This window comes from Podarcis melisellensis (assembly GCF_964234715.1).
Source record: "Podarcis melisellensis genome assembly, chromosome: 17".
NCBI classification, from domain to species: Eukaryota; Metazoa; Chordata; class Lepidosauria; order Squamata; family Lacertidae; genus Podarcis; species Podarcis melisellensis.
Window position 1 is genome coordinate 37,178,840 of NC_138534.1, and position 142,647 is coordinate 37,321,486.

The following is a 142,647-nucleotide window of genomic DNA, read 5'->3' on the forward strand; positions in this document are numbered from 1 at the left end:
ATGCTGGCCACATGACCCGGAAGCTGTACGCCGGCTCCCTCGGCCAATAAAGCAAGATGAGCACTGCAACCCGAGTTGGCCACGACTGGACCTAATGGTCAGGGTTCCCTTTACCTTTACACTATTTCAGACACTTATGTGTCTGCCTTGTACATTCATGAACGTTTATTTTATATATATAAAACCTTAGAACTCCCATAACAATACTTTTGTTTCATCAAAGCAGAAAGCATATTCATTGCTACGTGTTCAGTGTTTTGTTCTCCGTTTGGTGTGAAAGACACATCCAACTGTGGAATCCACACAAGCACAAAATGTCTGGGGAGGCAGGGGAAGGGAAAAGTGGCTGAGGCTAGGAAGACGCATGTGCTGTAGCACTTTCCCCAAAGGGTGTCTCCACGGAGGGAAACATCTCCAGTTTATAGTGCTTCACCGTCAAACGCATGGCTGCAGTACAGATTTATTTGAGGGATATGTTTGTGGGAAAGGCTTTCTTTATGATGCACTGCCATCTGGTGTTCATGATATGAAATTGGACATCGCCCTCCCTAGAGGGAGCTGCAACATAGCTGTAATATAGATATCTAATTATATGCAGCAGCCAGGGCTAAAATAAAAGGCTCTGTTCGAGGGGAAACCAGGGAAAGAAGTGGGGAGCCCCTGACTTAATGTTCCAATCTAGGTCACATGATCCCCGCTTTCCCGGGAAGACAGAAGCCCTGCATCTTTCACAACAAATGGAGAATGAGTAGCACTGGCTTGCCCCTGCAGTCCCCACAATACTACTAAAAAATGCTTTAACATATCTGAACCCGAGACAAAGCATGCTGTTCAATTCCCTTGAACCCTTTGCGGTCATGATCTGTGATCCTAAAGCAATGAGTGGATAATCTGCCTCTCCAGATGTAACTGATCAGCATCTTCCAAAATCAGACCACTGCGCATGCAGGCAGGCTGGGGCTGATCAGAGTAGAGAAGCACCTTCTTGGTTGCTTCCCTGCTGGCAGCCTAGGAGAGGGCATTCTCTGTAGTAGCTGAGCTGTGGAATGCCCTCCCCACTGAGGGGCATCTGTGCCACGATATGCTGAAGACAAACCTCTGTACTCCAGGCTGACACCCAAGATACATTTTTTAAAGGACCTATCCTGTTATCCTAGACAGCATCTTAAAAAGCAGAGACATCACCTTGCCAACAAAGGTCCGTATAGTTAAAGCTATGGTTTTCCCAGTAGTGATGTATGGAAGTGAGAGCTGGACCATAAAGAAGGCTGATCGCTGAAGAATGGATGCTTTTGAATTATGGTGCTGGAGGAGACTCTTGAGAGTTCCATGGACTGCAGGAAGATCAAACCTCTCCATTCTGAAGGAAATCATTCCTGAGTGCTCACTGGAAGGACAGATCCTGAAGCTGAGGCTCCAAGACTTTGGCCACCTCATGAGAAGAGAAGACTCCCTGGGAAAGACCCTGATGTTGGGAAAGATGGAGGGCACAAGGAGAAGGGGACGACAGAGGACGAGATGGTTGGATAGTGTTCTCGAAGCTACCAGCATGAGTTTGACCAAACTGCAGGAGGCAGTGGAAGACAGGAGTGCCTGGCGTGCTCTGGTCCAGGGGGACATGAAGAGTCAGACACGACTAAGCAACTAAACAACAACAATATCCTATTATCCAGATTGTAAATAGCATTAATTGATTTTAATGTTTTATTTTTATATTATGCCACCTGATGATACACTGGGCGAGGGATTTGGGGCATAATACCCAACATTTTGATTGGGAAAGGTTATGAAAATGGATTAAAAAATTTCAGCATGTTGTACTTTGAAAAAATATTACATGAAATTGATGTATAGGTGCTATTTGACGCCTACTAAACTAGCAAAAATGTATAAGACAAGAATGACCATTTGTCGAAAAGGCAAAGAACAAGAAGGTACCATATGTGGTGGACGTGTAAGGTTATAAAAGCATTCTGGTAAATGATATATAATGAAATGAAAATAATGTTCAAAATAACTTTTATAAGGAAACCAGAAGCATTTTTTTTATTAGGAATCGTAGGTACCAAGATTCCAAAAGAGCAGAAAAGACATTTTATGTACACAACTGCTGCATGGATGCTTTTGCCCAGAGATGGAAAGAAGATAGAGTCCTTACCAGAGAAGAATGGCAAAGTAAGCTGTTGGACTATGCCGAAATGGCAAAACTGACTGGAAAACTTAGAAACCAAGCAGACAAAAGTTTCAAGAAACAATGGGAAAGATTTATAACTTATTTAAGAGACCACTGTAAGCAAATGGAAACATCAGCAGGATTTTCACAAAACTTGTAATATTAGATAATATGGATAGACCTAAAATATGGATGATGAAATAATATGCAGTTGAAAATGATAATAGGACCCATGGAGGGGATGGTGAGAAGTCTGGAGATTCATAGTTTTTATTTGATGTATACTTGTAAAAATTATAACTCACTGAGAGAAGCAAAAGCTACAGGGAACCAGGCAGAGGGCCTTCTTGGTAGTAGCACCCGCCCTGTGGAACGCCCTCCCATCAGATGTCAAAGAGATAAAAAAACTACCTGACATTTAGAAGGCATCTGAAGGCAGCCCTGTTTAGGGAAGTTTTTAATGTGCGACATTTTATTGTACTTTTAATCTCTTGTTAGAAGCCTTCCTACACCCCTGGCTTCACCTCCTCCCAATCTTCAAGACATTAAAGGCTGTTCTCACACCATCAAAAAACTTAACAAGAGAAGGGAAGGGGAAGGAACAGAGGCAGGAAGGGTAACCATGGCAGATCACTAACTCCTTGATACATTTTTGTCTCCCGGATGAATTTCCCATACACACATACAGGGGTTCTGTCAAATAAAAGAAGGCAAGTTGTCATTACAGTACTTTGCTTCTGGCTGATGCAAGCTAGTTGAATAGGGCTATTTGTACTTTGGCTTCGAAGCATGCACACGATTTCTATCAGATAATTGCCTGTTGGACCAAAAGATTATTTACTTTCCGCATCTTGCTAGGAGGTGGCATGGTCACACCTCCTGCAGGTCTTTTAGTAGCTGATTTGGGAGTTCCACATTCATCCCTCTTCAATGACTGCAAAAAACACACGAAATAAACATTGCTTTAACTCTGTTAAACAATACAATTCTTCAGTAAGTTCTCTGTTGCATCTTTCTACATTGGAGCAGCAGCTAACAGAAAGAGCCCTACAGCCCTACCGAGCAAAAGCTCCACCCTGATACTTCCAAGAGATGTCCCCCATCGTTTAGCCCAGACACTGAGGTCCAGCGCCGGGAGCCTTCTGGCAGTTCCCTCACTGCGAAAAGTGAGGTTACAGGGAACCAGGCAGAGAGCCTTCTCGGTAGTGGCACCCGCCCTGCGGAACGCCCTCCCATCAGATGTCAAGGAAATAAACAACTATCTAACTTTATTTTATTTGTATATATTGCTTGTTTTATGTTGCTATAGCCGTTGGCTAATGTGAATAAAGTTTATCTTATCTTATCTATCTAACTTTAGCAGCCCTGTTTAGGGAAGTTTTTAATGACTAATGTTTTAATGTATTTTTAATCTCTTGTTGGAAGCTGCCCAGAGTGGCTATGGAAACCCAGCCAGATGGGTGGTGTAATATTATTATTATTATCATCATTATTATTATCTGAAAGTCCCCAGGGGCAGTGAAAAGAAATGCTGCAAGCATGAAGGCTGCTGGTCCACATACATTTGCAGCCCACAGTTGATAAATGAGTGATCCATAACAAAGAGTATGTTTAGTCCACCCTTGAGAATTTGTAGAAAAGTGTGGCACTTATATTTAGTGCTCCAGCACTTGTAAAATAGAACCAGTAGCTGCTTTTCACAGGTTTCTAAGGAGCCAATGCACACCTAGGGATGTTTCAGTGAGATAGTCAACTTTTGCATTCCACATATTCTGAACAGTTAAGCATGTCTTGCTGGCACTGCTATGCTCTCCCCCGACAACCTTATTGTTTTGTACAGGCTCTGTCCTTGGGTGGCAAGGATCAACAGTGCCCCAGAGGCTGTCTGCTTTCCACACATGGCGGCAGCAGCATCACCCCATCCCTGCTGTCAAACTTCCCTCTTCCCACCAGGCACAGAGAAAAAGAAACACTCCTGCAAGACTGAGAAAGAACGCCATCGTAGGCTAACATTCAAGCCCTCCGTTGATTATTTTGTGGGGGAAATGTAATGGTTCTGTGCTGCAAGGAAAACGAAAGCTTGCAAATCTAGTCCCAACCTGTTTGCCAGGTCGTTATACAGACAAGACACACAATTATGACATGGTCTGCGATGTATATAGAACATCTGCTGTCATTTGGGTGGAGGACTAGGCTGCTGGATCATGTGTTCCTTCTCCCTCAGTTGTAAACATTAGTGATGAACCACATTTTGTGCTAGCCAGAATTAGCTTTGAATTTGTAACTAGCTTCAAATGCTGACTAGATCCTAGCTTAAGTGACTAACTTTGCAATAGCAGCCAGACGAAAGTGAGAGAACACCAAAGAGAACATGGCAGACAGAGTCAATAAGGAACAGTCATTATTTAGTAAAGAATTGACAACACATCCCAAACACGGCAGTCACATTTTTATCAAATAAATAATGGGCTGCATTAAGTGACTCACACGCAAAACTTACAATTTTGGGTTGATCCTTCTTAATTTTGGGATGCTGCAATTGCAGGGCCATGGAGTCCAGAAACCTCTGATTATTAACAAGGAAGTGTGAGTTGTTTTCCTTCTCCCAGTCTTCAGTATCTTTCTTCAGTTCTTCCCCCAACTAGTTTTGGCAAAAAAGTTTTTTAAAAATAAAAAATAATACTATTTAATAAAAATCTCAATGCAGCTCACCTAAAAATATAAATGTAACATTTCCTAAAAACTAAATTAAAAGGGAAATAAAAATAAAGCACAACTTTATATCATAATAAAAACTAAGCAGTATGCAAAATAAAAATAAAATAAACCTTAAAAGAGTCAGGAAAGCTTGAGTGAAGCTTGAATAAACCTTGAGCAAGCCCGTTTTCCCCAACCATTCGGAGGTCATTACTGTTTCCATCTCACAAATTACCCAAGGGAGGGCACTCCAGAGTGTGTGCTATCACAGAGAAGGCCAACTTGTCACAATTCACAGGTCATGGAATGACCAGCAGCATCTCCTCTGAAGAGCTAAACGATATGCTCTGTTGAATGGTCTCTTTAAATTTGAAGGTTCATTATTGTTCCACAAGATGTATATTTCTTTAAGGGCCAGGGAAAACAACGTGACCCAGTTTTACAGCTGTGAAGCAGTATAGCAGGTGCTGTTAAATTGTGTTAATTAAGCTGTGTCAGCAATTGGCTATACAGTGGTACCTCGGGTTAAGTACTTAATTCGTTCTGGAGGTCTGTTCTTAACCTGAAACTGTTCTTAACCTGAAGCACCACTTTAGCTAATGGGGCCTCCTGCTGCTTCTGCGCCACCGGAGCCCGATTTCTGTTCTTATCCTGAAGCACTATTTAAGTTAGCGGAGTGTGTAACCTGAAGCGTATGTAACCTGAGGTACCACTGTAGTATATAAAGAGCAGCACCTAGCTCTCTCAGTACCCTGGGGGATGGGTTGGTGGTTGGGTCATGCTTGTTGATATATTTAGTGTAAAAGGAGTTTTTGTTTTTGTTATTAAAACCTAGCTAAAGTTATTTTGTGTTCGTTGTAATGTGTGGTCTCCCCAGCACGCTTTCTGCAGTGCAATTAATCTGCAAATATCCAACATGTTCAGTCTATACCAGGAAGGTGGTTTGGACTTAAAATTTCAACCTTGAACTGACAACCAGTTTAGTCAATTTCAGAAAGACTTTAAACTTCACACTGCCACTATGCAAGGCACTCTTCCAACTCCGTTTGCAGCTGAACAATTCACTTTCCTCTACAATTTTAGAGACGTTAGCTAGATCAGCCAAGAAACGATCAAGCATGCTAAGAACCTGAAGTCACTTGGACCTCAAATTTATCTACATGTTAGAACTGCTTTGCCAAGGAGTGTTAGTCAACAAGGGATTACGTCTATTATTTTACTTAGGTGTTCATGTGGATCAGGCACCAAATTTCACCCAAAATGGATGGAAACTACACAAAAATGGCCCTGGGACTTACCTTTAACAATTGTTTTTGAAGCTTTGATCTTTCTCTTTCCTCTTTGAGTAAGGTACCCCCTCTGTTTAGAAGTCTGCTTGGATCTGTTGATTTTTTCTGAATACAGAAGGAAAACAGGTTACACATTAAGTAACTGATTGTTTACCTATAGTACATGGGTGTATGAGTCTAAAAGCCCAGGACACAAATTTTCCACAGCCCTCTAGTGGCTATGGTGGCTCATTCACCAGAAGTAATGTATTTAGCATTAACTCTGGAAGCGTATACACTCAATTCTGACCAAACTAAGTCTCCTAGAGCAAAAACCTGAAGCAGACATTCCGAAGAATCTTGCCATTCCGAACAAAAAAAATTCCTTCCAGTAGCACCTTAAAGACCAACTAAGTTAGTTCTTGGTATGAGCTTTCGTGTGCATGCACACTTCTTCAGATACAATGAAACAGAAGTCACCAGACCCTTCTATATAGTGAGAAGGTGGGGAGGGGTATTACTCAGAAGGGTGGTGGGAATGGGTGATTGGCAGATAGCTGTGATGAGCCTGTTGACGACTTGCCATCAACCTTGCCATTCCGAGAAAGATTGTGGCTCTTATTCTAGTACAAGCCCAGGCAGATAAAAGATTATCCTTTCAAAGTACCAAGTATGAGGGTATTTGTGGCTCAGTGGCATATATCAGTTCCTTTGAAGTCAAGCAAGTAACATTGCACAGCGGTTTTATGCATTTATCAGCGAATGATGGGTGGGGTGGTATCATCCTAGTATCCTTGTGTCTATACAGTATAGAAGCTGTACGTTTCTGACAGTTGTGTCAAATGGTCACTTCTGAACAAGTGCACTGTTCTGTTGGCTAGCTTTCGCTCATTTGTTCCATTTGGTGTATTTGCCTACAATTTGGGAGTGTTAATCCACCCTGCAGGGGCCCATGCCTGCTCATTTCATCCACTTCTGTGGAAGGGAAGCAATACAGTTTTAGATTCCCATTATAATCATAAATGGCCACCCAATCTCTGCTTCAAAACCTCCAAGGACGGAGTGAACAGATAGAGGTGGGGTTGGGTGGCAGTTTTGTTTTTAACAGATCAGTGGTACCTTGGTTTAAGAAAAGCTTAGTTTATGAACAACTTGTATTAAGAACGCTGCAAACCCGGAAGTAGGTGTTTTGGTTTGTGAACTTTGCCTTGGAATAAGAACATGTTTTGCTTCCTGTTGAGTGTGTTCCATTTGTAAGTTGAGTCCCCCGCTGCTATGGGAAAGCACGCCTTGGTATAAGAACGCTTTGGTTTAAGAACGGACTTCTGGAACGGATTAAGTTCATAAACCAAGGTACCACTGTATCTTGGTCCCAAATAATGAGATGAATTGGAAAGACCAAAACAGATTGGGCCTCTACCCAAAGCTTCAGATACGAATCGAATCTTGTGTCTGGCGCTCACCTAGATTTCACCCATATCTAAAAACAGCTTCATGTTTCCCTCTCTGCAGTGAGATAACATAAGCATTCAGTACTTCTGACCTCCAATTCACCCAAACGCTCCCCGATGGCATTCCATTTGTGAACATTATCATATAGGTGTTTGTTTTTCTCGTAAACCTCTTTTATTCTCAAAAGTTCTTCATCGTGTTGACTCAACAACTCTTCAGAGAAATTATCTAAAGCAAGAAAACAAGAGTTAAGGTTTCATTAGGCACATGGCATGACTCTGTAACTAGAAGATGAGGATCAAATAGCGACTAAGCACTTTCACTGTGACCCAGCCCTAGACGATTTAACAGAATTTTGCCTAATCAACCAGACATTCAGTTTTTAAAATTATGACAAAAAATAGTTTTACCTGTCTTTAGTCATAAGTAGACACAAAATACAGGTTTGTATTTGAAAGATATAAGATGTAAGGAATTACCACTTAAAAAGGGCTGAAACGCAGCTCTTTGTTCCTCAGAATAGAAGCATTTCCCCCAGAAATCATGAAGTTCTTGCCTGACTCTGAAAGTAATTTGTTTTAAACTTTCCTTCTTCAGCACTTCCAGGTTCTCCAACTCCTCTTCCCACTAATGAAAACAAAACAAGTGTCTCATGGTTATTGCATTTGGCAATGGAGAGATCTTGCTTCCACTATTTCCAGACAATTACTCAGACTTCTCCATAACTACAAATTTGTTACAGCAAAGGCTGTAGCAGTGACGTACGCAGACTGAGGATATTCCTGAAACTGGAGTAATCTGATCTGACTGTCAGTTTGACACCAAGAGGCATTCACGTAGAATACAATTAACTCTTTAGAACTTTTTTTTAAAATGGCCACTTCCCCCACACTTTAAATTTAATGCTTCCATGTCAGCTGAGCTTAGAATAAGACCACCCGCTCAAAATACATTAGAGCAAGATGTTAGCTCCAGACTGTAAAATGAGAAGGCTCCTGCATTATCCAATTTAAGGTACTACTACTTAACTTTAAAGCCCTAAATAGCTTTGGGTTCAAATGCCTGAAAATGTGCCTTTTCCTGCCTATGTCTTCTCTGGGCAACTTTTCTTTTAACCCAGCAGGTATTTTAACTGAAGCTTGATTCTATAGTTTTAAGCAACTACATACATCTCATATTAATGTATCTGAAGAAGAAATATTTTATAAAAACGCATGCAGCTGCTATTTCAGAAGCTTCAAAATTAAAATACCACTCACTGCAGGTGAGAGACACAAAACTGTTGAGCGTCTAGCATCAAAGCAGATCCAGTGAAACAAAACAGGCGGTAAAGTCAGTAAATATCAACATCTGGGGGGGGAAAACACTGGGTAGTAATCAACTAAGTTTTACTCAGACTAGACTCCCTGAAATCAATGAGCACGACTTAAGGTAGGTCCATTAATTTCAATAGGAGTGCCTTTTACCAGCTATAGATGGTATGTCAACTACAGCCGTTCTTTTACAATCAAGACTTGATTACTGCAATGTGCCCTATGTGGGGCTACTCTTAGACCTGGAGGCTCCAGCTGCCGCAAAACACTATGTCTAGACTGTTGATCAGGAATGACTATCACCGGGATGTAACTTTAGTGCTCCAAGGTTTGCATGGACTGCCTGAACACTACACGACCAAGTTCAAGGTTCTTGCATTACCGTATTTTTCGCCCTATAGGGCACACTGGCCCATAGGGCGCACCTCGATTTTTTTGGGGGGGAAATAAATAAAAAAAATTATTCCCCCCCCCAGCCGCGGGGCTGGGGCGGGGGATGCCTGAGCTTCCCCAGACCCCAGCCCCCAGAAAAGGCTGCTACCCGCAAGCCTTGGGAGCCCGGCGGGCACTCCTGCCGGGCTCCCCAGGCTTGCGGATAGCTTCCTGAAGCCTGGAGAGCGAGAGGGGTTGGTGCGCACCGACGCCTCTCGCTCTCCAGGCTTCAGCGAAAGCCTGCATTTGCCCCATAGGACGCACACACATTTCCCCTTTTTTGGGGGGGGGGGAATGCGTCCTATAGGGCGAACGGTACGGTAATTTACAAGGCCCTCAACAATGTGGGTCCAGGATACCACAGATCCTGCCTAATCCCATATATCCTTGCCTGATCATCAAGGACTTGGGCAGAGTCAATGTTAGTGGTAACCCCATGGCTCAGATTCGTGGCTTGTATCCACCAGGAGCTGTGAATTCAGTATTGTAGACCCAACTTTGTGGAATACCCTTCCAGTTGAGGTCAGGCAAACCCCCTCCCCGATCTTCCACAGCCTACAGAAGACTTTTTTAAAAACTCCAGCACACATTTAAACTGAAGTCTGATTCTGTAGTTTTAAGCGACTCTTACCTTTCTGTATTGTAAATTACATAAGAGACCATTGTAGTCAGTCTATTATTAATGAACAGTGCCATCAGAATTCTGATTCTATTACCATTTTTATTGCTTCAGAAATAGGACATCTGCTGGCCAACATTGTGAGTTGCTCCTGTTTCTCTTGTGGCTGTTGAAGTCTGTCCCACAAAACTTGCACCTCTTTCACCAGAGCATCTCTGCTGGCAATTAGAGAGTCTTTCTTGACCTGCAACTACAAAGGCACATCTACATCAATTCATACAAAACAGCCATATGGAAAAGGCAGCAACAAGGTATGTGAACTGTACCATATAGTCTCAAGAGCAAGTCAAGCCAGATGTAACACTGCATCATCAGCCTCTCAGGAAAAGTGCATGCCAACACTCCATCTTGATCACGGTACCAAAATTAAGCAATGAAGTATTGTGATTACCAGTTCTATAAGGTGGGGAGGTGGTCCGGGGCGGATTGGGTGGGGGTGGGGGGAGAGAATGTTGGTGTTTTCAATTTAACTTGCAGCTTGGAAGCTTAACTGAACACTGAATTACTGTTGGAGTAGAACACACTTTAGCCTGGATATAATTACACCAACTCTTGAGTTTGGAAAAAGATGGAAGCTAAGTTTATTGAAGGAAATACACATACAGTCGTACCTTGAAAGTCGAACAGCCTAGTTCTCGAACGTTTTGGCTCCTGAACAATCGAAACCCAAAGTGACTGTTCCGGTTTTTGAATGCTCTTTTGGAAGCCGAAAGTCCAATGGGGCTTCCGATTGGCTGCAGGAGCTTCCTGCAGCCAATGAGAAGCCACGTTTTGGTTTTCAAACGTTTCGGAAGTTCGATGGACTTCTGGAACGGATTCCGTTTGACTTCCAAGGTACAGTGGTACCTTGGTTACAAACGCTTTGGGTTACAAACACTTCAGGTTACAAACTCCGCTAACCCAGAAATAGTACCTTGGGTTGAGAACTTTGCCCTAGGATGAGAACGGAAATTGCACGCCGGCGGAGTGGTGGGAGGCCCCATTAGCGAAAGTGCGCCTCAGGTTAAGAACGGACCTCTGGAACGAATTACGTTTGTAACCCGAGGTACCACTGTACAACTGTATAGGGAAGATGCAAGGATGTTTCCTTTCCCAGCGATGATGTAGAAAAAGAAGGAAATGAGGTCTGGAACCCTAAAAACATGTCTAACACATGATGGAAGGTCAGTACAGGTTAAAGGACGCTCTAGGCAACTTGGAAGTTCTTCCTTCTATCTACTCTTTCCCATGGAGACAAATCAGCCTCCAGTTCAAACTGAGTTGCATCCCAACAGTTAACCTGTCTCATTTCAAATGGCTGAAGGCAGGGAGTGGGAAGTTAGAATAGAGATGGAACCCTCATTCACTATTACACTGCATGGCCCACACATATCACCTTGCAGCATTATTAGCTACAGAAGACCCATTGGCCTGACTATAAGAAAGCACTTATACCTCCATATTGGAGGCCTTTATTGCACTTCGCAAGCCATGGTTATAAATGGCACACCTGTTGCATTTGCCCAACATCATTTAAGGACCATATTGGTTCTATATAGAAGGGTCTGGAAACTTCTGTTTCAGTGTATCTGAAGAAGTGTGCATGCACACGAAAGCTCATACCAAGAACTGACTTAGTTGGTCTTTAAGGTGCTACTGGAAGGAATTTTTTTTGTTTTGACTATGGCAGACCAACACGGCTACCTATCTGTAACTGGACATATTGGTTCTGGTATTCATGTGGGCTAAACAATCTGAACAGCAGCCTCATTCATGTGAATACATCTTTTTTACATTCAAAAGACCAACCTGATGAACAAGCAATTCGAGATCCTCAAGGTTTTTCTTTGTAAGGCAAATGCATTCTTCTTCATCGCTCAACATATCACTTTCCAGAGTCCCATCTGGTGTGTGTCCAATTTCTTTATTATACTGCCTGACCTTTCCCCTTAGTTTAAAAAACTCTTTCAATCTTTGCTCCTAAACAAATAAAATGATTTAAATAGTCAGATCAAACAGCTTTCAAATGTAATGCTGTCATGAGGTCTCAGATATAAATAACATCTAAAACAGTGTTTCCCAACCTTTTTTGGGCAAAGGCACACTTGTTTCATGAAAAAAATATCGAGGCACACCACCATTACAGCCCCGTGACGTCAGCGCGCAGCGTCACGCCGGGAGGGACGCACGAAAGTGTAAGTTTCAATTTTTTCCCCTCCCCCTTGCCTTCCTTCTGTGCCAACCGCCAAAAAGCCAAGAAAAAAGCCAAGACTTTAGGGCAGCAGGTCGACACGGAAGAAGCTCCTACCTAAGGACAGGTGCGACGGCCGTGTCCTCTTCTGCCACACTTGGCAGCCCTGCCTCACGGTCGTGACTCCCACCCTGATTTCTCCCCGCAGTCTGTCCCCCGACCTCTTCTGAAGGCTGGGGGGGGGGACAAGGGCTTTTCTTCCGACCCCCAGCATTTTAAAAAACCCCGGGACAGCGGAGGACTTCTCCGCTGTCCGGGGCAATCTTAAAATGCTTGCGGGCGGCATTTTAAAATCGCCCGGGACAGCGGAGGACTTCTCCGCTGTCCGGGGCGATTTAAAAGCCCCTGGGAAGGCAGGCAGGGGGGACAAAGATTTTCGCCCCCCGCCCGCCTTCAGAAGAGGTCCTGGACCTCTTCTGAAGGCGGGCGGGGGCGAAAGCCTTTGCTCCCCCCTGCCTGCCTTCCCGGGAGAGGCAGCGCGTTTCTCCGCTGTCCCGGACGGCTTTTGAAGGCAGGCTTTTGAAAGCCGTCCGGGACAGCGGAGAAACGCAGCGCGTCCTTGCCGCTGTCCCCCGACTTGGCTGGAAGGCTGGCGGGGGGAGAAGCCTGCTCCTTCCCGTCGCCAGCCCCGCAAACTCGGGGGACAGCGGGAGAGGCGCAGCGCGCCATAGCGCTGCCCCCCGACTTGGCTGGAAGGCTGGCGGGGGGAGAAGCCTGCTCCTTCCCGTCGCCAGCCCCGCAAACTCGGGGGACAGCGGGAGAGGCGCAGCGCGCCATAGCGCTGTCCCCCGACTTGGCTGGAAGGCTGGCGGGGGGAGAAGCCTGCTGCTTCCCGTCGCCAGCCCCGCAAACTCGGGGGACAGCGGGAGAGGCGCAGCGCGCCATCCCGCTGTCCCCCGACTTGGCTGGAAGGCTGGCGGGGGGAGAAGCCTGCTCCTCCCCATCGCCAGCCCCGCAAACTCGGGGGACAGCGGGAGAGGCGCAGCGCGCCATCCCGCTGTCCCCCGACTTGGCTGGAAGGCTGGCGGGGGGAGAAGCCTGCTCCTCCCCATCGCCAGCCCCGCAAACTCGGGGGACAGCGGGAGAGGCGCAGCGCGCCATCCCGCTGTCCCCCGACTTGGCTGGAAGGCTGGCGGGGGGAGAAGCCTTCCGCGCGCCATCCCGCTGTCTCCCGACATGGTTTGGAGGCTGGCGGAGGGCTTCCTCCTCCCCCAGCCCCGCAAGCTCCCAGAGCGATGCCAAAGCTGCGCGCAGCTTCGGCATGGCTCTGGGTCCCGTTCTGGGGGAGGGGGAAGCTCGGGCTTCCCCCGCCCCAGCCCCACGCCTGGCGGTGGGGGAATAATTTTTTTCCCCTTTATTCCCCCCCCCTGCCAATTTTTCCCGCGGCACACCAGGCAAAGTCTCGCGGCACAGTAGTGTGCCGCGGAACACCGGTTGGGAAACACTGATCTAAAAATCACATGTTTAACCCAACAAAACAGATTGACAATATTCCTGACACTGTCCAACTTTAAGTGCAACACAGGAATATCAAACTAGTTTCACCCGCTCAACAAAAAATGAACAGATTCGTTTATTGATTAAGGCTATTTGCTAATTCTGGATAACCAGAATGAATATCTGATATGAATTAAATGCAATTTTTCTAGAACAAGCATTCAAAAGCAATTTGCCAGGAGATAAGAAAGCAGCATGTTTAGTAGGCATGAGGAAGCTCCCTATAATTCATACCAGACTGGCTTAGAAGTAAGTTGAATCACTCCCCCTCTCCCAAGGGAAATTATTTATTTCAGAGTGAATTCAAGTTTTAGGATTGCCATATGGAATTTCCCAGACATATCTGTAATACTGTAGCTGCAAGCAATGTCCAGGCGTAAATTGGAGAAATGTCTGGGAAAATCTGCACGCATGGCGGCAGTGTCATTTTGCAGATCTTCCTCAGAAATAGCTTCAATTTATTTGCAAAACCAAAACAAAACAAAACTCTACAACTCTTCAGTCTGGATTTTCACTTTGTAAAACGTGGCAACCCTATCTTCACTTCTAACTTTTACACATCTAGAGGCCCCAACAGCAGGTCTCCTGGCTGCAAAAGTAACCATTTAGGGGCTGACTAGAGGGGAGGGGGAAAGTGTAAGTTGCTGAGAATTCTTCTTACATTTTAATTCAAACCAGAGAAATATTCAGAAGCCATACAATGCCTCCATTTGTGGCTCATACCTGGGTCCAAGCCCAGCAAGCCTTATCAGAACCTGTGACTTTTACTATATATTGGGTATATAAATTCAATAAATAAAAATAAATACAATGTTTCTGTTTAAATAATGCAAAGGGGGAGGGGTCAGTACTACACCTTCACTTTCAAGAGCTGCTGAACATGTTTGTCTAATTCTTCCAGCTGCAAACAACTTGGAACACTGCCGGTCGGTATGTAGTATGGAGTAGCGTAAAGCTCTGAACATAGTCTCTGCTCCTCTAGCTGCAGCTGTTTCAACTTCGTCAGCCTCTCTTGTTTTTCTTTAAGAGCACCTTCTAAAGCCAGACGAAACTCTTTTTCTAACTGGATGATGGATAAGCCGTCACCAACCTGTAAAGAGTCACAAAGGGTTAGGTGCAGAAATGTACAGATGTCCCCCTCTCTTACGCGAGGGTTACATTTTGGTCCCTGCACGCATAACTGAAATCATGTAAAGTGGGGAGCCCCCTCTAAGCCTTTTCAAATGCCATCTCAGCCGCTCTCTCTTCAATCCACACAAAATATACTGTATCCCAAAACACCCACAACTATAATTGAAACTTTGGGGCTGGCAGGAGGCTGGAGGACATGCAGGAAATCGCTGCTGCTGCTGCGCTACCCCGCACATCAGCTGTGGGTAGGCGGGGAGGCTGAGCAGCGTAAACAAAGCCCTGCTGCACCTCCAGTCTCTTTGGGGCTTCCTATGCTCTCACTGACATCCTCTTTGGTTTCCAGGGAGGGTCTCCTTGTGAGCCACACGGACTCTCCAGCTCTCTCTCGCCATTTCCAGGTTTGAATCAAATCATTTAATTATTTCCTGGTGCCATGCATAAGTGGAAGGATGCCTTTATTGACACTACAGTGAGTGGCAGTACTGAGCAAAGATCACATTTTGACAGGTCTGTACCGAAACAGAATTTGTATTTGAACAGTAACCTTCCAGTCAGCTGCCAGACCAAATATTTTAAGTCTTAATTCATTACAACAGTAAAAAGCAGCTCTGAAGAATCACATTAATTACAATTATGCCCATCAGAGGGCTCTAGAGATTCCAAGTGTTCAATAGAAACCTTACACGTGCAAAGCAAGAGCTCCACATTTTCAAATGCAATGGTAATTACAGAAACAGTGCTGAGAATAAAAACTCATCATGGTGGCAGATATCAGCCCATTGTCGTTAACACTGTAATTGTATACAAGTCTAATCAGATGTAAACACCACTGAACTTAATGAGGGTTTCTCCCTGGTATATCAAGTATAGGACTGCAACCTAAGTGACATCTTTGTGCTTTGTTATCCGGAAGCAGCAGTGAAGCAACTTGCCTGGTAAGGGTCCAGCTTGAGTTCGTATCTCACGATATTCAACTGAGACTTCTGTATTTCAATGTCATTTTCAATTTTTTCTTTCAAATTACTTTCTTCCTCAATCATTTCATTCAACAGAGTCTATCCAAAAACCCATATAACAGAAGTGTGAGTACAGTTCCTTATCAGATTAACTGTCAAATTAAAGCATTGCACCCATAGCTAAATTAAGAATTTGTGCCACATTAATATTCTGCATTTTAAAATACACACCAATCAAGTTTGTAAGAGAAGAAGTGTTTCTGACATATAAACTACCATCTCCCAAACTCAGTAACTGGAGTGTGGTCTGGTAGGGTTCCTGAGGCTTCCTGATTTTTCAGTTATTAGCTGGCTGGCTTTAAACCATGTTTACACACAGCTACTTGTCAGTAGCAAGTAACCCCCTCCCAGCCATCAGGAAAACTGGGGATAGAAGTTTCTATAAAATGAGTAGTAGTCAAATTCTTTCTTCACATTCCTTTTCATCGACTGATATGTTTCAGATAACTATCAGCGGACAGCTTGGCTTTTAGCTTTTGTAAATACTATAAGGTTGATCGAAAAATGGAGATAATTGATATTTAACCAGGTGCTTTGGGACCTGGACCATATTTTCTTAGTCTCTGCATTTAGCCCTACCCATTTTATACTTAGGAAGAGACCAGTCATTGACTGTCTAAGTAAGCCCTTTACATTTTTGCTGCAAGGGTCTCCAAAATCATGTAGAAACTGTGCGTTAGATCAACTGTTGTAAAAATTGAGAACAAAATATACTGTCACTTCTGCAGAAATAAAAGCCAACTGCTGCAGCCCATGTAAGTTTTGCAATGCAAGGTAGTGAGCATTATTAATTTTGTCAGCAAAGATATTGAGGCTTGCAACTTAATTGAAAGATTCAGAATCTGCTAGCTCAAGAACCTGCGTCCCTCCAGATGTTGCTGAAATACAGCTCCCTTCATTCCTTGGGGGAGCTGGGTCATAGTGTCAGGAAGGAGGGTGTCAATGTAAAGTAAAGACTCACATGGTAATTAGAAAAGAACAAAACATAATTTATCTCCCAGCAACAGTCTGAGCACCGGACTTAGAAATTGGAATTTCCTCCCCAAAAACTCACACCGCTGCTTTAAAGCAGCAAAATATTATTTGGAATAAAACACAAAGAGGGCCCTAAAACCCATTAATATATAAATTGACAAATGAAATAAGTCAACTGTTTAAGAGCATTTGGAGTACAAATCACACACACACTGCTCCATACCTCAATGTGCGCCTTAGCTGTCTGCATGCGCTCCAGCTGCAGTTCTCTGCTGATACCCATTTCGTTCCATAAATCTACAAGCTTTCCAAAAGCTTGGGTCACGCTGTTCACTAGGGAGGAGGCCAAAACCTCACTGTACAATAATAAAATAGAAAATGGCACATGAGAAACTCCAAGCCTTGCTTTCATTCTATCACGATTTTGTTCCGTTTCCTACATCGGCATCTGTTCAACCATATTACATGACTTGTGCTTCACAAACTTTCCCTTTGTAAGTTTCTGATCTGCCCGGAATGCGCCTGGTTAGTTTCAAACATAGCTCCTGAAAGGTTTAGGATCAGAGTTTTCCCTTCTCCTAGATGGGCTACCTTCCCAGGTTGACGAGCCCCACCTGCCCCTCACTTCCCCCGACAGCAGATGCAGAAACTGCCTTCTTGCCCATTGGCCTCACTCTTGGTCTTGTCAACTCAATCTGTGGCATGCCCCACGGAGGACCTCAAGGTCCATATATAGCAACACCCTAGAGGTCCCGGGCCCTAAGGAAGTTAGATTAGCTTCAACCAGAGCCAGGGGCTTCTCAACACTGGCTCCGGCCTGGTGGAATGCTCTGTCTCTTGAGACCAGGGCCCTGCAGGATCTGATTTCTTTCCGCAGGGCCTGTAAGATAGAGTTGTTCCACCTGGCCTTTGGCTCAGAATCAGTTTGATTCCCTCCCCCTTTTTCTTTTTCCTTTCTCCTCCCATGATGAGATTGCTCCCTAATTGTTTTAATATTGTATCTTAATCTTTTAAATTGTATTTTAATCAACTTGTTTTTATTATTGGTTGTTAGCCGCCCTGAGCCCGGTCTTGGCTGGGGAGGGCGGGGTAAATTTATTATTATTATTATTAATCCGCTGGATCCTGTCTTTGAATGCAGGGCAGCTTCTAACTCAGTGAGGATTTGAGACTCACCTGCTGCCCTCATTTGGTTTAGCCAGGCAGTCAAAGTCGTTCCTGGGACATGGCCCCCCATCGCATGCTGACAGCTTCTAGGAGCCACAGGTGAGAGCTGAGTGCAGGGTGGGGACCAAAGGCGGACAAACGACCCCCGAAGGCGCACGACATGTTCCCACCCTTCCCCAACACTTCATCATTACCTTCCCTGAATTTGTCTAGTCCTGATTTGAAGTTGCCAAAGTCAGTGGCCACCACCGCCCTCCTGTGGCAGGGAGTTCCACAGCCTCACTGCACAATTCAAAGCTTTCTTTTTTATTATAATTTTTAAAAGTTCTTTATTACAAAACAATCTACATCAAACATAGACAATAACAATAAACATACACAAACCACTAACTAGCAACATATCCTTTGACATTAGACATACTTTAACTTCCGACTCACCTCTGTGCTTTTTACACCATATTATTCTATATGCACTTCTTTATTATTACTCTCTTCCGTTACTTACCAAAATAAATTATTTTTATTAACGTTTCCTTACCCTTCAAGATGCAATCTAAACCTGTCAGGAGCACTGCATTATCACAGTGCTTTTAAAAAATATTCTTTGAATATTGCCCAATCTTTACTTTCTGATTTGATTTTCCTTTTATTCTCCCAGTCATTTCCCCAAGTTCTAAATATTCTATCATCTTCGCTTGCCAGTCAGTTTTTGTGGGGATTAAATCGTCTTTCCAGTTTTTAGCTATTAAAATCCTAGCTGCTGCTGCGGTTGCATACATAAAAAGTCTTCTTAGGCTTTTTGGTATTTCAATCAACATGATGCCTAACAGAAAGGCTTCAGGATATTTTTTTTAAAGGAGAATTAAAAAATCTTTTTAACTTTCTTCCTTTCGCCCTGAATCTCCCAGCCTTCAGCTTCGGGTCCCCTTGAGGCCCCCGGCTTCCCTCAGTTTCCCCTCTCACCTTTCCCTCGCCGGCTTCGCCATCACCGGCAATTAAAATAACGAAGAATACCGAATAAGGAACCGCCGCCAAAATTCAAAACAAACGGCTTAGGAACCGCCTAGCAACAGGCTCTGGCCACCGCGCCTCTTGATTGGACGTCGGACTGAGCAATCAACAAGCCACCTCCGGTTCCCATTGGCCACGGCGAAGCGCGTTTCCTTCCCGCCCCATAAATGCCCCTCCGTGCGCCTCTATTGGAGCTCACGGAAGCTTGGCAAAGCGCTGATTGGTCGTAAATCAGTTGCAAGAGAGGGAAAGGGGATGTCCGCTCCGCACGGTGGAAGGCGGTGACGTAAAGGGGTGTGCCGGGCAAAGCGCTGATTGGCCGCCCTCAAAGCTAAGCAGCGATGTCGGTGCCGAGGTGGAAGGCGGAGACGTAAAGAGAAGCAGAAGCCTGATTGGCAAAAAGAGACGTCACTCATGTAAATCCCACTGAGTTCAACGGGTGGTTGGTCAGGGAAAGGCTGTATAGATCCGAGCTGAAAGCGGGTTAAAGGTTCGATCCCCCAGTAGGGCTGAGCGAGCTTCCCTTAGGGAGCCAGTGCGGACCAACAAGGGTTTGACTGGGGATAAGACAGCCTCCCATAGCTGCCAACTTACAGATTTGAAAATAAGGGACCAGCAGCCTCAAAAATAAGGGATCAGCAGCCAAAATAAGGGATTTTGGCTTAGTTTATACAGAAATCTGGCACTGATGGAGCCAGGCTGCTTTGGCTGCCACTGACTGTGTTTTGCAGGGGGTTGGACTAGATGATCCTAAGGGTCTACAACTCCCACCCAAGAAGAGCGGCAGACAAAACGGATGAACCACGTCGAGATGGCAAAGCTTCCAGGCAGAATTAGAAACCAGGAAGAGGACCTCTTTCATAAAGAATGGGGAAAGTTTATAATTTATTGGAAAAGCTATTGCAAAGAGTTACATAAAATTGGTAGGATTGACAGAAAACTTGTAAAAATTTGAACTATGGATGGACAAATGATTTATAAAAATAGAGTTATGAAAGGGACGCAGAGGGGGAAATCACTACATTAAGATGCTGCGCTGGTTGGAGGGGATGCTATCATCTAGTCCAACCCCCTGCAAAACACAGATGGCAGCCAAAGCAGCATGGCTCCATCAGTGCCGGATTTCTGTATAAACTAAGCCAAAATCTCTTATTTTGGCTGCTGGTCCCTTATTTTCCAATCTGTGACAGCTATGGTGCAAAGCAGTCCCACCCTTAGGGCGGTTTGCCAGGTACGCGTTTTATTATGCATTTTGTGTTCTCATATTGCATTCTCTCTCCCGCCCCCTGTTGTGAGCCATAGCCTGCAGCTTTACCCTCGAGTAAGCCCCATGATCGGACTCGCCTTTGCTTTGGGGAGAAGGCAACTTCCCGCGCCTCTCTTTCGCGGAAGAGAAAAAAAGCAGGAAGTAAAGCAAATAGGAGCGACCATGTGCCGTAGGAAAAAGGGGTGGATGGGGGGGCTTCGTTGCAACTTGGGAAGAAAACTGCAGCAGGCTGCGTCTCTAGGGATCGTCCACCCCGTCGCTGGGACCTAGGATCCCAGATCCAAAGCCGGAACTTTGAATTTGGGCAGCGTAAAAGTGACAGCCGGGAGAGAGGAGATGCAGCGCCTCCCCGTCCCTTGCGCGAGGCATGGAGTACGCCGCTGAGTTCTTTGGAAACATACGATGGAAGGGCGCAAAAGTCTTTGTTTCCTTTGGGTGCTAATTTCTCCGGGTCGGATGAGATCCTGCAGGGCGTGGAGCCTCGCCATACTACTGGGTCTCACAGTGCAAGTAGCCTTTGGGGCTTTCCTGATAAATGTGGACGTCTCACAGACCGAGAGGGAATTGAAGCACTTTTGGAAAAGCACAGGATATTGGTAAGACAGGAGCTATATTTGTTGTTTAGTCGTTTAGTCGTGTCCGACTCTTCGTGACCCCATGGACCAGAGCACGCCAGGCACTCCTGTCTTCCACTGCCTCCCGCAGTTTGGTCAAACTCATGCTGGTAGCTTCGAGAACACTATCCAACCATCTCGTCCTCTGTCGTCCCCTTCTCCTTGTGCCCTCCATCTTTCCCAACATCAGGGTCTTTCCCAGGGAGTCTTCTCTTCTCACGAGGTGGCCAAAGTACTGGAGTCTCAGCTTCATGATCTGTCCTTCCAGTGAGCACTCAGGGCTGATTTCCTTAGGAATGGAGAGGTTTGATCTTCTTGCAGTCCATGGGACTCTCAAGAGTCTCCTCCAGCACCAGAATTCAAAAGCATCAATTCTTTGGCGATCAGTCTTCTTTATGGTCCAGCTCTCACTTCCATACATCAATACTGGGATAACCACAGCTTTAACTATACAGACCTTTGTTGGCAAGGCGATGTCTCTGCTTTTTAAGATGCTGTCTAGGAGCTATATTTACTAACGATCTAAAGAAGTCCACTTTATGCAGGGCACAAGCAGTATGCAGCACGTGGGTTTGTTTTGCTCTTGCAAATTTATTTGCTGCAACCTGTGCCCTGTTTTTCCTCCCTTAACAGCTCAAGGCAACGCAACACGGTTCCTCCCCCTTTATTTTATCCTCCCAACATCCCTGTGAGGTAGGTTAGGTTGAGAGATGGTGACTGTCCCAGGGAGGTTCCTGACCAAGTGGGATTTGAACCCTGATTACTACCTGCTGTCCTAGCCCAACAGTCTTAATCGCTGCATCACTCGTTTTCACGTTCATCATTTCCCCGAGTGATACAGCGTTTCATCTTCTTAGAAGTCAGAGAGCATTGGAGATTAGCACTATATATCTCTGCGTGTTTTTAAACAAGCACAGGGCATTAGGGAGCAGCAGACCAGTCTCGGCTCACCAAAAAGCAAACATTGTGCTTGCATACACCCCTTGCAAAACTCAGATTCTAGGTGACAATAGTATATTGCAGAGCTTTCCAAACCGTGTGTTGCGACACATTAGTGTGTCGGCTGCAGGGTGTAGGTGTGTCATGTGAACGCTCTCCGCGCTCCTCCTGGGGCTGGAAAGGGCTTAGTTTAAACTCCAGTTTACTAGTAAAACTGAATTTAAAGTAAAGGTAAAGGGACCCCTGACCATTAGGTCCAGTCGTGACCGACTCTGGGGTTGTGGCGCTCATCTCGCTTTATTGGCCAAGGGAGTACAGCTTCCGAGTCATGTGGCCAGCATGACTAAGCCGCTTCTGGCGAACCAGAGCAGCGCACAGAAACGCCGTTTACCTTCCCGCCATAGTGGTACCTATTTATCTACTTGCACTTTGACGTGCTTTTGAACTGCTAGATTGGCAGGAGCAGGGATCGAGCAACGGGAGCTCACCCCGTCATGGGGATTCAAACCGCCGACCATCTGATCAGCAAGTCCTAGGCTCTGTGGCTTAACCCACAGCGCTCCAAACACAGCCATCCCCTCCCCCCATTGCAACCCTCACTTGCAACATAGAGATAATACTGACCCACCTAGCAGGAGTGTTGGAAGGATTGCTGAAATAATATATGTGAAGGCATCAATAAACATTAATAAAGCTTTACAATTTCTTTTGGCCTCTAATCTTTCTAATATGTCAATTATATTCCTAATATTATCTTCCATATGTCTCCCAGGCAGAAATCCTGCCTGGTCTTTATGTATATATTCTATTAAGGCCTTTTTCAATCTATTAGCCAAAATATTTGCAAATATTTTATAGTCAACATTAAGTAATGAGATTGGTCTATAATTCTTAACATCCGATCTATCCTGCTCTGGTTTCGGTATCACATTTATTTATGCATCTTTCCAGGTTTCAGGTGGTTTCTCCCCTATTAATATCTTATTACATACATCTGCCAGCGGATGGATTAACCAATCTTTCAAAGTTTTATAATATTTGCCAGACAAACCATCTGGTCCTGGGGCTTTGCCTAATTGCATTTGGTTTATTGCTGTCTCAACTTCCTGTCTTGTAACCGTGTCATTGTGTAAGGATCTTTTATCTCTGGGAATTTTCTGCACTTCATTTACCTTAAGAAGCTGCTCAATTTTGTCCATATCTTCTTTACCTCTTTTATACAGTTGTTTGAAATATTTCTGAAAGCATTTCCTTATATCTGCAGGGTTTTCCACAGATTTTCCATCAGATACAATATTTGTAATAGTATTTTGTTTCTGCCTCTTTTTTTAATTGCCAGGCCAACAATTTTCCACACTTATTTGCAGATTCAAAATTTCTCTCTTTCATTAATTTTATTTTCCATTCTATTTCTTGATTTATAATTGGAGAAAATTGAGTCTGCAAAGCTTTAATTTCTTTTTGTATTTGTTGGCTTTTTGGCTTTGATATTAAACTCTTTTCTTTCTCCTTTATTCTAATTAATATTACTTTCCTCATCTTTTCAGTCCTCCTCTGCCACACAGCAAAGCAGATTTATTTGATCTCAGTAAAGACCAAATAATTAACCTGGCTTATATTTCTTCTGTGCCACACAATGGCATCGAGCAAATTCGAATCCACTGGCTCCTGGAACTTATTCAAGTCAGGTAAGTTAAATTCTGTCTTTCTTTCTTGCCAAAGTTGTTGAGCTTTTTGGGCAAAATCGCCAGGGAAAAAAAAAAGCCGTTTCTGAGCTGTTTTTATGGAAAGACAACACTCCTAACATGAGCTACCGTACGTCCGGATTTTCCCAGAATTCCCCCACCCAAAAAAATTCTGTCCAGACACTGCTGCCGACTGCAGTATTCCAGATATGTATGGCAACCCTACTATAGTCTTAGTTAAACTGGACTGACCTGGTAAATTGCGTGAAGAGGAGATGGTGGAACTATTCCATCTTTGGAGGGAGCGCTTAGGTGGAAGGGTATTTTAAAAAGGATTTAACTTTAACCCTTCAAATAAATCCACAGAAGGTACCAGTCTGCCTGGCTGGACACAAATGGGATGGGATTTCCATTTTTTAAGGGTTGTAAATGGTGTGCCTTGGGAGCTTATCAATATAAAAACGAGTAGTTTCCACGAGGCTTCATTGGTTCTCTGCATGAACTTCAAGGCTTTTCACGTGCCTTAGAATTGTATGCAACACACAAGGCCTCTGTGGCAGAAAACCATAAGCATTTTTGAAAGTAAGGTTTATTCTGATAGAAACTTGACCATGTGCTGTCTGTTAGAGACCTCTTCTAACCATAGCTGTCAACCGCCCCTTATTTGGCGGGAAAGTCCCTTATCCCAGCGCCGTGTCCTGCTGCTGTCCCTTATTGATGATGTCCCTTAAATTTCCCGGGTTTCAAAGGAAGCAGCTCCTCTCCCTCCCTCCCTGCCGGCCAGGGAGGAGGGAGGCTCCAACTATGTTGCTTGGCTGCGTTGCTCACCCAATAAGGAGTCTAAGAATGACTGGGGGGTGGAGCTTGCATGCCTTGTGCTGATCAAATTGGCCGTGTTGCCTGGGGACTCGCCTTTGCTCAGCGCTTCCCAGCGGAGAGGTGACGGTGGTTTTCCTTGCTGCATCCCCTTTGCCGGGTTGCTGCGCTGTGGGAACCACCGCTTGAGGCTTCGTTTGGCTGCTGGCTGGGCTTTCTGCCTTTGGCTCGGAGGGGCTCAGAAGTTGAATATACCTGTGCCTGGAAAATCCCTTATTTTGGCTGCTGATCCCTTATTTTCGAGGCTGCTGGTCCCTTATTTTCAAATCTGTAAGTTTATAGCTATGCTTTTAACGGTATTGAAAAAATACAGAATCATTTTGTTTTTCAATGGTATCAAAGATACTTTGTTTTCAATGATATTCATGCATTGTATGGCATGACAAAGAATGATTATCGCTTTCTTGAGCATGGCTCCCATTCATATGGGATTCATATGGGATGCAATCCAGCTATGCAACTTCTTGCTCAGTTCCACCCTACATTCTGGAAGAATGTAATCTCTTCATAGCATTCAAGAACATAACATGACAACAATACTCTTAAATGTTTTATGTTTTTTGCCAAAGTGTACTATTTTGTTATTGTGGTAAGTCCATCTGAAGGTCAGTTGCTGCCAAGAATACAATACATTATATATTTTTAAAAAATATTAAAAGCACATAGCAGCAGCAGCTTGCTTAGAAAATAACTCCACATCAAGAAATGAACTTGCATATATATGGGAGGCAACCGTTTACTATGCAATGAGCGAAACAAAACCTTTTCACTGTTAATTTTTGCCGAGTTCTAAGTAATATTATGATTTGAAAAAGTTATCCAGTTTAATGTGTATTTAAATAGCTTTGACAATACTCTGATTCCAGATTAATTTAGTAATGTTGGTAACACTGTGATAAATCATTATGTATGTTACGGAATAGTTTCCAGGGCTTAAACTGGTTATATAGAGAGTGGGCTGCTTATTTTGGAGGGTTAAATAGAGGGGATTTAGAAGACAAAATATAAGAAATAGCCGAGTTAGTACACTGCAAACTGAAATGTGCTGACCTTACATGTTTTAAGAGGCTGTACTACAGATTACCTGGTGGTGGTTTTGTTGCACACTTGAGTGTTCCTGCAAGTTAAAATAACAACAGCATTCTTCACATGCCCTACTCTGAGGTATGCTGGTTGACTAAGCTAGAACCATTGAATTGTATTCAGCATCGTGCTAAGTAAATAGTTCCATCAGCGCAAGGCTTTCTCATTGTACAATAGAACTTTCCCTCTTCTCCTCCCCTCATACGCCCCCTAAATCTGTTCTAGGGGTTCCCCAAACCCTCCAAAGTAGGAGGAGTCATTGACAGGCACTGCTAAATCCCCAAGAAGGCTTTTCAGTGGTTTGTTTAAGGCCGGCAGAACCGAGAGAAGAGCACAAATTTACAGATTATTCAGACTCCACAAAGTATGGCTGGCCTGGGTAGCTCCCACCTGCTTCTCCCAACTTCCAAGAGCAGGATATACTGTATTTTTCTGTGTATAAGACGACCCCCCCTTTTAAACCCAAAATTAAGAAATTAAGTTGTTTAGCTTTTTTGGGGGGTGGGGGACGTCACTTCCAATCTGAAACTATACCTGACCCTGCTTAGCTTTGCAAATTTGCTAGCAGTTGTACTGCTGTACCACCAGGAGGTAGGAGGCAAAGCTCTGCTTCTTAATCTGAAATATGTGAGAATAGGCTGCACTAGCTCGGGATTGAGGAGAAGGCACTTTGCATGTGCCTGGAGGCACACTTTTTAATTATTACATCACATATTTCAGACCTCAGTCCTGGTATTCAAAACAAATTCCAGAGTAAGGTAAAGGTAAAGGGACCCCTGACCATTAGGTCCACTTGTGACCGTCTCTGGGGTTGCATCTCGCTTTATTGGCCAAGGGAGCTGGCGTACAGCTTCCAGGTCATGTGGCCAGCATGACTAAGCCACTTCTGGCGAACCAGAGCAGCGCACAGAAATGCTGTTTACCTTCCCGCCGGAGCGGTGCCTGTTTATCTACTTGCATTTTAACGTGCTTTTGAACTGCTAGGTGGGCAGGAGCAGGGACCGAACAATGGGAGCTCACCCCGTTGCGGGGATTCGAACTGCCGACCTTCTGATTGGCATGTCCTTGGCTCTGTGGTTTAGACCACAACACCACCCGTGCTGGTTTCTTAGAAGCTCCAAATAGTCTGAGGCACCGACAGATCTGATTTATATCTACTGAGCTAGATTACCTTCCACCTCCCCATATCATTCTAACCCTAACCCTCCCCTTCATCCATAGGCATACATAGAAGAGTGAGATGGGAGGGCGAGACCATTATCTTTATCAGTGCTGGTCCATGCTAGTTCAGTACTGCTGCACTGGTAAAATCAAGTGTGTAGTTTGTTCAGTTTCCATTACCTTATGTGTACATGGCCCAGTGGGGGATGAGCACTATTTGGATTGTGTCTCTCTGATTCCAGAGTATCTTGGGCCATCTCTGAAAATGCCACATGTTTAAAATGTGCATCTTGGCAGCCTTCTGCATCTCAGTGAGCAAAGAGAGCCCAGTGAAGCTATGATCTGTGGCAGAGGTTTTCAACCTTTTTGAGTCCATGGCTCCCTTGGCCAACTACATTCCTTCTTCGGCACCCTTGTGGGGCTCAGGAGCCCAGTTATATCACCCATTGCCTGCAGAGCCAGCAGCCTCTCACCCTTTTTAGAACACCCTTGTAGAGTGTTCCTTCAACCTCCTCCCCTCTCCTCTCCCCTCTCCTTGGGAGTCCTCTGGGCAGCCGCCGCTGCTGCCCCTGGTCTCTGAGCTGCCCCCACCCCTTGCCCCATAGAGAGGTGCCTACCAGAGGCATCATTCACCTGCGGGGCTCATAGCCAGGGCTGCTGCAATAAACAGCTGTTCAAGCCTTGGGGAGGTGAGAGGGCATCAGAGGAGGGAGGGAAGGAAAGAGAGACAGAGGCCAGTGTTGCCCGCAGCACCCCTGACCATCATTCAAGGCACCCCAGGGTGCCACGGCACACTGGTTGACAACCACTGATCTATGGCGTTATCTGTTTGATAACCCCCTCCCAGCAAGAAGTTTAATCAAGGATAGCTCTCAGAACAAAACAGCCTTGCAGTGAAATAAATGTAATCTTGAGGGACCACTATGTCTTGGGTCGGATATAACAATAAACAATGGCATGTCACTATGATTCTGAATCAAGGTTGGTTGCCAAACTAGGATCTGAAACCACACCTTGATCCTGTTTGTTTGCACTTGGAATGAACCGGTTTCCTGAGCTGGTACAGAACAGAAAATTGGTTTTGTAGATGACGGAAGAGAAGACCTTCCTGCAGCACGTTCCAGGCACACTAAACAATGGTGTAATGTTATGTCTGAACTGGCGCTATGTATGTTTCCTGACCTAGCTTTTAAGATTAAAATACATTGTGTTGCATTTGTAGTACTGGGTATCCGTAAAAGTGGAACACTTTGAAAGTGGTCCCATATTTCGCACTGAGCTTCAAGGAGGACTCCAGGTCTCGATGTGTTGAAGACCACAACCTATTTGCAGTGAATGCAGAAATCCTCAGCTGCCAGTGGAGGGCTGCAGACTATACAACTGAATCGTCCATTAAAACTTCCCTCTCTCTTGCAAATTGGACAGCACTGTGCACACTGTGAAACAGCAATTCGTGCTTGTCTTTGCTTGCGCTTCCCAAGTAGCCCCCTCTTTCCAGAGAAGCTATCACAGAGGGATTGCAGCAAGCTAGAAGGATGTTGATCTGCAGTTCCTGGTGGTCTTTCAGTGTGTCTTTTAAGGCACTAACACCAGCTGTGTCCAAAAACGGAATGGAAGAGCAGTCTATGACGACAGCCTGGAAGTCGCTGTGTTTATTAACCAAGCATGAAGTCGTATCTCCCTGTCCAAATCCCTTTTCAAGACTTTGTTGCCCTTTCCTCTTGGCTTTATTCCTTTTGGCCATTTCCACAGCAGGATCCAGCCCTGTCCTGTTGTGGAGGCACTTCAGGAAGAAATCCTTATTTGCATAATAAAGCGGGGCTTCGAACCGGAATATCTTGACCCTTGGCACAGGAAGGAGGTTTTTGTACTCCCCGTCATCTTCATAGAAGACAGTGCTCCCAATCTGCCCCAGCAAGGCAGCGCGAGGGCGCTGGGTGCGGCCGATGATGCACAGGATGGAGAAAACTGCCCCAACCAGGAGCCCCAATTCGGTGCTGATCAAGGCGGAGGAGAGCATGGTGACGCACCACACCAGGGCATCCGTTCGGTCCAGGCGGTAGCGCTGGGGGATGTCCCTGAATTTCCGAAGGGCTCCTCTCAGGCTGACGATGATGATGCATGCCAGAACGCACTTCTGCAAGTTGAAGAAGAGGGGCGCAAAAAAGAGCAGCACCAGCAACACTACCACAGCGCTCACGACACTGGACACCTGGGTCTGGCACCCGGTCGATGCTTTCACCAGGGTTTTCGCCAGCGCCGCGCTGGTGGCAAAGCAGTGGAAGAAAGCCGGGATGATATTGCAGAAGCCGATGGCAAACATTTCCTGGTTGGCCCTGACGGTGTAGGCATACTTCTTGGCAAACATTTCCGAGAGAGAAACGGTGAAGGCGAAGCCGACGATGGCGAGAGGGAAGGCGTCGAGGGCGACTCTCTGCATGAGGTGTAAACTGGGCACCTGGGGAGGGATAAATCCGGTGGGGATTTCGCCTGACACACTGGAGGCGTAGACTTCGTTCAGGCGCCCGTAGTGGGAAACCAAGGTTGCTGCCACAATCACCACCAGCTCCGTGGGAAGAGGGACCTTGAGCCTGTGCTTATACCTGTCTCCTAGTTCCTTGGCGGTCACCAGCACAGCGATGCAGATGGCGCTCGTGACCACATCGCAGAGGTTGGCCTGGGCGATGTTGCGGAAGATGTTGACCCAGGTGGTTATCAGGATCCCGTATCCCTGGGCACGGGGGATTTTCACCCCGATGAGATACTTCACTTGAGCTGTTAAAATGGTTACGGAAGCGCCGGTTGCGAACCCGTCTAGCACGGGCTCGGAAAGGTACATCGAGACGAAGCCTAAGCGGAAAATCCCCATCAGTACCTGCGAGGAAAAAACGAGAGAAAGTGTAAGACACAGCCGTGGCTTTGGTTAAGGACAGGAGGCTGCCCCTGCCCCCTTATTTAAGCACAAAACTAAAGACCAAGAAGGAGGGAAGGGGAGATCTATGGAGCTGAGAGAGAGTAAAAACCCAGCAGCAGTAGCAGAAGGGAGTGGAAAAAGAAGGAAGACAAGGAAGAATGAAGGAAAAATCCCTTCCAAGATGGCGTTCCCGCCTCTTCTCTTTTGCCATGCCTGGAGCAGCTAGCAATACAACCTGCAGTGGAGATGGCAGGAAACTGAACTGGAGGGGGTTGTCTCAGCCCCCAAGATGTATTCTCTGAAATATTTTACTTCCTGCCAGAGATGGGCAGAGACAACCCACACAGCATCTTATTTCATCCCTACATGAGAACGAGAACAAGTGTAAGGGGCAACAGTGGTTTTGGTTAATGGCAGGAGGCCGCCCCTATCTCTGGCATTTTTCATTTTATTCACCTCCCCTTGTCTGTCTTGTACAGAAAAAAAATGGAGTTCTGTAAGCAATATCTGCGGTGGCAAGCCTAGACCACCTCATTTTTTAGCGCAATTTTGCAGCTATACTAGTACGTGAGGGACAGGTTTGGGGAGTAAATCTCAAGAAAAAAATTCATACCCGCTGCCTTACGGGACATCAACTTTGGTCAATGGGTAGATCACTGCCAGTTTGCAGTCTCTTGGGAGTTGGACATGCCTGATGTATACAGTACACTGGCTTCAGCAAATTGAGCAGTTGAGACTGATGGTGGCTCCAAGGGTCAAGAAGGCAGTTTCTGCACGTGCTATAGAAGGAAGTGAGGGGCAGATGGGGCTCATCAACCTGGGAAGGTAGCCCATCTAGGAGAAGGAAAACAGATCCCAAACCTTTGTTGCCTTGTGGGTTATCTTTGGGAGAAGAAAAGTCTAAGGAGTATACCCTACACAACTATGGAATGGAGTCCCTAAAGGTTGAATGGGATATTGTACACCTCCTTTTGACAATTCCTGCAGCCAAACTAGTGCCCAACTTATTGCTCTTCTTTTCTTTGGACCCCATCAGTGAGGCTGAGAGGGGGGTCTTGTTGTCTGGGCAGCCCAGGGCCTCCATACACACTACCCGGGCTTGCATTCCAGGGATGCCACTTCAGTGCTGCTAACACAACAGTTTGACTTCACCCCTGGAGGCACACACCCTGTTGTGTTTCGAGACAGATGCCAACAACGACAAAGAAATACATGGGGCCATCTGCAGAGAAAGGACATGCTTTACCACTGGGCTACGACTCTTCCCCAAACGCGTTTTCCGGTTTTATGCTGTCTCCTTGAATTTTTTGTGCTTCTGGATTTTTACTGGCTTTGGATACTTGTCTAGTTTTAACTGTAGCCTGTGATGGTTGTTCTGATTTTGCCAGCCTCTTTGGGCAGGGTGATGCCGCTGGGGCATAGTTTGGAGGTGCCAGGAGGGCCATGGTCCTGGGTGCACAGTTTTTGTGGGGGTGCAAACCAGACACCCACAGCACAGCCTGAAGCTCCTGTCCATTCACCAAGGAGTGCATCGGCCAGTCAGGCTCCCCCCCTGTGTGGGTAGGCAGGTGGCTCAACATGGCCCCGCTTTGCTCTGGTGAAGGTTGGGTCACGTAGAGGGCTGGACTGGTGTCCCCTCACTGGGCACACATTCGGATCCCGCCTGCCCATCTGCCCCGGGCACCGATAACTGCTGCTACACCACTGGGGTGATGGAGGATTAAATAAACACACATACAATGGAACCTCTATTTGCGACCATAATCCGTTCCAGAGGTCCGTCCAGAGGTCGAAATGGGTCACTGGGAGAGGCGCCATTGTGCGCAGGCGGCGATTGCCCGCTTCTGCGCATGTGTCAACGGCAATTGCCACTCCTGCGCATGTGCAAACAGCAGCAAACCCGCCAGTTACTTCCAGGTTTGCCATGGTCGCGACTTGGAACAACCGTAAGAAGAGGCGGTGATAAGTACATACTGTAACTGGAACCTAAAGGGCAGGTGAAGACATTACCTGATAGATGCCAGCCATTAAGGTCACCGCTGTCGCTACCCCAATGGCATAGCAGTCTTTCCCACATTCGGTGCTCATCACGTCAAGGGTAACATTGTGAAGCGTAACATTCAAGGGGCCTTCCTGAGAGTCGTCGTCCAGGTCGAATCCTGCCAGCAACAGTTCTCTGTCCACCACCTGCCCGACCAGTAGGCTTAATAAGCTGAAGATGCCAACGGACACGTGTCGCGAGGTGCCCATGAGGAAGTAGATGATGTTGGCAAAGAAGGAGGTGTAAAGGCTATAAATGGGCTTCAGACCTGCCAGCAGGGAGTAGGCGATCGCTTGAGGGACTAAAATGATCCCGATGACCAGGCCAGACATGACGTCCCCCCAAACATATTCTTTGCAGTTGTATTTGGGAAGCCATTGCATCACAGGGAAGAAGTCCGTGGCTGCCTTTTTCATCCGTTTTGTGCTGCAGGAGCAGTTTTTTCTCAGTTGGCTTTTCAGCATGTCTGTCTTCCTCATCTTGACCGGAGTCTTTCTTTCCATGTAAAGCTGGAAAGGAGATCCGTTTTCCAGTCCGCCTGTCTCCATTTCCTTCTCCATTCTAGGTCTGTGTTAATCAGTTCCTGGGATGTAAACAGATTAACATTTGAATGGTCTGGTCGTGAAGCACATTTTCCGTTTCTCTTATCATACTGCAATCAAGCTAATGTATAGTTTCGCATGGAGATGATGTTTTTGGAAAAAGAAAATATTACTATTACTATATACTATTCCATCACAATGATTCTGGGCTATTTAAATTAATCATAGAGTCATAGAATCAGTGCTTTTTTCTTTTTTACGCATACCCCTAAACATTTTGTGCATCTAAGTTTGGCCTCATTGAGGGGCAGTATTTCAATATGAGTAGGAAAATGAGAGTACCCCTAAACATTGTTTTAGAAAAAAAGCACTGCATAGAGTTAGAAGGGACCATAAGAGTCATCTAGTCCAACCTCTTGCACTGCAGGAATGTTTTGCCCAACGCGGGGCTCAAACCCACAACCTTAAGATTTAAGAGTCTCATGCTCTACCGGCTATTTGCTTGCCTGGCCCTGCATATGCTGCTCCCTGTGGCTTTTCCTGTTGCATGCCTGCCCCGTCCTTTTGCCTGCTTGGCAAACGAGCCTTCTTCTGCTTTGGTAAGTCTCGAAACCTTATCCCAAGAGCACTCTGGAAAGGGGGAGCTGTTTAGGTCAGGGGTCTGCAACCTTGGACCACAAGTGGCCCACGGGGATTGTTTAACCGGCCCCCGAGCCGCCCCCGAACTGAGCCGCCCACTCGGCGAGTCCACGCTGTGCTAAACCGGCGCAGCACGGTGCAGGGACTCGCTTCCGTGGTGCCGAAAATCGCATGTGCGCGGACGCCAGAAATCATGTCTACGCAGATGCCGGAAATTGCGGGCGTGATCCAGCCGATGGAGGGATCTCCTCTGGAGTGAACCGGCCCAGGCGAGGTAAACCTTGCCAACCGCTGGTTTAGGTGCTGTATCATATGGCTACTCCTTCCCCCCTTTTTGTGTGCTGTGCTCAAATCATTACTAGTGAACAGTGTGTGGCATGAAGTGGGGGACTCAAACAGCTGCCATTAGGGGCACCTGGAGACTTTACCTGTGGGGCTGGGGCTGCCTCTGCTACGTGGTCTCATAGCATGAGGATATGATAGTGCTGTGTGTATTGGGGTCAGAGAAGTGTCCTTGTGAGTTCATTGCTTCTATCCTGCAGGGTGTGGGCTGCGCTGCTGCCACAGCAAGCATTATGCTATTTTTTTCTTGTGTTTTCCCCCACCCTCTCCTCCTGGGCTGTTGTGGCTCCTCCTGAGCCTCTTGGGCTTGCCTATCAGAAGGTCGGCAGTTCGAATCCCCGTGATGGGGTGAGCTCCAGTTGCTCTGTCCCAGCTCCTGCCAACCTAGCAGCCCGAAAGAACACCAGTGTGAGTAGATAAATAGGTACCACTCTGGCGGGAAGGTAAACTGCACTTCCGTGCGCTCTGGTTTCTGTCACGGTTTTCCGTTGCGCCAGAAGCGGTTTAGTTATGTTGGCCACATGACCCAGAAAGCTGTCTGTGGACAAACGCCGGCTCCCTCAGCCTGAAAGCGAGATGAGTGCCGCAACCCCGTAGTCACCTTTGACTGGACTTAACCGTCCAAGAGTCCTTTACCTTTTACCAGGTAAGTGCTGGCATCTCTTTCCTCACTATAATTTCTCTATCGGATTGCTCATTTAAACAAACAGCCCAGTTAAAACAGCAAATATATTTATTGCTGCAGCATATACAGAAGGTTCAGAAACAGATAGAAGATTATGGTTAGTGCTTAAAGCAGCACTGTACATTCTTTTCTATATTAAATGTCCAGTTGAAATAGGAAGTCTACCAGCAGGGGCTGCTAGAGGAAAATGAAACCAGCTTTAGGGCTTTATAGGTTCACCTCACAGTGCCTTTAAACAAGGAATCATGCTCATTTTTTTAACGATAAAGCATCTGTGCCTTGCTTTTTGTTACTAGAGATCTATATCTATTTGTATCAGCAGGTCTTTTTTTATAGGATGTCTCCCTCTCAATGAAGCTCCACCATTCAGGAGCCAATTTTTGTTCTTCAGATTCAGCTGCCAGCCCAGAAACTGCTTGCGACCCAGTCTTACAATTTCATTGCTCTGTGGGCTTGGCATGGGATATAGGGATATAGGGAAGCATCTGGAATTAGGAAAGATCCCCCCCAACTGCAACGAGACCCCAGCCCCATCTCATCCCATCATTTTTATACAGTCAAGTCCGAAATGTTGTTATATCTGGGACTGAGAACATTAGGTTGTCTCCAATGTTAGCCCTACTCAGAGTAGACCCGTTGAAATGAATGGCCGAGACTTAGTCCCTTAATTCCAGTGGGTCTACTCTGAGTAGGATTAGCACGGATTGCTACTGCATGATTGCCAAACTGGTGAAAGATCTAAGACAGTCACCTATCTATTGCTACTCTGGCTGGGAATTACTATTATCTTATGTATACCAGGCATGTCCAACTGATCAATAGTGATCCACTAGTCGATCGCGGGGCATTCCTGTTCGATTGCGTCATTCTGAGCGATCATTCAAAAACTTTGTGTCTTCCTCCCCCCAAAAATCTCGCAACGACTTTGGTCAATCCAATGGGTAGATAGATCACTGCCAGTTGCCGGGGTTTTTTTATAGTGGGAGTAGATCTCAGTCTCTTGGGAGTTGGACATGCCTGATGTATACAGTACACTGGCTCCAGCAAATTGAGCAGTTGAGACCGATGGTGGCTCCAAGGGTCAAGAAGGCAGTTTCTGCACCTGCTGTCGGGGGAAGTGAGGGGCAGGTGGGGCTCATCAACCTGGGAAGGTAGCCCATCTAGGAGAAGGAAAACCGATTCCTCAAACCTCCGTTGCCTTGTGGGATATCTTTGGGAGAAGAGAAGTCTAAGAACTAAACCCTACACAAATCTGGAGTGGAGTCTCTAAGACTGTTGGATGACACCTTGTATGCCTCCAACTCCTGCAACCAGGCTGGTGCCAAGTTTGACTAGACCCACAAAGGTGCCCTTCATTGTCGTTTGAGGAAAAGAGAGAGGGAGATTGATGCCAACAACAGTACACTGTGGGTGTCAAGATATATATGTCTATATTAAGTATCGTGTCTTAATGGATATATTTAGTTATCCCTCTGTAGTTGTGGTGGTTAGATGTAAGAGAGGTCTCTTCTTAAGGATTGTAAGGACTGTTCACATAATATTTTGAGAGGTGTCATTCTGAATAAACATTGTGCTGTCAGAGAGCAATATTTCAGTACAGAGGTACCTCGAGTTACATACACTTCAGGTTACAGACGCGTCAGGTTACAGACTCCGCTAACCCAGAAATAGTACCTCGGGTTAAGAACTTTGCTTCAGGATGAGAACAGAAATCGTGCTCCGGCGGCGCGGCGGCAGCAGGAGGCCCCATTAGCTAAAGTGGTGCTTCAGGTTAAGAACAGTTTCAGGTTAAGAATGGACCTCCGGAACGAATTAAGTACTTAACCCGAGGTACCACTGTAATTATGCAAATAAGCTTACTAGGAGGTAAGTCACATATAACTTTGTAGGTCACAGAACAGGGTAGTTAACAGGGAATATTATACACACAAACACACACACACATTTTAGCTATTAGCAGCTCTCCCATAATGCATCAAAGCTTAAGGGGAATATTATTTCAGTAAAGCAGAGGTTTCAACTTGAGACTCTGAGCAAGACTATGGTTGTTATAGGTTAAAGAACACTGCTTTTATAGCGTTTTGTTGAAATTTCCGCTTCAAACAACCCGTCTTTTACTTTGTTTAGCCATAAATGATGTTTATTGCTTTCTGTGAGATGGTACAGCACTGCTTAATGATTTTCTTGGAAGCAGAAATGTACCCAAGTAAACTAGTTAAAGAATCAGGGCAATTAAAAAACACACCAAGAAGTTCCCTTGACCTGACCTGCTCCCTCTTCGTCCTATTTTTGTGTGCTGAATGTTAACTACCAAGTCAAATGTCAGGAAACTGGTAACATGTAACAGCATTCCAGCTGGCAGAAAATTATTTAAAAGGAAGCCGCTTAGAAGGCTGCAACTTTCAGGTAAGGCTTAGAATACTAATAGTGTTAGGATAACATATCAGTCTTTAAAGAAAAAGTATCATCTTAATGAAACGGACGCGGGTGGCGTTGGGGGTTAAACCACAGAGCCTAGGACTTGCCAATCAGAAGGTCGGCGGTTCGAATCCCCGTGACGGGGTGAGCTCCCGTTCCTCGGTCCCTGCTCCTGCCACCTAGCAGTTCGAAAGCACGTCAAAGTGCAAGTAGATAAATAGGTACCACTCTGGCGGGAAGGTAAACGGCGTTTCCATGGGCTGCTCTGGTTCGCCAGAAGCGGCTTTAGCCATGCTGGCCACATGACCTGGAAGCTGTACGCCGGCTCCCTCAGCCTATAGAGCGAGATGAGCGCCGCAACCCCAGAGTGGGCCACGACTGGACATAATGGTCGGGGGTCCCTTTACCTTTACCTATCATCTTAATACTACGATCTTTATAGCCCCAAGGTGGTGCCAGACATTTTGCTCTGCTTTCCTTTGGACCCATCAGTGAGGCCAAGAGGGGGGTCTTGTCGTCTGGGTAGCCCAGGACCTCCAGACACACTGCCCAGGCTTGCGCCCCAGGGAGGTCACTTTGGTGCTGTTAACCCTGGGGTTTGACCTCACCCCCGGAGGCACACTCCATTGTCTCTCGAGATAGACCGGTGCCAACAGCATTACCCCATATATGCCGACCCAACCGCTTCGATCAGAACTGGTGCTGTTACAGGTGCCATATAATATCCATTATGCACTTGTAAGAGATCAATCTCTTTGGAACTCCCTGCCTCATGAAGTCAGGGAGGTGCTTTTCCTGCATTCTTTTCAGTGCATGCTAGGCTTGTTTAAGCAAGGCTATCCAGACATGTGGGGACGCAGGTGGCGCTGGTGGGTTAAACCACAGAGCCTAGGACTTGCTGATCAGCTGGTCGGCAGTTCAAATCCCCGCGATGGGGTGAGCTCCCGTTGCTCAGTCCCTGCTCCTGCCAACCTAGCAGTTCGAAAGCACGTCAAAGTGCAAGTAGATAAATAGGTACCGCTCCGGCGGGAAGGTAAATGGCGTTTCCGTGCGCTGCTCTGGTTTGCCAGAAGTGGCTTAGTCATGCTGGCCACATGACCTGGAAGCTGTACGCCGGCTCCCTCGGCCAATAAAACGAGATGAGCGCTGCAACCCCAGAGTCGTCCATGACTGGACCTAATAGTCAGGGGTCCTTTTACCTTTTATCCAAACATGTAAAATATTGACATGTGTTTTAATCTGGTTTTTAGCTTATTGTTAATTTTTGGGGGTGGGTGGGTAGATGATTTAAATACAGTGGTACCTTGGGTTACAGACGCTTCAGGTTACAGACTCCGCTTACCCAGAAATAGTACCTTGAGTTAAGAACTTTGCTTCAGGATGAGAACAGAAATTGTGCTCCATCTGCAGCAGGAGCTCCCATTAGCTTAAGTGGTGCTTCAGGGTAAGAACAGTTTCAGGTTAAGAACAGACCTCTGGAATGAATTAAGTTCTTAACCCGAGGTACCACTGTAGCTTTTACTTTTTTTACTGATAATTTTATTTTTTTTACTCTTTTTGTAAACCGCTTTGAGGTTTTATTATAATCCAGCGGCATATATAGCTTGTGAAATAAATAATAACGTAAAATAATGAAAAATGGAACAAAGCACACATTTATACAGTCATACCTCTTGTTACATTTGCTTCAGGTTAAATCTTTTCAGGTTGTGTCTCACAGCAACCCGGAAGTACTGGAAAGGGTCACTTCCGTGTTTCGCTGCTCACACATGCGCAGACACTCAAAATGACGTCACGCGCATGCGCAGAAGCGGCGAATCGTGACACGGGCGTTCTGCTCATGTTGCGAATGGGCCTCCGGAACAGATCCTGTTCGCAACCAGAGGTACCACTGTAGTGTCTTGTTTGACCATTTTCTCATCACAGACCTTCAGTTGCCACCTTGGGCTGACTCAGTCTGATGTTGTCCTAGGCACAAAATGAACCCATTGAAAGGAAATAAGGCATAAAGCTTTAGAGTGTGAGCGGTGAGCTAGGAAGTAGCCGGGAAAGTTTCTCAACTCATCAATGAGCGCACTAGTGCTTCAGGCAACCTGTTCTCCCCACCTCAGTTTCCACAACTGCTATGTGGGGATAATATTAATTTAGAACATTTTTTAACCTGACTTTTCAGAAGCTCAGGGCAGCTTACGATTGTTAAAAGCAGAATGAAAACATACACGCATCATGCTAATAATTATGATGCCATTTCAAATGTCCCTTGGCCTCCAAGCAGACAAATAAATAAATAATTCCAGCAGATCTCCACTCAATAAATCAGCTTAACACAATCACCTAAAGGCTTGCGGGCAGATACTTCTTGCAGGAGGTAATCCCATGGTCATGAGGCCACGACTGAACAGGCCGCCCTCCTTGCTGCAAATGACTGCACCTTCGAAGCTGAGGGAACAGAGAGAAGGGCCCTTAAAAATGTTTTCATTGAACCATATAACCATATAACGTTACAAGGTTATTGCCATCCGGGATTGCCGAGGTCCACATCTGTGGGGAGTCGATCTTTCAATGGGTTGTATCCAAAGTAGCGCTTGGATTTCCGCTTGCTCAATGGACTGTCCCCTCTCCTTCCTCTCCCTGCGTTCCCCCTAGATCTGTTCTAGGGGTTCCCGCATCCCTCCAGAGCAGATTTAGGAAGGGGGTGTGGTGTGCACAGCGAGAGAGGGAGGGGAGTTCTGTTGCACAAGTATGAATCATTGGGCTAATAGTCTCCAGCTCCTTTTGGACTACAATTCCCATCATCCCTGACCACTGGTCTTGCTAGCTTGGGATGATGGGAGTTGTAGTCCAAAAACAGCTGGATACCCACCTTTGGGAAACACCATAAAGGAACAAGTGCATTGACTACTTCCTTATGTGTTGCCATTCCCTGACTATTAAGATTCAGCAGGCACCTTCCTTGTCTTCTAGACCTCTCCTAAACCTCTCATTTATCTCAGCAAGCCTATCCAGACATACAATTTAGTTTACATATACTTGTTTTTAAGTTTTACCGATTTTAGCTGTTTATTATTTGGCACTGACGCAAACCGCCGAGAGATTTTTTTTAAAAAAACCAAGCCACTTGCAAATTCTTCTAAAGAAGTTAAATACTTGGAACACCTAGAAAAAGTGCTGCATGAATGCCTACTGTCCTAACCAAAGCTGGTTTTCACGCGCCACAAAGAGAGTGCCGAAAGCATTTTGCAGAGAGGAAATGGCATGAGCAAGCACCTTGTGGAATTGAAATTAGTGGCACTATAAACAGTTCTCTCAAACAGGGGCAAGACTGGCTCTGATCGCTAATGACCCGATCAGAGGAATATTCTCTTATTTCAAAGCTACCGTCTTCATCCTCTCCAAAAAGAGCTAAGCCACACATCCTGCAAAAACAAATCAAACCCACCAGTGTTTCAGTTACAGATAGGTAGCCGTGTTGGTCTGCCATAGTCAAAACAAAATAAAAAAATTCCTTCCAGTGGCACCTTAAAGACCAACTAAGTTAGTTCTTGGTATGAGCTTTCGTGTGCATGCACACTGAAGCAGTATCTGAAGAAGTGTGCATGCACACGAAAGCTCATACCAAGAACTAACTTAGTTGGTCTTTAAGGTGCTACTGGAAGGAATTTTTTTATTTTGTTTCCACCAGCGTTTGACACTCGAAGCGCGCTGAAACCTATGTGTGATGGGACGATGAGCTGCTTGTGCGTAAAATGCAAGTCCCTCAGAGTTTGATCAGGCTTTCAAACCTCTGCCTGTGACGGAGCCCCTCCAGCATGGCTGCGTCAATCACTAGTAGAATCCGAAAGTGGCTGCTTTCGGAAACGTTTCCAACATAAAAGCTCCTTAACGGAAACACGTCGTCTGGCCTCTCGGCGTGACAGTTTCCGTCGAGGTGTGGGTGTCCCTATAGGAGGTCCTGAGACCTCCCCACTGGTTTCGCTTGAAGCGTCTCTGAGCCATCCCTCCGACTCACTTTCCCTTGGAGTTCTTGCTCGCCCTCTACTGGTTCCCTCTTCCGCTGCTACTGCTCTCTCACCCTCAGTGAGCCTTTGCGCCTCCGGCGCTTTAGATGTCAGTTCCCTGACACTATGGTACCTTCTTGAATGAATGAATTAATACACATACTATATTATATTATATACTATAATATATATATATATATATATATATATATATATATATATATATATATATATATATATATATATATATGTATATATAAAACACAACAGATCTATTGTTTTTGTTACTGTATTTAGATTTATGCCGTTCCCCTTTTCACCTGTGATATCACACAGACATTTAAGCTCTTGCAATGTGAAAGACGAATATGCTTTTCTTACCTACCTTGGTCAGCAATGCATGTGAAGCAAGTAAGAAATGGGAATCACACCTGCCTTCCACAATCTCTGCACCCAGGCAGGTGGATGCTAAGGAGGGAGGTGAATCTGCTTTAATACTTGTGGGCAGAGCCGTAAGCTGTGCTGGGTAAATATTGAGTGGCGTAAACAAAGGACCACAAAGTACAATCCGAAACCTCCTGGGTTTCCACTCGCCCTGTTCCCAACTATAAACCATTTGACCTCAACTGTTTACTTGTTCACTTTTCAGTGGCAAACATTAGACAAGCTGTAATCCTTTAAAGTGTAGCCTGTGTAATAATTGATCCGAGAAACCTTGTCTCTGACAGTAGCAATGACTTAAAGGAGGACTCAGTACAACTTGTTTTGTTTGACAGTGGGACTTTTTTTTTTGCAAAATCCAGCTATATGTTATGGGTGGCTTAATGTATAACTGGAACTATCAGAAACTCTGATGTATTTAATTTACAAAGATCAGATTATTGTATATTGGCAATGCGGACTACAGGGCAAAACTGGGTGTGCTAAATGCTGAGATAAGGCTTCATTTACTATGAGCTAATAGTACACTAATAGCTAAATGAGCATACTTTTTATACAATAAGGAACTGACGCGGCATTCTTTGGCTCCAGGACTAATGGTACCCAGTTGGATCATGACTTGCTGTTACATGAATGGAAGGGCTCCTTCTGTTTCTGGAAGAGACTCTGATCCAGCAGAGGCTCCTGCTGGAGGAATTAAGAGAGAGTCAAGTGTCACCAGTGCTCTCTGCCTCTTCCCCCCTCCCTGGTGCTGTTCCGGTGCGTCCCCCAACCCTTTGGAGCAGCATTAAAGGGGGCTATAGGGGGAAGGAAGAAGAAGTGAAAATTGCCTTCCTCCTCCGTCCAAAAAAGTGTTACATGAGTGAAAGCGCTGAGCCAATCCTGGATCCAAACCACTGCTTGTCAAAAATAATTTTTTAAAAAACCAGGCAAGAGGTAGCAGTCTGGCTGGCCTCAGGAGGTTGGATGTGTGTACAGTGGTACCTTGGGTTACAGACGCTTCTGGTTACAGACTCCGCTAACCCAGAAATAGCACCTTGGGTTAAGAACTTTGCTTCGGGATGAGAACAGAAATCGCGCCACAGTGGTGGCAGCAGGAGGCCCCATTAGCTAAAGTGGTATCTCAGGTTAAGAACAGTTTCAGGTTAAGAACGGACCTCTAGAACAAATTAAGTTCCTAACCCGAGGTACCACTGTATTCCTCAAATAGAGTTGTACCTTGGGAGTCAAATGTTTTTACTCCCGAACGCCGCAAACCCGGAAGTGAGTGTTCCGGTTTGTGAACGTTCTTTGGAACCCGAACATCCAGCGTGACTTCCAACTGAAAGCCGCGCTTTGGTTTCCAAATGTTTTGGAAGTGGAACGGACTTCCAGAACGCATTCCGTTCGACTTCCGAGGTACAACTGTATACGTTTTGGAAGTGTAATGGACTTCCAAAACGGATTCTGTTTGCGACTGTTTGCTGTAGGATCGGCACTGCCAGTTTCCTGCTTTAAAATATAAATTAGTGGATTCTCAAGTTATGTCTTCTGAATCAATTTTCAAGTATTCTTTAATGGGAATAATAAAGGAAAAGGGGAGAGGGAGCTTTCTTCGAGGTTTCCATCACATGCTGAAGAGGAACCCCTTAGCTCTAAATAAGGATAGCTCTAAATAGGGATCTGTATTAAAAAAAAACCAACAGCTGGCCTCTTCAGCAGTGCAAGTGGTTGCAGCAAACTAGAAAGAACCTCTTGTGTGAAGACCCCACCTCACCCTCCCTGGTGCACTTAGCCTGTGCTGAATTGCCATCCTAGAAGAAAAGTGCAACAGCTGAGTTTAAAACAGGGCTGCCAACTATTTAATTTTGAGGTGACGGTCTTCAATTTAAGAGAGGTTAAGAACCACTAATGTAAATCACATGGAGCAAATTTTATGATGTCTCCTGTATATTTACTAGTCTTTGGAATTACTGCGCAATCACCAGTACGTTTCTGTGAACACGCAAGCTTGCACCTGCTGTTTTTCTGTCTCGGGTTTCTCCTGCCGCTGGGGAGCCAAATTGCTCCTCAACCTTATAATTACGATTATAATAACGTAACGAGATGAACGGCAAAACATTAACTCGCCAGGTTGTATCAGACAAGATTCCTACTGACCCATGAGATAATTGTCTAGCCATGCCCTTTTATCTGTTGTCGGCACATATTTCATCTCTAGGTGTTGATCACTGGCCATCCCAAGTGGGTCCAATGAGCGCTGGAGTCTAACAATATCGAGAGGGTAGCACGTTAGCTACCTCCAATCTAGACTTTGTGTTCCTGCCAAATTGGCCAAACGTATTATACTTTCCCGTGTATAACACGCCCCTGTGTATAAGGCACCCCCTATTTTTGGGGACTCCAATTTCAGAAAATGGCCCAAAGTTGTTGAGCTTTTTTGGGAGAGGATTGGCTCGGACAGTTGCAATCGGTCGCGTCGCTCGATGACAATCGCTCGCGGCTGCAACAAGCGTTTCCCAGTCGCCGAAAGTAAATAACAAGCACAATTGCCACAGTGGCAGCCAATCCTCAGCAGCCCTTGACGCAGCAACCAATCACACACATCTATCCACAGCCAATGCAAATAAACCCTTGCTGCAGCCACCAATTGCACACCAAATCGCCAATGACAATTGGTAGCTTGCAGCTGCAACCAATCACCCGTCACCCCTACCCACTACCCGTGTATAAGACGCCCCAGTTTTAAAATCTTATTTTAGAGTAAAAAAAACACACTAGTCTTATACACAGAAAACTACAGTATATTTGCGAGCCTCTTGCTTATGATGTTATTCCTTCACTGAACGCATTCATAAGCCATCTTATCTGGATGTCCCATTCAATGCATGAGTAACCACAGAGGATGTCCTTGAGTGGACATTCTGCTATATATTTCCACCGGTTTAGTACCACGAAAGGACGAGTCATAGCAAGGCTGGAAAAACCCACTGCCAGCCAGGGCAGACATTACCAAACTAGATGGACCGATTGCCTCCTTCGGTATTCAGCAGCTTTGTATTTAATATATACTGTATTTTTCGCTCTATAGGACGCACTTTTTCCCTCCTAAAAAGCAAGGGAAAATGTGTGTGCGTCCTATGGAGCGAATGCAGGGGGGGAGGCAGGCAGGAAAAGCCCCCAAGAGCCGCACACAAGCTCCGTGCGGCTCTTGCGGGCTTTTCCCCAGGAAGGAGAAGGGACTGACTGGCAGCATCAGTCCCTTCTCCCTCCTCGTAGAAAAGCCCGCAGGAGCTGTGCGCTCCTTAAAGGGTGCGTGGCTCCTGTGGGCTTTTGTGGAAGATGGGGGAATTCCCCCACCTCCGGCAAAAGCAGGGAGAAGGTCTGGGAGCGGAAATCATATTTTCACCCTTGATTTCTCCCTCTGAAAACTAGGTGCGCCCTATGGTCAGGTGCGCCCTATGGAGCGAAAAATACGGTACATAACTGGTAGAGCAAGAGACTCTTAATCTCAGGGTTGTTGGTTGATTGGGCAAAAAGATTCCTGTGTTGCAGGGCTTTGGACTAGACAGGATGACTTTTGTGGTCCTTTCAAACCTTACGATTCTATGATGCTATGACCACAAGCCACTGCCATGGGGGTGGGGAATCTATAGGGCTTCCCTAGATGCTGTTGGACTCCAACTCCCATCAGCCCCAGCCAGCATATTCAGGGATGATGGGAGATGGAGTCCAGCAACATCTGGAGGGCCACAGGTTCTCCAGGAAGTGATACTGAAGTTAGCCATCATTGAGAGTGCTGTGCCAATGGAACGAAGTATTCTGCTGTGAAAAGCATGCTAATAAAAACGAGAGAACTTACCTGGAGTAGGTCCTGGCCTATAAGAATAATGGATGTTAGTTTTTGCCCTCTGCACTAATGTTTAACCCTGTACGTGTCCACCTGGAATCACAGAATTGTAGCATTGCAAGCGTCAACTAGTCTAACACCCTGCAAGGCAGGAATCTCAATGGAAAAATCCAGTAAGTCTAGCTGCCATAAATGGAATTTATTCCCAGGGTAAGTGTATATAAGATTGCCACATCGTTGTTGTAGTAATTAATTGTGGCATATATCATTTGTTAAATTCTTTGTCATTTTTATTTTTATAGATTTGTGGACGCCCAAATAAGCAATTTGAGCAGTGCTATTTAGATAAAGGCCAAACACATATAATTGAACTTTAAACCCACTCGCTGGCTCAATTTTCCTCCATGTGATGCTTCCCTTAGCAGACAATGGTCATGGGTTCTGCTCGCGTGTTCAGCTAGAGCCAATTTGCAGCTAGCTATGCTGGATTAGCCCACAAAAAACAAGAGGTTCAAGAGCAGCACCAAAGAGGTTTGAGCAGATGGCTCTACTGTGTCGGAAAAGTTTGTCAGCAAACTTTTTCAGCAGGGGGCCAATCTACTGTCCCTCAGACCTTGTGGGGGGCCGGATTATATTTTTTAGGGGGAAATGAACAAATTCCTATGCCCCACAAATAACCCAGAGATGCATTTTAAATAAAAGCACACATTCTACTCATGTAAAAAAAAGCAGATTCCCGGACCATCCACTGGCCGGATTGAGAAGGTGATTGGGCCATGGGATAGAGGTTAGGAAATAGGTAGGGAGATAGGGAGTGAGAGGAGAGTTGGTTCTGAGTAGAAGCATCCACTCTGAGGAATATATCACAATCTTGAGAAAGGAGTCTCTGAGCTTAGTGTGAAGGACAGTGTGTGGTGTCCTGCAAGAGTAATATGCCATGAATTAACTGGGAGACTGAGAAGAAGTAGAAGCTGTGAGTCTGCTTAGGTCTCATTCCAGTCAGAAGGGAAGAGAGTCTTCTACAAAAAGAGAAGACCCCCAAACCAGTTAAGAGGGGTGTGGTGATCCCTTGGGTCTGTTACTTGGAGTACCTCAGGAGTAGGGTTGTCTAAGGGGTTTTCTGTGTAACTGACAGAAAATACCACCTTGTTTAAGAACCAGAGTATTAAGCAGCAACAACTGTGCAACAACTGAGAAAGAACTGAAGTGAAATAACATTACAGTCATACCTCGGTTTGCAGACGCTTTAGGTTGCGTTTTTTCGGGTTACAGACCCGCCAAATCCAGAAGTACCAGAACGGGTTACTTCTGAGTTTCGGGGGTTGCACATGCGCAGAAGCGCTGAATCGCAACCCGTGCGTGCACGGACGCGCCACTGCGGGTTGCAAACATGCACCCCGCACGGATCACGTTTGCAACCCAAGCATCCATGTATAATCTGAAGTATCCTATGTTTTACCCACTTGTGTCATAAACTTCCTTTGTTTAATAAAATCTTTCTTGTTTATTTGATCGAATCCTGCCCGGGACTCCACATTATTAAGTTTTCCCTCACACAAGTCCCCCACAAGGTAATGTGGGGTAGTTTGTGGGAATCTGTGGAATTGGTGTTCTGTGAGGTGGGTGCATTATACTTAAGTGAGGCAGGCCCAACGGTGCCAGGGGAGGAAGTGCCGTCGCAGCTACATATTCATGCCCTCCAAGTGTCCCTATTTTCCAGGGATATTCCCAGATTTACAGAAGCCGTCCCGGTTCCTGATTTGATCTCAGAATGCCCTGCTTTTCCTTAGGTCATCCCTGTTATCATCAGAGAAATGCTGGAGGGTGTGGAGTTATGCACCCCCGAGCCAAGGAGATAAGTACCGTATTTTTCGCTCATTAAGACGCACTTTTTTCCTCCTAAAAAGTAAGGGGAAATGTCTGTGCGTTTTATGGAGCGAATGCACTGGGCGGCAGAGGGATCCCTCGGCTACTGCTGCAGTCACGAGCTGAGGGATGTCTCCGCAGCCGGAGCCATGGCTCCCATCTGTCGCTCACTGTGAAGCTAGCAGAACAACACGTGGGGATTCCCAAATCTCTGCTAGGAAGAGTGAAGGAGTGAGTCACCGGGTGCCATTTCCGTGTCACTGTTAGCTATACTTGCCTCGCCGATTGATATGTGGTACCGTGACAATGCCTTCATTGATGGGTGCCATTTTCTCCTTGCCGCTGCAGAGTCCCCAATAGACTTGGCAAGCATTTATTGGCCTTGCTGCTGCGCTTTAAAAACAAGATACAGTTTATAAGGTGAGGAAATTGAATCTGGTCTGGATAAATCATGAGGAAGGAGTTTAAGAAACCGAGTCTTAAACTATGGCTCTGCAGAAAAAAAATTTAAAATATCACATCTAGGCATACCAAATAATTCAACCGATCTAAACTTTGTAAACCATAAATTGGGGGCTTCTTTTTTGTTTTGCATGATTTAGACTTCATTTCTCCTCTCTTTTGCCAAATTTTGTTTGGGTTTTGCAAATTATGTGATGAGTGAGCAAACAGATTCATCTGCAAGGAAGCCTTTTTAAAAATCAGATATTTTAGAGACATTAAACCCAAATTCTGCTTCTTAAATAAGTCATGAAAGCTAGAATAAGTTTACCCTGAAATGGAGTCTTTTTTCAAACACTTTGTCCCAAACTGGCAGCATTCACAAGGTGGGCAAGACAGGTCAGATTTGTAGGGACTCTTCCTTTCACTATCAATTTGTATATTTTTTTCCAATAATATCCAGAACTTCTATTACTTTGCCCCTTGAACCCATCTGAGGAAACAGTAGATGTTGCTTGTATTGTACCTTAGGCCTTCTAAATGAATTGACTTCGGAATCTTGGTTCTAGTCCCAGTTCCTCTTAATATTGTATCCAAATCACATTTGACCCAGTAATTGTTAATATTTAATTAGTGAATCCATATTTATAATCCAACAGTTTCCTTTGCTTTTTAACCAAGAAAAGGGTTGGCAGACAAGTGAACTTACTGGTCAGATATTGTCAATTGATGATCTGGGCTGTGGTTTAATATTGTCAAATATTCAGTGAAGCCAAGAGTTCAGTTTACCATTTTTTATTTAATTGTGACACAGTTTTGTTTTGTTTTAAGCAGGAACAGGGATAAGGGCTTCTGATTTGTTAGCCTTGCAGCAGTCGGGGCCAAAACTAAGAGCACAGCTCCTTCTGATCATCTATAAATAACTGGAGGTATCTCAAAACAGGCAGAAAAACAAAGAAAGGAAGGGGAAGGAACGGATGATGATGATGATGATGATAAGTGCTAAAGGTCAACGTTTTGAAATACAGTTCTGAGATGTTTGCTTTTGTGATGTTTAACGTGTGGCCTTAAATTGTATCTTGTAGTTTGATATGTGGCTTGTAAACTACCGCATTTTTTGCTCTATAGGGCGCACCTGACCATAGGGCGCACCTAGTTTTCAGAGGGAGAAATCAAGGGTGAAAATATGATTTCCGCTCCCAGACCTTCTCCCTGCTTTTGCAGAAGCCAGCAGAAGCCTGCGCTCTTTAAAGTGCCTGCGCAGCTTCTCCTGGCTTTCCTGGGAGGTGGGGGAATTCCCTCACCTCTCACAAGAGCCCACAGAAGCCGCGCAACCCCTTTAAAGAGCATCAGTCCCTTCTCCCACCTCGTAGAAAAGCCCACAGGAGCCACGCACCCTTTAAACATGAGAACGATGAGACTGCTTATAGGAAAGAAGTACAGGGGTTAATTCAATGGTGTAAAGAAAACAATCTTATGCTTAACACCAAAAAAACCAAAGAACCCATAATTGACTTTAGGAGAAAGAAAAGTGTATTTTTACCATTGCACATAAATGGCGAGGAGGTGGAGAGGGTTGGTAGTTTTAAATACCTGGGCATTTATATCTCTGAGGACCTCTCATGGACTGCAAATATTAATATGGTTGTGAGGAAGGTGCAGGGGAGGTTGTATTTCCTGAGAATGCTCAGGGGACTGAATCTATCTCAGCACCTACTTCTGTCCTATTATCACAGTACCATCGAGAGTGTCTTAACCTATAGTATATTATCGTGGTATGGGAGCAGCTCTGAAATGGATAAAAAAGCTTTACAGAGGATAATTAAAATTGCCCAGAATGTTATTGGGCTCCAACTACCAACCCTGGATGAGATCTTCACGTCTCGCAGCTTGAAGAAGTCACACAATATCCTGAGAGATCCCACCCATCCTTCTCACAACTTCTTTGAACTGTTGCCTTCGGGCAGAAGATATAGGACAATGAAAACACGAACCACACGCCTTCTGAATAGTTTCTATCCAAGAGCTCTGATTGCACTAAATAATGATCTCAGGGCCAGTTGCAAGAAATAGCAAGCAGGGAGTAGGAAGGAATGAGATAGGTTTTAGGTTATGTTATGCCTTTAATAGGTTACGTTATATTCTGGATTATGTTATGTTTTATAGATTATGTCTGAATAGGATGAGAGTGTTGGAGATACGTGCAAATGTGTATGTGAACCCGGTCTTTGGGTGTTTGATTTTCATTGTTGTGTATACTGTGTATATACGGACAATGACAATAAATTTATCTTGAATCTTGAATCTTAAAGAGCATGCGGCTTCTCCTGGCTTTTCTGGGAGGTGGGGGGATTCCCTCACCTCTTGCCTGCCTCCCCCCTGCATTCGCTCCATAGGACGCACACACATTTTCCCTTGCTTTTTAGGAGGGAAAAAGTGTGTCCTATAGAGCGAAAAATACGGTACTTTGGCAAGACTTTCTTGAAAAGCAGTATACAAATTGTACTACCTACATGCCTACATACAGTTCTGCATAGAAACATCACAGATGTAATTTCGTCATTTCAAATCTTTTGGCTCAGTGTGTCTGTGTGCGCGCACCTCCCATGAATGGATTTTGGGTTTTTACTTCAAGTTCGTCCAAAGCAGTGGCACTCTTAAATCCTACCACAAACCTGCTTGTTGGTGTTGTCCTGGAGGGTGATACATTTTCTTTAGCGTTTTTAAATCTGTTTGACATTATTTGTTGTCGTATACCGGATACTTTCTTTGAGCAGTATCAGGAAAGTGGGTGAAAATAGGACAAGCTCTTAAAATATAGTATCCACACTTTCTCCACCCTACTCAAACACTTTCTTTTTCAGTCCAAGAAGATACTGGGTTGTTGTTGTTTTTTGTGGAAGCTGGTAAAGCTATCTATCACCTGTTACATTAAGGTGAAACGATGCAAACATTCAGCCCAGATAATATTCAGAGCAGCAGTTCCTTTGCCAGCAAGCAGCATGTAAAACAGAAATGCTATCCAGAGTTCACTTACAGACCTGTTTTGAAGGCATATAAATGCTACCCTAAGACCAGTATCTGCTAGAAAATTAATATGTCAGGGTATGAAACTAAAGGAAGAAGAATCCATTTTATGTCATCCTGTGAAAGTCTAGAGTGAAATAAACGAATGCAATTAGAAGGCTATCCAGGCTGAAATTGCCTTATAAGCTTGCTATCAAAACTGGGCGATGTGTCACAGTTCAGCATTATCCTGATGCTCAGCTCAGATACAAATTCCCACGCCACCCGCTGCCCCGATACGGAGGGATGATTTCTCTAATTTAGGACTGTGCTTTTTAAAGCCGGCTGGCTTTTGCTTCTGTCGCCTGTTTTTCTCCGTAAAAATCACGACAGCCTAGGACTTGAAATACATTTAACGCTCGCCCAGAAGCTCACTCACCTCCATCGAGCAGGGAGCTAATGATTCTTTTGTTTGCATCTCTCTCTCCTTTGGAAACCTGCCTCTCGCACAGCCTCATTCCTCCGGCGCACACATTGCTGAGCGAAGCTCCCAGGATCAGCTAACAGAGCAAGGCTGGCTCTGTTAGTGGGAAATCGCAGGCCTCGTATTTTAGCAGCTTGAAGGCTCTCATTGTTGTGCTCGCAGTTCCGTCCCTCGGATGCACCCTCCTTATTCATAGGCATTTCACAACGGCGATCTTACAATATCGCCGGACGTTCGGTGGGGAGAAACGGGGAATATTGGCAAATCCTGCGTGGAAAATTAAAACCACAACCTCCCCCCTGGAGGTTTGAGATTAAATGTGAGATCTTCCCTTTGTAGCTTGACCTTTGCTCCATGATTTACTTTTAAAATTACGGGTGGAACAAGCTTTTTGTGTCTGTGCTACTTGCTTTTAGATTAAACATCAGACTGGTTTCCGTTGCCTGAAATGGGGGGTGGTTTAGACAAGCTGTCAGATCAGTTAGATTTCAGCACAGCTTAAGGAAAATCCTGCTGCCAACATTGTGCTCTTTGCTCATCCCGACGTTCTCCTGTTCCATCTTGCTCCCAAGGCCAAGTAATTCTAACACTGAGGCTTTGTTCTGCTTATCCAAACATCTTATGATTTCAAAAATACTGGCTCCCAGGCCAGATCCATGGAGAGAGCCTGGGCTGAATTGGATGAATAAGTTTCAAAGATGGGAGTGGAGCATGGTAGCATCTGGAGTTTTCTGACTTTTCAGACCCTTGTACTGGTTACCTGAGATCACACCATTTTTTAGAGGTCACTTAGAAGAGAAGAAGAAGAGTTTGGATTTGATATCCCGCTTTATCACTACCCGAAGGAGTCTCAAAGCGGCTCACATTCTCCTTTCCCTTCCTCCCCCACAACAAACACTCTGTGAGGTGAGTGGGGCTGAGAGACTTCAGAGAAGTGTGACTGGCCCAAGGTCACCCAGCAGCTGCAGGTGGAGGAGCAGGGAAGCGAACCCGGTTCCCCAGATTACGAGTCTATCGCTCTTAACCACAACACCACACTGGTTCTTAGATCAATGTTTCTCAAACTTGGGTCGCCAGCTGCAACTCCCATCATCCCTGACCGCTGGTCCTACTAGCTAGGGATGATGGGAGTTGTAATCCAACAACAGCTGTTTGAGAAACACTGACTTGAGCTGGCAACCCTAAGGCACTGACATTGCTTAATCTAGTACAATCGAGGGGAAATGTGTCTGGAAGTTATATAGCAGTCCTGGAGTTCATGGCTCCCAGCTTTTTAGAACCTGCCAGCTCTCGCCTAAAGAGCAGGGGAAGTTGAACATTTGAGTTGGCTAGCACTTGTCCTCCTTGGGCTGGATGCTGGACCCCGCAGAGAAGGCAACAAGGCAGGTCAGGGGTTGGTGGACCATGGATAGCTCTGACAGAAGCTGAGAGTGGACTCAGCCTTTTCAAGATCCTGGTTCTAGGCTACCTTGCTCAGGTGCCACTCCCTGACGGCTAGCTTTAGGTTCTTAAAGGGCCAACCCTCTGATCAGAGGATGGGCACTCCTGATGGCATGCTCCCTGAACCGCAGGACTATTTGGGTCCATTTGGAGGCATTTGGTTCCTCAGGGGTAGGTGCCTGTGGTGTCTGAGCTCTGGCCCTACAGATATGGGAATTTCTTTTGGGGGCTCATGTTCATGAGACTGTTGTCCCCTGATCACCAGAAGCAAGCCCGGAGCCCTGCCCCTGGTCTGGCTCCATAGCTGGAGACTCTGCAACCTCTAAGTCCAAGTCCTAACTGCAGATGGACTCTGGGGTTATGACACCACCGCTGCTTGGTTTGGCTTAATGAAGCAAAATCCTTCTTTGTGAGGTGCTCTCCGAGGTCCTGGAAAGCCTACCCTTGTTGTTTCCTACAGGAACTGGACTTTCCTCAGCTCCCTGTAGCCTTTTCATCTGGCTGGGGAAAGGAGATATGCTGTAACCGGGCCAGCTTGTGAGCTTGTTGCACATACAGTTCAGCGACACTGATATAATACTGTTGCTGTGATGCATAAACTATAATGTGCCTGCAGTCCCATCTCACATGTGGGATCAGATGCGTGACATCCCTTTGTCCAAATAGCGGTGCCAGTTCATTCTTCTATAGATACGCATGGTATGATAAAAATCCTCTCACGATAGATTTCTTGCATTGCCAAACTCAGTAAGATATTTCGATGTCCTCCACCTCCTTTGGTGAAGCCAGCACGTGCTGTATTTGGCTGACACAAAACTAAAGTTAATTATTTTTTTGCTTGTTCGCTGTGTAAGTAAATATTTTAATAGTACGTAGGGGAGCATCTGGCAGAGACGCAGCTAACTAACCTCAGGGTACAGAACTGTTTTCTCCCCTCAAAGGTGTCCTCTTCCTTGAATGAACAACTTGAAAGTTTTGCTTAGTTTCCAAAAGTGGCTCCATGCGTAAAATCATCTGTGGTCATTTTCAGAAAATTGAGGTCATGTGGTTTGCTCATACAAAAATATTGCATTCAGGACAATACTTATTTCATTTATTTCATTTGTATACCACCTTTCTACCAAGGCAGTTTAAAATTTAAAGTAATAAGGTAAATGATAACATGTAAAAATGGGATGAAGGAAATCAGTCGGACTGGAGCAGAACCTGATTCTGTCTGTACCTGCCTTCCTTCCACTCTTCCTCCTCAATGATATTGGTGACAGGAAAGTCATGCCTATGATCTTGGAAGTCTGATGGGTCATTTGCTCATGCAGGTTGTCATTTTATGAATATGCATGATTTCTCTGGCCCAAAGTCTTCGTATTTAATGGGGAATTGACTTGGTTTGCAATGGATCTAATCAAATGTTTTCTGCAGGGAGGCCAATGGGACACTTCATTACAATTTCACCAACCTGGATAACTTTATGGATCTTCTTTGGGAAAACAAGCTACATCCAGGTAAATCTAATCACTTGGTTTTTTTATTAAAAAAAATACTGCCAATTCTAAGCTCCATTAAACAATGTATAGCTTAAGTTGTTTGGAGTTCTGCACAGTGCTTTGCTTTCTTTGAGAACGGCAGAAATTTAACACACCGATGTTAAGTTAAACTTCCACCAACTTTAATGAGCAAGGGGCAAGGGCAAATTGGGAGTTTCTGCAATCTCTGCAATAATATAAGCACTGAAGTGTAGGCTCCCAACTCAGCTGAATGGTGTCCTTTTATTTCGGAACTCAAGGGAAACGCATGGCTTGCCAGCAGTACATGTGAAAAGGATCTAGGGTTTTTTTTAGCTGAGAAGTTTAACATGAGTCAGCAGTGTAATGCAGCACCAAAAACAGCTAATGCTATTCACGACTGCATCAACAGAAGTATAGTGTTCTGATCAAGGGAAGGAATAGCTCTGCTTTATTCTGCCTTGGTCAGACCACACCTGGAGTCCTGTGTTCAGCACTGGGTGCGACAATAGAAGAAGGATATTGACAAGCATGTGCAGAGGAAGGCAACCAAGATGGTCAAGGATCTGGAAACTAAGCCTTAGGAGGAGCAATTGAGGGAGTTGGGTATGTTTAGCCTGGAAAAGAGACTGAGAGGAGAGATGGTAGCAGTCTTCAAATATCTAAAGAGCTGGAGCAAGCTTGTTTTCTCCTGCTCTGGAGGGTAGGACCCAAAGCTTCAAGTTGCAAGAAGGGAGATTCTAAGTCAACATCAGGAAGAACTTTCTGACAGTAAGAGCCGTTCAACAGTGGAATGGACTCTAGAAGGTGGTGAACTCTCCTCCTTTGGAAGTTTTTAATCAGAGTTTGGATGACCATCTGTCATGGATGCTTTAGTTAAGATTCCTGCATTGCAAGGAGTTGGACTTGATGACCCTTGGGGTCCCTTCCAACTGTAGAATTCTATGCTGTCAGGGGCTGGACTGGGGAGGAATGGTGGGGACTGCCCCAGGCCCCTTCCTGCACCTTCCCAAGAATAGGAGGACATCGTAGATTTAGAACAGTGGTTTGCCGAAGGGCATAGTACAGAGGCTGCAGAGGGGGAAAGCTGGGAAATATTGGGAGAGGAACAGCAGAAAGAAGCAGCACCGGGGGAGAGACAACTGACAAACTCAATGTCTTTGGAAAGCATTCCTGATACCCCCTCTCCCAGGACCAGGCGGGCATTGAGAGTAGTAGAACAGAGAGCTCAGAGGCAGAAAGCTTGGATCGGCCGGCGCAGGGATGACGTAGAATAGGAGAGACGGAGCAGGTTGGACTTCAGACAGAGCAGTGGCATTATTTAATAGAGACTGCATTCCTTCGTCTCTCTCTGTGAATACTGAATAAATTACATGGTAAGAATACTTCTCGTTTATCTGCTTCTTGGCTGCCACCGGGGAGGGAACTGATTCTCTGAAGCCTGACACATGTTTATATCCTTCCACCTCTCTCAAAGGAGCCCTAATCCACTGAGAGTATTTGTATGATCAAATGGAAAGGTGTCATGACTTGGACCCAAAGAGCCGTTATAGATGCGCCCAATAGATTTGTGTGCCATTTTAAAAAAACTGATTGTCTGAACCCGCACCCTGTGCCTTTATCACCACTTGTTTAGCTCTTTCCTTTCTCCCTCTTCTCTGCAAACTGCCAAAGTGATGCAGAGAATGGCTGGGCCCTGCTGCCAGACTCCCCCATCACCTACCCATGTTCACAGCCACATAGTTCTTTGGTTCTTGGCCCATGGCGCCCAAGCGCAGGCCAACGGATGCTTGGCACCTCTCAATTCAAAAGCACTGAACAGGTTTGTGTGGGTTTTCGTCCCCCCCCCCCCGCCAACTCAGGATTCGAATTGATGGGAAGTCCCTCGGGATACTTCACTGACTTTGAAGACAAAAGGCAGGTGATACAATGGAAGGACCTGGTTACACAGTTGGCCGGAAGATATATAGGTGAGTTAACAAAATGTTAATTTGTCAGCTCAGCTTTTCCACAAACACGTCTTAAAGGGCAATGTCCAGGGAAAATGCTCTTTTAAAAAAAATTATCCTTGAACCTTTCTTTAAATGACCCTAAGTTAGTATGCTTCATGGCTTATAATTTACTAAACTGTGTACGATTGCAGTTGGGTGGCCAAGAGAACATCAACAGGGGGTTCCACAAGCAGCTACAGTCAGACCTTGGAAGTCGAACGGAATCCGTTCCGGAAGTCCGTTCGACTTCCAAAATGTTCGGAAACCAAAGTGCAACTTCTGATTGGCTGCAGGAAGCTTCCAATCAGAAGTCGCGGAACCTGTATCGGATGTTCGGCTTCCAAAAGAACGTTCGAAAACCGAGTTTCGATTGTCCGAGAGCCAATTTGTTTGGGAGCCAAGGCATTTGAGATCTAAGGTACGGCTGTATAGGACATCAAACTTCAAGGCAAGATTAACAATTAGACGAGGAATGCTCTAGAGCAGGGTTTTACAAACTTGGGTTTCCAGATGTTTTTGGACTACAATTTCCATCATTCCTGACCATTGATCCTCCTAGCTAGGGATGGTGGGAGTTGTAGTCAAAAAGAGCTGGAGACCCAAGTTTGGAAAACCTCTAGAGCATGGGTGTGGAACCTTTTCATTTCTGTGAAAAGACATTGACCCATGGGGAAATCAATTGGGGGATGGAACCTGCAACTTATCCTGTAAATCAACATCCAGCACATACATTGGGCCCTGTCAAAGAATACTAATCTGTGGAAGTGGCATCTGTCCTGGATTGTGGGTGGGTGGGTGTGAACATGCCCCCTAAGGGCAGAAATTCCTCTTAAAGGAATAAGAGGTGGTTTGGGACAACAGCCTTTCAACTGAGATTTCCGTGTGCGGCTAAATGAAAGTCTACTGCTTAATATGACAAAGCTGTAATTAATGCAAATTTGATTTCCAGAACGTTATGGATTGAAGCATGTTTCTAAATGGAATTTTGAGACTTGGAACGAGCCAGATCACCATGACTTTGACAACGTATCCATGACAGTTAATGGTAAGCTGCTTTTGAATCCTCCTGGTTTTTAACTGTGAGCAGAGTGGTGAAAGTTCAGAGATCACGGCTAATGAAAACAAGATAAAGAAATGTTCCATTTTCAACCCTGTAAAAAGCTCAGCACAAATTGCCATCTCACAGAGATATTTTTTTCGTCATTCGAGCTCTTAATAGCTAAATCAACACATGCAAGTTACCAAACTGGGCACCGGGGTTACACCGGGGTTGCCTAGGAGAAACTAAGTAAATTATAGAAACAAAGTGTTTTATAGCAACACTGTGGTAATATTCTTTGCTTAGCCGATTTTCAAAACCATAAATATTTTGACCTACCATGTTGCTGAGAATGAAACTATAGGTACCTCAGGTTGTTGTTGGCATCTGTCTGGAGAGACAATGGAGTGTGCCTTTGGGGGTGACGTCAAACTGCTGCATTGGCAGCATCAATGTGTCTGTGATGGCCTGGGATTCGGACTCGGAGTCTGAGCCTGAGGAATCCCAGCCTGCACAGGATTCCCCGCCTCCCGAACCAGCTGAGTCTGCTCTGGCTCCGGAGGTGATGGAGGACCCATTGCCTGCAGGTGCTCCACTCTCAGCCCCATCAGAGGAAGCTGAGGTTGCCTCTGGGTCCGGTAACCCTCCAGCCTCTCCTGAGCTGCAGAGGCTCAGGGCAGAGAGGCGGAGGGAACTAAGTTCGCGCAGGAGGAGTGCTCACCTCCAGGCCAGGAGAGGCGAGTCACCTGTGGAACGGGACCACCCTATGCCTTCGGGGCAGATAAAAGCCAGCCAGCCCTAGTCCCAAGTTGCGGGAGCAACATTGTTAGTAGCCAGTTCCTGCATGCACCCTGTCCTGCTGGATCTCCCACCCAACTCCCTGCCTTGGACCCCGCTTCAGCTTTGATGGACTGCCCCCATACTGCAACCTCGACCTCGGACTGGACTCGGACCTCGCCTTACGGTTAACCCACGAGACCAGCACAGTGTCCTCCCTGGCGTGCAAGCCTGGGCTGTGTAAGTGGAGGTCCTGAACTGCCCAGTTGACAAGACCCACCACTTGGCCCCTGTGATGGAGTCCAAAGGAAAGCAGAGCAATAGGTTTGGCACCAGCTTGGCTGCAGGAGTTGCAGGAAGGAGGCGTACAAGGCAACATCCAACCACCTTAGGGACTCCACTCCAAATCTTTGTCTTTTAGATACCACAACACCCTTCTTTGTGTTTGCACTAGGAGACAAACACGTATACATGCATCCAGGCTCACTATAATTATGACATGGTGGCGCTGTGGTCTAAACCACTGAGCCTCTTGGGCTTGCCAATCAGAAGGTCGGTGGTTCGAATCTCCGCAACGGGGCGAGCTCCTGTTGCTCAGTCCCAGCTCCTGCCAACCTAGCGGTTCGAAAGCACACCAGTGCAAGTAGATAAATAGGTACCACTGCGGTGGGAATGTAAATGGCATTTCCATGTGCTCTGCTTTCCATCACAGTGTCCTGTTGCGCCAGAAGCGATTTAGTTATGCTGGCCACATGACCCAGAACGCTCTCTGTGGACAAACGCTGGCTCTCTCAGCCTGAAAGCGAGATGAGCGCCGCAACCCCATACTTGCCTTTGACTGGACGTAACCATCCAGGGGTCCTTTACCTTTTACAATTATGAGGGGTAGAAACATGCTTTAAGAATTCTGTGTGTCAGGATTACATTGCAGCTACTGGAATCTTCAGTGGGTGTCTATAGCCCATAGCATGACCTGCTCACAGCCACACAGATAACTAGACCTTCTTATATAAACAGTCCATAATTGTTGATTTTTGCAGAGCAAATGTGGTACGTTATGGCCTTCTTTGCCCTGTTTCACTCCAGTACGTTCTGAAGAAACGAGACACTTTCCTCTCCTCCGAGCTAGATATTACTACCGAAACACTAGGCCTATTGTTGACTGTTCAATTTTCCTCCTAGGATTTCTCAACTACTATGATGCTTGCTCTGAAGGTTTAAGACAAGCCAGTTCTCAGCTGAAATTTGGAGGTCCTGGAGACTCCTTCCACCCATTCCCAAAGTCCCCCATGTGCTGGAGCCTCCTGTGTCACTGCCACAATGGAACTAATTTCTTCACTGGAGAGACTGGCGTCCGGATAGACTACATTGCCATGCATAAGAAGGTCAGCTCCCTGCTCAATTTGCTGTTGAGATGTGCCTGTCCCAAGTTAAGTGTTCACAATTAATTGCTTCTTGTGCACTAAAAACAAAAAACTTGCTACATGGTGCAAAGGTCCTGAATTGAATTCAAACATTGACAACTGCTTCTTGCAACAATTTGTTTTTTAATTCCACATAGCATCTGTACACCACTTTAGAAAATCCCAGGTGCTTCAATTACATGATCTAGTTGTTACACTTGGTGGTGCTGTGGTCTAAACCACTGAGCCTCTTGAGCTTGCCAGTCAGAAGGTTGGTGGTTTGAATCCCCGCAACGGGGTGAGCTCCTGTTGCTCTGTCCCAGCTCCTGCCAACCTAGGAATTTGAAAGCACACCAGTGCAAGTAGATAAATAGGTACTGCTGCGGAGGGAAGGTAAACAGCATTTCCATGTGCTCTAGTTTCTGTCACGGTGTCCCATTGCGCCAGAAGTGGTTTGATCCTGCTGGCCACATGACTCGGAAAGCTGTCTGTGGATAAACGCTTGCGTTCTCAGCCTGAAAGCCAGATGAGCACCACACACCCCATAGTCACATTTGACTGGACTTAACCATCCAGGGGTCCTTTACTTTTTTATAACTGCCTTGTGAAATAGGCTATCTATCAAATAAATAACAACCGCTCTTCCCACAGGGAGCTGGGCGGTCGCTGTACATCTTAGAACAAGAAACTGAAGCAGTGGGACAGATCCAGAAGCTCTTTCCCAGGTTCACCTCTGTGCCTGTATACAACGACGAGGCAGATCCGCTGGTGGGATGGTCAGTTCCGCAGCTGTGGAGAGCGGATGTCACCTATGCGGCCATGGTGGCTAAGGTAGACTTGAGCTGCATTGCTTTCTGCATCTCTACCATCTCTTCTGTTGCCCCAGTGCCCATCATCATTTGTTTTATCTCTCTAGGCCTCTGTTTAAACATAGGTGTCATTTCTTTAGCATATCATCTCTCCTGTCAAGGCTCACAATGAATGCCTTCTTCCACAGAAGCCTTTGAATTTCTCGGCCCAATGGTGTAGCTTATAAACAAGTAACTTTTTTTGGCGGGTGGAGAAAAAATCCCTGTGAAGCCCGTGAATTTCTTGGTTCAATGAGGTATCTAATACAGTGGAACCTCGGTTGTTGAATATAATCCGTTCTGGAAGACCATTTGACTTCCAAAACGTTTGACAACCAAGGCGCAATTGCTGGTTGGCAAAAGCCACTGAAAAAATGGAGAAACGTGCCACAGAAGCTGTTTGACTTCCAAGGCATGTTAAAAAATGGAAGCATTCATTTCTGGGTGGTCGGCGTTCAGGTTCCAAATTGTTCGGCTGCTGAAGCATTCAACAACTGAGGTTCCACTGTAAGCAAGAACTTTGGGGGTTTTTTTGTGCAGGGAGGAAATACTCTTGCGAAGGTCTCAGAAAATACCACACAAATAGGCTAAGAATTCTTATTGGACAACTCCCTTTTCTACACGAAGGGCTCTTTAGTCATACCTCGAGTTACAACCGCTTCAGGTTGTGTTTTTTGGGGTTACGGACTGCAGAATCCCAGAAATACCGGAACGGGTTACTTCCGGGTTTCGGTGGTCGAGCATGAGCAGAAGCGCTAAATCGCTCTTTGCACATGCGCAGAAGCGCCGAATCGCAACCCGTGCGTGCGTAGACGCGGGTTGCGAAGGTGCATCCAGCACAGATCACGTTCGCAACCCGAGTGTCGACTGTACTGGAGCTGAACAGGCACTCAATGGGCCTGATGAATATTATGTTGGTACCTCAGAAATATCAATACGTCTAGCATATGACTGGTGCACCATCTAATGGAGAGAATGGACACTTGCAGCTAGTGATTTTGCAATCACATTGATATTTAGGCCTCTGAGAGTTGCTTCTCTTCATCCTGTGATCTAATGTGAAAAAATTCCACTGATAAACACCTCATTATAAGGCTTTATGCCAACAAAGGTCCGTATAGTAAAAGCTATGGTTTTCCCAGTAGTGATGTATGGAAGTGAGAGCCGGACCGTAAAGAAGGCAGATCGCAGAAGAATTGATGCTTTTGAATTATGGTGCTGGAGGAGACTCTTGAGAGTCCCATGGACTGCAAGAAGATCAAATCTATCCATTCTGAAGGAAATCAGCCCTGAGTGCTCACTGGAAGGACAGATCGTGAAGCTGAGGCTCCAAGACTTTGGCCACCTCATGAGAAGAGAAGACTCCCTGGAAAAGACCCTGATGTTGGGAAAGATGGAGGGCACAAGGAGAAGGGGACGACAGAGGACGAGATGGTTGGATAGTGTCTTCGAAGCTACAAACATGAGTCTGACCAAACTGCGGGAGGCAGTGGAAGACAGAAGTGCCTGGCGTGCTCTGGTCCATGGGGCAGTATATATAGGGCAGTATATAAATTCAATTCATCATCATCATCAAAAAGAGGGTTGGAGATTTGTCATTTCCAGACTTTTTGGCAAGCACTGGAGGGGAGCAAGGATCTCCCTGATGGGATCATTTGACTTAAGGATTCCGTTAGGTTCAGGGCCAGCCCAAGGCATTTTGGCGCCTGAGGCAAACTGCAAAATGGTGCTCCCCTCCCTACTAGGGAAGAAGGGGGTAAGTGAAGGTCTACATTGGGAAGACATGTGGAAGAAAGCTTTATATCAGGATCTGCTGCCCTTATGGATCCTGCCACTTGAGGGGGATCGCTTGGCCTGGCCTTGTGGGTTAGGGTATTCCTCTGCCACAATATCCAGCACATGGACTGCTGGTTTCTGGCCTCAAAGGCAAATGGCTCAATCCAGCCTTGGGTGAGTTTTGTTCACACTTTCCCCTGGAAGTCATCAAGGGTTGAGTGGGCAAGTGAGGAGAAATCAAGTCATCTACGTGCATGTGTGAACCAGCCCTTACTTCACCTCTTTTAAGCCTCTTCACCCCTAAATTTCACCATCAAACCATGCTTGCCTGACTCCCCTAGTAATAGAAGTAGTAATATTTATTTATTTATTTATACCCCGCCCATCTGGCTGAGTTTCCCCAGCCACTCTGGGCGGCTTCCAATCAAGTGTTAAAAACAATACAGCATTAAATATTTTAAAAATTCCCTAAACAGGGCTGCCTTCAGATGTCTTTTAAGGATAAGATAACTGCTTATTTCCTTGACATCTGAAGGGAGGGCGTTCCACAGGGCAGGCGCCACTACCGAGAAGGCCCTCTGTCTGTTTCCCTGTAACCTCACTTCTCACAATGAGGGAACCGCCAGAAGGCCCTCTGAGCTGGACCTCAGTGTCCGGGCTGAACGATGGGGGTGGAGACGCTCCTTCAGGTATACAGGACCGAGGCCATTTAGGGCTTTAAAGGTCAGCACCAACACTTTGAATTGTGCTCGGAAACATACTGGGAGCCAATGTAGGTCTTTCAAGACCGGTGTTATGTGGTCTCGGCAGCTGCCCCCAGTCACTAGTCTAGCTGCCGCATTCTGGATTAGTTGTAGTTTCCAGGTCACTTTTAAAGGTAGCCCCATGTAGAGCACATTGCAGTAGTCCAAGCGGGAGATAACCAGAGCATGCACCACTCTGGCGAGACAGTCCGCAGGCAGATAGGGTCTCAGCCTACGTACCAGATGGAGCTGGTAAACAGCTGCCCTGGATACAGATTTGACCTGTGCCTCCATGGACAGCTGTGAGTCCAAAATGACTCCCAGGCTGCGCACCTGGTCCTTCAGGGGCACAGTTATCCCATTCAGGACCAGGGAGTCCCCCACACCCGCCCCCTGTCCCCCCAAAACAGTACTTCTGTCTTGTCAGGATTCAACCTCAATCTGTTAGCCGCCATCCATAGTTAACATCATGCACAGGCCTTTTTGTCCTGAGCCCTCGAGCCGCTGGGAATATTCAGGCCTAGGCAGAGTATCTCCATAGCACACTCCTGTTCCCCAGCTTTGTGGGGTTTGTGGGCCAATGGAATTTACTTATTTTTCTTACTTCCTTTTGAATATTTTTGTTGACTTTGAGAAGATAGGCAGTCAGCGCACGTGCCGACAACAAATATTGAGCAACAGCAAACTGGTGTTAATTAACTTGGAGCTGCTTTGGCTCCCGGCTGAGGTGTCTCCAGAAGCATCACTCCAAAAAGTGTATCTGAAGAAGTAAGTGTGCATGCACACGAAAGCTCATACCAAGAACTAACTTAGTTGGTCTTTAGGGTGCTACTGGAAGGAATTTTTTTTTGTTTCGACTCCAAAAAGAGTGATGTGTGAGACCAGTGGATAGTTTCTGAGTCGGCAATGAGACGTTTTATTTATTTGAACAAGCATATATTGCTTTTCAAGTTTGCGAAGATCTACCAAAATGTTTTAATGCAATAAAACCACAATACAAGATACAGCTGCAGCTGAGGTGGCTTCTATCTCCTCCGGCTGCCACCAGGGGGCCACTGAAGGACCATTTTTGGCCCTGAGAGGAAGGGAAGAGAGCAAAAAGACAGAAGATGTTCAGTATCTCTAGCTCCTGGTTTTCCAGCTGAGATGGCTCCATTGAACACCTGCCACCAGAGGGCCATCTTGGCCTAATGGGAGGAAATATCTAGCTTTTTAAAAAAGGAAATATGGTTTCATCTCTCTTTGTGCATGAGGCTCCCCTGAAAAGCATTACAGTGGTACCTCGGGTTACATATGCTTCAGGTTACATACGCTTCAGCTTACAGACTCCGCTAACCCAGGAATAGTGCTTAAGGTTAAAAACTTTGCTTCAGGATGAGAACAGAAATCGGGCTCCGGCGGTGCGGCGGTAGCGGGAGGCCCCATTAGCTAAAGTGGTGCTTCAGGTTAAGAACAGTTTCAGGTTAAGAACAGACCTCCGGAACGAATTGAGTACTTAACCCGAGGTACCACTGTATACTGATACCTTAAATAAATAAATGGAAGTCTAAAGCCATCAGAACTTCCCTGTCTGCACACCCTGTTTCTGCCGCCCTGTGCCCAGGTGAGGAGACAGTCCGGCTGCCTTCTGCGGAGGGAGCGTTTGATTCTCAGAATGTGCCCCTTGCCTTTTGCCCATACAGTCGTACCTTGGAAGTCGAACAGAATCTGTTCCAGAAGTCCATTCGACTTCCAAAAATGTTCAAAAACCAAATCACGGCTTCTGATTGGCTGAAGGAAGGTCCTACAGCCAATCAGAAGCCGCGGAAGCCCCGCCAGACGTTCGGGTTCCAAAAGAATGTTCGCAAACCAGAACAATCTCTTCTGGGTTTGCGATGGTTGGGAGCCAAAACGTCTGGGTTCCAGGGCGTCCAGGATCCAAGGTATGACTGTATCAGCAAAGGATCGTTATTAATTCCTACGGAGAAAAATCAAATACTTCACTTGGCGGCCACCTGCCCTCCATGGCTGATTCAAGGGCCTGAACCCCATCTGCCAGGGATCCCACAAGAGAAATCAGTGGAGGAGACTCTTGGGTCATGGGATTGAGCTAAATATTCCTGCATTGCAGCGGGTTGGACTAGATGACCCTGGGGGTCCCTTCCATCTCTTATGATTCTTTGTCTACACAGTGTACCCCTTGGATTATTGTAATATTCAGGCCCCACCTGTCATGGCAGCCAGTTTCCTAGCATTATTTATTTGTTAATGTGCAGGAACTTGTCAGACTATAAGAGGATAGTTCGCTGTCCTGCTTTGGCTGAGCTTATAGCCTATAATTCATATCTTTTGTCGTCTCAGCAAAAGAGGAGGGCAGTGGAGAGGGGGCTTAATCGGTGAAGAGTATAGGTTAATTTTATTTACACATAGTAAACTAAGAGCGCTAGAAATTACCAAAAATGGTTTGTAACAATTTTGGTTGTACAGCCCCCTGATCCTCACTGACTACTACTTGAACTCCTCAGTTTCCAATTTTTGAAATCATCTTTCTGGAACTCCTTTCTGCTCCTTTCAACCTAACCTGCTGCTTTGTGTATTTTGTTACTGAGCGGTAATCCTTTTATATCTGATTAGTTACACCGCTGCAATCCTCCTCTTAAGTTCCTAATTTTAGCAAGGCTTGGGAATTAGGTCAGCCAAAGCTACTGGAAAGGCTTCTTAGTGGATCCTGACAGCAAATTATTATGCTGTGTTTCTTGTTTTCAAGATGCGCACATGGATTTCATTTCTTCCATAGCCAGACATAAACACTAGCGTCTTGTCCTCTGTACTGGGGTAAAATATCGGGGAGAAATGAGGCAGTTTAAAGGGGAAAAAGTGTTTGAAGATTCATGTACCTAAAGGTTGGGGCAGGGTCTATCCCAACATCTTTTGCAGGAACACAGAGAAGCCATAGAATGTGGTCCTGGATCCAGAATATAACTGAGAATTTTAAAAACAAGAAGAGCTCCCCAGTCATTACTTTTACAGAGATGTACTTGAATATACATAGTGGACAATGCCTGCCGGAATCCCAGAAATCAAATGGGTTCTCCACCCCCATTATTCAGCCCAGACACTGAGGTCCAGCACTGAGGGCCTTCTGGCGGTTCTCTCATTGCGAGAAGTGAGGTTACAGGGAACCAGGCAGAGGGTCTTCTTGGTAGTGGCACCCGTCCTGTGGAACGCCCTCCCATCAGATGTCAAGGAAATAAACAACTGCCTGACTTTTAGAAGACATCAGAAGGCAGCCCTGTTTAGGGAAGTTTTTAATGTTTGATGTTTTGTCGTGTTTTTAATATTCTGTTGGGAGCCACCCAGAGTGGCTGGGGAAACCCAGCCAGTTGGGTGGGGTATAAATGATAAATTATGATTATTCCCACTGCTTAAAACTTTTCCAGTGGTGGGCAGTACCAGAGGCAAAAAGGAGTGGGTCCAGAGGTTAAAAGCGGCTGTAGAGGAGGTGTGGCCTGGGGCAGATCCCAAGTAAAGAGTAAAGAGGACGGTTCAGTCCCCAGGCTTGACGTTCCTCATCCCTGGCTTAAAAGGGTGGATTGTCTGTGCTCTGCATTGTTCCCCCCCCCCCCCCGCCAGCTAAAGCATAATGAATTTATGCCGGGTAGCACAACCAAATAAACAGTTACTCAAAATGAGAGAAATGCAAGGCTGTTGAAGGCAGACAGGTCACAAGGTACGGGCTACCTTGGTACAAAATGCAGATTAAGTGCAGGACACAGGCCCCTGTTCGTGCTATACAGTGGTACCTCGGGTTATGTTACCTTCGGATAATGTGGTTTCGGGTTTTGCCATGTGTGCATGCGCAGAAGTGTTCTATTGTGCCGTACACAGAAGCGGCGCCTCGACTTGAAGACTTTTCAGGGTAGGTACAGACCCCCTGGAACGAATTAAGTTCGTATCCAGAGGGTCCACTGTCAAGTCAAGTCAAGTTCTTTATTACGGTCATAGACCAGCATAAGCAAAACATCTAAATAAGTAGCATAACAGTATGAATCTAAGTGAATAATTATTAAATAAATAAGAGCAAGAACCAAACATATACATAGAATACTTAATTAGGCATAGAAAATGGGTGAGTAAAAATTTATAAGAAAAATTAAAAGATCGGTTAACACAGCAATATGGGGTGGGCTTCAGAAGTCCAGGTTTACCAAGTTTACCAAGTTTTGTTGCGGCAAAAGCCAGCGACACCAAACATCACAAGGTCAAACAAAAAGGAGATCCACAAGAACATCAAGAAGAAGAAGAAAAAGATTACACAAGGGAACTTCGCTATGTGCCATTCAACAGCAGAAATCTACGCTTCCTGATTGCTAAAGCGCAAAATTTGGCCACCTCATATGATATTGAGCCCGAGGAATCTTCCAGAAGGTATTTTCTTAGAATTTTGGGGGAGGATTCCAAATAATGCCGTAGGGGTACGAATTTTGACAAAAGCGGCAAGATAAGTCGAGCTCGCTCTTCACTATAAAATCTGCAGGACAGAAGGATGTGTGTAACAGATTCTACCCTATCAGACATACAGGGGCAGAGACGAGAGGGTCCACTGTATACTCATTGGGAAGGAAAAAGCACAATTGAATTTTTGGCCTGTCTGGAGTTTGTTGGATCTCGACAACTCCTCAGGAAGTACAACTCCCACCTATTTTGTAAAGGTGGGGCTAACACAATCACAGGTTTATTTAAGCTTTAAAGATGCTGAACGGAACGGAACATTGTGCTCTGTTGAACATGGCATCTGCACAAGCTTGCCAGACGGAACAATCCCCCCTCTCCCTCTCTTCCCATGTGCTGCTCTGGGGTCCTCCTGAACCACCACACCTCAAGCCAATTTGGGTGGGGGGGTGGAGGACAAAGGGGACACAGCCTCGCTGTACAAGCGGAAGTCCTTGCGTAGAGTTTGCGCTGACTGACAGGGCTTGTTTGGTGAGTCCCCTCCTGCTTCCCCTTTCGGTAGTGGCGCCCACCCTGTGGAACGCCCTCCCTTCAGATGTGAAGGAAATAAGCAGCTATCCTATCTTTAAAAGACGTCTGAAGGCAGCCCTGTTCAGGGAAGTTTTTAATATTTAACGCTGTATTGTTTTTAACACTTGATTGGGAGCCGCCCAGAGTGGCTGGGGAAACTCAGCCAGATGGGCGGGGTATAAATAATAAATTATTATTATTATTATTATTCCTTCGCAGGTTATCGCCCAGCACCAAAACCTGCTGCTTGCTCAAGCCAACAACACCGTCAACTACACTTTGCTGAGCAACGACAACGCGTTTCTGAGCTACCACCCCTATCACTTCACGCAGAGGACCCTGACGGCGCGCTTTCAGATGAACAACACCAAACCGCCGCATGTCCAGATGGTGAGGAAGCCAGTGCTCACGGTGATGGGCTTGCTGGCTCTCCTAGGTACAGAAAACCACTTGTCCTGTTTCCTGTTTGCAAGAGGAAAAGCAGGAGAGGCCTTTGTGGTGGTGGCGGCGATACACTCTCCCATTGCTGGGGTCCCCGCGGCTTACCTGGGCTTAGCCGGGGCAGAGTGGCGGCGAGGCCAGGATTGCATAAGATGCATATTAGTGCAACTGCACATGGCCCCACCCTGCCCCACACCAGTGCTGAGAAGGCCCCTCTCCCACCACAGGAGCCACCGCTGCTTCAAAAGTCATTTTTACAAAAGAGGATATATGTGCGTGTTACTGGCCACCCAATGTTAACCAAACTGGGGCACAAACCTGTTACCCTACTTCCCAATGACATTTGGTGAATTTTTTCGTAGAGGAGGAGTTAGGGCCAGAGGCGCCATCTTGCAAGGGCAATTGGGGGGCATGTGAGCATCGTGCCTCCTTCCCTAAGTTTGGCAGAAGGAGGAGGAGTTTGGATTTGATATCCCGCTTTATCACTACCCTAAGGAGTCTCAAAGCAGCTAACAATCTCAACAAACACTCTGTGAGGTGAGTGGAGCTGAGAGACTTCAGGGAAGTGTGACTGGCCCAAGGTCACCCAGCAGCTGCATGTGGAGGAGCGGGGAATCGAACCCAGTTCACCAGATTACGAGTCTACCACTCTTAACCACTACACCACACTGGCACACTGGCTCTCCCAGCTCTCCCAGAAGCTTCCCAGGCTTTGGGAAGGAAGCACCAGCCTTCTTTTTTTAAAAAAATAAAATATTTTTTAATTAAGTTTTACAGTTTTAAATTTTCATAATCCACACAAGTAATAGAGAAACAAATGCCAATAAGAGAAACCGCTTCTCCCCCTACCCCCGGACTTCCCTCAACTTCCCCTTTCTGGTTCTTTATACATTTAATACTTACACTGTTTTATCTTAATTTTATCACGATCTGTCTAAATACATTCCCATTATTATCATTTTGTATCTCCCCGCTATAAATTCTTCTTATAATTAATTATTTTCAAAAACATTACTCCTTGTCTTTTACTTTCATTTTTGTGGTTGTAAGTGTTTACTCAAGCCCTGCTAGTGAGTCTGTTTCTTTACAATATTTCTGTAGGTACAACAAATATAATTCCCGGTCTTTTTTAAAGTCTTTATTGTCTTTATCTCTTAATCTTCCTGTAAGCTTCGCCATTTCTGCATCAGGATGAAGGAGGCGCCAGGCTTCAATACTTTAATACACTAATTTTCCGGGAACATTTAGGGGACTAGTCTAGTCCCCCTAGCCCACTGACCACACGCCACCGCCTACTTCCCAAGGGACTATTGCCTCTCATTTAGACCTACTATTTACATGGCTCCACAGAGGTGTCCAGTTAGCCCCTGTGAGAAAAGGATGCTGTACAAGGTGGGACCTGGGCCTGATCCAGCAGCAAAATGGCAGCTTGGGGAGAGGCGAGACAGCAGGTGGGTGGCTACGAAAGTGGGTCTGCTTATGAGGAGCACAGTGGGGTGCAATAAAACAAAGCCAAGTTCAAAGTAAGATTCAAGTTTCTTTTCCTCTTGTGTAGGAGAGGAGCAAGTCTCTGCCAACATCTCCAGCCAGGAATCGGAAGACTGTGACACTCTTGGAGTCCTGGCCAGTTTGCACAGACCTCGAGAGCAGTCACCCGACAGCTGGCAGGCCTCCGTGTTGATCTATGCCAGCAAAGACAATGAGACCTCTTCCAACGTCAGTGCCGTGACTCTAAACATAACCAATTACCCCAAACACAAAGGTATAGTTGTCACTGTGGTTGTTTTCCTGATGCGTCATTACGCGAAGGCAAGTGATTCTATGATTCTATACAGTGGTACCTTGGGTTACATATGCTTCAGGTTACAGACGCTTCAGGTTACAGACTCCGCTAACCCAGAAATAGTACCTCGGGGTAAGAACTTTGCTTCAGGATGAGAACAGAAATCGTGTGGCAGCAGCAGGAGGCCCCATTAGCTAAAGTGGTGCTACAGGTTAAGAACAGTTTCAGGTTAAGAACGGACCTCCAGAATGAATTAAGTACTTAATCCGAGGTACCACTGTATTTAGTGCAGCTATTGAGTGGCTCACCTTATTTTAAAAGGACAGCTGGCCTGGAATAGCCATTTCATGCAGCCTAAACCATTGTGCCATGGTGGCATGACACAATCATATATTTCGATAGTAGCTTTCTTCGGTTCCTCTCGGGTAAATCAGGCTTTTTTCTGGTTTGCAGCTTCTAAAAAGCTTGCGATTGGATCCAGCTTCTTCTGGTCCTTACTTGGACTTCTTACAAGGCTATGGTGAATAAGAACACCATATCTGAAAGCCTCGGTCTCTGGCCTGATGTTCAACTAACAATCAGAGTTTTCATGTTACGCTCCCTTTGTCTTCCCAAAGGACTTGTGTACATCACTTACTACTTGGATAACTACCTGACCAACCCCTATTTGCAGTGGAGGAAACTGGGAGCTCCAGATTTTCCTTCCCCGAAGCAACTGGAGCAGATAAGAGCTGCTGAGGTACAATGTGTTTGTTGTACATGCAATCTTCACTGAGTTCAAAAGGGCTTGGTTCTGAGTTAAGTGTGGGCAGAATTGCAGCCATTCCAGTGAGGTTTTCTCCCAGGTAAGTGGATAGGATCCCTCCCTTAGGAGGTATAGCTCATCATAAGCGTAAGGGTTTTTTTTTGGTCGAGAGGTAAAGCAGGCTTTCCTTCCTGCAGAGGTCAAGTCTGCTCAGGATCCCTCCAGACTTCTTTTTTATTGCACTTTTATGACTATTTGTGCTCATGGTGCTATTGAGGTGTGCCCACATGACCGTGATTTCAATACTGTTTGTGTCTGGAGAATATTTGGGGCAGCCAAACCGCTTCATCTCCAACCAGTGCATATCCCATAACATCCTGCTGTAATCCCATAAATTTTCATACCACAAATGCTTTGGGGTTGCTTTGTCCCACCTTTTGTGGCACTCTGGACAGCAATCATGTGGTAACGTCGGGGAAGCATTGCATAGGAAATAATGAAGCAGAATAAACCCCCCACCAGTGCGCTATTTTTGTGTCAGTAGCAGGGCTGCAGGATACACTCACAATAAGGCAGGAGCCACAATAATTCTCCTTTCCATAGGCTGAACTTCTTGCAAGAAATTCCTGGCCATCTTCTCCCTCACAGACTTCAACTACATCCTCCTGGGTGGTATTTTTCCGGTTCCCTTACCTCAGACAGTTTGCGCTCCAGCCTTGCTGATCACAAAGGCTGCCCTGCCAGATCAGACTGAGCCCCACCAGATCCAGCATTCTGTTTCCCACAGCAGCCAGCTAGATGCCTCTCTGAGCTCCCAAGCAGCATACGCCAATGGCAGCTGTTCTTCTGTTGTTGGTCCCCCCAGCATTGGGCATTCGAAGGTACACTGCCCCTGTAAGAGGAAGTTCCATTTAGCTATTTAGTTGTTTCTGTCCTGGGGGACGCAGGTGGTGCTGTGGGTTGAACCACAGAGCCTAGGGCTTGCTGATCAGAAGGTCAGCTGGCCACATGATCCAGAAGCTGTACGCCGGCTCCCTCAGCCAGTAAAGTGAGATGAGCACTGCAACCCCAGAGTCGGTCACGACTGGACCTAATGGTCAGGAGTCCCTTTACCCTTTACCTTTTACTGTTTCTGTCCTAACTCTGCTGCCATTCAGCTACATTGAGTGACCTTCAATTCTAGCAACATAGGACAGCGACAAAAACATTCCGCAACATCCATTATTTTGTAAGTTTCTATCATGCCTTGACTTCAGTCCTTAACACACCAGAGTACAAATGGCATTCAACACAGAGGATCTTGCCTCTGAGTAATCACGTTCAGGATCGCACTTAGTAATCTTTGTTCTCTAAGCTAAAAAGCACCAAACATTTTATTTATTATTATTGCTACATATCTACCCCATCTTTTCTCCAAGGGCCTCAAGGTGCCAACATGGTTCTTGCCCTTCCCATTTTATCATCACAACAACCCTGTGAGGTAGGCTAGGCTGAGAGATAGACCAGCCCCTTGGCTAAGTGAGGATTTGAAACCTGAGGTCCTAGTCCAGCACTCTATCCACTGCACCACATTGCCTCTTGCTTTTGCTTTTCTTCTTGGGAGGTAAAGGTAAAGGGACCCCTGACCATTAGGTCCAGTCGCGGACGACTCTGGGGTTGCGGCGCTCATCTTGCTTTACTGGCTGAGGGAGCTGGCATATAGCTTCCGGGTCACGTGGCCAGCATGACTAAGCCGCTTCTGGCGAACCAGAGCAGCACACAGAAACGTCGTTTACCTTCCCGCCAGAGCGGTACCTATTTATCTACTTGCACTTTGACGTGCTTTCAAACTTTAGGTTGGCAGGAGCAGGGACCGAGCAACGGGAGCTCACCCTGTCGCGGGGATTCAAACCGCCGACCTTCTGATCGGAAAATCCTAGGCTCTGTGGTTTAACCCACAGCGCCACCCGCGTCCCTCCTTTCTAAAAATACTGTGATAATAAATTAAATAACCATTTGTTGCCGTTTCATGACACCCAAAATCAGCTGTCTCGAGGCAGCCATCTCACTTTGGCTAATGTTTTTTACCCTCACTGAATTTCTGCACAGTGCAGAATGGTTTAAGAGGGTGAGAACCTTGGCAGCAGTTCTTGTCTGCTATATAGCAGGAATGGACCACACCACCATCAAGAATCTTCCTCTGGTAAAATATAACACTATATATTTCAGCTAAATATAGTGTGATCATAATATCCATTCCTTCTCCTCAGGGAATCCTGGGAGCCGTAGTTTTTGTGGAGTGGGAGAAGCAGAAGCTTGGGAGAGTCATCACTCTCACCAAACTACAATTCCCAGAGTGCTTGGGGAGAAAGCCTCAGTCATTAAACTGGTATAAACACTGATATACATTTGTAGTGCGGTTAGGGCCTCAGAAGCATCCCAAAAATGAAGCGTCTTTCCCACCTTCAACCCCCTACTTACCTACCACTTGTGCCTCTGGTATCCCCTTCCTTGTGAGTACCTCAGAAGTGAGGAGTTGGTAAAAATTTATTCCGTCCCTTTTATGCTGTCCAGATGTTCGCTTCCTGCTGGATCATCTTTTCTGTCGAGCTGACTCCACAGTACGCTGTCGGTGCTACATAAATATTTGTTGTAAGGCTATCCGAATGAGCAAGGCCAGTGGAAGGGCCACCACTTTTGCGTTACTTTTGATCTTTAAGCCGGTTCTCCTTCGTAAGCACATACCTGCGCACTGGGGGATCCCTGCCCCACTGATCCCCCTCAAGGAAATCTGAACCCTGCCCTGTGGATATATATATATATTTTAAAAAATGATGCTGTTGGGGTTTTTTGGGTTGTGTTTTGGCTAAAGGAAGAACAGCAAGTTACCTCATCGCACACACGTTCTCTAATGTAGGGTCGGGGAGAATTGCTGTGAGGCAGAAACAGGTGTTTTTTTCGCTTCTGCGCCTGCCAATTTTCCACTGTAAATCACAGCAGAAATCCACAGTGGGGATTTTCTGGCACGCCCCTCCATCTTACTTTGGTCTTGGATAATTTGAAATTGTCAGTAAGCTACACCATACATTTAGAGCATGGTGATGTCACCTTAACAGTCATGGCTCATCACCCCTCCACCCAAATAATCCTGGGAAACATAGTTTCCCCTCACAGAGCTACAGCTTGCAGACCTTTGGCATTCTACAGTTCCCAGAATTCTTTTTGGAGGCGGGAAGGCATGATGCTATAAATGTACCGTATTTTTCGCTCCATAGGGAGCACCAGACCATAAGGCGCACCTAGTTTTTAGGGATGGAAATCAAGAAAAAAAGCGACCACACATTCTCTCCATAAGACGCACAGACATTTCCCCTTAGTCTTTAAGAGGAAAATGTGCATCTTATGGAGCGGAAAATACAGTGCTTTATATGTATGGTGCAATTGGCGTTTCCAGGTGGAAATCTGAAAGCATGGGAAAAGTACAAAGGGGAAACGTGTGTTGAAAGGTGGCTGAATGAACAGTCTTAACATCCTGCTTCCCACATGGGCCAGACAGGTTCCTCCAATAATCCCAAGAGCAAGCCATGAAGGCAATAGCCCTCCCTGCTGTTATTCCCCAGCACTGGCATTCAAGTAAAATATGCTAACCCCAGATCTCTCCTTCAAAACAACCCACTTCAGGTTTTGCGGTCTAACATGATGAGCTGTGGGTGTGCTCCATCCTATGCACATGTTCCCCACATGAAGGGGAAAAGAGTTCCAAAGAGGCACTATTTGTTCAAAGGCTCTGTTGCACTTTTTCTGATCTTTCAGAATGCTCCGAATGGCTAACTTGGGCACTACTGAGTGATCTCCCATTCAAGCTGAGACTTGCTTACCTGTGCAAGTGGACCATGTGCCCTCTGGCCCCTGGACAATGTTTAGCATATCACCATGGTTAATACTGATAGGCTACTAAGCGGCCTAGGGACGCGGGTGGCGCTGTGGTTTAAACCACAGAGCCTAGGACTTGCTGATTGGAAGGTCGGCGGTTCGAATCCCCGCGACGGGGTGAGCTCCCGTTGCTCGGTCCCTGCTCCTGCCAACCTAGCAGTTCGAAAGCACGTCAAAGTGCAAGTAGATAAATAGGCACCGCTCTGGCGGGAAGGTAAACGGCGTTTCTGTGCACTGCTCTGGTTCGCCAGAAGCGGCTTAGTCATGCTGGCCACATGACCCGGAAACTGTACGCCGGCTCCCTCGGCCAATAAAGCGAGACCAACCCCAGAGTCGGTCACAACTGGACCTAATGGTCAGGGGTCCCTTTACCTTTACTAAGTGGCTTAGTCATGCTGGCCACATGATCTGGAAGCTGTCTGCGGACAAACGCCGGCTCCCTCAGCCTATAGAACGAGATGAGCGTTCAACCCCAGAGTCGGTCACAACTGGACCTAATGGTCAGGGGTCCCTTTACCTTTTTACTGTAGGGAAGTTTCTCCTCAGGGACCATTAAGCATTTCTATTTTATTTCATAGGACCCTGTGGTGAAAGGGCCATTTTCACTCCCTGCAAAAGGCAGCTTGGTGCTGAAACAACAGCTCCCAGTTCCATCCGTCTTCCTCGTCCACATCTGTGCAAAGCCTCTCGCTGCTCCTGATCAGGTAGGCACAACATCCTGTAGATGTGTGGAACCTCTAATCCAATTTTCTTTGGTTCATTTGTCCAGCTTAGCGTGTTGTAGTTTGGGACCCATTTTGTTTCAGATAAATACTATTGGCTTGGTGCTTTTGTTATCATAAGCCACTTTTTATTAGCAAATGATATAATATCACTCTTATTATTAATAATAATTTTATTATTTACACCCCGCCCATCTGACTGGGTTAACCCAGCCACTCTGAGGAGCTTCCAACATATATAAAAACATAATAAAACATATAAGCGAGTGCCTGTTGATTTTGTGTAAATCAATGTACTTTTTAATTTATTTTTGGCTATGTGTAAGTGGTCAGCCCTACAGATGACTGCCCTCTTCCCACATCCCACTACAAATATGGTCCCTTTAGAGAAGCTGTTGGCAGCCCAGACTGCAAGGAGAAGCACCCTCTGGTCAGTCATCTGAAAGCAGGTCCTGTAAGGCCTAGTCTTGCCTTAGACCATTTGCTTGCATCTCAGTTTTTCTGCTTCTGGCTACAGGTGGCAGAGGCAGTTTTAGGGTAGCACAACTGGTGCGGTGCAGGGGGCTTGAGAGGGGCAGGGGTCACCAAATCTAAGCATCCCTCAGGGCACCGCTGCAATTTGGGAGGCCATAGTCCGCCACTGGAAGTGGACATTCCTGTGATGAAACACTTTCTCATGAGAAACCATGCCTACTTACTTTTCTTTTTGTTTTTGTTTCCAGTTTATCAGCCATCCTTAGTGGCCTCGTCATTTGGTCAAATCAATCTGTTTTTTAAAGGTCTCTTACATCTTGCTTTAGTGGAAAACAAAATACATAAAATAATGTAAAAAATAAATAAAAATAAACTCACTCTTTTGATACATGCCATGCTAACCCTGAGCTAATGTGTCTTGTCAGGTGAATGGTGTTCGCCTCATCCGTCTCACAAAGGAACAAGTTTTGATCGTGTGGGACGACAGCTGTGTGAATTCAAAGTAGGTAACTCGCGCCTAAAGGAATGCAGAACTGTCTCGGTTTTAAATCCATCTTTTTCAAATTCTTTGTGTAAAGCAGTAGCTAAATAGCAACTGTACATTTCACAAACTGTGAGGAATCAGACTGGAAAATCCAGAGGGCAATGGCTGAATATTGCTGAGCTCTGGGGCCACATGAATTGCTTCTTGCTCACCTCGCTTGGAGTCTAATGGCCTAGCGCAAGGCAGGTGCTTTAGAATACCGTATTTTTCGCTTTATAGGACGCACTTTTTCCCCTCCAAAAATTAAGGGGAAATGTGTGTGTGTCCTATGGAGCGAATGCAGGCTCCTTGGCTTCAGCAATAGCTCCCTCCGCGCTCCGGAGGCTTCACGTTGCTTTTGCTGAAGCCTGGAGACCAAGAGGCGTCGGTGCACACCGACCCCTCTCGCTCTCCAGGCTTTAGGGATAGCTGCCTGAAGCCTCCGGAGCGCAGTGGGAACTTGTGCTGCACTCCGAAGGCTTCAAGTTCCTTTTGCTGAAGCCGGGAGAGCAAGACTCCCGGCTTCAGCAGAGAGGGAGAGCTGTGCAGCGCCCCTTCAGCGAAGCGGGAGGAGAAATGGAAGGGGCTCCGTTTCTCCTGCCGCTTCGCTGAAGGGGCGCTGAGCAGAGAGGGGGAGAATTTTTTTTCTTGTTCTCCCCCTCTAAAACAAGGTGCGTCCTATGGTCGGGTGCATCCTATAGAGCGAAAAATACGGTAAATATGTTTGGAAGAGTTGTCTTTAATTTCTGCTTATTTTCCTCTGAAAAATCACTTTTTCTTGCAGGGTTACAGCAATAGGCTTGCAAAGTCTCTGTGATGTGTTTGTTTATTTTTCTTCATAGGTGCCTGAAAAAATTTGAAGTGTTTTTCTCACAGGATGGAAAAACATTCCGCCAGATCAGTGTCAAAGACAGTATATTTACAGCATTGGTCTACAGCCCAGGTAATGTCCAGCGTCTTTCTTTATTTTTAATTTTAGAACAAAAGCAAATTAAGATCATTTCAATTCTTCCACACAACCTTTTTTTTAAAATTGGCTGCTTCATTTTTTGAAGCAACCTTGAGGAACTGTAATGTTTCCTTGCTTGATAATGGAGTCTATATGTCACTGTTTATAGATTCAGGTTCCCAAAGACCACTGGTGTGAAGGAAGGAAGCTTTTAATATTTGATGAATTATTGTATTTTAATACTTTGCTGGAAGCCACCCAGAGTGGCTGGGGATGGGTGGGGTATTAATAATAATAATAATAATAATAATAATAATAATAATAATAATAATAATATATCATCATCAAATGGCTGCTTTTGGTTGTAGAAGTTCTTCTGCTCAAGAAAAGTAAAACTTTATAGGAAGAGTTAAGGTACAGAGTGAGAATTTCCACACAGGTTTATAAGGGGAAGCTTTGTGTAGGAAGGTTAAAAGTACACAGAAGGATCAAAGATTCAGTCTAGGGACCTGGCAATTTTAAAGGCAGACAGCTTTTCTTAAAAAATTATTTTTCATTCTTGTCAAAACAAAAACGGTCTTCAGTTATTGCCACCAAGTACAAATACTTGGTTCCTGGCTTATCTGAACATTTGGCTGCAGAGATAAGCATTTACTTAAAAAAACACACCAAAATAAAGGCATTTTGTCAATGTAGATCCCCCCCCCCCAGTCTTTCTCAGTATAACCAAGATGTTCAACTAACTATTTGTGTTGGACTTTCTCTACAGAAACAACAGTCTCGGGGTTTTTCAAAGTGCGAGCTGTGGATTACTGGGGCAGAGCGGGGCCGTTTTCTCTCCCGGTCTACTACAATGAAGCATCTTAAGAAAGGCCAAGAGCACCTCAAAGGCAAGCCAGAACTTACAGAATTAGGCTTGCACTTGGTCAGGCTCCTTAAAGCCGTGGTTCTTCATACTCTTTAAGAAATTTCCCCTCACAATGCCCAGAACAACTCGACTTCCAGGGTGTCAGAGGAGAAATGAGGAGAGCGACTGGAAGCCACTCCAGAGCACCAAAAGTTTTATTTTCAAGAGATAAATTTGAAAAATAAAGTAGCACCCTAAGGCAGGCAACAGAACTGCCTCCCCCCACAACCCAAGGGACGCCAGCTGCTGATGTAAGCACTTCTTCAAGCCCCTGCAGTAACTAATTTCAAGAGTCAAATGGATTAGAAAAAAATAATAATGAATGGGCTGGAACAGGGGTCAGCAAACTACGGTCCGCAGGCCAGATCTGGCCCAATTGTTCTCTGGATCCAGCCTGTGAACGGTTCCATTCCCCCCCCCCATTTTTTTTCGGGCGCCACTTTTTTGTGACCCCAACTACATCTCCCAGCATGCTCCAAGGTTTCTCAGACTTCCGTGACACTGGCCAATCCAAAGCCTTAGCAACCTCAGGCCTCCCCTCCACTGATCGGTTTGACGCAAGCCAATGGCGACCATCCCCGAGACCCGCTGCTCCAATTGGGGCAAGGCGCAGGGCAGGGCGCCTTGTTGACGTCTTGCTCTGAGGAGGAGGAGAAGCGAAGGCGCAGGAAGAAGCGGGAGCAGAGAGCCTACAAGGAGGGAGGAGGAAGAGGAGGAAGACTCTTCTGTGCTGCTCAGCGGTTGCACATTAGCAGCATGGTCATGGACACCTCGGGGTAGGGGCACTTCCCGGCGGGGTGGCTGCGGACCCTCCACGCAAGCCGAGACTCAGTGCCGGCGGGGCGTCCCCTTCCCAGTCCAGCCCGCTCTGTCTGAACATGGTGAGTGGAGGTATCTCAGCCGCTCTGTCTACGAGGAAAGTAGGGAAGGTGTGTGTGCCGTCCGGTCCGCCACAAGTTCTGAGGGACAGTGAACCGGCCCCCGGCAGAAAAAGTTTCCTGACCCCTGAGCTGGAAGAATAGCATGCTGGGAAAAGTGCTCAGGAGTGGGAAGATACCAAGTGCCAATCTTTTTAAGAATTTGGTTTTAGAAGTAGGTTTGTATTTTCTATTCTTGCCAAAACAAAAAGTTGATTAAAGGTACTCATGTTGAGCTTGGATGCTACATGCAATTTTTGGAATCTCTCATTTGAATAAAGATCTGCTCTATATTTTGGAAGGTTCTTTGTCTCTTTGTTTGTTCTGTGGGCGATTGGATACCTAACAGTATTTCTGCATACAGAATGTATTTTATTATTGGAGGGGAGGATGAGGACCACGACCAAGTCATTATTTGTGTAAATGTGTGCACATGACATCACCTTGCCAACAAAGGTCCCTAGAGTAAAAGCTATGGTTTTCCCAGTAGTGATGTATGGAAGTGAGAGCTGGACCATAAAGAAGGCTGATTGCCGAAGAATTGATGCTTTTGAATTATGGTGCTGGAGGAGACTCTTGAGAGTCCCATGGACTGCAAGAAGATCAACCCTCTCCATTCTGAAGGAAATCAGCCCTGAATGCTCACTGGAAGGACAGTTCATGAAGCTGAGGCTCCAATACTTTGGCCACCTCATAAGAAGAGAAGACTCCCTGGAAAAGACCCTGATGTTGGGAAAGATGGAGGGCACAAGGAGAAGAGGACGACAGAGGATGAGATGGTTGGACGGTGTTCTCGAAGCTACCAGCATAAGTCTGACCAAACTGTGGGAGGCAGTGGAAGACAGGAGTGCCTGGCGTGCTCTGGTCCAGGGGGTCACGAAGAGTCGGACACAACTAAACGACTAAACAACAACAAGAAGTGCACATGAATGGATGTGGCTGTCTTATGTTCGGAAAGGCTTACATCTGAGTAAGTCTGCACAGGATTGCACTATACTTTATTCCCCTGCCCTCTCTTGATCAATGGTCTCTGGCTCTCTCTGTCTGACAGACTGACTCCTTTAGGCCTCACTTCATTAGTTACTTTGCTCCTCCTGCTCCCCCAACATGAGAACAGCTTTGGCACTTACTACTTATGTGGTAAGTGGATTCCATTGACCTGGACCACTTTACACACAAAACTGGCAGCTGAAACTTGAAACCCGGTGCTGCATGGTGCCATGACCTAGGACTTTTGTTTCTTTGTGTGGGGTTGTGTGTGACGAAGACGAAAGCCACAACATTCCTGAATTGCCCACAAATGTCTCCAACCCCACACATTTGCCCATGTGAACATAGCGTGAGGAAGCAGTTTAAAAGATTACTTAAAAACATTTATTGACAAACATCAACACAGTTCTTTTGAGTTCAGACAAGCGAGGTGTGTGGCACCCAAGTGCCGTAAAATAAAAACAACAAGCCAACACTTAGATGTGTTTGAGGAAAAGCTCTAATCCAAACACTACATGGACGACTTCAAGACGCAGAGATCAGGCCTCTGCTCCAACTCTGAAGGAGTCTTGATTTAACAGGCCCCTGTGGAGACAAGCAAGAACAGCGCACATTAGATGTTGCATTGCCATAACCACGATGCAAACTAGAACATTTTGCATTGTTACATATTTCAAGGTATGGTTGAGCTCCAGTTGTTTTGTTTATTAGCTGCCTCAGAAACCTCCATGCAGAAACCACTCACACATATACACACAAGTGCAATGGTGGAACAAATGCTTTCAACACACACCAAACATCCAAGCAAAGCTGCTTTGAGAGAGAACAATTGCAAGTGAAGGGAGGGAGTGCGTAACTTTTCCCTAATAACTCTTCCTGCTCCAAGCAGAAAGTGGAAGCGAGTGGGTGAACACTTGCCTAGAGCTCCCCTTAATCTTGAAGCTGGTTTGGCTTCTCAACTTGTACATGTGTAAAAATATTATTTTTTAAGTGTAGAGCTTGTCTCTGAGATTTTGCTTTGCAGCCTCTCCTCATCACTACGTAGCAAAGACTGAATTGAAATTCTGGTTTCAAAACTGCCACCTCCCAGCTATGGATCAAACTCGAAGCGGAGAAGTTCCAGGACCAAGCTATGCAGACCATGCACTGGAGAAAAACTGCCCCAGCTGAGGAGCAAGCGGCAAGGAAAGAGTTTTATAAGGCCTGGTGCAGAAGGGCTGGCCATTGGGGTCACTTGACTGACCACTTAGGCAGGCTAGTGTTGCAGCCTAGATGCTGCCCCCAAAAGTCCTGAAGTAGCCATGTGTCCTACTGGACAGAGGGGCAGTCCTAGTCCGAGTTAAAGGTTTGAAAAACCCTGAGAAGGGAGGAGGGGACTGGAAGTGACCCATCAACTGAACCTCTGGACAGCACACTCAGCAGGTACATGGGTCCTTGCCTACCATGTTAAGATGAGATGCATGTCTATTTAAATTATAGTCATTATTTCAATATATAAAGAAGTTGACGCCAATTCAGTGCAGATTTGTGATTTATTTCCTCTTTGTTGGTGATGCAAAACACTGAGCAGGCCTTGCCACAGAAAAAATACTGCTGGCACATACTGGTGCCAGAACATACTGGTGCCCAAGGCAGTCTTCACAAAAGAATTCCCTCTTTTTTATATGCTTTACAGCAGACGTGGCTAACCTGTGGTCCTCCACTTTTACTGGGCCCCAACACCTATCAGTCCCTGCCTACATGGTCAGTAGTCAAGGATGATGGGAGTTGCAGTCCAATGGTGTCCAAAGCACCACAGTTTAGCCCAGTCCTACCTTACTCAAATGTTAAGGAGATGTAGAACTACGCAAGTTTTAAAGGACATCTGAAGGCAGCCCAGAGTGGCTGGAGAATTGTTGTTGTTCCTATTCTGCCAGAGACAACACCCATGAGCTTTTTGTAGATCAGCCAAGAGGTCGTCTGGTCGCATGACCAGATATTCTTGTAGGTTGGCTGTCCACACGACTGTTTCACAGATGGTACAGAACAACCCAAGCAACCTTGAACCTTCCCTCATTCAAGAAAGGAGCAAAATAGTGTGTGTGTGTTTTTACATACCTGACTGTAGCACAGGCTGGAACTGGCCAGACATGCAGATTTCTTCCTGCTTCTGGCGCACAATGCGCTGAATGGCTGGGGGGAGACCACGGGGGTTGCGAGAGAAAATCAGGGAGTAGCCATCATCGCAGGAGCCATCCTCTTTCAGACTGCGGCAGGCATAGGTGATGGCATAGTTGTCATAGTCTGTGTCAATCACCCAGTAGTTGTCACCTGAAACCATACCAATGGTATGTTGTCACCTGAAGCAATACCAAAGTGTTCTGCAGCCAGGGCTGACTTCAGAAATAATTCCCTCCCACCCCAACCCTGAGTGATGGGAGAATGAAAGTGGGCATCTGTGTGCATTGCTGATGTTGACTATCCGAGCTTGGCTGCATGTTCTTTGCTACTGCATAAGTAGCAACCCTGCCAGTTCAGAACTGTTACGGCTCCCTCCTGGCAGACGGAGAAAGCTACAAAGGTTTGAGGTTAAACTCTGTAGGAAAGGAGAATCAGTGGATCAGAGTTCTCCTTTGGTTTTATCTCTGGCTACAATCGCTCTACGAGTCTTCTCTAACACTTGGGAAGTGGAGAAGAAGGAAACGTTAGCTCCCAGAAGAGAAAATAAGATACAAAGCAGACACTTGAGCAGAGCTAATTGAATTTCTTTGGATTTTAAGAGTGTGTTTCTTAGTGTGTCCATTGGGAATTTACAAAGCAAAAGCTTCTTTGAGGACTATAGCCAGGGCTTTTTTTCAGCTGGAACTCACCGGACCTCAGTTCCGGCACCTCTCAGGTGGGCCCCATTGCCATTGTAAGAGAACGAGTGAGATGTTCATGGTGAGTTCTGGCACCTCTTTTTCAAGAAAAATAGCACTGACTGTAGTCAAAGGGTGGGGTATAAATCTGAGGGGTGGGATTAAATTAATGAGTCCTGTCAGCGAATTGGATCTGGTAGAGGGTGTTGAGAGAACCCCCGGAACAAACAGCATTGTGATAGGAGAAGAGGGGGGCGGGGATTCTGTCTGGCAAGCCAAAATGCTTGTGTTGGTGGAACAGTCACCTTGGCGCAATGTTGAATTCCTCCCAGTATAAATTTAAAAAGTGGGATACAATACAGTATAAGAAAGAGAGAGCTGAGGCAACAGCTTCTCTTTGCTCTGGTGAGTAGGAAAGGTACCGTATTTTTCACCCTATAGGACGCACTTTCTCCCCTCCAAAAATGAAGGAGAAATGTGTGTGCGCCCTATGGGGCGAATGCAGGCTTTCGCTGAAGCCTGGAGAGCGAGAGGGGTCGGTGCGCACCGACCCCTCTCGCTCTCCAGGCTTCAGGAAGCTGTCCGCAAGCCTGGGGAGCCCTGCAGGAGTGCCCGCCGGGCTCCCAAGGCTTGCGGATAGCAGCCTTTTCTGGGGGCTGGGGTCTGGGGAAGCTCGGGCTTCCCCCGCCCCAGGCCCGTGCCTGGGGGGGAAATAATTCCCCCCTTTATTCCCCCCCCAAAAAACTAGGTGTGCCCTATGGGCCTGTGCACCCTATAGGGCGAAAAATATGGTATATTGTGGGCTCCTCCCAGGTGACCTGAAATTCAGGACTTTTCCACATAGCCCCATTGCTGAGTTCTATTCTTAATGTGTGTTTTAATTGTGTTCTTGATTCCCCCCCATAACTGTTCATTTTGTTCTTATTACAAGCCACTCTGAATATTTTATATTGAGGTGAGACATATTTCAATAAAGAAAGAAATCCAAGCATTGAAGGAAGGGCTTCCACACTGCTAAGATAACGTCAAAAGGGGCCACAGACACACAGCCGCCTCATTTGGGATACAGCATGAGGCACAACTCTTTGACATCCCCCTTTTCTCCACAGTCTCACCCACGAGCAACAAGGGACATCTTGCTCACCTCCGCTTGACAAATAGCTTGCCAGGCCTTGATAGTTCATGAACATTTTTGCTGGAGTGGTGGGGTCAGGCACCGAATATTGGGCAGCCATGTCAGCGCAGATCACCCAGAACCTGAAACAGGAAGACGGGAAGAGGAAATCTCGTTAATCGGAGCCAGCTCTAACTTTAGGCAGAGTGAGGCAGCTGCCTCAGTCAGCAGATCCTAGAGAGGTTGTGGGAGCCAAATCAGGTCTCTCAGCTGCTCCCCTTTGTTGGAGGCCAGAGCTGTGTGTGCCTGCAAAGCTACTTTGCTGCCCTCAAGAGTGGTGGTGTGAAAAAGACTCTATGAATTGAAAGTGGAGACGCTATATGTACTTTTCTTTCTTGTTCGTCGGTCTGTTTTTTACACAAGACAATCTTTATTAAAAACTAATTTTTAAAAAGGAGAGTGGTGGTGCACGCTGTCTCATTGCCAGTATTGAAATAGGATTTATCTGCTTCTGAACATGACACCCAGACCAGTATCCTGCTCAGCTCTCATCTGATTCTGCATTGCTATCCTAACCCTACAGGCCTCTTCCTGCCCACCATTCCTGTAGGTTTGTCTACATGTGCATTCCAATCCTACTTGCTTAGTCTACTCTTACAACAGAGACGGGGAAATCTATGGACATCCAGATAGGGCTGATCTGAGTTGGGAGTCCAACATCTAGAAGACCACAGATTCCTCCACCCCTGCCTTGCGTAACCATCTTTTGCCTCTCTAATAATCTGAATCCAATTTACCCCATCACCAAAATGCTTTTGACCATATCTCTGGTCTAGTGTATCTCTTCCTGTCTCCCCTCACTGTGTGACTTTTCAGAAGCTGATCTTTCGTTGGCCGTGTAAGGACTTAAATCCTTCCCTTGAGAGGCCCACTTCCTGAAATGTGGCCATTTGAGAATCATGTAGACCACATAATGACATTTCATAGAATCATAGAATCATAGAGTTGGAAGAGACCACAAGGGCCATCAAGTCCAACCCGCTGCCAAGCAGGAAACACCATCAGAGCACGCCTGACATATGGTTGTCAAGCCTCTGCTTAAGGACCTCCAAAGAAGGAGACTCCACCACACTCCTTGGCAGCTCTTACTGTCAGGAAGTTCTTCCTAATGTTTAGGTGGAATCTTCTTTCTTGCAGTTTGGTGTTTAGATGGAATCTTCATTTGGTCCATTGTGCGGCAAAATCAAAGCAAGATTATGAAGCATTGACCTTACAGACTTTCTGATTATGTAGCAAGTCAGATTTGGGTATGTGATAACATCTCCAGTCTAACCAGAGGAAGGACAGTGTTTCTTGCACTATCAATGAATGGATGAACATTTTTGCCTCGTTTTGCAGGCCCCCATACCCAACAACTACTGGAATTGGAGCTTACATTTTGTGGGGGGTGGGGATTATTTTGCAAATACACCTTCCCCCCACTTCGGCTCAGCCCTACAACCTAGTAGTTGCTACAACACTTCCCATCTTGATCAGAGGAACAGAATACAATGTCATAGGAGCAGGTGACCAGGAATACAAGGAAGCCCTCTTGATGTCATCCCATGACTTACCCGAAAAGCTTCACTCTGCCTTTAGAAGATGCAATCATAGTGCCGTCCTCCTCAATGGTATATTCAGCTGAGATGTTATCTTGTAGAAACAGGCCTTCTGGGTCTTTCTTGGCCAGCGCATACCATTTACCTGCATACTAAAATGCAAAGGACATTGAAAGTTACCAGGAAGGACAGTGACCACATGGCACCAGGTTAGAGTATTAATTGAAGCTGAGTTACCAGGCATTGCCTGAAAGTTCAAAGCAAGCAGACTTCTATAATCCAAATCCAAATTTCAAACAATTAAGCATCGGTTCATGGATAAAGCCTAATTCTGGAGCCCTTCCAAGTAATTGATGTGGCAACATCTGAAGACCAAGGCTCAGTTGATCAGCAGGATCTGCACCGCTTGAGGCTGCAGGTGGGAGACATCACTGGCCCTGCCTGTGTGGTCACCTTTCTGCATATGTTACCACCAATGACATTGAAACAGCCCCAATGCCTTTGCATGCCAGTGGCATGTGTACTAACCCTAACATGACAAGCTGAGGGAAGCATGTTCGGAAGCAGGGACTGAAGCCCCAAAATTGAGAAAGACTCAAGGATGGCTAGCAAATTGGAAAGGACGTTTCAGAAACTTAATTGTCATTCCCATCACATTTATATTATTGTGAGTTTGGTGTGTGTGCGTTAAACTAAGCACCAGACTCTTCTATCCCTGAATCCAGCAAGTGTTAAAAAGCTAATCAAACCTTCAAATTCCAGGAAATAGACAGACTAGCCTCCTGGTGAGGTGGAAAGAGACCAAAGGAAGAGGCTCTGTGCAAGACAACACAGCATATGGGTGGGGCCCCAGCCTCAACTCTCAGTTAGTGAGGAGGAATAAAGCAAGAGTTTTGAGTTGAAATTTGGCTGCTTTTGAGCTAGAAGCTGGTAGCAAAAGCAGCCAGCTGGAAAGCCAGAGAGGCAAAGCACAATGTTTGATGTTTGTTTGAATCCAAGGCTGCAACCATGAGAGAAACAAGACCCTTATGGGGTGTTGATACAGGGAACCCCTCCTCTGTAGGCTCAAGTTGTATATATGTGTAAATAAACCATATATCATAAAGGCACCACAGTCTCCACAGTGCCTCATTTCCAAAAAGAAACATGAACCGTGGGAATCTTTCACCGCTTGGAGATTGGGGTGGCTTGCGACAACACCTTTGCAAATGAACTGCATTACACGAGCTCACTGTCACCCTTTATGTTAGAAAGTATTCATAGTTACCCTCTTGGGGTCAAAGTCTTCCTTCACAGAGAAAGATTCCACTGCACACGAAGGCTGCGCCGAGGAGTAATCGATAATGGAGATGATCGTCACCAGGAATGTGTACTGAGTGTATTTCATTCTGTGGAGCAACACAGTTTGTTCAGCACTGGTTAGAAACTTGCTCAGGGAGTCGCTGAATTTTGGTGTCACACAGGGGTCACTGAAATTTGAGATCCCAAGGTCTGCCACTATTGGCGGTGGGTTCAAGGGAGGAACTGGAGACATCCAAATCCTAGGAAATGCATTTAACTAAGAGTTCTTGGCACACTGTGAGTTCTATCTGCAGTAAGGTCTTATGCCAATAGTGAATTCATTTTCCCAAGTGCCAAAACAGCACTATCCTTTCCCAACAGAGAAGTATAAGCAAGCTCAGGGGAACTTCAGGGATCTCAGAAGTCCAAAAATACTTAGGGGCAAAATATATATATATAAGGGGATAACAACACAAATCGCTGCCATCTACAATGAGAGAAGCTAAATTATTGAGACTGACTCATCTGCATTTATCCAGCAGAGATGTCTGCTTCAATGTATCAAACAACTGGATAACTGTCTCACAAGTAATGTCTGTTTACTTTATCACCTTACACATCATTTATAGTTTGCAAATATTCTGCTGCAAATGTCTCTCGTGCTCCCTTCGCCTCGTTGATTTAAGTATGCTTTCCAGTTACTTTCCTTGAAACTTGACATTTCTGAAACCCTTGAAGCCCAATTTCATGCATGTTTACTCCAAAGAAAGCTCCATTGAGTTAAATGGACCATAGGTTTATTGCCTTGATGTACGTCCTCTCTGCTGGTCAGTATCCAGAACCCCAGTCCAGCGACTACTGTGTGCAAGTTGTTACTGAGATCTAGTTCTTGCTAAGGTGGTCAACCTGCATCTAGACTGTGCTGTTTCAGTCCGCAGGTGGGGACTTATATAGAAATCCAGCAAGATGGGGGAATCCAGCCAGATGGGCAGGGTATAAATAATAAAATTATTATTATTAATGTCCCTGCTTCGTCTTAACGAAACTGAGTCCTAGGCATGCTCTTCCCCCTCTAGCCTCTCACACTGGATCCCTCCCAAGCAAATGAAGGCTGTGCCAAGGGGGTTGGCTCCACATCTGGGCTTGTCTGGTGCATTGCTCAGCAATGTGCAGGACCCTCCTTGAGTGGGGAGCCAGAGGGGGAGGACAGCCAGCAGGACTGGGACTGTCTGCACAAACACTGTGACTCTCAGCTTCTAATCTTTCCTGGAGGGCCCTCCTTCTCCTGAACACATCACTCAAATCTCCTGCTTCTATCAGCTCCCAGCTCATCCCTTCGGCTTACTGCTCTTCAATGTCCCACCACCAGGATCCAGGCACTAAGGTGTCCTCCTGGGAGGGGGTTGTCTTGGGAGGCAGGTTCCCAGAAGTCTTCTTCATCCAGCCAGTCAGAGCCTTTCTTGGAGGGCTCTTGGGCTGGCAGCTCCCAACAGTCCCGCTCATCCAGCTGGTCTCTGACAAGGCCTGGCTGTGCATTTTCCATCTGTTCCGTCCAGGAAGTTTCCCTAATCCTACAAGGTGATCTGCCTGCAGTAGTCTGCTAAGTGTGTCCATCTCCTTGCCTTGAGCGTTAACAGGCAAGGCAGCTGCCACATGGCTGATCAAGCTGTGAGTATTAAGCAGGAGAGGGAGATCAAGCTAACCTAAAGTTGAGAGGAATCAGATTTCCAGAATATAAACCATAAGCAATGAAGCACTAGGTTGGGTGTAACATCCAATTCTATCCCCTAGAAACCTTCCAAAGGATTGATGTGGCTTTGCTGAGGGTTAGTAAAGGTAGAGAGGTAAAGGACCCCTGGATGGCTAAGTCCAGTCAAAGGCAACTATGGGGTTATAGCGCTCATCTTGTTTTCAGGCTGAGGGAGCTGGCGTTTGTCCACAGACAGCTTTCTGGGTCATGTGGCCAGCAGGAGTAAACCACTTCTGGTGCAACGGGACACCGTGACAAGTGCCAGAGTGCATGGAAACGCTGTTTACCTTCCCGCCACAGTGATACCTATTTATCTACTTGCACTGGTGTGATTTGAACTGTAGGTTGGCAGGAGCTGGGACAGAGCAATGGGATCTCGCCCCATCACAGGGATTCAAACCACCAACCTTCTGATCAGTAAGCCCAAGAGGCTCTGTGGTTTAGACCACAGCACTACCCGCGTTGCTTGAGGGTTAGTGTACCTAGTCAGCAGACTCAAATGCTGAAGCTTTCCTGGACTCTAACGTGTCAGGATAAAGTTGAAGTAACCGGAATCCCATTACTGGCCTAACTATGTACAGTAATTGCCGTTCTTTAGGTGTTACTGTTAGCAATCTGGAAACAGCCACTTTGCAGTGACCCCCTCATATCCCTCCAGACAACACATGTATCAGGTCGAACTTGTTAAACCAAAGGGTGGACATCTTTTAGCCAACACCTTGCCATGAAATTCAGGTATCTGATCTGCACCGTAGTCCAATCCTTATGGAAGCCCATCAAAAGCATCTTACACCATCTGTGTAGTGGATCACACCATTTTACATGGAAGCTGGGCTTCCCCACCAGAGATAGTATTAAAAACTGGCCAAAGGCAGTGAAAAACGAATTATCTATGTAAACAATGAATGCTTCTCAGTAGATGGAATAAGAAGACACCTCAACGAATCAGGTATAAAATGACACAAAATTGCATCTTCTACAGCTATTGAAAGACCTACCTGATGGATTGCTGAGTCTTCTTGAACTTATTCCAAGCAATTTGTTCTTGTTGCTCTGAAGGGGCCTGACTATGGATAGCACTGTGCTGGCTGCCTTTAAATAAGGTGTTAGGAAAGGCACTAATTGGCTCTTTGTCTCCTGGACCTGAGTAAGATGCTTAAAGATGGATAATCCATTATGTAAACAACTTCACTAGTAATCCCCACACTGGACCATCAGCTGTTATCAAACACACATTGCTTTTCCCTAATCCAAGACAGCATCCCAACTGATGAGCATAAATAGCCAAAGCAGCAGCCCCGCTTCCATGTCCAGCCCTCTGTCTCCTCCGAAGCACATGGCCTGCTAAATTTGAAACTCATGCATCCTAAGATGCACTGGAACCTTCCTCCAGAGATCTCAAATATAGATATCTAAATAAAGACAACTATATATATCTAGGGGTGCCACCTTTGTTCTGGCAAAATACGGGGCAGTGGGGGGCAAAAAAAAATCAGTTTTGTGCTTCCAAAGCAATCCATTACAATCTATTACAGCCTAACACGTTGGACCCTCTAGAATTTGTCACATGCAGAGACATGAATTTGTAAATCTGTCTGTGCTTGGCCACCCAGAGCTTAAATGCATGACCTTTCACACACCTTTTCAAACACATGAATCTGGAGAGCATCCCTGACTTGGCAGAGAGAGAGAGAGAAAGAGAGAGAGAGAGAACCTGAAACACAGGACAAAACAGTATCAGTACAGGATGTAGCATTTTGCACTGAAATAAGGGACAATCCTGTTTTATACAGGACAAGTGGCAACCCTACACTACCTGAAGTCTCCAGATGTATTTCTGTCCAGGCCCAGAACTCACATGCTTAACTTCAGCAAAGAAACACTGAATCGCGTCCCTTTAGATCATTCTTTATAACTTGTTACCTGAAACCAATAAGATTTTAAAACTTGCATATATTTTGCACACAACTCAGTGGGAGCTCCGTCCCAAAGTGACAGAATTTAAATTCTAAGGACCTCAGAGCAGGGGGCTATCTATATTTATTTATTTAATCAATCAATCAATCAATCAATCAATTAATTTGTATACCATCCTTCATCCGTAGATCTCAGGGTGGTTCACAACATAAAAATGCAAGGTAAAAACACAAAACCTTCATTGCAAAGCACCAAAAACTTGGAGGTTACCATGTTCTTGTTTAATCCAGTAGTTTACTATTTCTAGTATAATTATTTTGAAAGCCTATTAACAGAAATACAGATTAAGACCAAAATAGTCTAACTAAGCAGTGGAGTACTTGTTCATGAGAATTCTGCGTAAGATATTTGGCCAAGTTCAAGAATCCTCATTTCTTTGGCTGAGCTCATCTGCTTGCATGCTTTGTACTCAAATAATATATACACACACCAGTGGTCTGTGTCACCAGGGTTGGGTTTTTTGGCCGTTGACTGCCTCCTTGGCAGTTGTGTTCAGATGGGTATCAAGCAGCAGGTGGACTGTTTGAATGGGCACTGATCCTTACCCTCAGTGCTGTGCCAACCCCTGATTACTTTGCTCTAATCGATAAAGTTGTGGCCTGTTTTTAAATACCCCAACACAAATATATATGCACGCAACAAACCTACATTTGTTTTATACTAGTTTATCTGCTGTGGTTTACCCAAACAACTCAGGAAACTGTAGATGCAGTTTTTTCTTATAACAATTGTATTAAAGTTCCCTAGCCCCCTTGCAGAATTAGAGCTCCCTGGGCAGATATGCCCCATAGAGTAGACCACTCTGTCTTATTCCCCTCAGGGATGGAACAATGCCTTTCTGGAAGTTTCCCCTTCCAACCAGAATGCAGAGAAATGGCCTTCAAGAACCACTCTTTACCGGTTTCAAAGGAAGCTCAACATCTGTCTCAGAGGGCTAATCCACAAGCCACTAGATTGTCATTAAAAGGTCGTGGCTTGTACCAGACTTGGGAGATCAGCAGCGACCCTGGGTGGAAACGCACTTGGCTGCCTCACCCATCCCAGACACAGTGTCAAGATAAGCTCTCTTAGTTCAAGCACAGCGCATTACATAAGGCCTCGCCGCACTCATGAACGCTCGCTCTTCTTGACCCTTCAGTCAACTCTGAATGGTGGTGATCCTCTTGGCATTTCCTTTAGTGACAATATTCAGCCTTCAAGTTACTTTTCATGAGACCAGACCATGACCTCTTCAATCCTAGCCTCCGAATTTGGTAACATATTTACAGCAAGGATCCCCATTAGGGGTTGAACAAGGGCTGAAAGGTCAGGGGGTGGGATGGAAGGATCTGTCCATTTCTGTCCTCTCGGTTTCTCAGTTTCCCCACACTTAAATTCAGTTCTCCCTGGAAAAGACCCTGATGTTGGGAAAGATGGAGGGCAGAAGGAGAAGGGGACGACAGAGGACGAGATGGTTGGACAGTGTTCTTGAAGCTACCAGCATGAGTTTGACCAAACTGCGGGAGGCAGTGGAAGACAGAAGTGCCTGGCGTGCTCTGGTCCAGGGGGTCACGAAGAGTCGGACACGACTAAACGACTAAACAACAACAAAATTCAGTCATCCAGGGGCCCTACTGCTCTTCTCCCTTGCTCTCTCTGCCTGTTCATCTGCCTTTTCTTAGTGTACAAACAGTGAGAAGAGGGATGAGTTGCAGCAGAATCTTGAACACGCCTTGCATGCTCCCTCTGGACTTTTGTATGCACCAGGCCCAGAGGAGAAAGGAGGCAAAAGAATAGGAAAGAGTGGCAGCAACAAGAAAGATATTTGGGGTAGGGGTGCTGCTGAGGATATCTTGCCCAAGCCCCTTCCCCTCAAAACTAGAACCAGCACTCTTAACAAAATCTCATTTGCTGACATAATTAATGGAGCCACTTCTTTTTTATTTTAATTTTATTTCAAAACCAAAAAGAAACAAAATACAAACATCAAATTCAAAATCCATATTCGTTTTCTAACATAAGCCTATTGCATAGATTACCTAAATTAAAATATACATGATTGCTCTAGGCTTCCCTTTGCTGTATGTAAATACATCGGCAGTTAGGAAATTTATATTATAAATAATATTATAGATTCTCACCTGCCCCCCACTCCCCTTCACCCACGTGTGAGATCAATATTTTATTTCTTCCATCTTGTTGTGTTGTTATAATTGCCACTTCTTTATTTTCATGAGGAAAATACAGGTATGGGAACACAGGGCAATAATTTCAGATGACCTGTTTATTGAGCATTCATCCTGATTTGTTTGCTGGGACAGGAGATAATGGACTTGCTTTCCAGACACAAGTCTATGATTTAAAGCTCCATGTTGGAGTGGGTTTTGTTTTCTTTTTGTCCGGGCTCTTTCCCTGGGAAGCCCCACATTTCACTGTGAAAGATCTGATTGCCATTTGCAGTTTTTCCAGGGAAAGTGGTGGGACAAAAACAAAAACAAGCTTGGCACTTGGATGCAGAGTTTTAAAGCCTGGAACTGTGTCTAGGAATGAGGCACGTGGACATGCCCAGTGTTGTGACACAGCAAAAGTTGTTCACGCTTTCCAGTGCATTTCCTCATCACCTGATTGTTACGTTGTGGGTGAACATATCAGGCGACACAGCAATTCTTCAAACAGCTCTTGTTTATTCACAGGCCAGGACAGAACTGAACTGAAGGGTTCAGTCAGCCTGCTTATATAGAGCTCCAGTACAATGCAACTGTAACAAATTTCTAAAACTATCCAATCACTGAATGTCACTTTTGATCCCTTATTTGCATAGCTATCTACAGTATCCCCCTGCTGGCCCAGGGTGAGAACTTCAGTACATAACACTGATATTGGCTATGTGGTGGGCTGCTGTCATCTCATTGTATATGAGCCAGTCCGTGGGAAGTGCATGAATAGCTGCCACTTGACCATTTGCTGGAGGAAAGTTTTTATACTGGGCCTGGCTAAGAACTGAGGTAGGATGAAATCTAACTTTTTTCCTCTTTTGGCCCAGTCAAAACAGTATTCCCTCTGTCAAAGTGAACTATATTGGGGTACATTCCAGCTACTAAGGCACCTTCCACCACAGCCTAGTTCTCAGAGTTGGTGTTAACATCTCTTATGTCGCCACCACCTCTGGCTCTTACAAAACCTGACGCTCTGAGTTGCCCAAGAAGCTGTGTTCCCATTCCTATGAGAATCTCCATTGTTGCCTGAGAAAGGAAATTCTTCTCACAAAAAGCTCATTCCCAGCCATTTCTTTGTGCCTTTTGCCATGCCTGGAAAGCCCAGAGAAGAGCCGTACGGTCACTAAGACCACTAAGAGGAGGACTCCCCTGCTCATTACCTGAGGGCCCCAGTCCTGCCACTCACCACCTGGCCCAGGGTGGGGCCTGATGGGCTCTATAAAGGACTGCTGCCGCTGCCGTGGCTGGGCAGAGAGGACTCCCTTTTGTTTTGTTTTTGTTTTTTGTTTAAATTGCCATTATTTTTTTACCTAAGTCATTTTAAACTGTGATATTAATGCTGTATTCTTAGTTTTAGGTTTTGATTTATGTGGAAATTGTTTCCCGTCTGGATGTGTATTTTTTTGATGAGGTTTGTTTTTTTTTTAAAAAAAATTATTAGGGTTTTTTATAAAAGAAATACAAAGATAATGAACAGCATTGCTTTGTTTTAACAAAATTTCATAACTTCTTTAGACTTCCTCACGTCTCCCGCTCCCACTTACATCGTTAATAAATTTTTTCAAGCAAATTATCATCTTATTTGCAATTTTGTAACCACTCATTTAAATATAATGTAACAATTCTCCAACAAATTTTGTTTCTCTTAATCTCACTTATCATCAAATTCCGATTCAATTTAGTGATGGCCAATTATTTATAACCAAGCATCCTTCTTAACATTCCACTAAATCACAATGTTTTTGTAGATAAATCTTAAATTTCTTCCAATCTTCTTCAATCCTTTCTTCTCCCAGGTCTCGAATTCTGCCAGTCATCTCCGCCAGTTGCATATAGTCCATCAGTTGCATCTGCCATTCTTCCAGTGTGGGTAGATCTTGAGTTTTCCAGTTCTTAGCGATAAGTATCCTTGCTGCCGTTGTTGCATTTTGATGAGGTTTGTTTACTGTTCATGACTTTTGTAATTATGTAAATCTTGTCATGCTGTAAGCCACCCTGAACATTGTTTTTTTAACTGTGGGACGGCGGCATACAAATAAAAAATGATGAAATGATGATAAATGCTCCTGCAGTAAATCTTTTTCTACACAGCATGGCTGCACGCTTTTGAGAGGCCTGTGTAGGTAACACGAATGGGTCATGATATGCAAGGGTACATATCAACACGTTGCTTACTGCAGAAAGTTTGATATTCTGAGGAAGTAAGCCTATTGCACGGGACGTGGGTGGCGCTGTGGGTTAAACCAGAGCCTAGGACTTGCCGATCAGAACGTTGGCAGTTCGAATCCCCGCAACAGGGTGAGATCCCGTTGCTCGGTCCCTGTTCCTGCCAACCTAGCAGTTCAAAAGCACCTCAAAGTGCAAGTAGATAAATAGGTACTGCTCTGGTTGGAAGGCAAACAGCATTTCCGTGCGCTGCTCTGGTTCACCAGAAGCGGCTGAGTCGTGCTGGCCAAATGACCTGGAAGCTGTACGCCGGTTTCCTCGGCCAATAAAGCGAGATGAGCGCCGCAACCCCAGAGTTGGCCACGACTGGATCTAATGGTCAGGGGTCCCTTTACCTTTACCTTAAGCCTATTGCACAAGATCTCACAGGCAACGACGATTTCACAAGCTGATTTTGCTGGCGGTATGTCATTGGATCCCACCCCAAGATAGAAGCAGCCGCAGCTTCACAAGCACAGTTGCTCTTTGGGTTGCACACATTCAACCCAGAAAGTATCTCTTGAGCTAGTTGATTAAGCTCATGGCATGACCGCTCCTTCCGGGCCATGTGTCTGAGTTCTTTACAGAGCTCCATGAGTTGTCAGCCTGCTACTGGTAAGCTAAGCTTGCTTCTATCTTTATTGAGGCTGGATTTAAAAAGCTAAGGAGTGAAACTGTCAAAGGCTAAAGAATTCCATCCCCAGCACGTGTCACCACAGAGAGGATGCCCATGGCCAGATGTCTACTTGCGCTAATGAATGCCACTTCAGACACAGTTCACAGAGAGTCTAGACCAGAGAAGCTGACAGGGCTACCACAGGACAAATGTATTTCGAAGCAGAAGGTTTGATTTAAGGAGCAGCCATTGTCCAAAGCTGACATGTAGCATCCCCTCCAATATTTCTGCAATGAAAATGGGGACATGGCTGTCCTATTCCATGCCCCCCAACATTTCTCCAATGAAAATAGGGATGTCCTAAGGAAAAGTGGGTCATTCCAGGATCAAATCAGAAACCAGGACAGCTTCTGTAAATCCAGGACTGCCCCTGGAAAATAGGGACACTTAGAGGGTCTGCATGTAAAAAGTCAAATATACCTTTTCCACAATCATTTAGGGTGATGGTTTTAGGGCCTGACACACTGGGCAACTGCCTGGGACTCCACACTTTAGGAGGCTCCAAAATCTTGTACAAAACCCTGCCTGCCCCCCATACAGCCTGTTCTTATGCCTTTCCCCCCCTGTACATGCACAATTTCCCAGTTCTCTCAGCACACCAGGAGGAGGAAGCCGCCATTTTCTTTTCGTACACGGTGAAGGGAGAAGAAATTCACGATTTCACGGGGATTGTTTCGCAACAAAATCTCAGCAGAGTGGAGAAAATATTGTCTTTCAGTCTTTTCTGCTGGCTGAAGAAGATCTCATTGAGAAAAGTTGAAGAAGATCTCATTGAAAAAACATTCCCAGAGCTTTGTGTGAGAGAGTAACACAGACTTTACTAGATGAAACATCAGAAGACGCCATTCTTGATCCAAAAGACAAATCTTGCGTAGAATTTTTTGAAGTTGTGGTGGACGAAACAATTGCTCACCTAAATGACAGATTTAAGCAGTTTAAGGATAAGCACGGATTCATATTTGATGTTAAATGTATGGCTAAAATAGGAAGTGACGACCTTACAAAGAGTTGCAAAAATCATCTTTGCACCTTAAACATTCACAGAGGTGGAGCTTTCTGCTCTGGCACCTGGGACAGCACACAGGCTGTGCCCCCAGGGGCGGGGCTAGCTGCCCGTGGGGGCGGGGCGAGCACCCCAGGGGGCGCCACCCACAGCAAGCATCCCAGGGGGTGGGGCAGCAATGTCACCCCCCTCAGGGATGACACCCAGGGCGGCCAGCACCCACCGCACCCCCCTTCCTCCACTCAGTAGAGTTGCTCACTGAAATCAAGTGGGGTGTTTTAGGTTATATAATCAAACCCACGAGAAATGTGCAGCTTGGGCAGCCTTTCAGGCACAACACTTACAGGTACCGTGGGAATAAGTACTACATGTAAATTGGGGTAGTTTAATAATCAACATATCTACCCCAATTTACATGTAGTACTTCACAGTGTTCTCACCATACTTGTAAGTGAGAAGTTGCTTTCAAATTTGAAATGGTTTCTTTTTGTTTATGACTTGCATTCATGTACTTAAAGTGTGGTGTTGATATAACGTATTAAGCAATGTTTGCCACTCCACTTGTAATAGAAACTAACCACTGTGAATGTGTTACGATATAGCCAGTGCTTTTTCCTGGGGGATGCAGAGGTACGCATAAGCCTAAACATTTTGTGAATCTAAGTTGGCCTCATTGAGGTGCAGTATTTCAATATCAGTAGGAAAATGAGAGTACCCCTAAACATTTTTTAAAAAGAAAAAAAAGCACTGGATATATTTCTCCATACTTGCATGTACAGTGGTACCTCGGGTCGCAAACACCTCAGGTTACAAACACTTCGAGTTACAAACTTCACTAACCCAGAAGTAGTACCTTGGGTTGAGAACTTTGCCCCAGGATGAGAATGGAAATTATGCAGCAGTGGCAGCGGGAGGCCCCATTAGCGAAAGCACGCCTCTGGTTAAGAAAGGTTTCGGGTTAAGAACAGACCTCCGGAACGAATTAAGTTCGTAACCCGAGGTACCACTGTACAGATTAAAGTCAAATCGTATGCCTGTCTTGCTTTCATACCTATAAGGGTTCCTAAATGACCCTCTTCCACAGAGCCCCCCAAATCCCAGGGCCACCACGAGGGTGGGGGGATGCTTCTTGTTTCTACCTCATGTGTGTGTAAATACATGCAGGGCCATCTTAACCGGGGGTGCAAGGGGTGCGGAGCACCTGGACGCCAAATTCTGGGGGACTCCAGGCGCCCGCCGCTGAAACTGCCTAAGCTCTTAACTATCTACCTGTTTTGAAAAAATTAATTATTTTGATCAAGCTAGAAAAACACAATACATATATACCTAGCTATTACCGAAATGTATACCTACTGTTTTACTAAAGGACTTTCGGCTTTGTGCGCTCATTTACCAAAGACGTGCCGTGCCAGCAGCGGTGCTTGTCATTCACAACGGTGGCATGCATGTGAAATATGGGGGCTAAACTAAATTTGGGGGCGCTGGGCAGATTTTTGCACCCCGGCGGCGCATATGCTAAAGACAGCGCTGAATACATGCCTATGTACACTACAGCATCATGACACATTTTGTCATTTTTCATACTGGAGCTGGTGAGATGCATTTAGAAATGTTACAATCTGTTCAGCACTTCAGGGTACAACATATTAAATACTCAGCACAGGTTTAAACTATTAATTATTTGTTTCATAAAATTTAGACACCACTTGGTTGTTGTTGTTGGTGGTTTTAAGCCCTCAAAGTGGTTTCCAAAAAAGACAAAACCATAAAATCAGGAAGAATGTAGAGTGATAATATAGAGCAATCATGTTTTTCTGCTACCTCTTTAAACAAAGGTCCGAACACTGTCTTTGCTGTAATTCAGAATGGATAAGGAAGGCTCTCTCTCTCTCTCTCTCTCTCTCTCTCTCTCTCTCTCTCTCTCTCTCTCACACACACACACACACTCATAAGCACCCCCAGTGTCGCCAAGATTATGGCCATTATTACAATACACAGGTCACAATTCCCTGATCAACATATACATAGTGTATTGCTGCCTGGAGCACCTCCCCAGTGTGCTACAAGGTCATTTTGACAGACACAGCAGCTTCTTGGACCAGTCATTGTACTATGGTGCCATCCAATGGCCAAATCAAGAAATGAAATACTGTGAACAAGACACTATTCTTATTCTGGGTGCAATGTATGAGAATCATTCCTAAGCAAGACGTTTCACCTACGAGCCTTTAAGCCTCTCTTTCTGTGCACATGTATGAATATGAATATGGAATGGGTTGCACAGGAGCATGATTTTAAATTGACTGTGCATGCTATCTAATGGAGATTTTGCAGTTTGCATAACTTCACCTTTTGAACGTGGCTGTAACTCCCACCCCAATGAACAGTTGCAACTGACCCAGGTGAGAGCCTGCATGGGCTAAGAGAGTGTTGGGTGGAAGGTGTTTAATTTTTTCCTGAAGCCACAAGCATGGATTTGAAGAAGTCCTAAGGAACTGGGAATCCGGCTTCCAAAAAATGCATCCAAGTTCTGTGGTTGCTTATCCAAAGTGGATCAAACTTCTAGGCCAGAAATGACTCAAAGCATTTTGGTGCTTTGGGCAGCAAATCCAAATTCGTGCCCCCACTAGAAGCTGGCGAGAATATAATAATAAACTAAAGAACTGTCAGTTTGCATTTTTATGCTCCCCAAATACGTCAGCCTGAGGTGAGCCACTTCCCCTCTGTCTAATGGAAAGGCTAGGTGCTTAGCCAATAGGAAAAATACAAGGTTGTATATACCATAATGCTTGTCCTACTCAGAGTAGACCCATTGAAATTAACAGACATAATTAACTTAGGCTGCTTACTATTTAAGTAAGCCTATTCTGAGTAAAACCTAGTTGGAGACAACGCATTATGTCCAACAAATATTTCCTCTTGTTGACAGTCTGTACCAGTCGGTTTATGGATTTCAGGTTTCCTACATGTCCCTTCTAAGAGGAGGAATAATAAGATATTCACCTGGTTAGCTAAGGATTAAAAGGGAGCGGTGTGTGTTTAATTAGGTTTTGGAGAGCTTATTTGACTCTTAAGGACCACTACCACGAGAGAAAAAATATCACATACATACACAACTTTGAAAATGAGGAAGAGAATAAGGGCAGTGTGTTGCAGAAAGCTGTTCCTTCTAAATATGAAAATATAATAACTGATCTTACATCTGCGAAGAGGGGGCTGGGAATTATTTGCGGCTTTGAGACAGGTCATTTAATCTGTTTGCTTGAGAAGATCTGCCCTTCCACATACTCAGCTTGTTGGTGGATAATTACCCCTCACAGATCACTGTCTCCATGTTTAACACTGAGACAATTGTTGTGAAAGGGTAACACCCAGAATCAAAGGAACGGTAACATGAGCATTAACGCAGGTGAAGTTGAAAGATTCCTGGACACCCATCCAGATTTTGCTAGGCAGTATTTTGAGAAGAAAATGGGGAATGGGACCCCACTTGCCACGACAAATAGCCACCAACGCTTGGAAGAGTTCACTGGGCTGGGCCAGGAGGAGGAGAGCGAAGCGTTTTTTGAGCTGATCCAAGACATGCAGGAAAGCATCAACATGGAGAAGGTTGTCTTCAAGACCCTGCGGAGAATCAGTGCCCTGATCCATGCCGACCGGTGCAGCCTCTTCATGTTCAGGCAGCGAAATGGCACCCCGGAGCTTGCAACCCGGCTGTTCAACATTCATAAGGAGAGCACACTAGAAGAATGCTTGGTAGCCCCTGACTGCGAAATTGTCTTCCCTTTAGACATTGGTGTCGTGGGGCACGTTGCTCAGACCAAGAAGACCGTGAACATCCCAGATGTTGGTGAGGTAAGGCTACCAGTTTGTTTGCCAGTTTGTTTCTGGGACCAGTTCAAGGTGCTCTCATTAGTACTATTTAAAGCCCTAAACACCTTAGGCTAGGGTTACCAGACGTCCCCATTTCCCGGGGATAGTCCCCTGAATGTCCCTGGATTTCATCTAATGTCCCCGGGAAATGTAGTCTCAGCAGCCCGGAGCAGTTGGCTCTGGCTGGCTTCAGGAGCTGCTCAGAAGTCCCCATATGATGGTGGTGCAGGGGCTCTAAGGTGCAGCTTCCGGGCTTTTCCACCTTCCCTGACCCCAGCAACTACGCTGTGAAGGGAGGCTTCGTGCTGCCTATTGGAGCAGCCTCCCAACTCCTACTTGCGTGCAAGCAGGAGTGGGGCGGGGATCTCTCCCTTCCCAGCTGAGGCCCCTGTCCACTGGCTGGGAGAAATCGGGGCGCCCTAGGATCAAGGCAGAAGCTGTAATGGTTTTAGTCATTCCAGGGCCATCCCGGCAAAATCGGGACTGTTGGAGGGTATGTTACAATCACCATAGAATTGCAAACACTGTCTCTTTCCTGAAATGTCTAAGCCAGCCTGACTTCCAGCTTCAGGGACATGGGTGGCGCTGTGGGCTAAACCACCGAGCCTCTTGGGCTTGCTGATTGGAAGGTTGGTGGTTTGAATCTCTGTTACAGAGTGAGCTCCCATTGCTCAGTCCCAGCTCTTGCCAACCTAGCAGTTCAAAAGCACACCAGTGCAAGTAGATAAATAGGTATCGCTGTGGCGGGAAGGTAAACAACGTTTCCATGCGCTCTGCTTTCCATCAAGGTGTCCCCTTGTGCCAGAAGCAGGCTAGTCATGCTGGCCACATGACCTGGATAAATGCTAGCACCCTCAGCCTGAAGCAAGATGAGCACCACAACCCCATAGTCGCCTTTGACTGGACTTAACCATCCAGGGGTCCTTTAACTTTTTTTAAAAAAACATTTTTACTGTTCAACTCTTTCACCTGCAGTTTGCATTCAGACAAAATTTGTTTGAGCCCCCACCTCACCCAGCAGGTAGGTGTGACCTGAATCATTGATAGTCAATCAGCTGTCCACCTTGAGAAAAGAAGCTTCAAAATAGGACAGTACAGTCTGGTTGCACCAGGTCAAAGATCTGTTATGATTTCAGTATAATTTACTTATTGTATATGTTCTGTGATTAATGGAATGTAGAAAGGCTAGCCTATCACAGACATCTCTACAGCCAGTTGGGTTAGTTCAAACTTATAGTCTGCTTAATTTTGTAATTTTGTATTTACCACACATCTGTCCCTCAACCTTCTGGAGTGGATTTAGGAGGTGGGGGCTGCAAGAGGGAAGGGGAAATCACTCAAAATTGCTTACCTACTCTTCTGTTGATGAGAGCCTTACTATCAGCTAAGCGACACTGTCGGATATAACTGAAGGTTTTTGAAATAAGTGAAAATCCAGTATTATTGGAGCTCATTTCTAAGACTCTGTAAGCTTTCAGAAAATAAGTTGATGCCTAAACCGTTGTGATGGGCAAGTTAGAATTGTTCATTTTGCTGTGTGTTTTTCTGCTACTTTTAAGGTATTTCTGCATCATGTCATTTCTATCTTATTCATTTTGAAAAACCTGAAATATAACTGTTTGTAAAAAAAAATATTATAATTTTTAATTAAAATCAACAGTGTGACCATTTTAGTACTTTTGTTGATGAACTCACCGACTACACCACAAGGAACATCCTTGCAACCCCAATCATGAATGGCAAAGACGTGGTTGCTGTGATCATGGCAGTGAATAAAGTCGGAGGTCCATTCTTCAGCAGTGCAGATGAAAGTGTAAGTATGAATACAACTTGTTAGGGAGAATCCCCTTGCCCATTAACACTGCCTATAAGCATTATAGCATCGCTGTAGCACCTCTGCTTGTGGTTAACGCTTAGCTGGAATGAAATATTCAACGCAGCAATAGAGAAATTAAAATATTAATTTATTTGTCAGACAAATAAATGAGAGGCTCAGTGGTATATGGTTACCAAGCTCTGGCCTGGCCTCCTGCCATTCTGGCCAGCACTTATATTCCCTTAATCCAGCCCCCTTTGCTCCTCCTGTGGCTGCCTCTGTCCAATCAGCCTGGTTGAAATTCCTATTGGTTGTTTGCTAGAACCAATCACAATAGATACACCCATTTCCTTCTATCTTTATAAGGGAGACAAAGAGCTATATATAAATGACAAATAAGTAATAATATATCTTACATGGAATCTTAATTACCAGCTCACCTCTTGCCCTCCTTGCCCTATTGCCTTCTAAAACAAATGGTTAATCTTACATTTTTATCTTCAAGGATCTTGAGTTAATCATCATTGAAAGATCTCCTTCATTTGAGGGTCTTTTAAACAAATGCCTGACAACTATATATCAGGAGTGTTCGATGGCGTCTCCTGTCTGGCAAGGGGGGCTAGGCTCATTTGCCCCTCTGGTCTCCTATTGCAATATGACTCTAAGAATCTAGCATTTCTTAAATCCTTTGCATAATTACATTTAAGCCAATATATTTAAGCTAATATATTTCATACATTATCATAGGTAGCCTTTTAAAAGAATAAAACTTCTCTAAGTAAAAAGGAAGGAACTCAGTAAAAAACAGCTTTTAAAGAGAAGCCTCTTCAGTTTACACCTCCCCCTTTCACCCTCCTCTCCAGCCTCAAAATAAAATAGGAAGAAGCTTCTTCTTCTCCAGCCAAGCCAGTTGCCTTTCCAACATTTATTGCCCTTTTTAACTCTCTCAGTTTAAGAAAGAAACAGCTTTAGAAGATTTCCTAAAAATGCTCTCATTCTTCCGTCAGCTAGATGTTTTTCCCCATTTGCTCCTGGCTTTTGAAAATTTAGCTCAAGGTTTAACGAGAGGCCGAAGGTATCATTTTACTATTTGCCCATTCCTAATTGTGTTTTCTCAACCTGCAAGGGCAGTGTATGTAATTCCCTTTTTTTTTATGACTTTGAGAATTGTTTTTCCTGCTATAAATCAGGGGGCCACTTATCTAGGAGGATAGCCAAGGTTTTCTGCCTGGCATGAAACATTTGAAAATCCTTTTTTAAGCTCATTTTAAAATACAAGCCTTGATTGAAATATATAAGCTTTGATAAAAATGCAGGCTTATAATTAGATGCCTCATCGCCACACCTTGTTGAACTGATTGAAGCTTTCTTAATGTTCCCAGATTTTCCTGAAGTACCTCAATTTTGCCTCTTTGAACCTGAAAATTTATCATTTGAGCTACCTTCACAACTGTGAAACTCGAAGAGGTCAGGTAAGGAAAAAAATATTTCTGAACACAAGGTGTCTTTCCCCCACTCAGCCTAAACCTTCTTTAGATAAATAGCAACTGCTGTTTCTGTCCCTAATTTACCTGGTTTTCTTCTCCTATTCCTGCTTGTCTGAGGATGAGGGCCAATATTTTTTAAAGTCAAAAGCTGACATATTTATTTCCTGCACACATACACAGTTTGAAATTCCAAACTGTGCTCCTGGAATCTGCTCTGTTGTCGAATCAACTAACATGTCGATTTGCTGTTCTGCAGGTTTTGCTGTGGTCAGCCAATAAGGTATTTGAGGAACTGACTGACATTGAAAGGCAATTCCACAAATCGTTTTACACAGTGAGAGCATATTTGAATTGTGACAGGTATTCTGTAGGCCTTCTGGATATGAGCAAAGAAAAGGTAAGCTAAGTTTCTAAGATTTTTTAGTAAGAGTGGTAGAGAGCATGCTTTGCATGGAAAAGGAACCTAGCCAGTCCTTGGCATCTCCAAAATTGTATTCAATGTATATACCTCCTCCTCCTCCTTCTCCTTCTTTGTAATAATGTCACACCTGGACATATTGAAATCATGGGAGGCATTCACTTTTTGTTTTGTTTTTTGTCTTCATATGGCCAAAACTGACCTTCTGTAATAATATTTATCTCCCTTTCCAGGAATTCTTTGATTTATGGCCAGTTCTAATGGGTGAAATTCCCCCTTACTCAGGACCTCGGACTCCAGATGGCAGAGTAGGTCTTTAAACTGACAATAAATATCTCGTTTCACCACTTGGTCACTTGCTATGAATTCCTATTTCTGTTCTATTTGTAGGAGATCATCTTTTATAAAGTCATTGATTATATCTTACATGGAAAGGAGGAAATCAAAGTCATCCCGTAAGTAAAAAAGGAGTGACCTCATGGGCAGTGCAAAACTATTAAAAGTACAGGAGCCTTGTTCTCTTTTTCATCTGGCCACCCCACAACTATCCCAGGAAAAGTGGGACACACCATTTTTTCCACACAGCAGCCATTTTGGGTTCTGCAATTTCTCTGTGAAAAGAACACCGGGGGGGGGGGAGGAGCTGTGATCTCATGTGGGTCGTGTAACTCGCCCATGAACGTGGCCCAGAAAACATGCAACCCAGTTTTGGGACTGGATATGTTGGAGGGTATGAAATGTTAGAAGTGAAAGCACTAGGAGGCTGGGATTGCAGTAAAGTTCTTTAAGAATTTCAGCACGAGTAATTTAAGTGTGTTCTGTTTGTAGCCAGTCCTCATTTGATCAACATTTTTGTGCATTTTCCTTTCCATTTAGAAATCCTAAGCCAGATCACTGGGCATTGGTTAGTGGCCTTCCAACATACGTTGCAGAAACTGGTTTCGTAAGTATTTACATTAGCATATTTCCATGATTCATCAAGACAATGTTGGCCAAAAGCTAAAGAACCATGGGACCAAGAGACTTCTATGTGACCAAGAGAGTTTTGGACTGGTTCTTCTCAAACAGCCCCTGCCCTGTGCCACATAGCAAGTAGCCATCTTGAAATGAAGGATAGTTTCAAAAGTAGTTTGTGCTATGAGCTGGAGGTTGTGCAAGACCTCGGGTGGTCTTGGTGGGGAGGGCTTGGTGGTCTTGGTGGGGATCAGATGGCTTAAATAATTCTACTTTAGATTTAATTAACAGCATGTAAAAAATACAGATGGAAACTAAACATTTCTGCATTTTTTTAAAGATTTGCAACATTATGGATGCAGCTTCGGATGAGATGTTTACATTTCAGGTACTGTAAGTGTGTGTGATGGTTTTCGTTGCTGCCTCCTGTATAATGTTGCGAGCCTCCATCCATAGTTCTTCAGGCACTCTGTCCACCAAATCTAAACCCTTAAACCTGTTCCTCACTTCCACTGTGTATTCATAAGGGATTTGATTTAGATTGTATCTTACCGGCCCAGTGGTTTTTCCTACTTTCTTCAGTTTAAGCTTGAATTTTGCTATAAGAAGCTGATGATCTGAGCCACAGTCAGCTCCAGGTCTTGTTTTTGCTGACTGTATTGAGTTTCTCCCTCTTTGGCTGCAGGGAATATAATCAATCTGATTTCGATGCTGCCCATCTGGTGATATCCATGTGTGTGGTCATCTTGTGTTGTTGGAAAAGAGTGTTTGCAATGACCAGCTTTTTCTCTTGGCAGAACTCTATTAGCCTTTGCCCTGCTTCGTTTTGGTGCTCTGGTCCATGGGGTCACGAAGAGTCGGACACAACTAAATGACTAAACAACAACAACAAAGTGTGTGATTGCAGCTGTTCATGAGGGGTCCCCCATTGGTGTATCTTGGGAAGAAGAAATGAATCCTAAATCTATTTAAGTTTGTAATGCAGAGCTATGCCCTTAGCTTAAATATGGTACTGTCCATACAACATCCTCCTCTACCTTGGGTGAATAATAATATCACTTTTATATTGAGACAATGTGCAATTTATAGTGACACATACTTCGTATGTTGCTTTAAGGAAAGTTCTGTTGATGAGTCAGGGTGGATCATCAAAAATGTTCTCTCCATGCCAATAGTCAACAAAAAGGAAGAGATGGTTGGTGTAGCCACCTTTTACAACAGAAAAGATGGGAAGCCCTTTGATGAACAGGATGAAACACTAATGGAGGTGGGTTTCTTTACTGGAGTGGAATTGAAAACAGATGTTCTTTTGCCCCATCTTTTTGTGCCTGCCAAACAGACGTGTCACGCTTATGATAATATTTTATTCTCTTGTTAATTATGCTGTTTTAAATGTGCATTTTATATTTGACTTCACTTAGCAATTTTTTGTGGGTTTTTTTAAAAACAAGTTTTTTGTTAACTTTGTTTGTGTTAAATATGTATTCTGCAGTTGACCTCCTTTGTAATGTTTTATTTTGAAATCTTTAAGACAATATTTTAGTTTTCCGTTAATTATGTTGCTTGGACAGATTGGTTTATTGATATTTTATTGGCGTTTTAGTATGCTGCAAACCGCTTTGAGATTTTTCTTAAAAATATAAACTGGTGTAGAAATGAAATTAATAATAATAATAATAATAATAATAATAATAATAATAAGACAGGTGATTGCAAAATACTAACACAATTCTGCAATAAACCAACAGAGTTAATCTTGTACTAGCCTTAGGTTCCTACTCTATGCAGTATGCAAATAAATAGCTACCTGATGTATGGAGCTAGCCTCCATTTCTTAAATGGTTGGTCTCCCACTTCTTCTTTTTATGCTACTTCAACCAGTACCCAACTCTGCTACAAATCCATTTTATCTACAAGTTGTATGTCTCTCACACACCTTTAGGCCACTCTTGAACTGGCTTCCTGTACCTCATTTAAACCTCCCCCTTGACTTGAGATAGTTACTGATTCTCCCCAGCTATTGTATCATCTTTTGCTTTCTCTGGCTCCTCTTCTCTTTGATTGTCTACAATTAAACTTTGTTCCAAATCCATGGTTTTATGTGCATTTCCCTTAGCTTCTTATCCATATTGTCTTCAAAAATTCATCAAAATAGCCTTCACCAACCAGTATGTGTTTGGACTGAGTTGCCGAACAACATTTGGAGAGCACTGGGTTGGCAAAAGATGCTCTAAAGCCTTATCTCTTTCTTCTTAGACTGTATAATTCAGAGGCGGATTTAGGGCTGCACAACCAGTTCCCCCACACAAAAATCCTAGTAATAGTTAATAAACATATACATATCACCAGTGTATTAGTACTGTTCTTTAAGAGGCATCATTGAGATCTGGGAGAGGGAGAAGGGCCAACTCCTGTGCAGTTGTAATAGTAACTTTTGTTTTATTTCCCAAGTCCTTGACACAGTTCCTGGGCTGGTCTGTGCTCAATACTGATACCTACGATAAGATGAACAAGCTGGAGAATCGAAAGGATATCGCACAGGACATGGTGCTCTACCATGTGCAATGCGACAAGAACGAAATGCAAGCAATACTGGTATGGTTTTTAAAGCCCTTGGTTTTTTCCCCTCACTCCAAAACCACTTGTTAATATTTTAAACATTCAAATCCAGGCTTCTCCCCATTTCGACAGTTGCCAATCAGTTGAAATTAGTGTTCTAGGACCACCACCCCAGTTTTTTTTACTTTACTCATATTTTTGGGGAAACCGGTGTTGCTTTCATCATGCCACAAAAACTGGCAACACTGAAATAGAAACTCACACAACCATGAGTCCTGATATCTTGCAACCACATGCCAAATATCCAAGTAACACACAAATATGTGTAATAAAGGCCCAACAGATTTTTGTTTTGGTTTTTTCACTGGAAAGCAGCATCAGCAGCCTGCGGTTTTGAGCAGAGTAGGGGGAAGTGGAAATGGCTGCCCCTTTCATGTTGGCCGCTCTCCTAATTAAATCATCCCCACAAACTACTTTGCCCCCCAGCCACCTGGGTTCTAGATCATAGCTGTCAACCGTCCCTTATTTGGCAGGAAACTCCCTTATCCCAGCGCAGTGTCCCGCTGCTGACCCTTATTGATGATGTCCCTTAAATTTCCTGGGTTTCATGCTCGCCCGGCTCGGGAGGGAAGCAGCAGCTCAGGGTCCTCTGCCGTGAGAGAGAGCATGCGTACGGACTGCTGTGTCTCCATCTCTCCCTTTCCCCCCTAAGTCTTGCAAGACTTCTGCCGTGGTGCCAGGGGAAGCCGAAGGTGCCAGCGGCTGAGGAGGCGGCCTGAGGGAGGAAGAAGAGGAGGGGATGGGGAGGGACGAAGAAGGGCGGCACTTAAGGGGCCGCCGCAGCCACCGTAACCGCCTCATACCGGGCTGGCGGGCAGTGTAGGTGAGAGTCCCACTCCCTCCCTCCCTCTCTCTTCGGCTGGGAAGGGCTGATGGAACTCCTTGCTCCAAGACGATGGCAGCCCCAACGTGCTGCTTAGCATCCCCTCCAGCTATTGCAGCATCTTAATGTAGTGATTTCCCCCTCTGCGTCCCTTTCATAACTCTATTTTTAGAAATCATTTGTCCATCCATAGTTCACATTTTTACTACAAGTTTTCTGTCAATCCTACCAATGCATGTACCTCTTTACAATAGCTTTTCAACTAAATTATAAACTTTCCCCATTCTTTATTAAAGAGGTCCTTTTCCTGGTTTCTAATTCTGCCTGGAAGCTTTGCCATCTCGACATCGTTCATCTGTTTTGTCTGCCCCTCTTCTTGGGTGGGAGTTGGAGACCCTTAGGATCATCTAGTCCAACCCCTTGCAAAACACAGTCAGTGGCAGCCAAAGCAGCCTGGCTCCATCAGTGGCAGATTTCTGTATAAGCTAAGCCAAAATCCCTTATTTTGGCTGCCGATCCCTTATTTTTGAGGCTGCTGGTCCCTTATTCTCAAGTCTGTAAGTTGACAGCTATGTTCTAGATGCATATTTACCTTTCCCTAGAACCATGACATGGGGAAGGCATCTTGGGTGGCCAATTTTGAGTGAGAAAATGGTTGGTGGAGAAAGGGATAAACAACAAGCCCTCCTCCCTGCCATTCCTCCATTCAAAGTGTACAGGCTTATGAGGCTGATTTTCAATTATGTGTAATTTACCCCTTGAAAAGAATATTTGCTTCAATGTTACAGATGGAAGGATTGAATATACTTCCCAAGTAGAGATGAGGAAGGCATGGAGAGGGAGAGAGGGCACCTTTGTAATAATTTGGATGTTTAAATTGCTTTTAAAGGGTTACGTAAGTTTGCATGAGGAAGAGTTATCAAGTCTCACTCTTTAAAGTACAGTATGCACCTTTAAATATATATACCGTATTTTTCGCCCTATAGGACGCACCGGCCCATAGGACGCACCTAGATTTTTTTTTTGGGGGGGGGAATAAAGGTAAAAAAAAATATTCCCCCCCCCAGAGCTTCTCCTGACCCCAGCCCCCAGAACGGGTCCCAGAGCGATACCGAAGCTGTGTGCAGCTTCGGCATTGCTCTGGGAGATTGCCGGGCTGGGGGGGGGGATAGCTTCCTGAAGCCTGGAGAGCGAGAGGGGTCGGTGCGCACCGACCCCTCTCGCTCTCCAGGCTTCAGCGAAAGCCTGTATTCGCCCCATAGGACACACACACATTTCCCCTTCATTTTTGGAGGGGGAAAAGTGCGTCCTATAGGGCGAAAAATACGGTATATATGTGTGCACAGAGAAAGTTTGTCTCTGTGACTGTGTACACATTTCTATACTACAGCTCCACTGCCCTCCCACTGCTGTGGACACATTAAGTTTGAAGCTGTGGACACATGATGTTAGCCACAATCCATATTTATCCTATTGTTTCTTGAGAACAGCTCCTGTCTTATGTGTTTTCCCTCACACCATCTGATTTGAAAATGTAAGCCACATTCACTTCACAGTTCAGCTGAGGTGTGTACATTTGAGACAGCTGCTGCACATGCTCAGTGGGCTACTTCCTGAGTAGGAGTTCAGGGAGTCTTACAGGCACAGGGAAAACTAATGTGTATCCTTTGCATGAGTGGTATTTCAGACACTTGTCAGTAGGTGCCAGAATGACATTTGCTCAGCAGCCTCACACACTCTGTCACCAGTAGCATCCTTGTAGCATTAGATCTGCCTTAGGCACCAAAACGTCTTGGCACATCTCTGAGTGTTGTCAGCCATAATTCAACTTGTATATGTCTCCACAGCCGACACGACAGAAACTTGGGAAAGAGGTTGCTGAGTGTGATGAGGAAGAGCTGACTGCAGTTCTAGTGAGTGCCCACATGGCTTGTTCTGGGTTAATACCCTTCTTTTGAAATTTCACAGTTAAACTTTCTCCCCTGCCAAAGTCATACAACGGAGATTATAATATAATCAGGGGGAACATCTCTCCCAGCACAACTGGGTGTGCAGGGTGTATCAGCAGAGTCCAATATCAAAGAATATGATTAATACCATTGGGATGGACAATAAATGGCAAAAGTGGTGTTGTTTCCCAGCCCAGCTCCTGGCAGCTGGTCAATTTTTATGGTGCAGCTTTTACATGTAAAAAAGCAAAATTGATTTTTAGTGTGGGATTCCCCCAACCAGCTCTGTCAGCAGAAGGACTTCTGCTTGCTTCCTCCCCTCAAAAAACCCTCAAAAATTGGCTTGGGGGATCTGAAAGAATCCTCAAAACGCTGGGGGGGGGGAGAGGGGAGGGTGTGTTGTTCTGTCTTGCAAGATTGAATGCTTGTGCAGATGGAACGATTGGAAGAACGCAACACTGAATTCTACCTGTAAAAAAAGAATAGAAGGGAGGGAAAGTTGTTCCTTACTTTAATGTTACTTCTTGGTTAAGTGTTGGTTTTATTATCAATCTTTTTCACTCACTTGGAGGTTGTGTTGTGTAGAAAATCATACACTTTGGGCTCCTAAGAATACAGGGTAACTAAACTTTCAGTAGCTACTTCAATTGCTGGAATCTCTGAATAAACCAAAAGTGGTATTCACACAAAATCTTAAAACAGGAAAGCGGAATGAGTGATATTGCTTGGATCCCAAGACCAGTTTGACTCAGGCTATTAGTATTGTATCTAATCTCAGGCTATCTTAGTATTGTATATATTTATTAATGAAATTTGTGCAACAAATGTTATTTGGGCAACCCCATAACAAAGTTCTCTAGGCAGCCTACGAGAAATATCCATTGGCCGAAAGAGAAGATAATCTTTGGCAATTGATTTAGCTCCTTTGTATAAGCAAAATTTGCCCTCCATCACAGCAGTAAGCAGCACCAACACAAATATTATTGTGTCGATCACATATGGGCGCATAAAAAATAATTAGCCCAGCAGCCACAGTTTGGGAGATTTTTGAGAAATGCTTGGTACTTGGTCAGTGGGACTTGCACCCACTTCAACCAATGCTGCAACTCTCCCCCTGCTCCAGAAAGAACAACTTCCAGATCCTGCACAATTTGAGATCTACGATTTCCACTTTTCTGATTTGGAATGGACTGAACTCGACCTTGTGAAATGTGGCATTCAGATGTATTATGAACTTGGAGTGGTGAAAAAATTCCAAATTCCACAGGAGGTAAGTGACAACTTTAATCTGTCGGCTAGTTCTCTCAGTTGTCCACATGACGTTTCCGAGCACAATTCAAAGTCTTGGTGCTGACCTTTAAAGCCCTAAACGGCCTCAGTCCTATATACCTGAAGGAGCGTCTCCACTCCCATCGTTCTGCCCAGACACTGAGTCCAGCTCCGAGAGCCTTCTGGCAGTTCCCTCGCTGCGAGAAGCCAAGTTACAGGGAACCAGGCAGAGGGCCTTCTCGGTAGTGGCACCCGCCCTGTGGAACGCCCTTCCAGCAGATGTCAAAGAGAACAACAACTACCAGACTTTTAGAAGACATCTGAAGGCAGCCCTGTTTAGGAAAGCTTTTAATGTTTGATGTATTAGAGTATTTTAATATTCTTTTTGGAAGCCTCCCAGAGTAGTAGTAGTAGTAGTAGTAGTAGTATTATTATTATTATTATTATTATTATTATTATTATTATTATTATATTGTATACTGCATATATTTTCCTTTGACCTGTTGTTTGTCTGTAACATATTTTGGTCCCTTGACTATTAAATCCTGATTGATTGACTTCTCCCAAGCTGCAGAAAATCCATCAGACAGCAGTAGCAGCAACCTGCACAAGGAACCCACACTTTGGTAGAGACTTGCAGCCATTTGGGGGCTGCAATTCTTTCCTCTGAGACCTGATGTGCCCCCAAATTTTTGCAATTAGAACATCTGAGGTCTAGGGAAAACTTGTATATACTTTCCCCTCTCCTTAGTAACGTTCATTTAATTTATTGCAATGAAAACTTTGCTTAGCAGGCAGATTCCAAAAATACTCCAGAAAGTGAGCCAGTGGTTTGTTTGTTTGTTTGTTTGTTTGTGAACCCCCACCCACCCCTTATATTTTATGACAACTATCTCATCTGTTTCCGGGTGCAGAGTTTTCAAAACCTGCGCTTACTAAAGTTCTGTTTTCACAGGTCCTGGTGAGGTTCATATATTCCGTCAGCAAGGGTTACAGAAGGATCACCTATCACAACTGGCGCCATGGCTTCAATGTTGCGCAAACCATGTTCACACTTCTCATGGTATCTCGGTCTTTACTGATGTTTTTCCTTCCCAAGATGCTGTTTCAGCTGAGATCAACTGCCCTCTCTTTACATGACTTTTATCCTCCCATCACCTTGACTTAGACTGCCTTTGTCCTTAAATGAACAAAGAATAAGCCTTACTGCAGGAAGAGTTATCAGCCTTTTCTGATGGTTTGCATAAGAGACTGTTCGTCTGTTTTTGCAGAATTTTAATCCCACTCTTCAGCCCCCAAAGCTCCCAGTGTGGGAGCTTAGAGCCCCTACTGTCAGGTTTACACAGTGCTTCTTCCCCCCACCCCCAAAAAAATGTTTAGGGGTACTCTCATTTTCCTACTCATATTGAAATACTGCCCCTCAATGAGGCCAAACATAGATGCACAAAATGTTTTGGGGTATGCGTCCTCCTGCGTCCCCCAGGGAAAAAAGTACTGGGTTTACAAACTAAAGCTCTCTCTCTCTCTCTCTCTCTCTCTCTCTCTCTCTCTCTCTCTCTCTCTCTCTCTCTCACACACACACACACACACACACACACACAACATGAAATGAAAGTGGGTTGTGTCTTTTTTGTGAGGGATGGGGAATAAGCAAACTCAGGTGCAAGTTCTTGGTTACAAGGTCTTCTAATGATCAGTCAGGGTAGAAAGGTTCAAGGAGAGTAGGTGCAAAAGTTGCTGGTCTCTCAGCTGTTATGTGTGGTCCTGTATCTGTGCTTCTCCCTAAACAACTGCAGCAGCTTCTAGCTAATATTTTCAGCCTTTGCTGTCCTATCTATGAAGTGCTTAAGAACCCAGAAGGGACTGTGGAATCGGTTTATGCAGCCAGTGGAATACAGTGGTGCCCCGCAAGACAAATGCCTCGCAAGACGAAAAACTCGCTAGACGAAAGAGTTTTCCGTTTTTGAGGTGCTTCACAAGACGAATTTCCCTATGGGCTTGCTTCGTAAGACGAAACGTCTTGCGAGTTCTTGCGAGTTTTTTCCCTTCCCCCCCTTTTCTAAGCCCCTAAGCCTCTAATAGCCGCTAAGCCGCTAAGCCGCTAATAGCGCTAAGCCGCTAAGCCGCTAATGGATGTGCTTCGCAAGACGAAAAAACCGCTAGACGAAGAGACTCGCGGAACGAATTATTTTCATCTTGCGAGGCACCACTGTAGTAAAAATTTTCCTGGGCTATATACTACTTCACACTACAGGTGGAGGGATTAAGGATTGCATATTTGAATGCTTTTCACTTTAAATGCATCTTGCATTCCAAGTTCAAATTTTAGTTCTGTATCTGCCTAGTAGAATAGGTTTTTTACTACAGTGGTACCTTGGGTTACATACACTTCAGGTTACATACGCTTCAGGTTGCAGACTCCGCTAACCCAGAAATAGTACCTCGGGTTAAGAACTTTGCTTCAGGATGAGAACAGAATTGTGCTCCGGTCAGTGGCGTAGCGTGGGGGGTGCAGGGGGGGCGGCCACACCGGGCGCAACATCTGGAGGTTAGGGTTAGGGGGCACAAATCCATGGGTTAGGGGGCGCAAATTACTTGCCTTGGCCCGGGTGCTGACAACCCACGCTACGCCACTGGCTCCGGTGGTGCAGCGGCAGTGGGAGGCCCCATTAGCTAAAGTGGTGCTTCAGGTTAAGAACAGTTTCAGGTTAAGAACAGACCTCCGGAACGAATTAGCCCGAGGTACCACTGTACTAGTAAGTAGCAATGCCAAGTGAATTTTCTACTAGAAGCACTAATCAAAACCTGTGATCCTTACACGGTGTAGACAGGCAATCTGAAACAGTACTACACAGATCTCGAAGCACTTGCAATGGTGACTGCGGCTTTGTGTCATGATATTGACCATCGAGGGACCAACAATCTTTATCAGATGAAGTAGGTTCTATTGTGCTGGTGTTTGATGCGCGTGAGGTTTTTAAAGTATGCAAAGTCTAGCTAGCTTTTTGTGTTAATTCTTTACTGTCTGCAGTTTTAGATATGATTTTATTGTTCCTAATTGATATACCTTTCTGTTGATTTTTGTTGTTGTAAATTGTTGTAAACCTCTCTGGAATTAACAATGAAGCATAGTATGAAAGTGTGTTGAGAAGAATACATCAAGGGCATAGTTTCAGCTGGCCAGATGGAAGGAGGTGAAGTGTAGGTGGGTTCCCACAGGCAAGGCACAGTGATAACAGCAAAGAACCTTTATTGAACTAACAGAACTGGACAACAGGGTCAAAGCAACTGCTTATATACATTTCTGAAGGCCTGGGCCACTCCCACTCCCAACGTGATTGGCTGTCTAAACTTCCAAGCTGCGAATCACGACTCAGAGTTTAAGGGCCAATGGCAAAGGCCCAAATCCTGAAATGTTTTGTGATTGGATACCATGTATCAAATCAGAACACAGGAGCTCAGAATCCTTAGTCCAGACTCAAGCTCAGGCAGACACAGACCACTAAATACATAACAGGAGGCGTGGGGAGATTGTTCAGCTGCTGTTCTGTGGGTTCTGCTCACTGAGCCAATTTGGGTGGGGAACCCCATTGCTCAAGCAGAAGTCCTTGCACGGGCTTCCACTGACAGTATTCTGGCTCTTTGCACATAACTTCACTGTCAAGCTCTTATTGAAAAGAGCTTAAACTCACAGTTTAAGAAATGAAAATATCTGGTTGCTATTTTTGTTTTGTTTCTCCAGTTCAAAAGTAACATTTCGCATACTAAGCTTTGCTTTTTGTTTCTAACTATCCCCTTTCAATTTTGTCTTTCGGAAATATTTCCTAACAGATCACAACACGCGTTAGCCAAACTTCATGGTTCATCAATTCTAGAGAGACATCACTTGGAATTTGGCAAGTTTTTACTCTCAGAAGAGGTTTGTGGTCCATACTTTTCATACCGCATATTAGGAGAAATGCTGATTAGATTTCACATAGGTTTTTTTGTTTTTTAAACTACAGACTGATGTGGAAATAAGGAGAGCTGAACTTAACAGTGGGGAAATGAGAAACCAAGAGAAACCAAAACTGACAGATTTCTCTCTATGTGAGACAAAGTATTAGGGGGAAAGATGTAGATATCCAAAATGATGCAAGACAGACGAATTCTAGTCTTCCACTCTGATCTATACATTTCCCCCTCTTTAGTCTCTGAACATTTACCAGAACCTTAACCGGAGGCAATTTGAGCATGTGAACCACTTGATGGATATTGCCATTATAGCTACGGATTTAGCATTGTACTTCAAGTAAGTTATTAATAGATTTGCTATGGAAATTCAAGATGGTGGATGTTTTCCTTCAAAGCATTCATTTATATTCTTATGAAGAAGGAAGCAGAACAAGCTGAGGATGGGATATAGGATTGGCATTCTCCCTGGTATCCTATCTCAAGTGCCCACACAGTCTATTTAGGAGATACACTACAGTTCTTTTTCTTCCAGGGACAACCGTCCCCCAGCTGTTGATGGCAAAACAACACACACAACACAAAAAGGGAATGGGAGGGGTGGAAAGGTGATTGCTGAGGCAAAGCAGAAGAGCCACACATTTCTTTGTATGGAAAGTGGTTTATTTGCTTTGGTTCAAGTTAAAGCCGAGGATAGGAAGACAACTCTTAAAAACTTCCTACGTGCATGCAGTCAGCTTGCAGAAAATATCCTGTTGGCTTTCCATTTTAGAGACAATCTGGTCTGGTCTACAACAACAAAGCATATAAAAAAACCCAGCAGTAAAACACTGCCATTTACTGCCTTTGAGTAATAATAATAATTTATTATTTATACCCCACCCATCTGGCTGGGTTTCCCCAGCCACTTTGGGCGGCTTCCAACAAAGTATTAAAATACAGTGCACTGTTAAACATTAAAAGCTTCCCTAAACAGTGCTGCCTTCAGATGTTTTCTAAAAGTCTGGTAGTTGTTCTTCTCTTTGATATCTGGTGGGAGGGCGTTCCACAGGGCCACTACCACAGGTGCCACTACCGAGAAGGCCCTCTGCCTGGTTCCCTGTAACCTCACTTCTCGCAGTGAAGGAACCGCCAGAAGACCCTCAGAGTTGGACCTTGGTGTCTGGGCTGAACGATGGGGGTGGAGACGCTCCTTCAGATATACAGGACTGAGGCAGTTTAGGGCTTTAAAGGTCAGTACCAACACTTTGAATTGTGCTCGGAAACGTACTGGGAACCAATGTAGATTGGCTTTCAAGACCAGTGTTATGTGGTCTCGGCGGCCGAATAGTGTCCAGATAAGGTCTCTGTCCAATGCTAGGACAGTCCCAGGGACAAAACCTTATCTAATACAGTGAAGGGAGTTTTATCTCATAGGTTCTTTCTCATTCTTCTGATCTTCTGAGTGTATCTTGGAAGAAAGGTGAGAGATAAGGAGAAAATGTGGTATATGAGCTAACTATGGCTATACCCCACCACCCATAAAAATGAGGTGCCAATATTTGTATACTGATAAAAGTGCCACTAGCCCAAAATGGCTCCCATAGACAGCAAAAAAACCTAAAAAAGTAACTTGAGTGATTAAAAAAAACCAAACACCTTGAAGAGCTTTTGCTCTTAGTATTGGGCTATCAAAAGGTGATATGAATTCATATCAAGGCATAGAAAGGGTTTAACCTTCTTTCGTTTCCTGTCTGCAACTTTGTTGTTATTTTTTAAGAAAGAGGACAATGTTTCAGAAGATTGTTGATGAATCCAAAACCTACAACAGTGAGAGAGAGTGGGTTGAATATTTGTCCTTGGAAACAACAAAAAAAGAGATTATCATGTAAGTGATTTTTTTTACGAAACAAAAATGGTTTACCTGAACAAATGAGTGACAATGAGCAACCATGATATCTGTTTCATATGTCAAATATTTATATTGAGGCAAGCTGTTCAGTAACATCCTGAGAGGTCAGATGATGCTCTTGAGACCACATACTTGGTGCAGCTACAGCAATAGATCATGGGGGGGGGGGCAGAATCCCAGGAAAATGCATTTTTATGCTTTGGACCACAACCCCCAACAGATGCCCTGACAAAGGAGCATCAGTATTCAATCCTTGTGGTAAGGACCTCTGATTTTTCAGGAACTAAAGCACAACTTAAACACAATTTTGTTCATTGGGTTTGTCGCCATTATTATTTACATCTGCTTAAAGAGGACAAGGTGTTTGCAGTTTCATCTTCAGCCATGATCCATCTGTGCTGATTCAGCTGTTCCAGGCCTTGAATCTGAAAAAAACACCTTGTGGAGTATCCTCAATCTGTTGTCTAAATCTACTCTTTAAAGCTTTTAACGGTTCCCTCCCACTAGGGCCCATGCTCAGAGCAGAGTGTGCTTCACAGTAATTGAAACCAATTGGATTAGATGAGTCATTTTAGCAACAGCTAAGGAACCAGGAGCCCTTTAAGACTGGGGATTAAAAATGGAGGCTTTAAAGACATGGGCAATGTGGCTAGCTGCTACATTAGCAACTATACTGCACACACACACACACACACACACACACACACACACGGTGGGTTTTGAGGCATGAAAGGAAATAACTGTGCCAGTGTTCCGCAGTGCATCATATACATTAGATGCATAGGCACAGAAGCTCACCCCGTCTTTGCTACTAAGTCTTTTATAGGAACTATAAACCCAGGATTAAGGAGATTTGACTACAAGGTCAAAAGAGGCAATCGTGTTATCTAGACATATGACAGGCTTGCCGCAGCCAACTGTACCATCCCAACTAAATTTAATAAATATGTTTTCAGGATAAAATGAAAATTCTATCTTGGTAGAATTCTGGGGTATAGGGCTGAATCAAGGATTTTTGCCGCCTGAGGCAAAGGACAAGATGGCTTCCCCTCTCTATTTCATGCACAGAAACCAACTGGACTGGCAGTTGAGTACAGTGGTACCTCGGGTTAAGTACTTAATTCGTTCCGGAGGTCCGTACTTAACCTGAAATTGTTCTTAACCTGAAGCACCACTTTAGCTAATGGGGCCTCCTGCTGCCGCCGCGCCACCGGAGCCCGATTTCTGTTCTTATCCTGAACCAAAGTTCTTAACCTGAAGCACTATTTCTGGCTTAGTGGAGTGTGTAACCTGAAGCGTATGTAACCTGAAGCGTATGTAACCCGAGGTACCACTGTATTATCATTTCAACACTGGTCATGGGATAGTTTCCTTCACAGCAGCTGAGGCAGCAGTCTTGTTTGGGAAACGAGGGTAGGCCGTGCCATTATCATAGGTCCTCCGACGGAGAGGAAAGGCTAGGGAGCTTCAGAGAACTGGCCAGGGCGCTGCTGCCGCTGCCCACTAACATCGGCTCTCAGTTAGGGCTGATCCTGTTGGTGTAAAACAACACCAGGACATGGTAGATTCTGAGGCCAGGAGAAACAGACCTCTACACTCAAGTCTCAACTCTTTCTCCCTGCCAAATCTCATATTTCTCAGACTGATTCCACTCTGCCAGACCTCCTTGATGCCTTCTAAGTGTTGTAAGTGGGACTGCTTTTAAGATTGCTCATAAGTTTAACATGTGCAAAATACAGCAGCAAATTGCTGCCCAGGACAGGGGGAACGGAACTTCCATTACCTGTCTTAACTGCACTGATTCTCTGTTTCTCTTCTGCCCCACCCCCTTTTTCTATAGGGCTATGATGATGACTGCCTGTGACTTATCTGCTATCACGAAACCCTGGGAAGTACAGAGTAAGGTCAGGTGCCCGGTGCAGAGTGCCCATTCTTCAATGCATAGACTAAGAGCATGTTACTGGGACGCGGGTGGTGCTGTGGGTTAAACCACAGAGCCTAGGACTTGCCGATCAGAGGTTTGGCGGTTCCCCGCGATGGTGTGAGCTCCCATTGCTCAGTCCCTGCTCCTGCCAACCTAGCAGTTCGAAAGCTCATCAAAGTGCAAGTAGATAAATAGGTACCGCTGTGGTGGGAAGGTAAACGGTGTTTCCATGCACAATTCAAAGGGGAGGCAGCATATAAGATTTAATGAGCATATATATTTAATTTGACAGCGTGTGAAAAAGTGTTCCGGGTCTAGTAGTGGAACACAGAAGATGTAAGGAATTCTTTCCATGCATCAGTAGAGATTGGATTTTTAAAAATATGATTAACTTCAACAAAAGCTGGAAACAAAAAAGTTTGGGGAAAGAAGTAACCATTGAAATTGTTGGTTTTGCAAGCCCCCTCCATAGAGGCTGGCCTGGGAGATTTTGATAGGTGACATTTTCCCAAGCGTGGGTAAAATGCACAACCCCCTCTCTCCTGCTTCCGCAGGGGAAAGAAAATAAGTCAGAAATCTATTTACATGATGTTTATTTCTGACATTACAGCACTAGAGAAAAACACGTCCTTTCAGTTCAGTTCTTCTAGCACATCTGACAAACCTCCTGAACATGCGCACACAGAAGGTTTCAAATTACACTCTTCACAAAGACTTATCCAGCCTGTGAACGTCCTGGGAAATTCTTCTTTCCCACAGATAGGCGCATCATGTGATGTCAACAATCTGGCTGTCTGCAGCGGTGATGTTTCCATATACTGACAGAAACATGTCCCCCACCCTAATTATTCTAAAAGTGAGCACTGATAGCAGTAAGGGAATTTATTATCCAGTATGCAAGCTGTCATGCTGGCCACATGACCTGGAAAAACTGTCTGCAGACAAATGTCAGCTCCCTCGGCCAGTAAAGCGAGATGAGCGCTGCAACCCCAGAGTTGTTCGCGACTGGACTTCACTGTCAGGAATCCTTTATCTTTTTATGCAAGCTGCTAAACTGCAAATGCCCCAAAGCTTAGGCATTTGTTTTTCTTGGATACAGGTGGCACTACTTGTAGCAGCTGAATTCTGGGAACAAGGAGATATGGAAAGAAATGTACTTCAGCAACAACCTATTGTAAGTTCCCTCCCCACACTTTTTATTACGGTATTTTCAAAGTTGATGTAAAAAAAGAAAAGAAATCAGAGTAACTATATATGGAATAATCTAATAAAGGGGAAGTGGATAAACAATGCTATCAAGGATAAAAAAGCCATATAATTACAAACTAACAATGTAAAACCAAAACCAAATCAGTAACATGGAAACCCATGTCTCTCCTTGTTTCGTATTCCAGCATATTTTAAAGGGGGGGGCATTCTTGTTAAAACTCATTGTACCCTTTATGATTTATGATTTACTCATAAGATCCATGATTTACTCATAAGATCCATGAGATCTTGCTTAAAATGGCAGAATCCCACAATTTTACAAGCCACTCCTGAATTTTTGAGTGCTGTCTATGTAGAAAGACTGGGCCATTATAAAGAGATTTAGTGGTTCTTAATTGATTGGTGATGTGGTATGTTGTATTGTATTATTTATGCAAATTGATTTTCTCTGGAGTTAAAGATCTGACTGGCAAAAACCTTGTTATGCTGAGCTCATATTTTGCACAATTTGTATCCAGTGTCTGTTTGATAATGTGTGGTTTGTTATGCCTAATAAAGGATAACAAGCCACTCACATAGCTATGCCATTTCCTTCTCCTCTTCCCTAATAATAATAATAATAATAATAATAATAATAATAATAAATACTTGACATAAAGTAGTGCAAGCAAATAAGCAATAATTTCTCTTTGCCTTTTGGAGAATCTTTCAAGTATATTTATAGAAAATGGACTCTACACATATTCTGTAACCCCAAATCATTTTGGGAGTGTGTGTGTGTGCATATTTCTTAAAACCTGTTCCAACCTTAGTAGAAAAAATAGTGCATTGTCTCTATTCATTTTCAGTAGGGAACAGGCAATGGTACAGCTGGGGGTAGCCTTGTCGAAACATGAACATCACACCAGAATCATGATTTGAGTCCTTCCACATGGGATAGCTGTCCTACCCCCCTGCACACTTAACCATAAGAAGATGAGGAAAATGAGGGGTGGAGGATCCCCACCCCTGTTTTAGTGGGAGCCAAATCACAAAAATTAAGTTCCCACTGCATGATAATCCTCCCAGTGCAATACCAGAGCAGGAAACAGTAGCCACCAAATTATATATGAAATAGTAAAGGAGTACATTAAGAGACAGGGGCGCGGGTGGCGCTGTGGGTTAAACCACAGAGCCTAGGACTTGCCGATCAGAAGGTCGGCGGTTCGAATCCCCGCAACGGGGTGAGCTCCCATTGCTCGGTCCCTGCTCCTGCCAACCTAGCAGTTTGAAAGCACGTCAAAGTGCAAGTAGATAAATAGGTACCGCTCCGGTGGGAAGGTAAACGGCGTTTCCGTGCGCTGCTCTGGTTCGCCAGAAGTGGCTTAGTCATGCTGGCCACATGACCCGGAAGCTGTACACTGGCTCCCTCGGCCAATAAAGCGAGATAAGCGCCGCAACCCCAGAGTCGGTCATGACTGGACCTAATGGTCAGGGGTCCCTTTACCCTTTACCTTTACATTAAGAGACATCACTTCATTGATATTGTACAGAATCCTCCTTTGCAGAGGACAGATCTCTATTTGAAGGTGTCCTGCATTTGAAGCTGCCCAGTCTAAGTCTGGTTTAAAGATAAGGAACCATAAAAAGGACAGCAGCCGCCCTGAAAGTGCCTATCAGCATTTTGTAGCCCCTAGGAAGCAGGTGAACAGGTATTCAAGTCACCTGGTGCCTTCTGTACTGCAGTGAGATGTATTTCTATTTAAATTACAATAATTATTTCTAAATTTCCACCTAATGCGTATAAACCACCATATGCAAATTGGTGCCTCCCCTTTTTTTTGGTGATGCAAATCCTCTTTTTTGGCAGTGAATAACTGAGTGCTGATCTTGCCCCCTTACCAACAGTCTTGCTGATTACAGCCCATTTATTCTGACCCACAAAAATTAAAGGAAGCCACTAAGAATAGTGTGCACTTTTATCTGTAGAACACAGTCCTGGCTTCAGTTTCTTGGCCAGGACATTATTACTAGAGCGCAACAGAGACCAAAACAAATGATTATAATGATTTTTAAAGTTATTGCTGGTTTTTTTCCTAGCCTATGATGGACAGAAGGAAAGCTGCTGAGCTTCCAAAACTCCAAGTTGGTTTCATTGACTTTGTATGCACCTTTGTTTATAAGGTAAGAAGTTAGTACCTACTAGGCCCTTAAACTCTAGCTACTGGTAGTTAAGGCAAGTACCACATTTTTCGCTCTATAAGACGCACTGGACCACAAGAGGCACCTAGTTTTTGGAGGAGAAAAACAAGAAAAAAAATATTCTGAATCTCAGAAGCCAGAACAGCAAGAGGGATCGCTGCGCAGAGAAAGCAGCAATCCCTCTTGCTGTTCTGGCTTCTGGGATAGCTGCGCAGCCTGCATTCGCTCCATAAGGCGCACACACTTTCCCCCTTACTTTTTAGGAGGGAAAAAGTGAGTCTTATAGAGCAAAAAATACGGTATTTTTAATTAGAGCTAACATTTTCAAATGTTTTAAAATAATGACACAATTTAGGAAACTAGGATTGCTTCTGCACTAGATGTTTCCTCAACAATACTTTGTTCACTCACATATTATTGTTGCATTCTTGTACTTTCTGTGTTGTCCTCCCCATTTTTTTCAGGCTTGATTTGTGGCAAATTTTTGCAATGCAACCCAGTTATAGGTAATTTTTCTAAAAAGGTAAAGGACCAGTGGATGGTTAAATCTAGTCAAAGGTGACTATGGGATTGTGGCACTCATCTGGCTTTCAGACCGAGGGAGCCGGCATTTATCCATAGACAGCTTTTTCCGGGTCATGTGGCCAGCAGGACTAAACCACTTCTGGTGCAATGGGAAACAGTGACAGAAACCAGAGCACACAGTAATGCCGTTTACCTTCTTGCCACAACCATACCTATTTATCTACTTGAACTGGCGTGCTTTCGAACTGCTGGGTTGGCAGGAGCTGGGACAGAGCAATGGGAGCTCACCCCGTCATGGGGATTTGAACCGCCAACCTTCCAATCGGCAAGGCCAAGAGGCTCAGTGGTTTAGACCACAGCGCCACCTGTGTCCCAGTTATAGAACTACCATGTGTACTATGGATAGGCAAGTTGCTATTGATGCTCTTAAGGGATTCTTAAAGGCTACCCTGAGATTAAGAATCTCATGCTCTACCAACTGAGCTATGAACATATTTAGTAACCGAGCAATGGCTACATAACTTCTTACTTCTTAACTGTCCCTCTCAGCTTGCTCTGGATGAGCTCAGTAAGGAACACACCTATGCTGTTAATTTTCTTGAAAACAATCTACCACTTGGTTTAACAAGAAAGTTGGATTGATGTTGTGAATTGTATTTGAAATGTTAAAATATGATCTTTCCCACAGACATTTCTCAGTCACAGACTTACCACTGAAATTGAGAACCATTTTAGAAAATGGATGTATTACAGATCTTTTTATTATGGGTAATTCATAGGGGACGCGGGTGGCGCTATGGTCTAAACCACAGAGCCTAGGGCTTGCCAATCAGAAGGTTGGCGGTTCGAATCCCCGCAAGGGGGGTGAGCTCCCATTGCTCGGTCCCAGCTCCTGCCAACCTAGCAGTTCGAAAGCATGTCAAAGTGCAAGTAGATAAATAGGTACTGCTCCGGCGGGAAGGTAAACGGCATTTCCGTGCACTGCTCTGGTTTGCCAGAAGCAGCTTAGTCATGCTCGCCACATGACCTTGAAAAACTGTCTGCAGACAAACGTCGGCTCCTTCGGCCAGTAAAGCGAGATGAGCTCCACAACCCCAGAGTTGTTCGCGACTGGACTTAACTGTCAAGGGTCTTTACCTTTACCTTTAATTCATTTTTAATCTGCAAGAAGAAACAATAGTGCAACAATAAATATTTAAACATCATCTACATTTTTAGTGATTGGTTTAAAGAGACAAGACAGCCAGAAAACTGAAAATGCTTTGGGTTTCTGCTGCTACTGCCTTTTTTTGTTTGCATCAGGAATTTACACGGTTCCATTCAGAAATTCAGCCAATGTATGACAGACTACTGAACAACAGAAAAGAGTGGAAAGCCTTGGCAGATGAGTATGACGAGAAAATGAAAGCTTTAGAGGAAAAACAAAAGAAAGAAGAAGAGAAAATGGCTGCCAGTAGAGGTTAGAAAACAAATTCCATTTAAAATGTATCTGAAAAGGCTAATTTCCTCCATTTCTTTCTAGCTCCTGTTTTATACAAACCCCATCTAAAATTATTGTGTGCTTATTACTGGATTCTGGATAAAACTAAGTAACTAGATACATACCACCCAACTTTTTTTAGGGGGGAAAAACAAGACGCTCTCCCAGGCGAGTCATACAACCCGTGCTGCAATCTCACGTGGAAAAAACGGGGTGTCTCTTTTTTCTGGGACATCTGGTGGATATGTAGATATCAAGGCATCCTACCTGAGGCAGTTTAATTAGCATATCAACAGAGCAAGAGCATAATTTTGTTTAGGTGCTAAACATGAACTACTAGTTCACTCCCAGCCCTCTTCAGTCCTGAATTGATTTTCATATGCCCCAGTTTCATACACCTAATATACTTCACTGGGCAACAAAATATTTTGTTCAACATCAAAACCCACCTGCCAGAGATATCCCCCACCCAGCAAGAGCTGCCCCTTTCCTGCCCCTGCTCCTGCAATCTCAAAGCAATCTCTTATCATAGCTGTCAACTTTCAGATTTGAAAATAAGGGATCAGCAGCCTCACCTGTCCCGGGGACAGTCTATGGGATATCTAACAATCCGGGATAGCAGTGGGAAGCAGCGGGAAACGGCGCTGGAATAAGGGAATTTCCTGCAAAAAAAGGGAAGGTTGACAGCTATGCAGAAATTACCGTATTTTTCGCTCTATAAGACGCACAAGACCATGAGACGCACCTAGTTTTTCGAAGAGGAAAACAAGAAAAAAAATATTCTGAATCTCAGAATCCAGAACAACAATAGGGATTGCTGTGCAGTGAAAGCAGCGATCCCTCTTGCTGTTCTGGCTTCTGGGATAGCTGTGCAGCCTGCATTCGCTCCATAAGACGCACACACATTTCCCCTTACTTTTTAGGAGGGAAAAAGTGAGTCTTATAGAGAAAAAAAATACGGTAAGTAGGTTGTGCTTCATAGCCACACAGCTTTTAAAAATGGTCCTCCTAAAGCAGCTGACCCTAATAATGGCTGTTTTTTATTCCCGTAGGAACAATGGCAACCTGCAATGGGGAAAGCGTTCCCCCGTCTCCAACTTGTTGCATAATTTAAGTCAACAAAGGCCTGTTTCAGGGATCATGCAACACCTAGCCTGGTTTTACCACAACCAGCAGTAGACCAAGAGTCACAGACACTCTGGCTGCCCGATGACTGCACCTGTATAATATATGTTATATAATATGTGTGTTACACTTTGTTTTTATGTGTAGAGTGAAAACATATACAGTGGTACCTTGGGTTACATACGCTTCAGGTTACATACACTTCAGGTTACAGACTCCGCTAACCCAGAAATAGTACCTCGGGTTAAGAACTTTGCTTCAGGATGAGAACAGAAATTGTGCTCCATCGGCACGGCGGCAGCGGGAGACCCCATTAGCTAAAGTGGTGCTTGAAGTTAAGAACAGTTTCAGGTTAAATATGGACCTCCAGAACGAATTAAGAACTTAACCCGAGGTACCACTGTATAGCTAAAAAGAAATGCCATCAAATATTCTGAGAGTCATCCCCTAGAACATTGTGTGTGTGTGTGTGTGTGTGTGTGTGTATGAATATCTATGTATGTGATGGGAATTGGTAAGAAGATATATGCATTATATTTAATCCTCTAGAGACCCACATGTGTAAGTTAACAAAACAGCTGGATGATTTTAAAACATGAGGCTAGCACGCAGAGAGCCCCAGCAGAGGAGTATTAAGTCCCATAGTTAGGCAGTTTAATGAACAGGAATAGGCTATGAAACCTTATTTATTCTGTGTGAAGCCGGTGACTTCCTTTTTCCACTTTTTCCAATGGAACAGACCAAAGTAAGTTTAAAATGTTTTATTTACAATTTCTAGGTCTCAGACATTCATTTTTCTTATGCAGTTGCAATGGAATAATGCAAGTAAAATACTCCTGGTTGAAATTCAGCAAAGTTCGCTTCAGGCTGTTGTCTGAAGCAGGGAGGTCTTGAGAGACACATTCTGATTCCTGGACTGCATCGTGGAGAGGGAGAAAGAGAAACGGGGGGGGGGGGGATGGGGACAGGAAACAGGCTTTACTTCCTCCCTCTCAAGAGTAGAGGAGCATAACCTCACTGAGCCTACTCTAGTAATTGGAACTCTTTGTTCCTTAACCCTTTCATATACAAACTAGCAAACATGCAGGGCTTTTATTCAGCTGGAAATCACCAGGACTCAGTTCTGGCACCTCTCAGGTGGGCATCATTGCCATTATAAGAGAACAAGGGTGGTGCTGACGGTGAGTTCTGGCACCTCTTTTTCTAGAAAAATAGCATTGCAAATATGTATTGTTAGGCTTGACTGCTAAAATTTCCCACACTATTTACAATATAGGTATGTAAATCAGTACAGTCATACCTTGGAAGTCGAATGGAATCCGTTCTGCAAGTCTGTTCAACTTCCAAAACATTCAAAAACCAAAGCATGGCTTCTGATTTGGCTGCAGGATCAGAAGGTCGGCGGTTCGAATCCCCAAAATGGGGTAAACTCTTGTTGCTCAGTCCCTGCTCCTGCCAACCTAGCAGTTCGAAAGCACGTCAAAGTGCAAGTAGATAAATAGGTAATGCTCCGGCGGGAAGGTAAACGGTGTTTCCGTGCGCTGCTCTGGTTCGTCAGAAGCGGCTTAGTCATGCTGGCCACATGACCCGGAAGCTGTACACCGGCTCCCTCGGCCAATAAAGCAAGATGAGCGCCGCAACCCCAGAGTCGGCCACGACTGGACCTAAATGGTTTGGGGTCCCTTTACTTTTACCTATACTTTAACAACCAGCCAGCAATTCTGGATCTCATCTTGTAAATCCAAATGCCGTATCCTCACCTTCCCCATCAGGGAAAAAAGGGTGGAATTAATTAAGGGAGGGTGGAATTAATTTCTACATCAGGACCTGCTGCCCCTGTGGATCCTGCCACCTCCACCTGAGGCAGTTTCCCTGACCTCACCTTGCCTGCTGGGTGAGACTGCCCTGCCACAGGGTTTTGTCAATAAATGCTCTCCCACTTCCTTCTTACACACAGAATGCTGTAGTTGTTATATTGCAGAAATTTAGTAATAGCAACAACTGCTACTGTACTTTGATTTGTTGGAGTGGTTAATTTTTTACCTCTCAGTATCTTGTGCTGTTAACAGTCCTGAAGACAGATTTAATGCTGAGCTTTCAAAAGAATGTCATATTTATTTTACAGACGTATTAAAGATGTCAAAACACATTCTTTTTCTCTCTGGTGTTGATTATATATAGAAGAACCACAGAAAGTAGTAGTTTTTCATAGGATGAGTATATATGATAGCTCCCTTTCAATCTGCAAAACAGTCACAGCAATGAACAAGCAATGTTTTAGTCACGGGAAAAGTGACCAAGAACCTGCTTTCTTTAGCAATAAAGACACTGTAGCAATTGGTCAGGCCAGTCAAATGACCACGGAGCAACAGAGAAATAAAGCAAGAAAGTTTCAATTGTTTGCTGGCAGCAAGCAATGGCACGGAGGAATAAGTTCCAAAGTCAGGAACCCTCCCAACAAGGGAGGCTTCCCTTTAGACATTCTTGAATCAGGTCTTTATCCAATCAAAAGTTACAGCATTACACATACTCTGACAGATGCAATAGATTCTGCTTAGAGACAAGAACTCCTTTGCCTGGAGATTGTGTTCCAGACAGATACATTAGTTTGTTCCTAGAGACAGGGCATGAGGAGTTGGACATTACCCTTCCGTGTCCTTATTTGGTAATCCTTATCGGCCTATTTCTGTGTGTCTCTAGGTAGTGGGTGTCTGAGTGTATTAACTGGATATGGGGGCCTGGCCTTAGATCAACAAAAATGGCTTCCTTGCTTAACATTTTCACTCTCAAAATGGCTTCCCTGAGCACATTGCCACAACACCATAAGGGCCCACTTCCATGTTGGTGATGCATATCTGTGATGTTTTACATTTCTCTCTTTTAGAAGCATTGAGACATGTTATATTCCTTAGCTTCAGGGCTCAGTTCTAGCACCTCTCAGGTCAGCACCATTGCCATTGTGAGAGAACAAGGGAAGCATCCATGGTGAGTTCTGGCACCTCTTTTTCTAGAAAAAACAGCACCGCTTAGCTTAATTTCTTGAGGTGAGTTTGTTGGACAGAAGCATCAGTGACCTGAGAAAGATGATGGGGGAGCTCTTCCCCAACCTTCTCTGAGGGAAGACAGGAGTGAGGGACCCCAGACCAGGGAGCACACATACCATTAGCTTCTGACATAAACACCAATTTGTTCTAGTATAGTAGAATTGTAAACCAGCTCAGGTGCCTTAGCATGAATGATTGAATGAATGTTCCATAGCTTAGGAAGCACAGGACGTGCAAAGATCTTAGTAGGTTGAAGAAAAAACAATACATGGGCCATGCAATGTGAAAACCCCAGAAACAAAACAAAAACACCTCCAAGGGATATGTTTGTAGGGGACCAGGGACTGGGTTCTTCTGGCTTTGGGAGTTTTAAGGTTTTGGGACGCTTGCTAGCCCAAACAGCCCTCCCTCCCTGGGGATCTTTGTGTTTTAAGCTTGACGTCTGACACCATGACATGCAAGGTCCAGGCAGGAAGAGACAGAAGAAACTCCAGGAAACTCCTAACAGCGCTCAGATACAATCTTCCAGTGCCACCTATGTTTTAAACTATATATCATGGGGGAAGTGGGACCAAACTGCGGGATGCTTTTCTCTGATTTCAGACAAATGGAAATGCAAAGTCCCGAGAGATTCTTTTACAGCATTTCCATTTTTCCTTTGCATAATTGACTTTGGATACCTGGCTTGCTCTGTGGTCGCTGTAAACAAATTGCTGAATTTCCATGCACTGTATCATCAGCTCACTCCCTGTAGGAAGGTCAGGCCTACCTAGGCAGCAAAGTGAGAGCAGGTTAGGGATAAAGCCTGTTGAGATGGGATGGAGGCAGACTGAGGAAGAGTTTGGCTGTACCTCTTGCCATGAAATATGGAAAATCACTGAAACCAAGCAAAAAATACCATTGTATTACTACTTTATTGATAAAATCATTTCTATACTGTCTTTCATTCCAAGGTATACCAGAGCAGTTTACAGCAGTTAAAATACTAAAAATAGGATAACATTAAAACCAAAAAAGTCAATATCATCACCATCTAGAAGCAGTAGAAATTATGGGCCAGTTAAATTAACAATGCTTTTAAGAAGGAAAGAGATTTATAGAAGTCGTAAATGAATGAACTTTGCAATATTGTAAAGGAAGAGTTTGAAATCTCAGGGCAAGGAGTAGATTGTTGTTGTTTAGTCATTTAGTCGTGTCCGACTCTTCGTGACACCATGGACCAGAGCACGCCAGGCACACCAGTCTGCCTCCCACAGTTTGGTCAAACTCATGCTGGTAGCTTCGAGAACACTACCGAACCATCTTGTCCTCTGTCATCCCCTTCTCCTTGTGCCCTCCATCTTTCTCAACATCAGGGTCTTTTCCAGGGAGTCTTCTCTTCTCATGAGGTGGTCAAAGTATTGAAGCCTCAGCTTCACGATCTGTCCTTCCAGTGAGCACTCAGGGCTGATTTCCTTCAGAATGGATAGGTTTGATCTTCATGGGACTCTCAAGAGTCTCCTCCAGCACCAGAATTCCAAAGCATCAATTCTTTGGCAAGGAGTAGATTACATGTTGTTAGTTGTCATAATGGTCAACTGATTAGAAAAAGTTCCAATGAACTAAATGATTAGGACAAGTATTTCCAGTATTTACACATATTTACACCTGAGTTTAGTTGAAGGGAATACAGAATATTGTACAGTAAGGTGACAATGTGAAAATACCCTTACTCTAACAGTGGGTGCCCCTTTCAGCCTATCTGAGGGTAGCAGTCTAGGTTGGGGGATGAATGGGAGATTCTGGGCCACACAGCTCTGCATCCCAAGGCTTCACTCCCCACACCACAACATCTGCATCTTTTAGTGCCAAATGTGAATAAATATATCCTATTAAAGGCACGAATCTGGATTGGGCAGTCCAGCAGAGGGGCATGTGCAGTCTTCTCCATTCCAAAGCAAACCACATTTGAACCTAAATAAAGAAGTTTGTTGATGGTGTTAGAGATTTGTGAGGGGGACCCTCCTAAACCCCCAAAGTTAATAAATGGTAGGATCTTGTCTATTTGGGATGGGAAGGGAGAAATACAAGCCAATACACCTGAGGCAAGTATTACACACACACACACACACACACAAACAGATAGAGTGAGAGGGAGAATGGCTGCTGGGAAAATCTTTGGGGATTTTCTTTTGCACAAGGGATGCATGTCACAAGCCCTCTTTTCTTTATCTGAGCTTCAGAATGTGCATTAAGATTACTTTGAATTTTGCATTGGACAATATCAAGATTACTGAGTGTGCTGAAAGGAGGGCAGACAGCACTAAATCAGAAACTAATTGCATATCTGTGCCATACATGTAGAAATCAGCCATAGGAATGAGTAAAGCAGCAAAATATGTAATGCCAAAGAACAGAGAGAGCAGCAAAGACTTCATGAGATTGAGATAGACCTGAGTGCTGAGGTCCTTAATGGCAGAGCCACTCTTTCTTAGATTCCTTATGTGCCTCCAAAGAGAGATGAGGAAAAGCATGGATGCCGTTACACTCAGGATGAAACTCATGCACATAGAACAGAACTGTAGAATTCTAAAAGCAAATAATGGGTCTTTGCAACCCTTGCTGAGGCTGGCATTCTGTGTCAGAGTTCCTGAGAGATTACAGAGCTTCTTATTTTCAAAATAAAGAATGGTTGGAGGAACAGAGAAGAGCATGAGAGCTATGATCACCATTCCTAGCAGTCTGGGTGCAAGTACATCGATCCTTAGCTTCAGCCAGAGGAACAGGTGATGGGGGAAGTTGGTGACCTTCACACAGTAGAAAATGTCAAGCCATGTGGCACACCAGAGGCTAACACTGCTGATAAACAACCAAAAATATGCGCCAATCTCTTTTGTAAAAGTTTGCGTATAGTTCTCTGGAAGGCTGTTGTACAGAATATTATTTATCAAGATGGTCAGCTGCAGCATAATTCTGGAGGTGCTCAAACTGGTCAAGAGGACGTCGCAAGGGGCCATCTTCCTGTTTTGGAGCCATCGGTGCCCATTCACAACTATGATAAATCCATTTCCTAGAAAGGCTACAGCAGACTCAATTGCTAAAGCGATCTGGAAAAAGATACCAAATGGAGTAGTTATGCCCATTGTTGTTAATCTCCACAGGAAAAGCCTGAATGGAAGAAGTATCAATGTGTAATTCTCCTGGTTTCTTTTGAATGTCCAGCAGTGGAAACTCTGGAGACTTGGGCTTTTAAAATGATGAGATCATGGTGTGGAAAGAAATTCAAATCTCAGAAGGATTCTGTTACTAATGACAGAACCAGGTATCATGTTATTCACATATACTTGGATTTCGACATATGCTGAGACTTCAATGATCAACCAATCTCTCTCAGTTTGGGTGGGTAGGTTTTAGACTTTCTCTGTGAGGGAAAGAATTGCCTGGGGATGAAATGTTTCTCACTTGGTGCAGAGAGGTTTGCGACCTAACAGGCTACAGCTGACTCTGTTTATGTGAGGGTTACATTCCAGGAACAGCACATAAAGCCAAAATAGCATATAGTCAAAACACTCTCACCCTGCAACTTCGAACGCTCTCCCAAGGTGGGTGCAATGGCAGGTGGGAAGTTTTTTTCTTTTGCAAGATCCACCTCCTCCTTTGGGGCCAAACACCTAAAGCTGAATTTGCGTAAATTAAATGTGCATAATTTGCAAGTTGGTCATACAGCAATTACTTGGGGCAGAATGGAAATCGACTACACACAGAGAGAGCAACTTGATTAATATGGGTGCAGGAGATGGGCAGAGTGTGTTGTGGTTAGCGGGCTGACAGGCAAGGCAATCTATTTGACCTATGCAGAAATCTCTTCCAAAGGACTTAATAAGTCAAAACAGAACAAAACACCTCCAATGGATATGTTTGTAGGGGACCAGAGACACAGACTGGGTTCTTCTGGCTTTGGGAGTTTTAAGGTTTTGGGATGCTTGCTAGCCCAAACTGCCCTCCCTCCCTGGGGATCTTTGTGTTTTAAGCTTGACGTCTGACACCATGACATGCAAGGTCCAGGCAGGAAGAGACAGAAGAAACTCCAGGAAACTCCTAACAGCGCTCAGATACAATCTTCCAGTGCCACCTATGTTTTAAACTATATATCATGGGGGAAGTGGGACCAAACTGCGGGATGCTTTCCTCTGATTTCAGACAAATGGAAATGCAAAGTCCCGAGAGATTGTTTTACAGCATTTCCATTTTTCCTTTGCATAATTGACTTTGGATACCTGGCTTGCTCTGTGGTCGCTGTAAACAAATTGCTGAATTTCCATGCACTGTATCATCAGCTCACTCCCTGTAGGAAGGTCAGGCCTACCTAGGCAGCAAAGTGAGAGCAGGTTAGGGATAAAGCCTGTTGAGATGGGATGGAGGCAGACTGAGGAAGAGTTTGGCTGTACCTCTTGCCATGAAATATGGAAAATCACTGAAACCAAGCAAAAAATACCATTGTATTACTACTTTATTGATAAAATCATTTCTATACTGTCTTTCATCCCAAGGTTTACCAGAGCAGTTTACAGCAGTTAAAATACTAAAAATAGGATAAAATTAAAACCAAAAAAAGTCAATATCATCACCATCTAGAAACAGTAGAAATTATGGGCCAGTTAAATTAACAATGCTTTTAAGAAGGAAAGAGATTTATAGAAGTCGTAAATGAATGAACTTTACAATATTGTAAAGGAAGAGTTTGAAATCTTAGGGTAAGGAGTAGATTGTTGTTGTTTAGTCCTTTGGTCGTGTCCGCCTCTTCGTGACCCCCCTGGACCAGAGCACATCAGGCACTCCTGTCTTCCACTGCCTCCTGCACTTTGGTCAAACTCATGCTGGTAGCTTCGAGAACACTGCCCAACCATCTCATCCTCTGTTGTCCCCTTCTCCTTGTGCCCTCCATCTTTCCCAACATCAGGGTCTTTTCCAGGGAGTCTTCTCTTCACATGAGGTGGCCAAAGTATCGGAGTCTCAGCTTCAGGATCTGTCCTTCCAGTGAGCACTCAGGGCTGATTTCCTTCAGAATGGATAGGTTTGATCTTCATGGGACTCTCAAGAGTCTCCTCCAGCACCAGAATTCCAAAGCATCAATTCTTTGGCAAGGAGTAGATTACATGTTGTTAGTTGTCATAATGGTCAACTGATTAGAAAAAGTTCCAGTGAACTAAATGATTAGGACAGGTATTTCCAGTATTTACACATATTTACACCTGAGTTTAGTTGAAGGGAATAGAGAATATTGCACACTAAGGTGACAATGTGAAAATACCCTAACTCTAACAGTGGGTGCCCCTTTCAGCCTATCTGAGGGTAGCAGTCTAGGTTGGGGGATGAAGAGTAGATTCTGGGCCACACAGCTCTGCATCCCAAGGCTTTACTCCCCACCCTACAACATCCGCATCTGTTAGTGCCAACTGTGAATAAAAATATCCTATTAAAGGCATGAATCTGGACTGGGCAGTCTGGCAGAGGGGTATGTACAGTGTTCTCCATTTAAAGGCAAACCACATTTGAACCTAAAATAAAGTAGTTTGTTGATGGTGTTAGAGATTTGTGAGGGGGACCCTCCTAAACTCCAGAAATTAATAAATGGTAAGATTTTGTCCATTTGAGATGTGAAGAGAGAAATACAAGCCAATATACCTGAGGCAAGTATTACACACACATGCACACATATATACAGATAGAGCAAGGGGGGAAATGGCTGCTGGGAAAATCTTTGGGGATTTTCTTTTGCACAAGGGATGCATGTCACAAGCCCTCTTTTCTTTACCTGAGCTTCAGAATGTGCATTAAGATTACTTTGAGTTTTGCATTGGACAATATCAAGATTACTGAGTGTGCTGAAAGGAGGGCAGACAGCACTAAATCAGAAACTAATAGCATATTTGTGCCAGACATGTAGAAATTAGCCATACGAATGATTAAAGCAGCAAAATACGTAATGCCAAAAAACAGAGAGAGCAACAAAGACTTCATGACGTTGAGATAGACCTGAGTGCTGAGGTCCTTAATGGCAGAGCCACTCTTTCTTAGATTCCTCATGTGCCTCCAAAGAGAGATGAAGAAAAGCACGGATGCCGTTACGCTCAGGATGAAACTCATGCACATAGAACAGTACTGTAGAAATCTAAGAGCAAATAATGGGTCTTTGCAACCCTTGCTGAGGCTGGCATTCTGTGTCAGAGTTCCTGAGAGATTACAGAGCTTCTTATTTTCAAAATAAAGAATGGTTGGAGGAACAGAGAACAGCATGAGAGCTATGATCACCATTCCGAGCAGTCTAGATACAAGCACATCGATCCTTAGCTTCAGCCAGAGGAACAGGTGATGGGGGAAGTTGGTGACCTTCACACAGTAGAAAATATCGAGCCATGTGGCACACCAGAGGCTAACATTGCTGAGAAAAAACCAGAAAAATCCGCCAATCTCTCTTGTAAAAGTACGCATATAGTTCTCTGGAAGGCTGTTGTACAGAATATTATTTATCAAGATGGTCAGCTGCAGCATAATTCTGGAGGTGCTCAAACTGGTCAAGAGGACGTCGCAAGGGGCCATCTTCCTGTTTTGGAGCCATCGGTGCCCATTCACAACTAGGATAAATCCATTTCCTAAAAAGGCAACACCGCTCTCAATTGCTGAAATGGTCTGGAAAAAGATACCAAATGGAGTAGTTATGCCCATTGTTGTTACTTTCGATGAGAAAAGCCTGAATGGAAGAAGTATCAGAGTGTAATTCTCCTGGTTTGTTTTGGATGTCCAGCAGTGGCAACTCTGGAGACTTGGGCTTTTAAAATGATGAGATCATGGTGTGGGAAGAAATTCAAATCTCAGAAGGATTCTGTTACTAATGACAGAACCAGGTATCATGTTATTCACATATACTTGGATTTCGACATATGCTGAGATTTCAATGATCAACCAATCTCTGTCAGTTTGGGTGGGTATACATTTTTTTGCAGGGGTATCAATTTTTCAATGCTTGGACTCTAGGTAATTCTGTTCCACCATAAGTGACCTCCCAACTTGTGATAATGTGAAATGTTAAACCTCATGGATAGGATAATCTACTGGACTACGGTAGAAGAGCAACTAAATCAATGAGGTATTTGTGAGATGCTTTGGGGCTGCGTCATGGGGACAAATTTTAGGTGAGCCATGGATTGAAGCCTTGGGAGTCAAGGGAACCAAAAGGGAAACCAGGACTGAGAGCAAGTAAGAAGTCAGGACAAAAAAAAAGAAGCCAATTAGGGCCAAGGGATATCTAGGAAGCAGGACTGAAGAGTAAGCCAGATGTCAGTATTGAACGGCAACAAAAGAATACAGGAAAGTCAGGTTCACAGGTCAGCCCCAGGCCTGGGGATATTAAGCTTCTTAGGCAGCTCTTGGAAGTAACTCAGAACAGGAGCATTCACACACTAACCCAAAGCTTCTCTGTTCAAACCTCCATAGGTTTCTGTATATGTAAAGGTAAAGGTACCCCTGCCCATTCGGGCCAGTCTTGACAGACTCTAGGGTTGTGCGCTCATCTCGCTCTATAGGCCGGGAGCCAGCGCTGTCCGCAGACACTTCTGGGTCACGTGACTAGCGTGACAAGCTGCATCTGGTGGGCCAGCGCAGCACAAGGAACGCCATTTACCTTCCCGCTGGTTAGCAGTCCCTATTTATCTACTTGCACCTGGGGGTGCTTTCGAACTGCTAGGTTGGCAGGCGCTGGGACCGAACGATGGGAGAGCACCCTGCCGCGGGGATTCGAACTGCCGACCATGCGATCGGCAAGTCCTAGGCCACCCGTGTCCCGCTGAGTGAATATATGAATATATACATATTCTGTTTATGTACTGTCTCACAATTCTCAAGACAGCTCCTTGGGTTGGCCTCATCCATTAGGGAAAAGAGAGCTGGCACAACAATGACATGGGATGAAGCAGCTGCTTTGGGTGGCACCTGAGAGAAATGGCACAGATGAGGAAGAAGAGGAGGGAGCTGTTGCCCCACTGCTGCTTTACGTGGTGGGATTGCCATAGCCACTTTCTGAAGTGGTGGTGGCAGCATGTCAGGGCAAGAATCAGGGGGATGTCAGAAATAGACAGGAGACTAGGATTTCAGAAGGAGAGGTCAAAGTTAGAAACAGAGCTATTGGAATCCAATACTAAGAATTTGTCTAAAATGTATAATTTGCTGCTGAAATGGAATACTCAAGATGAAACAGTAAAGTCAGCAATGATTAAGTGGGCACAAGATATCGGACATGATATTATGTTTGCGGACTGGGAACAGTTATGGACCACAGGCATTAAATTTACGGCATGTAGTGCCTTAAAAGAGAATATAATGAAAATGATCTATAGGTGGTACATGACCCCAGTCAAGCTTGCAAAGATATATCATTTGCCCAATAACAAGTGCTGGAAGTGTAATGAATGTGAAGGAACTTTTTATCATCTTTGGTGGACCTGTCCAAGAATTAAGGCCTACTGGGAAATGATCTACAATGAAATTAAGAAAGTCCTAAAGTGGACATTTGTAAAGAAGCCGGAGGCCTTTCTCCTGGGCATGGTTGACCAAACGATTCCAAAGAAAGACAGAATTTTTTTTATGTATGCAACCACGGCAGCAAGAATTCTTCTAGCAAAGTATTGGAAGACTCAAGAGCTACCTACTCTGGAAGAATGGCAGACCAAGGTGATCGAATTTATGGGACTAGCAGAGATGACCGGCAGAATCCGTGACCAGAGGAGAGAGACGGTGGAAGAGGACTGGAAAAAATTCAAAGTTTATCTTAAGAACTTTTGTAAAATTTTGGAATGACAAGATGTCAAGGGTTATGAAATTAGAGAATTATAGCTGTCAAAGTTTAAACTTAAGAAAATTCAAAGAAAGTTGTTGTTTTAAAATTGAAAGAAGGATTGCTAAAAGCTAATTTAAAAATAAGGGTGCAGTGAAGGGAAGGTTCGGGGAAGTCATGTATGTTTGTTTGTATGTCTTTTTCTTCTTCTCTGTTTTCTTTTCTGTTTACTATGCTGTTAAAATTAATAAAAAATTATTTTTTAAAAAAACAGAAATATAACAGCTGGTGCCAGTGAAGTTAACTCTTTATTCAAGGAAACAGAACAGCTCAGCCTAGTAAGCCCAGCAACTCTTCCCCAATGCCCAAGTGAAACAGTTGCGGGGAGTGAAGGTCCCTGCCCTCCCACAACTCTCCAAGTCTCCTCCTTGCCAGCAACTTACCCAAGGAACAGGAATATTCTCTGTCTTTCTATCTGTGCTCCACCCTCTTCATACCTCCATGGGTTCTGGGAGACCAGAGGGTGTGGGATGTGAAACACAGAGCAGTCAAATACAACATTCCTAGAGTGGACATAAAAGAAGATGTCTGGACCAGCCAGTCGGAACTTCCTGTTTCCTCCTGGGCTGGGACAAACTTCCTCTACATGTGACCAGATGTGGGTGTGACCTCACCTATGCAGGTAAGAAAATAGCACAGTGGAGGTAGCCATCTCTCTGACTCCATTACTCGAAGAAGCAAAAATCTTCATAGCCTGAGATGCTCTCTTGGCTTGCAGCCAAGAAAGGACAAAGGAACTATCTCCTTATGGGATAGATTCCAGGTGTATATATTTTGTAACTTAAGTCTGCCTCCTGGGATCCATTTGTGAACAGAATGTGAGTAAACTGTTTTATATACTTTTATACAAGACTGTGTCGCGTCTATTTCTTTTATGAGGGAATAAAAGGGGAATTACCAGGAAACTTATTCTAGAGGCTTAAACAAGCCTGGCAAAGACGTTATCCGCTGTACAAGTTTAAAAAGGGGAATGTGACTCTGCAAAATTGTAGAACTTGTTAACACAAGTTGGGAAGGATATAATTAAACAATATATCCTCTCCTGCCTCCCTGGTCATTCCCACAAAGGAGAGGGGAGCTGGTCACAGCAGGAGGGGGAGACTCCCTGGCTTCTTTAGCAGCCTGACTTACTGCTGCCTCTTGACCCTCTCCTCTCCAGCCTCCTCTTCTCCCTCTCGTTCAGGATTACTGTTTCCCACAGCCTCTTCCTGCTCACTAAACCCTGTTACCTCTTCAGCTTCCAATACCTCCTCCTTCTACTTGCTCCCTCTTCTCCTTCTGAAACACACATTGTCAACCCACCACCAATCCCCTGGCTCTAAGCTGTCTTCCCTTTGGGGTTCCCTTGCAGGTTCCCCTGCTAGAGCCTCACATCACTTTTCTGCATCCAGGCTGTCATTGACAAAGCAGGGCATCCTATTAAAGGAATGAATCTGGATTGGGCATTCCAGTATGTGCAGTTTTTTCCCCATTCCAAGGCAAACCACCTTTGAACCTAAAATAGAGAAGATTGTTCATAAAAAGATTGTGGCTGGCATCTGTCTGTCTCGAGAGAGAATGGACTGCACCTTTTGAAGTGGGGGGCGAGGTGAAGTCAAAACGCTACGTTAGCAGCACCAAAGTGACACACTGGGGTGCATAAGTTGAGGTGTGGGTTAGAGATCCAGGGAGGGCGCAACCATCCCTGAACTCCCCATGGACTTAGAATATCTCATAGAACCAGAGTTGGAAGGGACCACGAGGGTTATCTTGTCCAACCCCTGCAATTCAGGAATCTTTTTGCCCAATCCCACAATCCTGAGATTAAGAGTTTCGTGCTCTACCAACTGAGCTATCAATATTTTTGTCATACAATAAATAATACAGCTACATAAGAGCAAATGATTTGTTTTGTTTGTTTTTTAATTGTGTTACAACACACACTTGTCACACTAAACATGAAAATAATAGTACAGAATCTAAAGAAAAACAACAACAAAACACAAAACCAAAAATACAAATAAAACATGATAAAGTATGACAACTTTATATTATTTGTTTTGTATATATAGACACACACCATATTTCAGTTCTTCTTTTCTTCTAATTGACTTATTTTGGTCTCCATTTTAGTTCATTATTACCCCTTTTTCTTTCTGTGTTTAATTTAAGTACCATAAATTATTCTGCAGATGTTAATCGAAACAAGTCCAAGTATTAATTTGAGGGCACTGCTTTTTAAGATATTCTCTATATTTTACCCATTCTTTTTGGAATTTTTGCTTGGTTTGACCCCTAATTGCCTCTGTCATTCTAGCCAATTCAATATGATCAAATAATTTGTCTTGCCATTTTTTTTATTTTGTCGGGATTATTTCTTTTTTTTCTTCCAATTTTTGGCAATTAGTGTTCTTGCCACTCCTGCGGCTTACAGCAATATTTTCTTATTTTCTCTGGCAATATCTGTGTCTAGTATCCCCAATAAAAAATCTTCATAACAAAGTTTTGTTTAAACATTTTCTTTAACTCTTCATACACTACATCCCAGAAGCCTTTGATTTTATCACATCTCCACCACATATGTATGAGTGTCCCCTACCTGCAACACAGATTTGATTTTGTTTTATACATTTTACATATTTTGGTTGGTGTTAAATACCGTCTGTAAAACATCTTTATTAAATTTTCCCTTATCGCTTCACAAGCTGTAAATTTTCAACTCTCTTTCCTTAATTCTTTCCATGATGATAATTCAATAGTTTTACCTATATCTATAGCCCATCTAATATCACCTCTTTTACCTGTTCATCTTTCACCTCCCACTCCAGTAATGTTTCATAAATTTTAGAAATTATCTTGGTGTTATTTTGTAATAACTCTTTATCTAGTAATGAGATTACCTCTGTAAAGCCTCTTCTCTTGTCTGCCTTGAACACTTCATTTAGTTGGTGATACTGAATCCACCCTGTTAGATGATGTCTTATTTCCTCATAGTCTTTTAATATCAGCTTATTATTATTTTATTTTAATAAATCCTTATTTGTAGTCCAATTTAGTTGCATATTTTTCTTTTTTACCGTTATTGCTTCTAAGGGTGAAATCCACCAGGGTGTCTTTTGTTCTAGTGGTTCTTTGTATTTACCCATACTCTGTATATCAATTTTCTTATGATATGATTAGTAAATCCCCTGTGAACTTTCACCTTTTTGTATCCCATAACCCATAGTGGTTATTAAACCCTTCTAGGTCCAACAATATCCACTTTTAACCAATTTAAACAAACCGAATCGTAATACAACTTTAGGTCAGATAATGCCAATCTACCTCTGTATATTTTATCTATTAAAAGTTTATATTTATTTTTTGGTTTTTTATGCTGCCAAATAAATTTTGATAGGTCTTTTTGCCATAATTTGAAACAGCCCTCCCCTCCAATGATTGGTATCATTTGAAATAAAAACATCATTTTAGGCAACACATTCATTTTTCCTACTGATATCCTGCCACAAAGTGAAAGTCTTAACTTATTCCAGATTTCCAAATCTCTTGTGACCTCTTTCCAAATTTTTGTATACTTGTATTTAAATAGGTTACAGTGGTACCTTGGGTTAAGAACGTAATTCGTTCCAGAGGTCTGTTCTTAACCTGAAACCGTTCTTAACCTGAGGTACCACTTCAGCTAATGGGGCCTCCCGCTGCTGCTGCTGCACCGCCGCCACATGATTTCTGTTCTCATCCTGGGGCAAAGTTCTTAACCCGAGGTACTACTTCCAGGTTAGCGGAGTCTGTAACCCAAAGTGTCTGTAACCTGAGGTGTTTGTAACCCGAGGTACCACTGTACTATTTTGGTATGTCAGCCAGATTCCCAGTTTTGTTTACTATTGCCAATCCTGATATCTTTGTAATTCTTCTTTTTCCTGCATAGTCATATTTTTTGCTAACATATTGGTCTTGTTTTTGTTTAACTTGAGTCCTGCCACTTTCCCAGTGTGGTGTAGTGGTTAAGAGCGGTAGACTCGTAATCTGGTGAACTGGGTTCGCATCTCCGCTCCTCCACATGCAGCTGCTGGGTGACCTTGGGCCAGCCACACTTCTCTGAAGTCTCTCAGCCCCACTCACCTCACAGAGTGTTAGCTGCTTTGAGACTCCTGAAGGGGAGTGAAAGGTGGGATATCAAATCCAAACTACTACTACTACTACTCTTCTTCTTCTTCTTCTTCCCGAATTCAAGATTTTTTTCTATTATTTGTGGCACACTTTCTTCTGGGTTTTCGGTTGTTAATATCAGTTCATCTGTGAAGGCCTTTATTTTATGTGATTTTTTTCTCAACTGTTACGCCTTTTATCTTTGTGTCTTTCCTTATTACAATCACTAGGCGTTCAAGTACCATGATAAATAATAAGGGTGAAAGAGGGCAGCTGTGCCTGGTCTCCTTATCTGCATAAGAGCAAATGAATAAACATACATATATCTAGCTCTGAATTAGAATGTAGAGATAATAGCTCACTAAGTCATGTAAGTCATCATGACAATCCCAAACAATGACCAATCATGGATCATAGAAATCGTCAACCAACTTCTGATCTATAGGTAGGTTGTACCCTGTTCGTTCATGTTCCTCACCAGCAAATGAATATATATTCAAGGAAAGTGCTGACTCAGGCATTGACTTAAACTGCTCTAAGGAAATGTTCTGAAGATCTATACTAAATGAATGAATTTATAATTAAAAATGGAAGAATGAATAAATATTTTATTTCCCCCTTACTCATTACCAATATCACTGTTACTAATGGTTGACAAGTGGAAGGATCTGTGTAAATAATGATCAAAGGTTGGATTTTAAGGCAGGAATAAAATTCAGGGCAGGTTTAGGAGGAACAGACAAGTATTAAAGGGGGGGGGAGTTTTTTCTTGGATACAAGGAATGCATGTCCACATCCCGCTTCTCTTTATGAAGCCACATTTCTGATGTTTAGTATGCGCAATAAGATTTCTTTCAGTTTGGGATTGGACAATATTAAGATTATGGTATGTGCTGAAGGTATTGCAGAGAGCACTACTACCAAACTGAAATTGTCATATGCTACATACCTGAAATAGCTGCTTACAGGAATGATTAAAGTGGCAAAATACGTAATGTCAACGAGCAGAGAGAACAACAAAGACTTCATGAGATTGAGATAGACCTGAGTGCTGAGATCCTTAATGACAGAGCCACTCTTTTTCATATTCTTTCTGTGCCTCCAAAGAGAGATGAGCAAAACCATGGATGCCGCTACGCTGAGGATGAAACTCATGCATATAGAAAAGAACTGTAGAGTATTAAAAACAAAGAATGGGTTGTGGCAAACCTTGCTGAGACTGGCATTCCTTGACAGAGTTTCTGAGAGATTGCAGGCCTTCCTAGCTTCAAAATAAAGAATGGT

General features: G+C 44.7%; 5 protein-coding genes across 11 annotated transcripts; 2 read left to right on the forward strand and 3 right to left on the reverse strand.

Annotated features, from left to right (window-relative positions):
* Nucleotides 1-1,649: 1,649 nt before the first annotated feature.
* On the reverse strand, nt 1,650-19,089 carry LOC309360318 (protein regulator of cytokinesis 1-like). The gene is made up of 11 exons (XM_081895012.1): nt 18,994-19,089; nt 17,087-17,219; nt 15,805-15,927; nt 14,598-14,831; nt 11,803-11,973; nt 10,052-10,204; nt 8,070-8,217; nt 7,682-7,818; nt 6,169-6,264; nt 4,674-4,814; nt 1,650-3,107 (listed from the first exon to the last, which is right to left on the reverse strand). Exons 1-11 carry the CDS (start codon nt 19,014-19,016, stop codon nt 2,979-2,981), a joined length of 1,488 nt encoding a protein of 495 aa, XP_081751138.1. The 5' UTR covers nt 19,017-19,089; the 3' UTR covers nt 1,650-2,978.
* Nucleotides 19,090-20,240: 1,151 nt separating this feature from the next.
* Nucleotides 20,241-78,506, forward strand: IDUA (alpha-L-iduronidase). 2 transcript variants are annotated; one of them, XM_081894192.1, is made up of 14 exons: nt 20,241-20,904; nt 23,409-23,549; nt 53,172-53,254; nt 55,117-55,224; nt 56,195-56,290; nt 58,244-58,446; nt 59,116-59,295; nt 67,052-67,268; nt 68,829-69,035; nt 69,674-69,795; nt 74,292-74,417; nt 75,335-75,411; nt 76,275-76,375; nt 77,151-78,506. In XM_081894192.1, the coding sequence occupies exons 1-14, from the start codon at nt 20,711-20,713 to the stop codon at nt 77,246-77,248; spliced, it is 1,953 nt and encodes a 650-aa protein (XP_081750318.1). In that variant the 5' UTR covers nt 20,241-20,710; the 3' UTR covers nt 77,249-78,506. The 2 variants fall into 2 exon arrangements, with proteins under 2 accessions (XP_081750318.1, XP_081750319.1); XM_081894193.1 differs by lacking the exons at nt 20,241-20,904; nt 23,409-23,549 and adding an exon at nt 51,515-52,451.
* Nucleotides 23,567-73,105, reverse strand: SLC26A1 (solute carrier family 26 member 1). Of its 6 annotated transcripts, XM_081894161.1 has the most exons (7): nt 72,262-73,105; nt 70,495-70,693; nt 50,268-50,526; nt 46,659-46,774; nt 31,591-32,204; nt 24,087-29,541; nt 23,567-24,048 (listed from the first exon to the last, which is right to left on the reverse strand). In XM_081894161.1, exons 5-6 carry the CDS (start codon nt 32,179-32,181, stop codon nt 28,039-28,041), a joined length of 2,094 nt encoding a protein of 697 aa, XP_081750287.1. In that variant the 5' UTR covers nt 32,182-32,204; nt 46,659-46,774; nt 50,268-50,526; nt 70,495-70,693; nt 72,262-73,105; the 3' UTR covers nt 23,567-24,048; nt 24,087-28,038. The 6 variants fall into 6 exon arrangements, with proteins under 6 accessions (XP_081750287.1, XP_081750288.1, XP_081750286.1 ...); XM_081894162.1 differs by lacking the exons at nt 46,659-46,774; nt 50,268-50,526; nt 70,495-70,693; nt 72,262-73,105 and adding exons at nt 38,582-38,686; nt 40,631-41,090; XM_081894160.1 differs by lacking the exons at nt 46,659-46,774; nt 50,268-50,526; nt 70,495-70,693; nt 72,262-73,105 and adding exons at nt 38,582-38,686; nt 40,627-41,090.
* A 1,050-nt stretch (nt 78,507-79,556) lies between the features above and the next one.
* LOC309360512 (purpurin) lies at nt 79,557-88,858 on the reverse strand. Its single transcript, XM_081895069.1, has 6 exons — nt 88,774-88,858; nt 86,012-86,132; nt 84,760-84,896; nt 83,177-83,289; nt 81,293-81,505; nt 79,557-79,780 (listed from the first exon to the last, which is right to left on the reverse strand). The coding sequence occupies exons 2-6, from the start codon at nt 86,129-86,131 to the stop codon at nt 79,770-79,772; spliced, it is 594 nt and encodes a 197-aa protein (XP_081751195.1). The 5' UTR covers nt 86,132; nt 88,774-88,858; the 3' UTR covers nt 79,557-79,769.
* A 10,366-nt stretch (nt 88,859-99,224) lies between these two features.
* Nucleotides 99,225-125,398, forward strand: PDE6B (phosphodiesterase 6B; the record flags this gene model as incomplete). Its single annotated transcript, XM_081894999.1, has 22 exons — nt 99,225-99,686; nt 101,365-101,517; nt 102,903-102,992; nt 103,264-103,404; nt 103,659-103,733; nt 103,816-103,880; nt 104,302-104,368; nt 104,720-104,767; nt 105,497-105,646; nt 106,831-106,974; nt 109,669-109,734; nt 110,894-111,040; nt 111,995-112,102; nt 113,867-113,976; nt 114,871-114,958; nt 115,230-115,330; nt 116,750-116,857; nt 118,722-118,785; nt 119,905-119,979; nt 122,094-122,177; nt 124,023-124,179; nt 125,253-125,398. 22 exons carry the CDS (start codon nt 99,225-99,227, stop codon nt 125,312-125,314), a joined length of 2,565 nt encoding a protein of 854 aa, XP_081751125.1. The 3' UTR covers nt 125,315-125,398.
* Between the last annotated feature and the right edge of the window lie 17,249 nt (nt 125,399-142,647).

Coding starts and splice junctions, on each gene's coding strand:
- IDUA (XM_081894192.1), top strand. CDS start 20,711: ATGGAAGGGCGCAAAAGTCTTTGTTTCCTTTGGGTGCTAATTTCTCCG. Junction 56,291..58,243: donor CGTATCCATGACAGTTAATG/GTAAGCTGCTTT, acceptor TTTTCCTCCTAG/GATTTCTCAACTACTATGAT. Junction 58,447..59,115: donor ACATTGCCATGCATAAGAAG/GTCAGCTCCCTG, acceptor CTCTTCCCACAG/GGAGCTGGGCGGTCGCTGTA.
- SLC26A1 (XM_081894161.1), bottom strand. CDS start 32,181: ATGGAGAAGGAAATGGAGACAGGCGGACTGGAAAACGGATCTCCTTTC. Junction 29,542..31,590: donor TAATGGCTGGCATCTATCAG/GTAATGTCTTCA, acceptor TTTTCCTCGCAG/GTACTGATGGGGATTTTCCG.
- LOC309360512 (XM_081895069.1), bottom strand. CDS start 86,131: ATGAAATACACTCAGTACACATTCCTGGTGACGATCATCTCCATTATC. Junction 84,897..86,011: donor AAGACTTTGACCCCAAGAGG/GTAACTATGAAT, acceptor TTTGCATTTTAG/TATGCAGGTAAATGGTATGC. Junction 81,506..83,176: donor AAGCTATTTGTCAAGCGGAG/GTGAGCAAGATG, acceptor GTATGGTTTCAG/GTGACAACTACTGGGTGATT.
- LOC309360318 (XM_081895012.1), bottom strand. CDS start 19,016: ATGGCGAAGCCGGCGAGGGAAAG. Junction 11,974..14,597: donor AGCAGCTCTTGAAAGTGAAG/GTGTAGTACTGA, acceptor TTATTTGTTTAG/GAGCAAAGATTGAAAGAGTT. Junction 8,218..10,051: donor TTTCTGAAGCAATAAAAATG/GTAATAGAATCA, acceptor TGTTTTCATTAG/TGGGAAGAGGAGTTGGAGAA.